At 36.1% G+C, this 144,179-nt stretch overlaps 3 protein-coding genes across 7 annotated transcripts in view; 2 read left to right on the top strand and 1 right to left on the bottom strand.

The window, feature by feature from the left end:
* The first annotated feature begins 80,127 nt into the window (after positions 1-80,127).
* Positions 80,128-127,219, top strand: LOC122535100 (muscarinic acetylcholine receptor M3). Of its 2 annotated transcripts, none has more exons than XM_043666323.1 (5): positions 80,128-80,315; positions 92,663-92,843; positions 122,723-122,922; positions 123,364-123,429; positions 123,714-127,219. In XM_043666323.1, the coding sequence occupies exons 2-5, from the start codon at positions 92,746-92,748 to the stop codon at positions 125,966-125,968; spliced, it is 2,619 nt and encodes an 872-aa protein (XP_043522258.1). In that variant the 5' UTR covers positions 80,128-80,315; positions 92,663-92,745; the 3' UTR covers positions 125,969-127,219. The 2 variants fall into 2 exon arrangements, with proteins under 2 accessions (XP_043522258.1, XP_043522257.1); XM_043666322.1 differs by having other exon boundaries at positions 123,235-123,429.
* Positions 127,220-140,960: 13,741 nt separating this feature from the next.
* Positions 140,961-144,179, top strand: part of LOC122535104 (prefoldin subunit 5) — a 4,294-nt gene continuing 1,075 nt past the window's right edge. The window contains exons 1-2 of one of the 2 annotated variants that reach the window (XM_043666332.1): positions 140,961-141,275; positions 141,408-141,709. In XM_043666332.1, the coding sequence (XP_043522267.1) occupies positions 141,071-141,275; positions 141,408-141,688 (486 nt within the window). In that variant the 5' untranslated portion in view covers positions 140,961-141,070 and the 3' untranslated portion in view covers positions 141,689-141,709. Of the gene's footprint in view, positions 141,276-141,407; positions 141,834-144,179 lie in introns of those variants that run through there. The other variant, XM_043666331.1, reaches the window with a different exon arrangement.
* Positions 142,085-144,179, bottom strand: part of LOC122535102 — a 64,362-nt gene continuing 62,267 nt past the window's right edge. For 2 of the 3 annotated variants that reach the window (XM_043666326.1, XM_043666327.1), the window contains one exon: positions 143,673-144,179. This exon is cut by the window's right edge and continues 44 nt beyond it. In XM_043666326.1, coding sequence (XP_043522261.1) covers positions 143,909-144,179 — 271 coding nt within the window. In that variant the 3' untranslated portion in view covers positions 143,673-143,908. Of the gene's footprint in view, positions 142,643-143,672 lie in introns of those variants that run through there. The other variant, XM_043666328.1, reaches the window with a different exon arrangement.

The raw sequence follows: 144,179 nt of genomic DNA, 5'->3' as shown, positions 1-144,179 counted from the left end.
CGCGGAAAAATGGGATTGTTATACATGTCCGATATGTTGTACGATATCAAATATAGAACGCGAAATTATTACTCGGCAACGTTCTATCCCGTTCATTATGTATATTCATGCGATTGAACGTGATTTTTCATAAAAACATCTCAATACACGATATAGAGTTCCATTGTGCGCATCGGCTTCGAAAACCGCGTTTCACTATAAAAGAGAATATAATGGAAATAGATCGGAGATCCATTTCACAACTAGCTCGTTGAATCCTTTCAAAATTTCAAAATTGAACTCGCCTTGCATCATTAGGCGACACGGTTAACAAAATAATGCAGATAACCGTTTTAATCCCTCTTCCCGAACAACGTCGGTGACAAGCTTCCAGCCCAAATCAATATCTCCTCCTCCTTTTCCCCCTCCCAGCCGCTCTTTCTTCGTGACGTGACAATCCTTAATAACGAGAAAAAGCGGCAGATAACGTCGCGGCCAGAAATATTTTACGCAGAACACGAGGAGGACGACGACAGCCGAGTCGTTTGATGGATCGAACATGCTCGAACATATTGAATTTTCTCGGAAAATGTCTGACGGTGACGCGTGTTTAACGACGAATTTGTAACAGTCGTTCGATCCCCACCGGCCAATCATTCATCGTCGATCGAATAATGCCGATTAAATGCGTTCACACGTTTGCCAATTATTTTTTTTTTTTTCCTTTTCTTCATGCGGATACTGTTCATTCGAAATCGATATGAAAAAAGCGAAATGTCTGGAATAAGAAATGATTGTAAAATAATGAGTCAAGAATCTTCTTCCAATTTCTTATATTTGCTTTCTGTTTAATTTTTATTATTTAAAGTCGCGTCAACCACTTATGTTGGTTATTAACGACTTGGAACTAAATCTTGCGATTTATTGTAAAAGTTAGACTGTCTTGGAAAATGTATTAGCTTTGGGACCGATTCTTTAGATCAGAAGTGGCTAACTGGCGAAACCTTGCCCCTACTTTTCTGATCGCTGGAGTTACCCCCACCATTGCACCGATCTCCCCACTTGAGATTTTCTTTGGCGTGCATGAGTCCCACTCTTTCAGTCCTTACCAAGAAAGTGAAGAGATCTCTCTGCTTCAGATTGTCATTCAGGGAAGTGCTTATGTTCAGTTGATATATTCACGGTGTATTTTCTGCACTGGACAATCATGTGTTCCACTGTCAATTGAACTTTGTACGAATCACAGATTGGATCTTCTTTGTCGATAAGACACTGGTGGGTGAGCTTTGTATTTTTGTGGCCCTTGACGGTTATGATCCTTGAGATTACAACCTGGTCGTGTCTAGGTAGAGAACGAGCAATTGTCTTCTTAAAAGATTCATTTTTTGATTGCTGTTAGCCACGGTTTACACGAGGATTTCCATTTATCGTTCCAGTTCCCTTTGATTTTCTGTTTCATAGCTGAGATGTATAAATTCCGGAGGCAAACTGTCGGTGTAATGGTCGAGGGTCGGTGAGTTGGCTGCTTCTTTGGCCGCTTTTATCGGCTTTTTCATTTCCGATTATAACAGCATGGGAGAGGATCCAGGCTACTTTCTTACTCGTTTCTTTTTCCTTCTTCTTTCCCGAACAGTGAATAGATTTTACAATCTGGATAATTTTTTTTTCTCGATGACGAAACACCTTCACTTTCTTTTCTTCCTTCCATTCTAAATCTTCTGCTGTGTCTCTTCATGTCGCGAGATGCTATTACATGCATTTTCTTCTGACGAATGCATAAAAATTCACTATAATTCTAGTACAGTGAAGAAGAGAAATTTTGTAATAAATCGTGTGAAAAATTCATTTTATTCGCGCCAAAAATTTTTATAAATTCCAACAAAATCTCAGACATCGATCGCTAAAAGTGATCGATTTGGCGCCAAGTGACCCGGAAGACAATCTCCAACAACGTATTTTCGATTCTTCTCGTAAGCCGATCTTTCTGCCGTCATTGATCCTCCGTGTCTACGATGAAACCGTGGTTTGATAAGATTCAGTGTTGTGCTCTTACAATCAGCGAAGAGAGATTATCGACGAAGATATATGACGCGGGAGTGATTCGGATTGCGAGTCGGACACGTTGGGTTAGACGAAAAAGGCAGAGAAGGATTTCGAGAGTTTACAGATAATGTATCTTTGGTGTCGTTTGGCGATTCGTTTGAAATTCGCCGAGATAAGAGCGTGAACGGGTTTACGTGGATTGTTCGAAGGTTTCTGAACAGAGTTGCGTGCGTAGGACGATTTTTCTGTCGTTCTCCAAATTTATATTTCAAGATACATGGAAGAATTGCTAAAGACACACAATTGCAAAATTAATTAGGAATTTAATAAAGCGTAGCATCGTGGGTCTAAGTCATAACTTTTAGTTGGAATGCGTTTAATTGTATCAGATAGCCTGTAGTGTTTGACGAGTGAAGGAATACGTAAAACTTTTTGAAAAAAAAAAGGAAAAAAAAACAGAGTCGATCGAGTGGTGGTACAGGGTTTATTAATTATAAGTCGAAAACAGAGAGTTGATTGAGCTGTGAAAAGTAGTTCTTTTTGAACAATGACCCGGTTTATTAATTTGTATTCGTTACCTCGTCCTTTACCTTATATTTCATTTCTACAAAAGGATCACTTGGAAAATAATCTAAGAATAATTTAAATAATTTAAAGAATTCAGTGGAAGTATATTTTCTTGCAGTGTCGACAGAAATTAATTGAATTAATTCTAGAGAAAATGTAAGTCAATCCAACTAAGAATTGTTTGAGAAAAGAAGAAGCATTGCGCGTGATCTGAGAGTTGGATAGGAAATAGTAATTTGAAAAATTCTAAACGATCTGTCGAAAATTGTAGAATTTCGTTCGTTTCTATTTCGACGAGTTCTATTCCTCTCCGAAGGAAAGTACCAAGGATACCTAATTCTTGTATTTATGGAAGGGACGTGAAATTAGTAGTTAGAAATTTAATCAAAAGCCAACGTAAGGTATTCGACAGGAAATAATAACCCGTGTGCCAGCAAGATTGAAATAAAAGCCACAGATGCGATGCCGTTAATCAACGGCAGACGAAACTGTGTGTGTAGAAAAACGAAGGATGGTGGAACGTGAGAAAAATTGATTTCAAGGTACTGGATGCGACGAGGTAGCAATTTGAAAAATGAATTTCCGACAGTCGATGGAAAACGCGTATTGCGACGCTTTTCCAGGAAATAGAATTAAACGATTGTAAGAACAATGCTTTGCTGTTAATTTAAGATCAATATTCTGTGAAATGTCTCTTAGTCTCTTCTGGTCGTCGTGTCTATTTGCTGCTTAAAATATTTAGAAAAATTCATATCGTGTGTCATAAAAATGTTTCAATTTTGAAACGAAACAATTAATAATTAATGTAAGTCAAAAAACTGCGAAATTCTTAACGTTTACAATGTTAAGCAGTTTTAAAGGTACGAAACATTTCAAAAGGTTCAAAACACTTGGGACAGGTACTATGTTTCTAAAGTTAAAGAAAATTACGTTCTGACAGTTCATATTACATAGGGTGGGTCAAAAGTCACTCCTATTAAAATAAGTTCGCCATTTTTTTATTATATATGACGGTCAACATTCGAAAGAAATAATGTTTATAACAAGTTTGAACTTAAATTAATTTAACTAATAAACTTAGTTTCTCTTTTATATTTTGATGTTTCGTTTAGAAAAAATAGGTGGAAAGAAACATTTGATACGATATAATATAATATAATAAATATAATATAATAAATTATATTATATTATATAATAAATTTAAATGAATATAATTAATATAATAAATATAATAATATAAATAATAATAACAATAAAAATAATAATAATATAAATAATAACATAAATAATTGATATTAAAAAATCCTAATATAATAAATTTAAAAAAATCTACTCGAATATACAATTCAAAATTCACACTCCACGTCGAATATCGAAATTTTGTTAAAAATGGAAGATATTCTAAAACTTTTGAGCGTCTTAGAGACCAAACTCCTCGTCAAACTACAGCGAAAAGAATTGAAAGAACAGTTTCTCACGTTTCAGTCGATCAACGTGCAAAAATGGCAGACCGTGGACGTTTTGGCTGGTTTTGGCAAACGTCGAGCAGGATCACGACGATCCCTCTCTCTTACCGAGTACACTCGAAGAACAAGAAAGGAAACAGGGGATGGAGGATCGAAGGAAAATAAGAGGAAGGGGAAAAAAAATCGAAGGAGAAGGCAGCTCGAATTCTCAATATGCCGGCGTGACTCTGGCATGGGCTACCGTTCACGCGGAATCTTATTGAAAGAAGAGATAGGTGAACCTCCTGGCTCGTCCTGCGCCTTCCACCAACTCTCATCCCCTTTCTCTTCCATCACCGGCCTTTTTCTTCTCCTGAGCTGTTTCTTTGCTTCTATCACGGTTAGGCGAAGCGTGTGCATCATCGCTCGATGTCGCCGCCTTTGTCGAGCCGACAGGCTTATAAGATTCAAACCATCGAGCGTGCACGCGTTACCAGACCCTTTAGTTCCGACGATTTTTTGAGCCAGTATATACGAGACATGAAGTGGGCTATTTGTTGCAGTAGAACTCTGACATAACACTGGAGTTTTGCAGCGATTACCATATTGTATTTAACCGACGACTAATATAATATCTGTAGCAGAGGAATTAAAGTGCAAAGTACAAGAAAAAGTTAATGATGCAATAAAGAATACAAGCTTCTATCGATATATTTTATTTTGAGTTGAGTATCTAAAAATGTATTGTTGCAAATATGTTCAAAATTTCCATAGAAAATTATAATTTGGTCATTTTGACCACTTTGGTAATTTTAGTGTTAGTTTATTCGTTACTACGATCGGATGTAACGTCATTGAAAGTGACGAAGGTTTGGAAATAAAATTTTATATATATATATATATAATTCCTGTAAAGCTAAACTGTATATAGCATGTGTATGATACTATGAATATACGAGTTACAGATTTGGAAAGTTGGGAAATTAAATTTTATAATAATTTCTGCAAATAGCACCAATGCTATTTAAGTTAATATTTTTCTTGATTATGTGGATATTCTCATGCGTAAAGATTTCCAATTGAAAAGTTACAACTCCAATTTAAATTAAAAATATTCTGCCTAACCAAGAACGTAGTACAGCTCAAAAATATCCCATCTAACTATACTTAACTATCCACGACGCTTATTTAACGCTTACCTAAAAAGATTAAAAAGAAAATCGTAAAGCAAGGGGTTATCTGCGCTCTGTTGAGCAAACACTTATTTCGTGCATTAAATATAATAACTTTTGCACTCGTGCGTTAAATATAATAAATTTTGCCTCGTACAATCCGTGCATTTTTGCATTTTAAAAAAATTCCTACGACACACGGTCGAAAGTTGCGGTACACAAAATAAATCGAATTCTTGTTTCTCATAGATCACCGTCTAAAATAATCGCCATCACTGTTAAAAGAAAATCCAGGAGAGGAAAGTCAGAAAAATTCTTCCGCAACCTTCGAACCGTGTCCTCGTAATGGCGAATAAATTTCCAGCGTTGAGTCATAATCCGACCGGGGATCGTCCGAGCGCTATTTACCTGAAAGGAGAGCGTTCCCGTACACATGCGTAGGCAGGCAGATTTACGCGAATTTTGTCACAACGATGGTCGAACCTTCGGATGGATTTATTCCAGTCCATCGACGTCGTAAAAATCTACAACGCGCTCTCCCTGTGTGTCGCGAGGCCCGCGTGTTTTCAAAACGAAAACCACGCGTCCATAGCGCGATATAAAGGAAATATGAGCGAGAGATTTATATAGAGAGATATCGCTGTACGCAACGTGAAAGATGTTAAAATGCCGAATTTTTTTTTTTTTTGAAAGAATTTATTTCGATATTTACTCTGCGATTTTATTCCGGATCACGGGTGAAATTGCAATAATTTGTTCGATAACGAATATAATCGTTTGGAGTAAAAATAAATGCGCTGAAAGATGTTAAAGATGTTAAAATGCCGAATTTTTTTTTGGAAAGAATTTATTTCGATATTTACTCTGCATTTTATATAGGATCACGGGTGAAATTGCAATAATTTATTCAACAACGAATATAATTCGTTCGAGGCAAAAATATATGTATTTATTATTTGTTTTTCGCTAGAAAATTATTCTTCAGTGATTTTTTCTTAATTAATTCTCGTCCGTCCCCTTGTGTCAATTTGATACGTTTTTCTCATAAAACGTGTAATCAAAAATCACGATATAAAATTGTGTAACAGGTTACGCGCATTTAATCCGTTTTTATTGCTAATTGAAAGATTTTGCAAAAATTGTAGATTTTCTATTATTTTGTCAATTTGACACCAAAGAAAGAAATAAAGATTAAAATATCACGAGAATGCAGGACAAAACTAAATTCTATAATATACAATTTATAACAATATAAAAAATTATAATAATTATAAATATTATGTTATAAATAAATTTATAATAATATAATTTTAATAACCCAACGTGAACTCCTATAGTCTAATATATCGACAAAGTAAGTTTAGCATGATGATTTTGAAGGTTGAAAGGAGAATAAAAAATTCGTTGTTTGAGAAAATTGTTCGTAATTTTACAAAAATCTGAACGAAAAGTAATCGAGAATTCGAAGCGAGGAGCGTTCAATTCTCTCTGTGTGATCCAACATGAAATGAACGTAATCGCGGACGTGATTAAAGAACGATTGTCTCGCCAGAAATTCCGGCGAATTTGCCTCGGAGGGTCCTCGAATCGTTCGTAACGTGGACAGGAAATTAAGTCCGCCACAAAAGCCGTGATCCGCGTTAAGATTACGAATAATTAAAACTTGGTGGGATCGTTGGGATCAAGATCGTCGGGAAACAGCTCGAGAACACGGGACACCACTGTTGCGTAATTGTGCGTCTTTGTTACGCGCTTCTGCCGGCGTTCAAGTGATTAAACTTATATTGAAAGTTCCTCTGACGGTATAGCGATTTTTAATTTAGATTATCGTACGAAGCAGTATCAAAGCGAGACGATGAAATTTTTCAATTACTTACTCGAATATTATGGTTTCCAATTTTCCTTTTAATAACGAAAAATGATTCGATCGAGATAACGAATTGTGTATTTTCTTAAAAACAACGAGTGTACGATAAATGTTGTAAAAATTGATCGAAATGGTTTCTGCGAAATATGATACAGTTACATTCTCCGTCGTTTAAATAATATTAATTCATTTTCGTTTAATGAAATTCGAGCGCGATACAAGTTACCAATTAAATTTGGATTTGCAATTGCAATTATTTCGTTCGATTATTTTGACCAAAAAAATTAACTAGATTTACCTTTCTCTGTACAAAGCTCTCTCGCTATGATACTTAACTCGTACAAATTTCATTTCATTCCAGTACCAGCTAATTCACACAACTGAGACAAAAATTTTATTTCTCTCACAATTTTGACAGCGTGTACGAATTCGGTATTCTACGAACTGTTCGATAAACTATACTCACGACTCCTCTGGCGGAAGAAGGTCCAAAATTTCCCGAGGAGAGCCGATCAATCCCCATAACATCCTTCGCCATCGACGTCCGTGTCATCGAGTCGAGAAGTCCTGTCGAATATTTCCGATAACAAGAAAGAAAGACGAAGAATCGAGACGGACGGAGTTATTACACGCACATCACCGTGTACTCGACACACTGACACCACGTCCGTTGCCCTGGAACTTTGATTCAAATTCACCAAACCATCCTATAAACGAACCATCTTGCGGACGTCTGTTGGATTCTTCCTGTTCACGTGATATCGTAAGAGAATCGTAAATATAGCAAAGCCAAGCCGTGAGAGAGATTTTGGAGAAGAAACATTTTCGAGCGTTACGATTTCCCTTGGAAAATCAATAAAGTATTTAATCAACGTCAGACAAATAAAAGACGGATAAAAGAAAGTTTCGAAATCGATATTTTAAGTAATGTATTAATATAAATATTAATAAATATCAATACAAATTAGATATTAAGGTGATATTAATATTAATATTAATTATGTTAATATATTAATAATATTAATTAGTAAATTCAAGAGAGAAAAATACTAGATACTAGATATTAAGAACCAATGAGGTTTTTAATCGACATTGTATATTTATTCGGTTCGTTAAATACAATTCAACTTGGTAAAGTTGCAGATTACAACTTTAATTGTGATTGTAAATATTATTGAACGTATTATCGATAATAATTTTTTTACGAAATATTTTAATATCATTAATTTTCGAGAAACTGAGATATTCTCTCTTTTATTTCATCACATGTATCGACAACTGATTTAATATTCTATGGTTTAATTTAAGTATAATAATAAAGGATAGCTACGCCGCTACCGAAATTTAATTTTCAATTTTTCTTTCAGCGGAAATATTATCGCGTCTAACTGCATTAATATTGATAATCAATGAGAATTAATACCAAACCGTAGCCATTACTGTCGTACGCTGTTTTTGCCTCACAGCGACCGATGCTCAATGAAAACAGAAATCCAATAATTATATTAGCGACGTTATCGAAACGATTGATGAAAAACAACGTATGCTGCAAACATATGGCAGCAAAAATGTGAAGGGAAGCAACCGAACAGCGTGATAGCAATGAAGTATGTTCTTTCTGCGAAGCTGAATTAACTTTAAATTAGGTGGACACGGGTTAAGTTTAAACGAATCCGTGTGACATCTTTGTTGAACAGGCAGAAATTAGGTAAATTGCATTTAGAAAGTTAAATCAAGTACGAGTAAATCTAATTTAAAGCGTAATTACATCTCGTAACAAGATGAAAATTTATTTAAAACGTGCCAAGACACGTAGCATGTCCGGTAATTTTAACTTACAGCACACATGGGGTAATTATTTAAGCTTGTGAAGGTATTCGAACATTTTCTCAAAAATGTATGTATCATGTGCGTCATAAAATATTTTGAAATTTCATTGATACCCCAAACGAAATACGATCGTCGTAATTATTTCGATCGAGTTAGAAACCAATCTGAAGATATAAGTGACAGTTGAAGATATATATTTAGTAAAAAAATTAGAATAACCATCTCAAGCGTATAGTAAATGAAAATTATCTTTATATTTTATACATTAACATATAAAAAGTATTTCAAAGTATGTATTTCTTTACAGAGATCTTGTCATTATATGCTTTTTGCTTTATTATTTCTTTCTTGTTTTATTATTATATATTATCTTGTTATTATTTACTATTTTACTATATAGAAATTTATGATATTGATATAATGAATAATTGGCTGTTCAAATATTTTGTACTAAATATTCTTCAATTTATATATATTCATTTCAGGCTGGACCAATATAATCTTAATGAAATTTCGATATGTCTTCTAACGTACACAATATATTTGACTTTCATAAACAAATGTAAACGTAATTGTGTAAATTGAAGTTCTAATTTAATTATGTCAAGTCTTCAATCCATTCGATTGAATTTCACGTCTGTATAATCAAGTTCTTTTCGAATTGTGTATGTGTATGTGTGTATTGGCATTTAACGAACTTTATACTCTCACTTTCCTGTGATTATGAAGCAATATCTTCCAGAAACTTTGCGCCTATCTTTTAAAATCCAACTCTGGGATCAATAATTCTCTTTCTTTCTCTCTCTTTCTCTCTCCCCTTCTACTTAAACTTCCGTTCAGCATCTCGCCATTAATTTCCAAATAAAGAGATCCCATTTAAAGCCATCAAACGAAGATCAGCCCGGCGAATAAAATCAATTTCCCTCGAGTATTCCGATCGCCAGGCTTTTTCCATCCTTTTTCTTCTTCAAACTTCCCTCTTGCCTTATTAAGCCAATTACAATTATATTCAGCTGTGCCCGATGCAGAAAATTTTTCAAACAAGTAACCTTTCCCCCCTCGCTCGTTAAAATTTATCCTTGGCAGTTAGTGACAGGAAAGAAAGCCATTGATTTTCCATTATGTGTTTCAATACGTCGGAATTATTGATCTTCTATTGGAAACTATTTCGAATTGCATCTCGAATTGTGTATCGCGCAATGATTAAACAGTTCACAGGAATTTAATTCTTTTCTTTCGAATTGCATAAAAAGAAAATTGATTTACGCGAAGTCAATTGTTTTCCACAATTTCTAATTGTTTGTCCGCACTTGATTGGCTGTGAGTTGTGTTTTAAAATACACAGACACAGTCCTATTAGGCAACTTATCAGTCACTGAGGAAATAAGAACAATTTCAAGTTAAAAATCAAAAATTTTGATACCAAGTGGCTGTAAAGTTTAAGAAATAAAAATAAAAATATCGAACACATTCTCGTTCGTTGTCTAAAAAACATTGAACTAAAATTCAGTTGTTTAAAATCTATTTAGAGAAAAGAGATAGACAAATACGTGAATGTATTTTTTCCTAAAGTCGAATCGAGTACCTCTTCTCGCTCTCGGACAAACGACGACTCGCTAAACGGTTAAGTTAGAATAGCAATAGGCGTTAGGTGACTCCGGGAACAGGATCGACGACTCTATTCTGATATTTGGTCATTAGTTAGAGTTTCATTACACCGCGATGAGAAAGTCGCGCGTCGGCAGTTTCACGCGAAGAAGGATGATCCCAAATAAGGAAACAATTCCGGCTCTAATGAGTTCTCGAAGGTAATCCCGAGTTCCGAGCGAACAGAGATTTACGAGCAAGTTGCCTAACTGAACTTCACCGTGCGCGCCAACTACCAACTCGTTTACGTGATCGTCTTTGCGCATACATGAATAGCAAAGAGCGTGCATGAGACGCGTAATAGCGGAGACTTATGATTGCGTACTTGGAAAATATGAAAACCGCGCTTGTTACGACGTTACTCACTGCACTGTCTTTCGAATTTTCCAAACGCTTCTCAACGATCTTGCAACAACTTGACAACACAGACATCTCCAGTACAATTTGTCTCCAATTTAGTGAAATACTTTCGACCGAGTTTCATCTGTCTTTCCTTAGAAAAATGCTCTTAATTTATATTCGATGTAAATCAGTTTTTTTTTTTTTTTTTTTTTTTAACAAAATACTCATAAATGTAAACGAATCTGTTTGAATCTATCGAGTTTAACGTTACTGATATTTGCGTACGTGAACTACTTATTTATTCTGTTCGTGAATTTTGTGTTCGAGATATCGAAAAGAAAAGTGAAACTTGGTACGCAGTACAATTGATACAACTTGCATCAATTCAACGAATTAATATTACAAAATCACCGATTTGACACCGCGTGGTAATGTCTAACAAATCACACAAAAGACAAGCAGCACGCCAGACACGATCCTCAAAAAACTTCAAACCGAACCGTCGTTCACACGTCAGATCCAATCAAGCCCATCTATCGTCGATACTTTCACGTCGAAATTAATTAAGCTCATTAAATCGCAGAATTTCTGGCATGTATCAATTTCGCGGTCTGATAACAGCTCGGGTGTCAATTTCGCGGTCTGATAACAGCCGCGCGAGTCTCGCCAGCCTCGTGTCCGATATTTTCCCGATATGAGACTTCGGCTTTCGGTTTCGTCCAAGCACGCACGTATCCCCTTCGTGCGCGGACAACGAAGGGAAACGTCGGTGGCCAGCCGCAAAAACGGTTCGTCATATTGGAAAACTATTTCTGCTGGTCGTCAGAGGCATTAAGCAGCGTCGGGCCGCATTTGCATGAAACACGAGGCGAGGGCAAAACGCGGAGAGGATGAAGGGGTGTGCCTGGTGTGTGCATTGCCCGGTCATTTCTGGAACAGGACATAATCCTCTCGACGTTGCACCAACACCGTTCGCCAGGCGTATGCTCGACGTGTTACGCGTCGGTACGAGCTGCGTATCCGCTTGATAGGCTCCAACGAGCCGCCAACCCTCTCGCCCCTCGGTTCGGCTCGAGGGACACACGATCGTTGTCGAAAGCCTCCTCTTGGCGAAGCTGCATGAAATTTTATTGATACCGGAATGAGGGGAGGGGGGGGATTATCGAGGCTGGTAAACAGGGGAGGGAAAGTAATCGTGAAAATGATTGGATTGATCTTTCAAGTTTGTAAGTGATTTGAGAGGGAGGGTGGTGAAGGTGGACTGAGTGCAGTCGAATGGTCAATATCAAGCGAAAGTTTAAGTGGATGAAATCGCCGTTATCCGTAAATTGTAATTTACAGGGGCGAATGGAAGTTTAAAACTGACATTGCGCGCAAAATTTCTGTAATCGAACTGAAAATCAAACGTTCCTTCTGTATCTATTCTGAGAACGTTCTGCGTTTACTGTTGTCAATTGCGACACCATTCTGTAAAATTGTGTCGAATCTCGCTTACTTCACTCGATTAAACTTTCGTTTGTTCGCCATTTTTGAGCATATATAATTACATTTGTGATTTAACGAAGTTAATCTTTAAACGTCAATTTTTTTATATTATCTAAATCGTAATAGCGAATATCAGACACCCAATACCTGATTTGATCCAATACCAAATATCTGGTATTAAAGTAAGATTTCAGAATTATAATAAATACCATTAGGATAGGACAATACCTAAAATAGGACATGAAACAGTTTCCATGAAATTGTGACATTCTTCTTTATTACACGACAAATAAATTTGCAGATATTCATGCAAATTCATACTTTTAAAATTTAAATAAAATTCAAGCTTTGCTTCAATCATTAAATCTTGTATTTGAATATTTTATCTGTTTATTACTAAACGAACGCAGCTGAACATGAAAATATTTTACAAGTGCATGATCAACGAACTCGATTTCTGCAAAATGCCACAAAATCGACGGGTGCGACATTCCTCTGGCAAACAGACGATACAGACAAAGAGCGGAGTGACGCAGGTCGATTCGCCAACGATTACGATTTTATTTTATTCGAGGGGTATATTGGATGACGCGCGCGTTTATATCGACTCGAAAGGAGAACCGGGAACCGTGCAAGCTCGTTCCAATTTCCATTACTCCGAAGATCTCTCTCGAGCTTGGCCTAATACGTATCCTCGATATACTAGATGTACCTTTAGATGTAAACACGTAGTCGACCTGGTAGGCTGAGCAGATTAAACTTTGATTAGATCGAATATAACTGAGACGCTGCTGGATTTTCTGCATCTCTGTCGCTCGTTGACAATGCTGTTTGCGTTTCGCCTCAATGTGAAATATTATAAATGCGAATGAAAAGAGAGTTGCAAAGATTCATTCGTAGTGTGAATATGGCGAATACCTCGTCTAGGGAATTGGATCAATGTTATTATTACTTTAGTCGCTGCGAGTTTTATCATCTCAGTTACTATGAATATGAGTAGAAAAGACACTATTATTAGCAATAGCAAGAAAATTTATTGTTTTTCGGTTCAAAGTTCGATTTGTTAGTAATGCGAGAACTGTTGTTATCGATTTTATTATTTAAATTGTTACAAATTTTAGTTAATATGGATGAAAAGGTACTTCGATATTGAGGAAATGGTTGTTTTTAGGGCTTAGAATTTAATTTATTGGTGAAATGGTAAATACTTAGCCTAGAGAATTGGAATATTAGTATTACTTTAAATGTTACAAACTTTATTATCTCAATTGTTGTAAATTATAGTTAATATGAATAAAAAAGGCAGTTTCTTAGCAGCTTGAAAAAATGTTTTAAAATATAAAATATCGATTTATCGATAGTGTGGAAATGATGAACACTTGGTCTAGAGAATCAGAGTATTGTCACTATTTTAATCATTACTAGAATATTATTTACAGGAAATTTCGAAATGCAATTATATTCATAAAGCAAAGAACACATGAAACATTCGAAATACAGTACTCTAAAAAATACATCAAACGATTTTCTACCAAGATTCCATTTTTTTAATCACGCTTCCAAAGATATGAATTTGCATAGAAATACACAGTCTAGCAATAACACTTCAGTTCTCGAATACTTCTCGCAGTATTCCTCCCATCTATTACACGTGAATATTTTCCTCACGGATATTTACATAAATCGCACAGTTCTAAGGAAACTGTGACAAAGTCGTATGCGTACCTGAAGTGCAAACAGTGATCGTAATAGCGATTATGCAACACATGGCATGAAATGGGATCAATTTCACGGAGTAGAACGAGTAGTATCGCAGTTAGGCATCAACGAACCATTTCATCGGGATAGATTACTAGAGGGGACAATCGATGACGTCGCTGTTAATAGTCTAACCGATTAATCAATTAAATGGTTGATTAGGCAACACTAAATGGTTATAGTCGGCTAATACTTGATGTCGTCTGCATTGATTCGTGTTTAAAACTACGGCGAAATTGTCGACAGGATTTATACATCCTTGGTGTTATCATTGTATTCGTTTCGTCGTGCGATTTTTCGAAATGTTTGCTAGGAAAAGTAAAAATATTCGAACGATTTACGAAAACATTGAAAGTAAGTGTAGGGACACAATTAGTGAATACGTTGATAATAATTTGCTGAATATTATTTATATAATTTTCACTTTTGTCGCATGTAATTCTGTGTTCTAAAAATTTCCCTTCAATTTTCCATCGTCCGCCGCGCTAAACCTATTGAAATATCAAAAATATTGCACTGTGAGAAAAATGAACAAAAAATATACAATTTTAAAATGAAAAATTAAAACAGAAAGCAGAATATAAACTCTCGTTCGTTCATCTGATAAAATGTCATTCGAGTCTCTAAAATTATGCCACTGTCTGAATCTAGAAAATTCGACAACAGATCTGATAATTTTAGTATTAATCGAGATAATAATATTACTGCTACTTTATCACTTTTTTCTAAAAGAAAAAAAAGATAGAAAGAGAGAGACTCAAGTTTTTGAAAAAAGGGAAATTTCTATGAAATGAGCGCACACAACGTTGGATAATATTATAATACATGCAGGCTGTTTTGGAGAATAATTGGCGACCGGCCGGCTCGGGTTGGATTAGCCGACTTAACGTAATAAAATCGAGTTAACGGAGACCTTTAACGAGATAGACTCTGACCATCGGCTGAACGAGCACAGCTCCAGAGTTAGCCTAACACACTTACACCTGCTAATTATTTAACACACCTGTTCAGTGCATCGCGCAATCCTTTATCGCGTAGCTTATCCGGAAACGATCGATTATTCTGCCTTTCAATGCTCATCACTCGGCCGTGAAGTTTCTTTTTATCCTTGACAACTTTTCTCTTCGAACCGTGCCGTGCTTATTCTGTTCAAAGTCAACTTCAAAAAAGAATATAGTTACGAGTCAACTGACATCAAGATGTATAATTGAACGAATTAATTCATTAATATAAATTTACTACTTATGAAAAAAAATAAATATGCAGTGTACTAAACGTGTTTAGATGAAAATTTCATATGTTGAAACCAAATAGAGCAATTCCTATGAATGTTAATAATAGATGAAAAATCTGAATGTAAATCGTTGAGTATGAGATTTGTATAAAGGAGGAATTTATTATATACATTGTTATGGTAGAAGATGTTAATAGAGAATAAGTTGGATTTTCAAAGGCCTTAATAATCAAACTTGACTTGGGAGTACTTTAGTTTAGTGGAACTGACTCACGCTACTAGCGGCTACCAACGTCTGATAACGTATTGGTCTGTACTACTAGACATATCGGTAACTTGATGTTTCTTCAAAAATTTCACTTGTGCGTTCTCAATTTATCGGTGAATCTATTTCTAATCTTCTTTTCCTTTATATCTGTTTATCCAGCGATTCGCACTACTACATACGTCTGACGATTTATTGACTCATACTACGCAATAATCACAAAATCAAATGAAAAAAGAAGAGAAGTACTGTATGTAATATATAGTAGATAACAAAGTATAAATAATAGAATGAAAAAAATAAAAATTAAACGGAAATTTAAAAAAAAATGTATACAGAACTATGTTACAGATGTAGAATAAAAATCCATGAAAATCTCCCGCGGAAATAAAAAAAAAAAAAAAAAGAAACGGAAGAAAAAACCCAAAAAACGCGCTACAATAAAAATAGGCATCGAATAAAAACCGGTGAGAACGAAAAATAGTGTGAAACCTGTGTTTCAAAGGCAATCTGGTCGATGTACACGGAATAAAAATGTAGAAAAGGGCTGAAACAATCAGCGCAGCTGGAACCGTCTGACAAATTTCACGGAACAGTAGGAATATCGGGCTAACATCGGCGCGATATTCCATCGGGCCGATTCATAAACGTCGGATTTACAAACAATCCCCGAGTATTAACTTATTCAGTCGGCATCGAGCCGGCTGGCCAACTGAATTTTCGTAAGTTCGGCCGGCTCGATTATCGCGTTACAACGATACGCCCCGCTTTTCCCCCAGCGGTCGTCGTTTCCCGCCGCGTCGCCGCGCTCCTCAATGAATTTATAGAAATCTGCGTTGCTTCGCGAGCTGGTCGTTTCCCCCCGCGCCGCGATTTCTCGCTGAATTTATGGTTCAATTCCGCGCGTGCGTGTGCGTGCGCCCAGAACGAATAACTAAACGGTGAATTTATTCGAAATTACGCGGGCACGTAACGTTTATTTACGCTCATCGACGAGCACTTGCTCCGTGAAAGACGTTATTTACCACGGATGCGCGCGCAATTATCGATTACGCGATTCGTCGATCGATGCACGGTCGCGCCACAGTTACTGATGAAATTAAATTCAATGTGCACGTAGTTACAAAGCTTAACCTAAATCGAATTGAGCATCTTGGGGCACGTTAAATTTTATGAACTTGTTTCTCGTAAATTTTTTCAAAATTATTACTTTAGAATTACTCTGTTTGCGATTATGTCGTATGTCATTATCGATTAATACATCTCCAATTGTGTCTTCAATTCAATACTATTTAATAACTACTACATTCCAAACTGTATAAATTTCAGCCAGATCTACGTTACAAAACAAAGAGAGATAATATAATAGTAAGTAATAGTAGACTCATACTCAACCAGATTTATATATACAGATAAAGAGAGATAGTAATAAAAGATACTAATACTGAGGTGACTTGAAATTTAAACAAACTTAAATTCAAATAACTAGATTCGAATCAATTTGAAGGTGCTGCCTACTGTTGATCAATGTTCAAACGTATTTACGAAAGGCTCGAGTCCATCGCTAGTATCGCTAGCATCGGTTGCACGGGACGATGATGAACGTGGCTTTAGGCAAGTTCCAGAGAATTATATGGCATGTATGGATATTATGTTACCTACACGTAAGACATATTTCGTCGAGTATACAGGTGGATACTGATGTGTGCTGTGTGTTTACGACGTGAACGAAATGTTCGCTATTGTACACAGCAATTTTATTGCTTAGGTACGTTACAGCGTGGAGACGAGGTGTGGTGGAGAAAATGGAGTACGAAAACAGTTTCACAGTGTGAATGAAAGTATCAATAAACGCGTGGAAATAATTTTTGGATACACAATTCGACAACAGTTACGAAACTCGACAGTGTGAAATGGTTCTGAATATGGATTGCAATTCCTATTCTTTTTTCTTTTTTTATATAGAACGTACAGAGTGTTACAAAACAAGAGTTATACTATGAAATCTCTGAAATTACAGTATACTTTGATTTTTTTTTTAATAATATACGCTTTTAATATCAACTTCATTTTCTAATTGCAAAATTCATTTTTATTTATCCTGAATGCGTTAGATGTATCATGATTTATAAATATAGATACAATTTCTGGGATGGATTCAGCATAGAAAAATAAAAAAAGGACGTTCGCACGAGTTACGAGAGAAATTTATATTTAACTTTCCCTCGTGTGCCGAATCGATTTCTTCAATTCGATTTAAATGATCTTTGTGGATGTTCTTAGAACACACTGGATCACGTACGTCCAAAACCTAACTCAAACCCGAGCTAAAACCCTGAGTAAGCTTCTCCACTATGATCCTGTACCGAAGATTTATCAAAGTTTAAATTATGCAAACATTTGTTGAAAATAAGTACTTCGAACTCGGTTATTTGCTCGAGGGTCTCGTAAATATCGAGCTACTTTGTAGATCAAAAAAACGGCAATTAAAAATCTTTTAAATTAGAAATACGTGTTACAAACAATACTTCTAATCGAAATTTTACAAACGATAAATAAATCCCGAATGTTGTAATTATATATATTTATTCAGTTGTAATTATACAACTGAATTATAACTGAGCTCCCTGAAACAAGAGAGGACTACGTCTCTCAATTCCCTCAAATAAAATCGTCCCGCTTGTTTCACAAAATGCGAGTCAATAAATTCTAAAATATAACGAACAAATCAACTTCGTAGTTCGTATAATCGCGAACGAATTATGAAATCAACGCCTGTACGATCGTTATTCACGTACCATACTCCGATATCAAACTCTTTCCTGACCTTAAAATTACGAACAACCGTTTCCCATTCGCGTGAAATATGCCAGCGTGGCAGACGCGTGTTCGATTATTTCAGGCAAATTATTACTCGGGGCGAACAGGCGCCTACTTCGGTGCAACGCTTGAAAACGCGGTTCATCAATCGCGACAGCGAAACCTATCACTGGGTGTTCGGTGTCGGCCGGGTCCGTTTTAATTGCGTCGTTGGGGAAACGCAGATTTTTCTTTTTTTTTCCGTTTTTCAAACGGTCATTAGCAACGTGAATTTCGAAATTCTGATCGGTAAAGACAGAAGCAAAATATGAGGACGGCAATAGAATTGATAGAGTTGATACTCGCCGAGAAGATAAAAGATAAAACTACGGATCCGCAACGCGGAAATATTTTTATTATTGTCTCGTCCTCTCAAACTACTGTTTTGTAATGTTAACGCACTTTCTCTCTTTGCCCCTGAAAATTCAACCTTTCTCAATGACAAGCTATTTAGATTTTTTCTTGTTTGCAAATTTTCCGATATAATTTTTTTCCTGGTGAATAATTGGAGAATTTCAAGAGAAACTGCAAGATTAGCTGTGAATTTTGTAGAGAGACTTGGAATTTTTAATGAGACTTAAGGACTTACGAAGATTTTAATTTCAATTCAATTTGATTTTTAGCGCTATGTCCTTCTTTGTAAAATTCTTAGCCTCGCCAACATTCTAACTCGAAGAATCAAGCTTCTGTCTCTGATCGTATCATGTTTCTCCAATAAATTATAATTACCAAAAATAAACTGATCATTCCTAATCAAATTAGAAAATACAAGCATGAAGAATGCAGCAAAAAAATTACTCAACGAAACAAAACAACTTCTACGTTACAATCAATATTTTATCAACGATATTCTAAGTAGATATTCTCCTATCAGTTCAATTTCTTTTTTTAAAAAGAAAGGCGATTCCTATATTTTCCCTTCATCTGCTCAATTTCTCCCGCTCTATTTTCCCAACTTGCCGATATTCTGCCTCAGAAACTCCCATCAACTCGAATCCTCCTTGAAAGAAAAAAAGAAAAGAAAAGGAAAAGCAATTGCCATATTTTTTTCCTTCATCCGCCCGATTTCCTCCGCTCTGTCTCCGAAATATCTCCAGCATTTTTATCACAACGATACGATCACCGAACGGAATGCCATTCTCCCAGGGGGAGGAGGAGGAGGAGAAGGAGAACGAACTTCGAGAAGAAAAAGAACGCGGCATCTCGCCGCTAACGTAAAATTTCTCTAAAAGAAAATAGTAAGCAACGAAAAAACGAGCGTGCCAACTCTCGGAGAGGGGAGTGGGGTGAGAGAACTCGTCGAAGAAACCCCGGGAAGATTTATCTAAATTGAACTTCCATCATAGAGGCGTCCCTCTCCACAGACCCTCTTGACCCTCCAAGCTGCGTGTATCGATAGAGGGCGAGAAAGGGAGCTTTCGCCGGCAACTTTTAACTAACGCGATTCTCCTTGATTCGTTGACGCGGTTAAGCCGGACCGGGGAATTCTTACGAAACTTCCTAACGACCGGTGAAATTGAGTTGAGACGAGGAGAGAGGGCCAGCCAGCCGGCAGGCCTGGCCTAAACTCGCCGTTTAACGCGCCGCGAAACTTATTCGCCGGAAAGTTGGGCGCGTGACAGCGACAGTTCTCCTGCCCCTTTCCACCCCTTCTATCGACCGTCCGATTCTTACGGAAGTTCGCGCGCGGACGTCCGCCTCCTCGCTGCAAATAACGCGTCGTTGTAAACTGGAGAATCGTGTAACAGTGGCACCGGGTTAATTGGTCGACGCTACTTCGGTGACTTTTCATGTTTCACGATGGTACTCGAGACTTTTTGACGAAAACTACAGGACAAAATTTCGCGATAATGTTTTGGAGATTTTTTTTAAATACTTTTCTGGTATAATAATTGTAGTATTATAGGTTGTTATTGAGTCATAACCTGTAGTTATTGTATCTTTGGTTGCATTTAGTTATGACAGATGGCCTGTAGTGCGAAGAAATACGTGAAAGAGGAAGAAAATATGAATGGTAGTGAGAGAAGCGCGTTTTTTTTTTTTTTTTTTTTTTTTTGAAAAAGGAGAGAGTTGTGAAACAGAATCGATTTGAGCTGTTAAAAAAAAAAGTTGATTGAGTTGTTAGAAGAGAGTTTATTTGAGCTGTGACTGCATATATTGGTTGTTAATCTGTGTTTATTACCTAGTCTATTGTTTAACCACCAGAATTGTTATTGCATAAATATTATTTATATTTAATCTCTATAATTTTTAAAAAGGGATCTCTAAAGTCGGTGGTGTTTTTTATATTAATTTTCGTTTCTCTATTTTATCAAGATCACTTCGAATATGAATAACAACTCGACCCAATTAATAAAATGAGAATAAAACAATAATGTGGCAGCCTGAATACTAATAAACAAATGATGATAATACGAATGTTGCAGGTGGATGATTTTTATCGCGAGATTTTGTCGATTGAACGAAACGTGTTCCTATTTTTTTCTTTCTTTTTTTTTCTGTACGTGATTTTCAAATGTTGCACTCGTATCAAATTCGCAACGTACTGTTGTCCATAACAATAGTAAAATGAAGTTACACTTAATGAGAACCAGTGAACAGATGATTGGTACTATAATTTGAATAAAAATCCGATTAATATATTTTATTTTGAACAAAAATCCGACTAATATAAAAGTTATAAATTGTTAAATATATTGCCAGAATTTTAAAATTTCTCTGATCCTCCATATTGTACGTAAAGTATATGAAATACGCAAAATGCGATATACAAATCACGATATTTAGCGACACGAATCACGAATCCCACCAAATTTAAGTCCCTCCGCTCTGAAAATATGAATTTGCGCGAAATAACGTAAATTACATGTGGGAAATGTTCCACCCGTGGCGAGGGAGCTCAATATGCATCGAAAATAAGAATCGATCCAGTATTTGCATGAAAATTCCCGAATTAGAAAAGTTTCTAGCACCGAAAGAGAGAGAAAGAAACATATAGGCTGATCGTGAAACAGCATTACTCGAATTGTAAAAAAAAAAAGAAGAGCCAGAAAGAAAAAAAGAACGGAGAAAAAAGAAGAGTGAAAATTCGAATAGAAGCGGAAAGAATATTGCTTAATGCGATTTCCCCGACGAGAATTTCGAAAACATCGCGAGATTAAATTTGCGTGCAACTATTACCAGCGCTTTAATGAACGACCGCGTCGGAATGAACTGGCAGGCGGTTAACGAAACGTGGATGCAAATGAAATTGATCCACGGGTTTATATCGAACCGTGACCTGGATCCTAAAAATTTTTCGCCAACTTTCCACGAACAGCGTTGCACAAATTCCATTCGACGAAAATTCTCTTTCTTTTTTTAGGAAATTTCGGTGAAGTCAAACTGTTGTAATATTTGGTTAATTGTCTCGTATTTGTGGAAAAATTGCAAAAAAAATAGAGAGTAAGTGAAAAAGGTATGATTGACATATTTCTATTGATTTTCTGATTTTTGTGTGTCACTTGTCAAAGCAATGTATTTCAATGTGAAAGTAACATGGAGGAGTATTGTTGAAAATACGAAGATGGATTTCTAAACAATAAATAATAATAGTTGAATTAATATTAGTAATTTTGACATAATTTTTTTTCATGCAGTTTGAAATTATATCTTCGAGGATATTAATCCCAAAATCGAATGAAAATACACTGAATCTTTCTACTAAATTATTCTGCTGTAAAAAAATATTAGTACAATATAACTAACGTTGTTAATATTTATTGAATAGTAAATACTATTTTCGAATAACGTGTTTCGATGAAATACTCTACGTCGAAATTTGATACGGGCAATTCCTCCGATTAAAAAAAAAATTTTTATCGTAAAAATTATAATTACTCGATAAACATATAAATATTTGTACTCAATGAAAATATCAAAAACTATAAAATGTTGAAAAATTAATATAAATGTTGATAATAGTATAAACGGAGAATAGTAATTTCTGCATATAATATTCATAACAAGAGCCACAAATCAGTTAGCTTAAAGTTCAAAAAGAACCAGAATATTTAAGCAACCACCGTCGTTTACATAAAGCGCTGTTCTGCTCTCCTAAAATTAGCATAAAATTCCTTAAACCAGCAAAGTTCCCGGAAAAACGAAAATATTTAACCTAGCATAACATCTTCTCTCCTCTAGGAAAAAATAGGAATATGAGAAAAGAGGAAGAGGAAAAGATTGATATTATCGTGAATTGTATAATCTATTCTTCAGAAAAATATGTTCATCTTTTAGATTGATCAGTTTGCTCCTTTACTTTGCTTTGTCCTCAATCTTTTATTAGGAATAAATACTATCTAGCTTGCTGATGTTCATGCGTTTCAAATATTCAGCAATTTAAAATTTAACTATCCAAAAATATACAAAAGTTACATAATATGTAAAACTATATAAAATATATTATTATTATAATGTTCAAAGGTGAAATAAATCTCTATTTAAATCCTATTTCTTTATAGAAATATAAGAAATTCACAATATATATAATACTATCGTGCCTAATTAATTTATCTTTATCAATCTTGAACTCTACGATTATAAGAATTTTTCATTGAGAAACGTGGTAATGTTGTTTATCGTATTTCAGTTACATTAATTATATTTTTCTTAAAAAAAAATCGTTATGTAAATGTGTATATGAAGAGCAAGCGTTAGTAATCTACTAAATATTAACACTAACGATAGTAATCTAATCTGAAATTCATGTTGCACTTTGTCAAATGTTGCACCTAGTTATATTTTAACGACTACGATATTTTACAATATTTTAATAATTTCAATCCCGTTCCTTTTGTCATTGTATAAAATTTCAACAAGGACAGACACACTTTAATCGATAAAATTTTTGGTACGTCGATTAATGAAATTTTCATGAAAATTTCGTCGTGCAAGTCTCGAAGATCGACCGGCAGAAAAAATTCTCCAATTAGAAGGTTTCCAACGAATTTGAAGAGAAAATAAAGATCGCGCAAATAGACAGTTTGCTCGTCGACTCTGAAAATGAAGCGAGTGACCCATTAATCGCGAGCAGGCCGGCGAGAGTCAAAGTTATACCGTGGTCGTCAATTTGCTTTTCATTGACAGTGTCTGGTCCGAATTTAGTGAGCTGGGCGGAGACAGGAAACGAATCGTCGTTGACAATGATTAATCGGTGGGAAATAGATTGGTAATTACACACCAGTAATTTACAATACCCGGATGAAATAATAAAACAGAATATTTTTTTCAAGATTCCTCATAATATGTAGATGATCATTTCTTATATTTATATAGTATTTGTAGTAATCTAAAGAAGAAGATTCAAAGTTAATTTAGAGTAAACATCATAATATTTTACCTTATTATGTTATATGACCAATTTCTTTTTTTAGTAATAAAATTCTATATTACTAGGTATATGAGAAAATTAATAATTCTATCGAAAAACGAAATTTTGTGAAACTAATAATTGAAATTTATTTCATTCATTCTAAAATATTCATTCATATTTTTATAAAAAAAAGATTCAATTCTCGTTTCATCAAACGAATGATCTCAAGCTCTTGAACAATGATGTATGTATGTACGTGTGAAAATGGATTGAATTATAGGTGAAATTATCTTTGAATTATATAGGATAAGATGTTTGTACCATAACTTACTCTACACACGTACACACATCAAAAAGCTGAATTTAAGCAATTTTCTACTCGTAATTAAAAAAAAAAAAAATAAAATAAAATAAAATAAAATAGATTTTATATTAAAAAAAATAAATAATTAACTTTATCAATTTTCACGAGTATCTCAATCGCTACCAATTGATAAGTCACAGTATTAACGATCAACCAAACACGCCAACGATACAACTTACTCGGTGAAATTTACATGCTGCAAATACCGACGCGTCGACATACCTCTATAAATTCATCACGGCAAGGGACGAACAACATAACTCAACCACCGACCACCAAGCACCGATCCACCTGACAAGCCTCCCACGACACCGAAACGGCCACGATTTCGTCGACAATGTCGGCCATACGTTCGCGATATACACGCATACATACATGCATACACGCGAGTGCATTAACGATAGCCAAGCATCGAAGACAGTTTGCTCTAAACCGAAGTGTATACACCGGGCCCCGAGTTTCCGTTCACCGATCATCCAGACGATGCAATTTCGCGGTAGTTACCGTTCCGCCTCACCCTGGGGAGCCAGATATAACTTCCGGCAGAGACGGCGCAGGGTCGGATTCTGGCCTCTCCCTCACCTTTCCCCTCCCCCTACGGTTTAACCTGTCTTGCATCGTCGAGCCCCCCGAATCCCTCGACAAATACGCCACCGTCTCGTAAACTTTCCCAACTTCCCGTTTAACTCTGTCGTCGATGGTCAACTTTGTCGTCCCGCCCGCCCCTTCGTGTACACGTGTCGAACCGAAAAATGCTCGGGAGTTGGAAGCGCGAAGAATCGAGGCAGGGGAAGGACGCGTCGCTTTGGCGGGGCTGCTACGAAACGGAGACGAAACGCAAAACGGTGGAAACGACAGAGAGAAGTCTGCGAATCGAATTCGCGGAGATCCACCTCGTCTGAAATTCCTGTTGACTCTGCCTCGTCGTTCTTGTTTGTTCGATTGTTTAATTATTTGCTCGCGTTTTATCGAGGGATTGGTTTGCATCGGGGAAATCGATTGCACCGAGTTTAATATTCGAGAGCTGACGATTATTAACAGAGGAATTAAACTTGCGTCCAAGTGACATTCTCTTTGGCGACTTGTTTTTATTTTTTTGTTTGTTCAATTGTTGAATTATTTGGCCGCGTTTTATCGAGGGATTGGTTTGCTTCGCGGGAATCGACAGAGTTTAATATTCGAGAGCTGACAGAGGATATTAACAGAGGAATTAAACTAGCGTCGATATGACATTCACTTTGATGAATTTTTTTTTTTTTTTTGCTTATTTTTTCGTTTCTCTTGATTCAACTTGCTCGATCTGTGATAATTAGAGAGAGAGAGAGAGAGAGACGGTGAATTGTAGAAATTTTTAGTCGAGTACTAAAAATTCTGAAATGACAGTCGAGAAATTGAAATTGAGGCGAACTGCGAAATCGAAATTATTGGCAAACCTGAACCTGATCACCCCGTAATTCGCGACTGAAACCATCCACGTCAGACTTGGCTTCCTTCGAAACACGAAGGATATTTATGAAAGATCCCCTGGTAGTCGCGACCAAGTTTGAGAAAATCAATATCGGCCGGAGCAACTTAAGTCATTTTACAAAGTTCCCTCTCGGAAAGTAACGAGAAATCGTTTAGAAATCCTCTCATATATATATATATATATATATCCTAGCAATCTCTTCAGTTATTCCATCCTTTCGCGCTCCTCCCAATTAGGTTAAGTCGATCCCCGCTGGTCGAGATGCTTTCCACAGAATTTTCCACGTCTTTCGTAAGCGTCGTCAGCGATTTGCAAAACGTTTAAAAGAAAGATGGAGAGGGTGGGGGTTCGATCGTTCGATCGTTTGATCGTTAGATCATTTCTTGCTATTGCGTTGCCCTTACGTTAGCGCACGTTCGCCTAGAATTTCATAGCGAAAGTTCAACCGATGGTACGGCCGGATAATTCGACCAACAGCTTCTGCGAGGAAGTCGCAGGAAACCGTGCCAAACCGGAAGCCGCGCCTGCGAGATCCACCGACCAGATTACCGACAGATCCAATAACCTTGGAACCCTCTTCCGCCACGTGCGTCTAACCTCGGTCACGTGTCTTCTTCTTCGAAGCCTCTCACCAATCCGTGAACAAATTATCGACATACGAATATAATAGATGCCGTTTCAGTAGCTGCGTTTAATAGCCGATTTTAGAAGCTTGTAAATTTGAGATTTTTTGAGAGAAAAAGAATTCGCGGAAATGCGGAGGAGAGAAATTAATTTATTAAATTAGCGAAATTGAATTAATCAAATTATCTTTACATGTCGTTTCATTTGTGAAATCTTTCATTTCTAGATCTACGATTGTATACTAATCTTTTGTTCAATGAATCACGAATCACGAGATCAAATGCTACAAATTACGTTTAAAAGTCTCAAGATGATGTTTTCGTATCTCGAAAACAACAGGAAAATTAATTGTTACACTGAACGAGACCATTTTTTTTTTTTCTATTTGCTTGAAACGCTTCTCCATACAAAAGCAAATAAATCTCCCGATTTAAGTGACTGAAGGTACAAATAAAGATAGTTGACTAATACCGTGTAATTGGAAATTTATTACAAAAGAACGATCCTCCGTTTTCTCGAAAAGGTTCTCAGAATTCAAAGAAACGTAAACGCGATGGCGTAAAACTCGGGATTACGCGGCAATGCTGGGAGCTGTCTAGAAGAAGAAAGAGAAAAAGAGAAAGAAAGAAAGAGATAGAGAGAGAGAGAGAGAAAGGGAATTACACGGCCAGTAATTGCTCGTCATTGTAACGGAATTCGGCTTAATCCGTTAATCTGTCGAACGTGGCCGGTCGGTTTACACGTCCGCGTTAATCCGCTAGGAAGTTTCTAGCAGCGGTCGTGTAAAAGCAGCTCGTAATTTGTAAGTGACACGGGGGCCCTGCCCCTCGAGGACGCGCGCGAAACCCGGCAATCGGATACGTGTTGGCAGGATTAAACGCGGCCTCCGCTGTCGTAAATTATCGGCGATCCTGTCGATTCGCGGCGATCGATCTCGGGGCCAGCGAACGGATCGATTGAATCCGGTCGGCGGTCGATTATCGCGACACGCGGCACGATCGATGAAACGCGACAAGAACCGTCGTCCCTCGACGACGATCCGTCAAACGCGGTGCGTCGTCGCGAAAAATGAAACGATGAAAAGTTTTCCGCGGGATTTTATTATTCAAAAGCTTCGTGCCGCTCGCCGTTCGTATCCTCGTTATTTCGCGTGTAATATAGCGCGCTGTCAACTGGGTAGTACACTCCCCGGGCTGAAGTGATTTTCATAGCGAGAATTTGAACATAATCGCGGTGCACCCGAGGTCTCGCGGATTTGTTTCGAACTCGAACGGGGAATATTTCTTTGGAAGGTATACGATTCTTTTTCTTTATTCATCAGGTTGTAATGAAGGCGAATCTTGGTAATATAAATTAGTAATTAACTCAATCGCATTCTGAGATTGAGAAATTCAGGAACATAGTCAAAACTGAGGCGTTTGGACCGAAGTCTAATTTCTGGTAATAAAAAAAAAAAAAAAAAAAAAAAAAAAGAATGAATAGAAACGATTCTTTTGTGTCCATAAATAATTGATTGAATAAAATTAATGTATATGAGTACCTGGCTAACAATTGACTTGAATCAAGGATTGTTTTTTAATCAAATGGAAGCTAAGATTGGACACTACGTTATGAATATTGGTCAAATTTGACCAAGATTGAGATACTCGAATAAACCGTGTTAACTGCAATGTGATAATAGCAAGAATATGTTAATAATAATTTACAATAATAACACGAGACATTATGTCCTATATAAATATATTTATTTGTTTATGTTTAATCGTCGCAATGTATCAAATTTTTAATAAAAAGGAACAAAACTCCCTGTGCTGAGATTTGGAATATTTTAAAGTAACAAACGAAAGAACATCGAAACGGAGGAGACATGTATAATAAATCGTTTGGGAACAGCGATTCTGAGATTTTCACTCAAAAAAAAATTAGTCTTTGGTCAATACACTGTAATATTGGACAATGGATGATACAATATCATGTCATGAAAAGAGAACAGAAAAAAACAGGACGATACGCGTATTGCTTAAGCAATTCATGCGTCTGAATTTCTCTGAAAAATCGGCATTTATCATGCGATTTATCGGAAGATTAGATATATGTTTCGGTTGACTCACTTCGATTCTACTTTATCGGGTATCTGTTTCTAACATTTCAGGCAAAAAGCTTTCGTATCATCCGTACCTACGGTAGATTCTCTTCCATAAATGTTTATTCATATAATAATCAGTACCAAAATAAAAAAATTTTGTAATTCATTAACTAATTAATTCTTATGAAGAATCAATGAAATTTTGAAAATTGATTAATAGAATTGACAAATTTCAACTAAAATTAATAAGTTCTGTGTGATATTCTGATATAAAAATCGACAAGAACTTTTCATTTTTGACATGTTATTTAATAAATTTCATTCCATTGTCGTGAAAAATACGTATAGAAACGCATGAAAAAGCAAATCGAAAGGATAAAACAAATTTTTTTTTAAAAGCCTTGTTTCGCCGAGAATCGCTTAATTCAATTTCGACTTTGAATATTTATTCCGCGCAGTTTTTCGCTATTTCGAAATACGAAATAAAATGTAACTTCATGCGGGATTTACCTAGATAAAAATTGATACAAGTTGAAATGGGAAATGTTTCGAAATTTTTGACAGTAGAAATAAAAACAGCACAAATAAAACACCGTGCGATTAAAACTTCATATTCCGAGAATTTCATATCATACCAATGAAGGTATGATATGAAGGAACAAAAGCTTTTGAAATCGAAAACATCTTTGAGAACGATATAATGTGCTTTTGCATCCAATGACTACTCCTTTTCTACTTTATATTACAGCGAAAATAATGAAATTAAATAATAATTCTCACGTTATTAACTTCATCGGAATAATGATTAAAATAAAAGATCATTTTCTCTTAATTTTCCCCGTAATGACGATTATAATCAAACTGTTTTATATATTTCTGGCAAATTTAAGATTCCAAAAGCATCGACAGTTGAATTATAATTGCGAACTTTTATACAAAATTGCACGGAACGCGCATAATGTATGAGAAATGTAAACAGTGAGCCAAAAATCACTTCTTACTAAAATAAATCCGTAATTCTTTTTATTACATATTTTTCTTAATTTTCTTTTACAGATTAAAATACACAAAAAACTTAAAATTAATAAACTTAAATTTAATTTAAAATTAACAAAATTAATTTTTTTCTTATATTTTGATTTTTTGTTAAAAAAAAAAAAAAAAAAAAAAAAATAGATGGAAAGGAACTTTTGGCTTACCCTATACAAAACATACAGAGTATGGTGTCTAGTCCTATAATATTTGGAAAATTTAATTTCTCACCATAATCTCTTTACTGAGGTACTGTTTCAATTTATTTACACTCGCAAGAACACGATTTTGGATAAAAGTTCCGGATCTGATGATAATAAATCTTATCGTCAACAGACCGTGCGTCAGATGGCTTTCGTATCGAGTGTGTAGATCGAAGTGCTCGTAAGCCCCTTAGATCGACAGCAACTTTCAATCTGTCTTCGCGAAGTTTAAATGCCAACCAGCCAGGGATTCCAGCTTCCAAAGTTCCGGAAGTAAACAACGATTGTTTACACGGGAAGCTCGAAAGTGTTAGACAATGAATGCACCGAGATAGCGCGCAGAGGGTGCAGCTTTTAAAAGTTAAAATGTCACGGATGCGAACTGGAATAGTATTACATAATGGCGATTCGTATCAAATTGCTTTCCCACCGGAAGATTAAGAAATCCTATGTTATTCGTTTAAAAGACAATGTCCTATCTATTACGAAAGTTTCGCGATTCTTATTTCCTTGGAAGAAAAATATTTAATTCTATCGAATGTTATACCTAGTTCCGGTTACAAAGAAAACGAAGTTTTTAAAATTTAAAAATAGTAAATAATGATACGTAATTTCGCGATTTTAATTTTTTTTCTTTTTTTGTTTTTGAGCGAAGAAAGAATATTTTTTCAAAACAAAACAAATTGCTAATAGTATTTTTCGACCATTTTTAACAATAAAAGGGATTATTCTGTTACCACGTACTCTCTTGCAAAGAAGAGAAATTTTTAAAGATATCGAATACTTATCGAATACCTAACACAAAGGGAATATTCCATCTTTTTATTTCTGAAAAGGAAAAGAGTACCGAACGATATCGAATATTTATTACGACACAAGGGAAATGTAATTTCTTTGCCTCCGCTAGAAAGAGGAGGATATAACAGCGTTATATCAGATAATTGTTATGAGTTACGTGAGAAATACATAGAATTCAAGTACGGTGACTAAACGAATTATCCAATTTTAAAATATCGAGGTGAATAATTTCTCGCGATAATTTTTTAACAGTAATGAACTATTCGTAGGGATCGTGGTTCACAAATCACAAAAGGATTTCAGTTTTGCCGATGCCTTGGCGTGACAACAGATACGCGGCCATGCGTCAGGGGAGCAGGGATTAAACTAAGATTATAGTAAATTATTCTGTCAATTCGATAAGAGTAATAAACAGAGATTACAGGCTATTAAATCCTCTCTGCACCAAATTATGCTTTAAACAGCTCCCTATCCCGGTTCATTCGATGCCTATAACGTTGATAAAATTCCGAGAATCAGAATATATCGTAAAAAGTCGACGTTCAAATGTCGAATATTCGGGAAACGAAATTTACACGCGTTAAAAATAATATGAGACGCTGTGAATTTTGCGTTAATTAAGTAAGAAGAATTCACGTGTAAAAAATTTCGAAATTGATATAACGGGAAAACTGTGAATTTTGAATATTCCTGTCTAAATAATTGTTAAACGATTTTTGAAGATATTAGAGACAACAAGAAAATTATGAATTTCGAAATATGTGTAATTTCAACATTTCGCGAAGTTTCAACAACAATAATGTATATAAAACCAAAAAAAAAAAAAGTTTTTAAATGAAACATACGTATATAGACGAAACCACGTAAAGGAAAATTAGAAACGTAAAATTTTACGAGACTTCAACATGCATAAACGACAAGTAAAATGACCGAAAACACTCAACGATAAAACTCACGTAAATAAAAATACCGTGATACATGCAAATGTTGAATTTCACGATATCACAAAGTGCTGCGGTAGTTTCGATGCAATGTACGAAATGTTATCAAAACGATACGTCGAATATGGAAGAAACGCAGAATCTCTTAAGCGACCATTTGAACGCAACTTCCACCGATCAATTCCGACATAAACAATATATATTCGATGTATATCGAAAGTTTGCAAGTAACTCACGTGCACGAAGACAAATGGAGCACACCGGTTTTTGCGGCACGGAGGAATAACCAGTGCACGACAGCATTATGCAAGATGGACAATTTCGTTTCTTGCATTATTGAGATATACCACTGGAAAATAATACAATAATGATAGAATTATTATTATAGTAAAAGCACATATAAATATAAAATAAACATGAGTAATAAATAAATGCAATAAAATTACAAATATAATAAAATAAATATTACAGTAGAATAAATTATTATTGTTGTTATAAGGAATAAATAAATTGTAGTATTACTAGTAATTTTTTTTTTAACTATCAACGTATATTGTTAATTTCAATTAATCACCCCTGCTATTTTTCTCCAAATTTATCAAAGTAATTGAAACATTAAGTTGAAATAATATTGAAATAATAGCTTAGGACGCGTCGTAGTAACTTTCTTTCTAATTTTCGATATAAGATGCATTATTGATTGTAATTATTCATTTTTTCATTGAGTTCCAAATAGATGTAAACTGAATAATAATAGTTTCTCGAGTTCATTTATCAATGAACACAATAACATGGAAAATTTTCGTTTTGCCTTCAAAAATACAGGATATTGCTAAATAGAGTATACATTGATTTCAACATTCATCAGAACAATTAGAGTGGAATCGAAATATCGACGATTCACGATTTTTCACAGAAATTTTCTGCATTCGCAACAATGCATCTTCAGAAGTTTTAATAATTTCTCGTAATACATAGATATAAAAGTTGCTTTCTGTGTTATGCTACAAATTGTTTTCGCTATTTGAATTTCCATGCTGCAAATTTCGTAATTCATAGCCGTATAATGTTAGTGTTAATGAATGCTATCTCCGTTCAGCGTATTCAGGGATTTACTTTGTTCAAATTCATCGAAACTATAGGTTAACGCGATTATATTCACAGCACATATCTAAAGCCTTCAATATTATGATCTAAACATGGTAGTACAAGGATTACGGAGGAGGCCTTCTATGGTACATGGTATGACGCTACAATAGTACAATGCCATAATGCTATAATGCTAATAATACTGTTACAATCTAATGGCGCAATAATACAATGCTATAATATTGCAACGGTGAGATATCGAGTCCCATCATGACAATCCTGAAACTATTATCCCCAGTTTCTTTGTCTCGCTCTATAAAATCGTCGCCCGAAAAATACGCCCAAAATGAACATTTCACTGCTTTATCGATTATTCTAAATCATTCGCGATTCATTACTGATCTAACATGAATAATTACAGACTTTGTTCGCCAATTTGTGCAAGAATTATCTAAAACAATAGGAATGCTCTGTATTGACTGCTGTGCATGATTGTGTGCAAATACTCACGCTACACACAGGTGCTAAAAGCCCCTAGCGTGGTGAGAAGTTATAGTCGTCTGTGGCAAAGCGGTTAATACTACTGGGACCGACGTGAATGTGAAGCAATCTGTTTCACGTTAATTATTACAAGCTTGTGAGCTTTCTTAATATTTCTTATTACCGTTCGATGTCGTTATTCAATTGATCCTTTTTTTTTTCAACGCATTAAAGTCAATCAAAAAAATAAAATTAAAGAAAACATAATGACTAATAAGAGCACCACTTGAAATAAAGAAGAGGAAATGTTGTAAACTGATCAGAGACAGTAAATAACGAAATAAAAGAGAAAAGGAAACACGATGCTGCGTGAAATGAAACGTAAATTGTAATATAAAATTGAAGATTATAAAATACAGAATCTAAAGTTGCGCAAGGCACTGATCGTCTCTTTCTTTCGAAAGAGTGAAATTAAATTGGTCGTGACAAAAACCTAAAAATGAGAATTTTTATCTATCTCGTAAAGTTCTACCGAACACTGAATAATTAAATGAATACTAACAACGTTAACATTCTAAAATCCTCGTTGCAAAATTCTTCTTCCAATCAACAACTTCCGACCCGGAAGAACACAGACACGCCACTAGACACGTGTGTACCCCTCCCCCCTCCCCTTCCTGGTTCTCTTAACAAAGTCGATCGCACGCTGTTTTCCCGATGATTGCACGATCGAAGAAATCGAACTCTGGCGCGGCGAGCGGAAATACGCCGTCGAATCTTCCGGCACGAACGACTCGAGTAATCTCGCGAACGAGTTTCAAGAGAGGGAGAAGCTATTAGGAGCTAGCAGGACCGATGACGAGACCGCTCGAAGCAATCTTCGTCGGCGACGAGAGAGTATGATGGAGCGCTATGGTCGGTTAAGAGCGACGCGGATGCGATTTGGATGCCGGATTCCCAGCCACGTGTGAAGTGTGTGGATGGAGGAGGCTTTCGATTTCGAAATCGAGCTCGAGTTTTCTACGTGAAAAACCGCCGGGCCCGTGTGAGCGACGGGTGTATAAATCTTCGAGGAAAAGATCTGCGATTAAAAATTTGCGAGATACTAGGCGACTAGATGGACGACTGGTGGATTCCTTGGACTAATTCTACGAGGAAAATTGGCAATCAGGGACGAAGATTCGCCGATATTTACGATCGAGTGGCCCTCGAGTTGATTTAATATGAGAGGGTTGGATGATTTTATCGCGGCGTAACTTTCTTATTGGTAGATTACGTTTAGGGGAGGTGCAGTTATGAATGATTTGAATGTATAAAAACATAAATTTTATTACATGTAGCAGATTTGCAAAAAATATTTTGAATTGTTACCATCAGAAGATGTTGGTGTAATTTCATACATTTATGAGTACGATTGAAAGAGCTACTTTCGATATCTTACATATTTTTGTATATTTTCTCTGTATTTCTACGTTCTCAAATGCCTCGTAGCCTTTTTAATTGCATTCGTAAAAACGCGGAGATGAAAATTCACAGTCTGAAAAATGAAAATTAAAGTCTACACGCGAAATTATAAAAATATTTGAAGCAAAATTTGTTGCAATAAATATATATGTATAATTAAAGATTTCATGAATGAATATGTCACATTGAATATTAACTAAAGAATAATTTCAAAAGACTGTAACAATATTATATTAATAACTCTTTCAATAAAAATTTTGATTGATATTTTTCTGTTCAACTCTGGATCTAGATACGTAAAACTAACACCAAGGTTCGATATCTCTTAAGAGAAGTTTAATTTTAATCGCTTTAATAATTCTCCAATAACTCAGCTCCTGATAGGAATTTCACAGGGAGGGTTGCAAATTTTTGAAGAAGTTTGGACAGGCTCGGGGGTACGACGAGATCGGCAATTTCGAAATTTTCTGCACATCCTATACGCAAATCTTGTTGCTTTCAACTTGTTATCTGGGAACACGTTGCTCGTGCAACTTCCTCAACTTCGTCGAACTTTCAACAACGTACCCGTGAATGCCGTAGTATCACGTCGTAGTCATTTTTCTGTCACGTCCTGTTCGATACTTCCTCTCGCGCCGTATCGTAGGAAATTAATATACTGAAATGCACCGCGTGTTTTTAACTTCGTTTTAGAAGTGATACAGAAGCATAATGGGAAATATATATTTATTCCATAAATAACGTTACAAGTGAAACTAATATTAATTTTGAAAATTATTTTGAAAATTTAAACCATTGAAAATGAACTGTCCCTGAGACTTTCTATACTGTATGCGTAAATTCGCGTTCATACTACTAGACAATAGTAGTAGTACATGTCTACCTGTACTATTTCTAAAGCTTAATCATACTTGTACAATAAAATGAAGAAATGAACAAAAGGTGATTAAATTAAATTAAATCATTGAGCTTTAGTCCCATGTAATTTTATAATATATAATATATAAATATTATAATATATAAAATTGTACAATTAAATATAGAAATATAAAAAAATTCTACAACAATTAATAATTATATAAAATCGATAAAATCTTTATCAGTATCTGAAAATTTATGTAATTCTCTATCGGAATTGCTGCAGAGGAAATTTTATTTCAATTTATCGATTCTGCGTATAAACTCCAAATAACAAACAAAAATTGAAAGTTCGCTCGATCAATCTTGCCCTCGATAAATGTCGCGCAAATATCCAAACCGTCCAAAACCATTGCCAAGTCGAAAGGAAGAAGAAGAAAAAAAAAAGAAACGAAACACTTCTCTCCCCTGCCCAAAGCGATAACAAAATGATTGGACGTTGGTTCGGAAGGATAACAGAAGATCGTGACCGCGGCGAAATAGTTTTACAACGATGTGGAACAAGTGGACAGGCCGGCTTGAAGTGGGCCAGACTGGCCATGACGAAATGGTGACAAGCGACGTCGTTAATGGAATTCCGTAGTTTCACGTGGAACGGCCGCGACGAGTGAATCAAAGCGGCCGCGGGGGCCGCTCGTTGACATGACAATTGCGCCAATCATCAATGCATGAATCACGGACAATCCACTTTGCCGTCGTCGTCCCGTCGTCGTTGGTCGTCGTAGTCGTGTTACGTCGGGCCTCGTTACGCGTTACCGTCACGTTGCGGAAAGTTCGATATCGATCCTGTTAACTCCCTTCCCTTCACCCTCACACACACACACACACACACAAACACACGCACGCACGCACACACATTCTCCTTTTTCGGTGCGTGTGCCGCTCCTGCACGCGTGACTTTCGCTGGATACGGGCCAATAATGTGACGTGACTTGTCGTCGATTGTCGGAATCCCCGATTTTCCTATCGGTTTGACTTTTTCGTTCGATCGACTCGAGCACGCGAATTTTTACAGGCGATTTTTTTTCCTTTTTTTTTTCTTTTTTTTTGGGAGAGGCGATTGTGATTGATCACTGCGGATGTTTATGCATTTATGGACTATTTGGAGATTTAAAAGCGCACGGAACGTGCGTGATTGCTCAACACCAACGATCGATCGATTCACCTACTGATTTCCTCGGTAACTACTCTCGAGGTGGCTCGATATTCGGAAGAAATTAAATTAAGCTTGGGTGATCGATCGATCGCTATATATCACGTGTTTGTAATTCTTTTACATTGTTTTTACATTTTACATATTTACAAATTTTACAATTCTGTCATCGATTTCTAAGAAATGACAAGGATATCTTTTGTTCCTTAGGAACTGCACTTGAATCTTCTGTTTCGCAACGTGACGCGACGCCAAAAGGGCCATTTTTTAATATACTCTCTTACAATGGATACGAGTGCCAATACTTTGCTAAATAATGATACAGACCATTTCTTGATACAACCAAAAGTGTGTTTCTACAAGCAGGAATAAGTTGAAAAAAAGAAGAAGATGTTAATATCGTCAACGACAATATAATATACTGGTAACTAAAATAAAATTCCATAAAATTCATCCTCGATAATTATCACCCACGATCAATAAAAGTTCAATCATTTATAATGATTATTCGCAATCAAAATATTTTAAAAACAATAATTATTGGTCAAAAACAAAACAAAAAATTCGGTTATTTATATTAGTGACTAGTGACTAAAATAAAATTGATCCTCAATAACTATTACCCACAGTCACTAAGATTTCGATCATTTATAATAATCATTCGTGACGAAAATTTTTTACTTAAAGGTGCACCAATTTTTGAAATTCATTGCGATTCGTTATGTTACGTCTATTATTCATCCCCAACACATCGTCCACTGAAGTAGAGCAAATCTAGACGACGTGCAATCGAACAACACCGGAAACCAAGGAGGGGCACAGGATTCAGTCGGTAATCAATTATCATCGATCACAAGCGCGGTGCTCGATAATTAGTCCCTGTTATTCGCGTTCACGTCGAATGATCGCTTTAACGAGCAATTCGATAAAATCGGCGCGACGATCCTTTTGATTAGAGACGCCATTCAATGAGGTATGTCCGTCGAGTTCGCTGGGCCTCTCTGTCTATAGTAATTTGTCGCGCGAGCACGGCGAATTACAGAGGTCGCGTGCGAGAACGCCTGTTTAAATTAACAAAGGCCTCGTCATAACGAAGTAACAGTGCCGGCCACCCGAGAAACAATCGGCAAATTGTCCGCTTCAAAATGTTTCATCGGCCCCGCGTGGAAATATTCGGCACCGGACAAGAGATGAATAACTGTTGCGCATCAGGTTACGACAATGGTGTGACAATTTTAGTGCTTGCGTGTTTCGTTTGGACGATGAAAAATTGGAGATCGAGTTGCACCTTTCGCAGAAGAGCTGACATTCCAATATAATACACAATTAAATATTGGACAATTACGAGTAGATTTTATTGGAAAGAAAATTTTATTGGAAAATGCATAGAATCATGTTTATTACTTAAATTATCTTCTTAGACGTTTATTTAGATATTTTCGAAATTAAACGTTATTCAAGTATTTCTGAAATTAAACATTCGTTTCAACGCATTCAAATATTGTTCTGAAATAAATGCAAAAAGTGAATTAACTTTGACTAACAAATTAATTGTATAACAAATTAATAGGATCCAAAAACTCTTTTATTTCAAGTACGTGAAATGTGATTGATTGTAGTTCAGATTCTGTCACAGAATCTTTTTAATGTATAAAAATAAGTTGCACATAATAATAAAAACTAACTAGAAACATGGAAGTTTTTCTTTGTCATTCTATTATTCGATTGCAAGTTAAATTGTTATCTCTAGAAAACAAAGGAATAACAAAAGAATATTAAAAAAAAGAAATAAAGAAACGAAGAAAAAAAGAAAATAACGATTTACGAGAAATCAAGAGATCGATTTCTGAAAAAAAAAAAAAAAATTCTGCCAAATTTATCTTATTTTTTCCCGGGTATTTCGAAACCGACAATTACGGGACACTCGTTGCACGGTTAATAGCGAACGCGTGTTATCGCGTTTATGATGAACGACAAAACTGATTCCACAGTATGCATATGCTTAACATCGTCCAAAATACGCGATATCATTCATGCATACGGCATCTAAGCGGAATATGCAAAACGCGAATTATGCAAAATATGCAACCTACGAAATACGTTACGCAATATGATATTTTGAGAGCACAATGTTCGGGGACCATTTTGGCACGTCACAGGCGAGCAACGCCATTTTTCGACAAATCGTCCAGCACATACCGCCGCGAGTAATTACGAAATAATTGATTTTGTTTTCATTTCGATCTTTAATAAATTCCAAAATAATTTTAGAATTTTCAAAGAATGTAAATTGTTACCGCGTATCGTCGATGACGGAATTAATAATTCATGTCACATGATGCACGTGAAGCGACAAAACAGGGTACAGAGAATATAACATTTTAATTTTATACAGGGTACAGAGAATATAACATTTTAATTAGATTAGGCATGAATTAGCGGAACGTGAGTTTAAAATCAAATTTTTGTTATTCCCTCCGTTGATGGAACAATTTAGAGAGTAATTTCGATAAAATGGCAGAGAAAAAATATGATTATAAGATCGTTTGCAAAGATATTGTGTTTTGTGTTACGTTAACGCTTGATTACTCGATCGAAAATTTGTGCAATCGATGAAAACCTAACAATGCAATTTTTTTAATGAAATTATTGACTGGTTGTTTTAGCAAAATTGATCTGCACTTTTCTACAAAAATGATACGAACGATTATTCGAAAACAAGTTGATTCATAAATGGTATCTCAAATCATTAATACCTTCTAATTGAAAATGAGTATCAACTAACAATGATAATCTAATAAAATACAGACGTAAATAAAAATTAATAATTTTCGCACAAAAAGTTTTACAATTCAACTTACTAATTCAACAGAATGCAAGGAAGAGAACTGAAAGAATTGAAAAAATAACACGCGTATTACAATCGATCACATCTCACAACTGAAAGGAGAGCACGAAACCGAAGTTAACAGCGACAAAATAAAAAATAAAGATAAAAAGAAAAAAAGCTTTCGCAAAAAGAAAAAAAATTTTCATTCACCGTTCAACCAGTCGAACATAAATGTAACTACCTGTCGAGTTCGGTGTTCGTCATTTAGCAAAACGGCGTTAAACAATTCGATAGCAGATAACCGATTAGTTGGCATAAGTTTGATAGCAGATAACCCGATTGGCTGGTATGCGTCCCAAACGATTATAACATTTAGCCCGGGATTAATTTAATTTAATCGAGCCGGCGCGCATCCTGCCAATTTTGCTAATTAATTCGAACGAAGTACCGAGCGCGAATTGTACTTCGAGTCTCTCTGTCTGAAAGGAAATTTCAAAAAATTCCATGTCCAAAGCTAAAGCCTCGCAGGAGATGAAAATTCATCCCCCATGTGAAAGGGGAAATTCATCGCGAGATTCGAACGATTTATTTCGCCGGGAATCTATGACGTGTAATAATATTAAAATATTGACACGGCGGAGACTGCGGATCGATATGCGAACCTGTGGATTAATTTCGCGTTAAAAGATCCGGGCTTGCCGCGGCAAGACCAAGATGAAAGGCAAACATTTCACGGATAAGCCGTGTATTGAAAGCACCGGCGACGATATCGGTGAGAAATTGCTATTATACCGGATAAAGATATTAAATAATACGGAGACAACAAATTCGTACGCGTGCCTATTCCTGTGAAACGTATCCTGCGATTTATTATGGCGCATGCAATTGTTGAACAACAGTAGCGAGGAATAGCTCTTTGAAATTCGCGCAAATGAGAGAAAAAGAAACTTCGATGGAAAATGGAAATATACCGATCATTAAAAAAAAAATTGCAACTCTTTGCGACTAATTGTTTGTTACGAAATAAATTTTTAAACTCTGGAGCTCCTTTAAACTTATTTATTCATCTCAAGGAATGATTAATAATCCCGAAGAAACACGTGACTTCCAGACTTGTGCCATCCTAATTCTCAATAAATATAAATAATGATAACGTAATGATAAAGTAATATGTAATAGTAATAATCATTTGTATTAATAATAATAAAGATAATACAAATGATGGAAATAAAGTGAAATGAAATTCCAGGTCACGCGACACTGTAGAAAATTCGAAGATTCAGTGTTGAAATAATAACAATGAAAACTAATTTCCAATACAATACATTTTTTTTTTTTAATAACTACTTTTTGTAGCTAGTTTCCAGTAACTTTGAATAAATTTCTAACGATAAAGAATTATTTCAGATTTGGTAAACGAATGACAGATAAAATACTAGAGTTTGAATCTCCTGAATATAAAATATCTAAAATAAACAACATATCATAATATTTAGAAGAGAAATTAAAAGGAATTGTCATTTTTTTTTCTAAATCATGTTCACCAAAATGTAAATTTCTATAAAAGTCTGCAACCTAATGATAATCTATCTATCACCGTTCCATATTTATATACGAAAGATCTCTCGCGTAATTCATAATTCCTACGTAATCATATGTCACGCGATCACGATTAATCACACGATTCTTCTAAATTCCAATCTCTCGCGTAATAAAATTCCATTTATCTCGTATAGAATCCCCATAGTTTTGTCGAACAATTCACAAAAGATTCATCAATCATCTGTTCGCATTCCGCGAATTAACTCCGTGCTCGATGAATCAAGCCAGATTGCAATTAGATCTGCGTGAAAATTGGATTAGAATCACAGGACGCGCTGCAGACTTGGGGCCAGACTTAGCTGCGCGAAGTCTCGATCAACATTTCGATCGAGGATTAAACGCGAATTAGACTCGGGTTAGATTTCTGTTTAGATTAGAACTTGGTTACGTTTGAGTTGGATCGTAATTATGTTGGTTCAGGAATCGGTGCAGCTTCGATTGAAACGGTTCGGCTCTATCTACTAATATCATTGGAATTGGACCGCGGCAAGGGTTAAATCTACACAAGAATCGAGTTAATCCCCGAGTTAAACCGAATCTTGACTGTTGGTAAATTAAACTCGGCCTTTGACGTTCGTTGAGTTCTATCTCACGGTCGATCCACGATCGAATCGAATTCTGTGGAATTTCGAATTTCATTCTGTTTCTTAATTCCGTTCTCTACGCGCGAACAACGATAAGATAAGTAGCTTGAATTTGTTATATGGATTTACAAACTCGTTCATCTTGTATGTGACTATAAATTATTAATTTATGTATTCATGCGAAAGAATAGACTTTTATGTTTGATTATTTGACGGAAAATCCCAAACTTTTAATGCTCCTCGTAGCATTCAATATGTAAACTAATTTTCTACTTGGGTTTCTCACTCTTGTTTTCATCTCTCAGAGTAACAATACTAGCAACGACAAAGAAATCATCCTTAAAATAGTAAGAATAGAAATAACAAAAATATTCGTGAAATTTAAAAATTTCTGACATTTCCTTGAACGAAGGATAAGCATAACAAAAATAGCAAAATCGTCAACAAGACACGACACTTCAATTAACAGCATTGATAGCAAAAATAATAATGACGAAATCAATTTCAAAGTTTCAATCATTTGCCTATAACATAACCACACGTCGTCTCCAGAATAGGAAAAATAAAAATAACGAAGATACTTGCACGAAATTCCACATTTCCTTGAAGAATCAGAATAACGAAACACGCTAATAAAACAAGAATCAAAATAACAAAAACACTTTAATACAGGTCTTCAATTGTTAATTGATATTAACCAACAACTAACCAAATAACTAAGTAGTCATCCGAATCTCGACGAGTTATCAAAATTTTTCATCGTGCGTGAGCGATTTTCGAAGTAATATCGTCGCAAAGAGCCGCCCACATACACTTGTTAGGAAGATGTATATATAGAACGACACACGAAACAAGCGCAATGTCTCCCCATGCTCCGCGTCGTATGGTTGTCATACAGGCGAAATTCGTATGGACACGAGAACACTCGACCCGCGTGCCGGCAAAGACGGCCCGTTATTGAGAAATGTTTCGCATAGTTCGGAATATTTTCGTGCCGATGTACCATTCGCTGTTCCGTTCTAAATTTCACGGTGGCACGTGTCGAACAAAACGAAAGAAAAAAAGAATCAACAAACGGCGTTCCAGGAACAAGAGAACTACCATCGACGCGAGACACGTGTTCTTGTAAATAGAAGTATTATTTATATCGAGGAACCTTGGATTACGCTCTGAGCCGCTATGTTGCGATCCTAATGTTATATTCCAACGTGAAAATAAAATCGTACTTTAGAGTTGGAGTAAAAATAAAGAGAAAATTTTCAGCGATTCTTTAACCAATTGATTAATTATGTTGATACATGAAATTGTCAGTATTATTAAATTGCAAATCGTAAATTTCGCAATGTTACATTACAATACGTGTGACAAATTCGATATTTCACTTTTAATTCGCAATTAAGAACTTGTGGATCTGCGCATTTCATAACTGCAAATCCTCTAATTAATCAAAAAAAAGCCACGGTTTATCAGCTGCTATCGCAACGAGCCTCAGAAGTAGATGACAAAGTGCAGATTTAACTCGGTATATTATTCAGTCTTAAAGACTACACGCATTTAAAACGTTTAGCTCAGCTCCCTTAAACCTCTATGCACGATAAAAATTTCTACCTGCTACACTCGTAAGAAAATTACCATTACTTCCACTCTATTTATTCGTGAAGAAATTGCGCGTTTCTCAGATAAGAAAAACTGGGAATGAAGGAACAATTTCTGTCTGTTATTACCGAAATATATCATGTCATTTAATTAATTATCCATAAATCGTTTATTTATTCACATTAGAGTCTGATCTAATTAGCAGAAAGTTGTTGCAATGCATGGTAAAATGATCCAGAATTATTTTCGTTTCGCGCGACATTTAACACGATACAAAGAGAAAACAGATTATAAAATAAATGGCGGTGAGATATAATAAATTTTCACAATTCTAGGGGATAAATGCGAAACGTACAACCCCTTAAACTTAAAGTTAGAAACTTATGAGATATCAATATACTGAAAAATCTTATTGTCTGTGAGATATAAATACTAGTTTGTAGACTTTTGAATATGACAAAGGAAAATATAAATCTCTGAAAAGTATAGAAATATAAATTCTGATAAAGAAGACTGCGTATCCCGTAAATTAAAGTGATTTCTTTTTAAATTTCTTCAAAACTGACAACGAGTCGCAAAAGTACTCGTATCCTGGAAATTATTAATTTCGACGATTTTCCAATTTTCCATTTATATCATTATCAACTTACATTTCAATCAACAACATATATCAAGCAAAGGTTCAATCGTCACACTATATATTCTTGTCGATGAATACGAAGGTGTATTATATTATTAAAGAAATTATTTTATCCTTATATTATTAAAGAAATTATTTGAATTCAATATCTTCTCTTCGTCCTCGGCAAAATTGGTCTACTTTCTATACCTACCTATTTGATCGCGCCCCCTTGCGAATTCTACTACTATTCTCTGCTTCCGTCAACCTTCACCTCTCTGTCCTCTACTTCCATCTCCTGGAACTACGCGTTCATTCGAAGAGGAAGTGAATTCCTCGGTCGTATTCCTCCTGTCGTGGATCCGATTCTCAGATTCGGCCGCGTCGTTGCAACGACGAGATGCAAATTCGAGATGGCGGAGAGTGGCGGCCGAATTTCGAGCGGAAAAACCGTTCGCCTACCGTGCCCGATGGAACGGAGAATTCGAACGAAAACGGTGGTTACGCGAGGAGGGTGGGAAACACAGGCGCGGAGGCGATGGAATTTCAAGTGAAGATAAAACTTGACCTTCCTTCTTCCTTCCTTTTAGGAACGCCACTTCACCGCGTCAGCTCGACGATCCTCTTCAGGACGTTGCATCGGAAGAGTGCAATTCCGTTCCGGTCGTCTTAATCGAGCTCCTCGTTCGTTCCTCGTGGCCGAGAGACTTTTCTCTCTACCTCTGTTTCTCTTGAATCAAGGAAATAATCTCGTCCAGACAGCCGCGTAATCTGACTTGACAAAGCGAGCCAACCCCGCGGCTGTGATTTTTCAATTTAATTCCTTCCGTTCGACGACGCTCGGAGAAAGATAATCGCGCGACTCTCGTGGTCTTTCTTTTTTTACCCCCTTCTCTTGTTGTAGAACGATCTTCTTTATTGAAAAGCGAGAGCGATTGGAGATTGGTCTTTTAGATTGGAAGAAATCGTTGATACTTGTAGACATTGCGAGAGTTGATGCTGTTTTGAATTCGCGACTTCTTTCTTTCTCGTTTGCACACGGTAATATCTTTTCAAGAAATAATATCTTTTCAAGGTTTGCTGAACGGAATCTGTGTGATGCAGAAGAAGCCTCGTAATATATGTTTTTTTGAACACATTGCTGAATTTCTGATAATATCGTCAACATATCAACGTCAATCTCGAAAAGTATTCTAAAAAATATTGAAACACTTCGTCAGCCTCCAAAGATGTTCCAAAAATATTTTGCACTTTATCAACTTCGAAAGACACTTCAAAAATATTAAATTTTATACTCTGTCAATCTTGAAAAATAATTCAAAAATATAATATTCTAAATGCTTCTCATCAGCCTCCAAAGATGCTTCAAAAATATTATGTTTTACCTTGTAAACCTCGAAAGACACTCCAAAAATATTATGTTTTACATTGTCAATCTCGAAAAGTAGTCCAAAAATATTCCAAACATCTCGTCAGCTTCCAAAGAAGTTTCAAAAATATTTTGCACCTTGCCAGCCTCGAAAAATATTCTACACCAACTCGTTTGTTCATCTACCACATCCGACACAACCATAAAACTCCATCAACCAAATAGTTCAGCGTCGTGCACATCAGTGCACAATCTTCGTGAAAGATATTCCATTCGAAGGGCAGAACACCGAACTTTCTCCTTCGCGAGACTCACCATCTCCTCGTACAACATCTTCTCTTTTTCAGCCTCGAAACAGGCACGCGCGAGAGCAGGAGGGCAGAATCGATACAGAAATCGTTGCCAAGCCGAAACCGCGACTCCTCATATCCTGTATTCCCCGAGGGACACGGTCTCCCGGGTAAACACAGCGTAACCAGCCGTAAGCGTATGCAGACGCCGGAGCGAAGAGGAGCTTCTTTCTTCGAGGACGTCGCATCGTTCTCAATTTTCTTGCCTCTGGATCCCGTCTGTTTATCTTGCCCCCTTCCGCGAACGCATAGAAAGCGCAGCGATTGCATTCGTTAAAGGGGGAAAGGGGGAGGAGAAAAGGCCGAGAGGATCTCGATGACTACGATAACAGTTTCTCTTTTACGGGGTCACTCTCTTCTTTTAACCCTGGTGTTTTCCATCTTCTTCTTCATCTTCGTTGACGTTCCCGTTTCGAGACGTCACTTTCTCAAAGTTTAAAGTTAAACTTAAAATTCGAAATTCGAAGTTCCTGGCGATTTTGAACGGTGATGATCACACGGTGGACGATGATACGCGAGGTACAACGAAGTACGTTGGAATTTCTGGATTTGCAATTTAGGATACGTAGGACAGAGTGTGTGGAAACGAAGTGCGATGCGAATTGGCAGATAATTTTATATCTTCGAATCGGTTGATGTCTGGTTACAAGTTATAAATGTAATTTTTCACTAGGAAGTTTTTTTAGGTTAGATTTCTTTAGGTTAGAATAAAATGGCAATTTTTCATTAGAAATTTTATACGTTTACAAGGAGACCAAATTTGCAAATGAAGACTGTAAAGAAAAAAAATATATGTATCAAATCGCGAGAAATATTTTATTTCTCACAAGAAAATCGTTTCAAGATTCTCCACAACATTTCCTTTGTCTTTCATCTCTTTCAAGATTTTAGATCCATTACTTAAACATTCTTCTGCATTTCAAGTTGAATTATCCGAACGAGACGTCTACAGAGAAAGAAACTTGAGAAAAGAAAAATATCCAGAGCATTTGATCACGTAGTGGAAAAGCCAAAATCCTCGGCCAGTAAGAACGACGGTCAATTAGGCGACACGCTCTAGATCAGTTAGATTAGACTGTAAAAATGGAGGCTCAATGTAATCGCAAGCAATTTCGATTGAAACTACAGCCGATTCTGGGCTATAATTCTTGGGCTGAAAGGTCAATTATGTGTCAGGATGATGAACGACTTCTTACACAACGTCGGGAGGGAAGTTTCCACTCGGACAAGGAAACACTATGGGCGAAAGTACACCACTACTGTTTAAAATAGATGGCCGCATCGAATCTAACTCGTATTTCGACAAATTTCTCGTTTAATTGCAATCTCAGTTGAATATTTTGGGATAACATGCAGTGAATATTTTCTGGCCATTTTTAGTATGTATTTGGTCATTTTTCAAAATTTTGCTTGATGTTAACCAGTTATTTTTAAGAAATATAGAAAATTTCAACGTACTATTAAATTTTACATATTATTACTACGTATATTTTCAGTAATCGTCGTTTTTAAGAAATTTAGAAATTTATCTGTATTGGGTAATTTTAGACTAAAGAAATACGTTTTGCAATATTGTGTATAATTGTTTGACTGTTTGAGATTTGAAACACTGTGATGACATGTTACATATTTTATCTTTTAATTGACGTAGTAGCACCATGAAAATTTTATTCAAAATTCGTTTTTTTTAGTAATTGTCATTTAAAAAGAAAAAGAGATATAAAATTGTTTCAAGGAAAAAAAGTGACTTTATTCCTCGTAAACAAAGAGAGAAATCAAGCCACGGGATATTTATGAAACACAAACGCAATATTTCAATTTTATCTTCAATTTATTTGCACAGACAGTGATCGTCTACTGGATTTTTTGAAGTAATTATTACTTCAAAAACATTGAACAATTTTCCGCCACACTTAAGTGACAATCGACGATGTCAAAGCGAGACGAGGACAATTTGCGAAATAGAATAAAACAGAAGCCGAATTACAATGGAGATTGTTGAATCTATTTCCCTTTTGTGTACGAACACAATCGCGTTATTTCTCGATGACGTAGAAAGGATTTTTTTTTATTAAAATCTCGCTTTGTTCGCGATGTTTCTTGGTAGCCATGCTTCAAAGTTCGCATTGTAATTTTCATTGAAATTTTCTGAAATGCTTTGTCGTCGCAACAGCTACCTTTTCACTTTGAAGCCAGACCAATGAATGAATAAGAAAAATAGGGAGCGTGTCCTTTGAACCGTCGGCGAATTACGCAACCGTTCCAACTAAATAAAAACCTTCTTCTCACGTCTCATTTTTATTTTATTTTCGTCATCGTGGAACCATCCGCGAACAATATATCACCGAAATGGGTCGCGTGTTCCGTGACGTATTACAGTATGCTTGAATCCAACCGAGCAAAAAATTTTATCACCGTCTCCTGTGAAAGTTTAAAATATTAGTTTCGTAACAGTGAATTGAATCGTGCTAAATTATTCGTAGTGTTTCTAAAGCATTATGTCCACGCGTGAGCTTCACATTACTCGAAACGATGTAATTGTTATTGTAAACGAGGAAAATTGTGGCTAATTAAAAAAAAAATGAAGTGAAATTATAAGAAATTCGAAGCAATTGGGGTGAATTTTCTTCGTTGACTATCTACGATAAACACAAATTGACAATATATGACAAATTAGGTTGCAAATTAACAATTTAGGAAGAAAGTCGATCCTCTGATTTGCAAATTTTTAATTCTTTTGTGTTTTGAAATAATAATATGATCGTTTATTTAAGTTTCATTTGTTTGATCTATTTACGTTACTATACATTAAAATGAATAACAGATTGCACATATTTTATAAGAAAAAAAGATAAAATAAATTCCTCTGTAATTCAATAAATAATAAATACATAATAGCGTTATAATTAATAACATTGGTAATAGTAAAGTCCCTTTTCTAACTGCCTATGAAACTCCTAAACGAATAGGTAAACTTTAAATGTTCGAATCTTTGTCTTAGATATAAGCGAATTTTTAAAGACGTTACAACTTTACTTATTATACCTTAATCTCGGCCACTCTCACGAATAATTAGTTAAAAAACTACTTACTAAAATTTTAGCTGACCGTTCGTCAGATAAATAGTTGAAATGAAGATGATGCAACAAACGTCAAAATTCACCCACCCAGTCTGAAAATACTACTAAAAACCTGCTTCTTCCGTTTCTTCCTTGAGAAATTCTTTCTGCCAAACAGAATTTCACCGAGGCGAATTACAAATCGTTTACAAGCACGCGACCCGACCACGTAATTGAGAGTTCGATAGTCCTCGTTGACTGCGGGGCCAACTCCTTCGCCTCCCTCGAGGATTTCTCAAAACAAGTCGCTTGACCAGCTCGAATTTCGTCTGTAACAAGACGAAACTGATGGTCAAAGGACGAACTTCGCAGTTACCGCCTATTGATACCGTGGAATCACGGGACAGAGGCTTCCGTTCACCCTCAAAAGGAAGAGACGACGATCGTCTCGAGTCTCCTCGCCAGACGAAACGGAGCTATTCGATCGTGCACTTAGCGGAGATTTACAAATTAACTGGTTCGTCTCTCGGGAGAAACGAGCTTGAATCAGGGAAACGAATGGAATAAGGATACCTTCGAAGAAAGCATTCCCACCGAGAGGGAGGAGAGCTTTCAAACGAGAGAGAGTGAGAGAGAGAGAGAGAGAGAAAGACAGAAAACGCGGTTGGGGTGAGGAGGCAACGCCACAGGGATTAGAGTGACGATGACTACAACGAATCTTTGATGTCTTCTAGATTTATTTAAAAAGGAAATTTCCTTTCGTTTTTTGCAGAATCCTTTTGCGAAATTTTTCATTGGCTTTTCACAGTTGAAATTGGTGAAATTTCCAAAGTTGCAGCATGGTATGTTTACATTTACATTTGTTATATTATTTTCTTGGAATTGATTCGATTAATTCAAGAAAGTAATTTTTGACAATTTTCTTCAACGTACTCGAGGAGGAATTTTTTTTTGCCAGAAACTATCAATTCTTTTACAGGCTCTTGTAGTTTTATTACGAAATTTTGTGGCCAAAGTCGCTAAAAAAAATTTTTATTACACCCTTCAGTTTCTTTTTCGAGTATTTCCAACACTTTCTTCAGAATATTCTAATATTCTCTTTGACACTTAACTCTTAAGATCAGCCTCTTTTTCGGTATACCTCTCAGTAGCCCTGAGATATTCAAAACGCTAGCAAACACACGTACTAAATCCTAAAACAAAATAAAAAGATACAGTGCCCGTACGTCTGCGTCTGGCACTGTATAATAAAATGTTTACACTCATTAGCTGTTAAAAGAAAAAGAAAAAAGGTTTCAATTTGATCTGAATTTTCGTCACGGCGGGAGAGAAATAATAACGAGATGATTAAACCCAAGCTCATTGGTCAGCGAATTAAATTTTCATTAGCCCCGGTGAATTAAATTGCGAGAAAGACAAAAGAGAGAGAGAGAGAGAGGGAATGGAAAAATCTTTCAGTCACGCGTCGTCTCAGCGAGTCGTTTTATCGATTGTAAAATCGGAACTTAATTTTCCATACCGTGCTGGCCGTGCCTTCTGGAGAGCACTCGATGAGAAACAAGGAGAAAATTGGAGAATCGTGAGGAAACATCGCTTAGCGTGCTTCACTTCCGACGGCTTGAGTGGCTTTTACAGAAAATTTCTGCCGAACCCCCTCGCTCGGCTTCTTTCCTCGTTCTCGCCAGCTTCTGGGAAACGCGTTTAAAGCGAACACCGTTGTTACCCCTTGCTACCCCGGCGGACCACGTTTCTAAGCAACATCCGATAAAACGACCACCCATCTACTCACTGGAGGAAAGTAAAACCCGATCGACGATCCGCGTTCAAGTGCCGGAGAATTGTAATTTTAATTTTCGTGGAGAGAATTGCTCTCTCTCTCTTAATTTCGTTATTCGTAAAAGTTCGCGAGTGTAATTTCAGAAAATTTTTTTTCTCTTTTCCAGTTCATTGGAACACTTCGCAGAAAACGGAACTAAGTCTGAAATGTTGTTAGAAACTTGGGGCGAGACGTTGCGAAAATTTGGACTTCTAAATGATTACAGCGAAGAACGTAACTGCACCAATGAAATTGATGAACTGATGTAATTTTATTTTCAATCGAGAGCTCGTTTTCCTTTTTTCGAAGATGATTTTCCCAGCGAGCGGGAATATGAAGGTGTTTCTTCTCTAAAATTCTGAAATATTTCTTTCCCTAAAATTCTGGAAATTCAAACGAGATGATTTCCTTCGTATAATTAGATCCATCATCGTTTCGAAGATTCAAGTCTTCCCTTTACGACGAACTCTCCTTAAAACTTGTTGCACGATTCTTTTTCATTATTTTATTGAACGTTGAATCTTAGGATTCAATAAAGTTCAATAAAATGGTAAAAAAAATCGTACAGCGAATTTTAAGAGTTCGATATAAAGGAGAAACTTTGTTCTTCAAAATGATGGTAAATTTAATCACAAAAGAAATTTTTCAACGTTTTTTTATAAACGTTTAAATTTGTACAATTATCGAGAAAAAATTATCCTCACTTTTCCATCCAAGTTACACGATGTAAAATTATCATTCAAGAAAATCTATCGACTATGAAACTCACCATTATCGAAGTAGAAGTTGCACGCTTTAAAATGAGATTGAGTGGATCTCATTTTAAATTACACGATCTCTTTTCTTTTTTTCTTTTTCTTTTTTTACAAAGTTACATCAGTTTAAATTACCGACAATTTCCCATTGTCACTGGTGCAGCGTGTGCTCTTCACTGTGCGTGCACTAAAATAGAGAGAAGAATAGAAAAAAGTAGACAAGCCATCCGACAGCCTAAACAACTCTATCAATCGATCTAAAAATAGAGTCGTCGAACAAACGACAGACCTAAACCTACGAATCCTGGTTCAATAAACCTCGCCATCTATTCTCCCTCTCTCTCGACTAGAGTCGTCAGAAATGGGATTTGCTACGTTTATGGTCCCTTCATCTCGTGTTTCGTGGTCTGAACAAGCATTTGGATATCAGACCGGGCGAAAAAAGGGTCGAATTAACCTCCGATAAAACCTCATGGTTCCCTTCCTGTTTCTCTCTCAGCATCTAACACGCGATGGAAACGACCAAATGAATAGACGACACCTTTCATCGTCGATGCAATCTCGCACGAACGAAAGGCTTGGTTTGTTAGCCAGTCACAAATTACGTAATGCGAGCCGTTAGAGCCGAAATTAGATTCTTACGGTCTTTATTGTCCCTTTCTTCGGACGTAATTTAGCAATTCATGTAATTCGAGCCTTGCTATTCGCGTCGACACCTGGACGACGTTAAATTTTATTGCCCGGCGTCATCAAGCATGTCTCGCTTGTTAGCGGAAGCACGCCCGTGAATTGAAGTTTAAACCGTGTTACGAGATACTTGATGGGATATTATAGTTCGCCAAGATTGCCGAGATCGAATTAAAAAGAAGGAGATTTTATCTTGGAAATATTTTTTAACGCGCAGCTTTTCGTTTCGAGAAGGAAGGTCTAACAATTTACTCGCGCAAGTTTTTGAAGTAGTTGAAGTGTCGTGGGAAATTTTGTGCGTGAAAAATCTGTACAAGTATGTGAAAATATGTAAAACTACCTAAGGAAGTTATATCTTGGAAATATTGTTAACCTGTGGCCAATTAGTAACTATTGTATTTACACAAATGTGAATTTACACGAACACCCACTGGTATCTGAAAAAGAAAAAATATAAAGGAATGTTAGTAATTTTATGGACACGTATAAAATAATGAATTTGCACGAGTAGCCACCAACAACCATGGCCACAGCGGCCGCAGAAATCCTCCAAATAGGTGGCAGCACCGCCGCAAAATATCCTCGATACTCTGTGCAATATTCAAACAATCCCGCACACCGTCTCTCCCGTATCCACCACCAGACTATCCCAAACTCCCTATCCGTTCATCCTCGAAACACCTCGCAATCACAGCCGCATGTTCGACGAAATAGTTTCAACGAAGTATCTCCCAAACGTCGACAGACGCCTGTTCAACCGGTCGGTGTATTTAGTTTGCCAGCTCGGTCGAACCGAACGAACGTAAGAGAAAAAGAGAAAGAGAAGGAAAAAGAGAGGCGCCAGAAGAAGGTAACGGTGATGCAGGCGTAATAAGATAGCCGAGGAGATGAAGTGTGAACGCGCGAACGTGGGTCGAAGTAGACGACGAAGAGAACGAACGAACGAACGAACGAACGAACGAACGAACAGGAGAAAGGAAAGGAGAAACTCGGATGGAGAATCCGGGCTGGACGAGCGAAACAGAGAACGAGCTACAGGGAGATGGAGAGCTCTCAGCAAATTGGAGAGACCCGGCTCTTTTCTATTGCGTGCCCGTTTCCATTCGCGCGGAAACATCGGTGCGCCTCTTTTTCCCTTCCTCTTTTCAACTTCCCCCTTTTCCTTCCGACGCTTCTCTTTTTTTTCCTTTTCCTTTTTTCCTTTTCCTTTTATTTTTTCTTTTCCTTTTTTTTTTTTTTTTTTTTCNTTTTTTTCCTCCCACCGACACCAGCCTCTGTCTCTGTTTCTCGCTGTTTTAGATTGCCAAGCCCCTCTGGCCGCGGCCTCGTTCGTTTCGTCGTGGTTGTAACGTCGCCACCCTCCGAGGAGAAATAAGTAGCCCCAGGTCTCGCGACACTAGGGTCACTTATCGTCGCGGGCCATCTCCGGGCATCGCCGCCCCTTCGAGCCTGCTCACGGATGATACACGTGTCCCGCTGCACCGATAAGACAGCGATATTCATCTCTGTCGCGGCTGCGAACGCGTCTCCATCGAGATTGCGCCACCCTGTTTTACGCTTCGAGAAGAAACTTTGGATTCCCCGTGTGCTTAAGGTTGAGTGAGAGAGAGGCGTGACTTCTTATTGCTTTCAATGGTGTATGAGTTTTGGCTCGGAAATTCGAAATTTATCGAGATGTTAGTCGAGAAAGCTGTAGAATCGATGAACTTCGATAGGATTCCTCGAACAATTACTTTGCTTGAATAATCGAGAAGAACGCTTAGATTCATTTGTTACGATTAATGGAATTTAAGATGCGATGGAGAGAGAGAGAGAGAGACAGAGAATATTCCATCTAAAAGGTAAGCGTATACTTTCATTTCTTTTTTTATTACGCGCGTGTATCGTTGCATTTATAGGAGAAAGAAAAGAGAGAAGTAAAATTTTCACGCACCATCCAAGTTTCTCTTTTGCAAATATTTTCTATCTGTAATCAAACGTGAAATACAACCCGGTCCAAATGGATTTCTCATCCTCTGCAATTTATCAAGAGCAATTTAGGTAATGGTTCACTTTACAGCAATCGCAGGCAAAAATCGATAGCGCTGTATCGAAATTGCAAATGTCAGTTGCAACCGGGGTTCAAAAATCTGCGCGTGACCGTCGTGCACGCTGCAGAAATTTTGTTTCAAACAGAGAGCTGAGCTAATTATTTGACAATGAGTAAAAGTTCATTTCGAACTTGTTTCTTGTGCGTAAATTATTTCTCGCGACGAATAATCGTTCTTTATTGAAGGTACTAAGAATATAATAATACCGTACTGAATTAAAAAACAAAAAAGAGAGAAGAATGAAAATGCCACGTTAAATTAAACTGAAACACGAAGAATACAAAAACTACACCGTGCTCTCGCACTAAAAATATTTCCGTGAGCTAGCCCAAGCCTGTCTAACTCGGATTTCAAAGAACGAACGATTCAGAATACATATATGTTGTTCGAAGAGAGTCTTTACAACGCGTCTGTCAAAAATCCTGCCATCAAAGAACAAAGAGCCGGAAAATCCTTTATCCTTCGGAAAAGCTTTATTTTATTTTTTCTTCTTTTTTTTTTCGTCGACGTACCTTTCGTCAAGCGTGTTTCCATCGAGCGTAACGTCGAAGACACGACGATAGCTTTCCGTGCTGTCCAGCGTGCACGTTTCGCGTGAAAAAGACGGCAAATAGAAGTAGAATAAGTACGCGCGTTGCAAGAGAGGTCAAAAATTTTCAATTGCAGGAACACTTACACTGGCGGAAATAAAATTTCGGCCACATTCCGCCAACTATGCTTCTTCCCCCTCTTCCTGTTACATTTTCTCCCTTACCACGTAGGGATCATATTTCTTTTCTCTCTTTTTTTTTAGTAGGAAGAACAGAACGTAGTTCTATAACAAAGATAATTTTCTCATTTTTTATCTCGTCTTCGCCCGATCAATATTTCCATCTCATTTTCGATCAACGTCATTATTCAACGAATGTATAACAATTCGATAATCCGGTTAATCGCGATCGTTCAATAATTCATTTAATGTAGATTATGGACATTTATGCAAATTTGTTTTTTTTTTTTTTCATGAACAGCACTAAATAGGAATTCGAATGTTTCGCCCTCGTATATTTGTCGAAATTCTGGTATTTTAAATAGATTCGAATTTTTTTTATATATTTTTAATAGAGATTCAGATATTAGGTATGTATATTTTACAGGGATTTGAATATCTCACGTATTTTTAATAAAAACCTGATCGTTTTTCTATATCTCCGATCGAGATTCAGATGTTACGTATATTTTCAATGAAAAATTTGAATATTTCACTTTATTTCACGTGTTTGGAATTTTCAGTATACTCTTTTTATTCGAGACTTTCGGAAATATCTGAAAAAATCTTACACTTCTGCAAAATCGTTAGTCAATTCAAATATTTGAATGTTCATTTAATAAAAGACAAATACACCGTTGAAAAACACTGGGAAATGAAACTTCCTTTTGTAAATTCTTCTCTTGGGAAAAGAAAAAAGCCTGAATTATTTTCACTGGTAGACCGGGGAAATATTTAAAATTTCAAAAGAACTCTGTCATCATTCCTCACACTCGACCGGATGTTATTTTCGTCGTCTTGCCAACAGGGTTGGTTCGTGCGGTTTTGTCGCGTCAAAAACGGCCAGTTTACAAAACCGAAAAAAATAAAAAAATGAAAAAAATAAAACCATAAAATATTCTTTCAGTTGATAGCGATATTTGCCGTTTGTGACGCTGAATTTTCATTTTATTACCGAAAGATACGACGATAATTTTTCCTAGATTTTCCTCTCGTCTTCGTCACGTCGGAACGTGTTTCTTTCTTTTTTTATCGCCCCAGTTATTCGGTTCAGAAAATTTTGCTCACTGTGAGAGACTACTGTCCAATTAATAACTTACGCTTGTTCCTTTGAATTTTATTTTTATCCGGTGGAAAAAGAATAGTGGAAACCGTGTATCGCGCTAAATTACGGTTCCCTCTATTCAAGATGATACACACTTCTTTTTTCTTTTTTTTTTTTTTGTTGTTTTCTTTTCTTGTTTTTTGTTCGCGCGTAAAACGAAAGTGTCGAGATGTACAGATAAAAAATAAAGCCGTAACAATTTGCTAAATAAATACAGCGGGATGTTCATTGTTTCGAGTAACAAAGGATCGTGGTTGTTCAAATACCAGAATTATTATTCCTTTGTTTTCTAGAGCGCACCGTCAAACATATTACTTTGTCGGCACTTTTTTTTTGATCTCCTTTATTAACTGTGTTTTTACTGGAATATTCAGATAATACACGCGTTCGTGCAAGCTTATTGTTGCGATATATGTATACTATGATATAATTTAAAAACATACAAACGTTTAATGTTTAAAAGAACGTTTGACGTAATGGCATAAAAAATTTAACAAAATAATACTGAGGAAATGGTCAATTGCGTGACGTAGATTGTAAAATTGTGCTTGCACCAGCAACTTTTTACAAGTTACGAGTCCAAATACTTGTTTATATTGTCGTACCTATAGAAATTTCGACAAATAATTTTGATTACGAGTTAAGGTTCCATTAACTAATAATTAATGAATTTCTAAACGCGCTTGAAAATACGCGAAGAACGTAAATCGAATTCTAAAATAAAACAATTTTCGTCAAAAATTTTCTCATACCTCTCATTTAACCATATGAAAATATTGCAGTAAATCATCAATTTAAAAAAAAAACAAACAAACAAACAAAATCAAAAATAAAACAGACACCAAACCCTCATGAAATATATTTTTCACTTGCATCCCTCGCGCATCGCGCGACATACAGTTCAAGTTTACGCAACAACACGTTAATGTCATCAACGTCGTCGTAATTTTAATTCAATCGTCGCCGCGTCGTTTAACTTTCATTCACCGCGCGAAATTTACCACGCGGAGTTACTTCTAAATCAGAGAGGACGTTATACACCCCCGTTGTCCTCCAACGATTTTCAGCCTCGATTGGCGACAAAAAGGAGCGATTAAAAAGCCAGAAAGAGGGAGTGGGACAAAAAACGAAACGCAGCCGACGGAAAGCTGCAATAAATCTAGTTTCGCGGTGACGATGGCCGTGCTGCTCGACAAATCGATCGGGCACAGAAGGGTGGGAGGGGGTGAGGAGAAAGGGTGGTTGCGGGTAGGGGGAGGAGAAAAAAAAAAGTTTCGCCGCCCGTAACGAATAAAGCTTTCCATTCATCACGTTCGTCTTGTTAATCCACATCGTGATCGGTTAGGAATGAGCGACCAGCCTCTCGAGAGGAAGTCGATAGCCTGGCGAGAAACGTGAAAAATCAAGGACGAAAGCCGAGCTGGACAATTAGTTTCATTGAATCCTAATCGATGCAGCGTCGTTCCTGCGAGTTTCTCGCGTCTATGAGCGTTCGTTCGTTAATATCACAGTTCGTTTATTAATTATACGGTGGAAACCGAATCAAAATGTCGTCCTACGTGTTGGAATTGAAAGAGAGGCAATGGAAATTGAAGAACTCGTTGGTGAATTTTGGGAGTAAGGGGTAATTGGGAGGTTCGCAATGACGAGGAATTTTGGGAAATTGAAATTCTGCTAAGGAAACGCTTTGATTTTAGAAATAACTGTCTAATAGTTTTGGAAATAAAAAAATTACGCATTTAGTTTAGATTTTGGAGAATTAGAATTCTATTAATTCGCGGAAAGACTTACTTTGGAAAAGACTCTTTGGTCGATTTTTAGAAACAAATCTGCGAAAGATTCACTGAAAAGTGAAACTTGTTTAGTCAATTTTAAGAAATTAACGTTGATATCCGTGACATTAATTTCAAACTAATAATTAATAACATTAATATCGTTCACGGAAGAGAATTGCCACTGATGGCCGCGGCATTAATTCTGAATTGGTAATTCATACCGCTGCCGCCATTAATTCTATAATTAATAATATTTAAATAGCAAGGGTGATTCCAAACTCATATAATATATATATATATATACACAAGATAATATAATATATCGTAATAGAAAATGCAATGAAAAAAGAGAATAATTTTTTTATTGTTCTTACCAGTTGAAGCAGAGAAAACGCATTCCAGATAAAGGTATTCCTCGAGGTATAATCACAATATTAAATCTTCTCCAATCATCTTCTACGTAAAATCCAAGCAAACTGCAACAAAAAAATAACAAGAATTTCTCAGTCTCGATCCTTTCTTTCCTTCTTATAAGTTAAAGCCAAATTTTTACAAAGAATTCAAACATTTCAATGATCAAATTTTCCAAATTTTCTAAATTTTGAAGTAGGCACTGGAAGAATAACCTAAATTCTTGAGAATGGACTTGAAACAATAATCTAATATAATCGAGCAAATTTTGTACCATCGCAAGAACATATGAAATTTTTAAAGGCAGACTCGAAGCACCAATCTGACACAATCAAAGTTTTCAACTATCGTAAGAACAATTCTGATTTGGGAGTGAACTTTAAATCTTCGATTATTATTATTAGGAGTGAACTGAATTTTTGAGAGCAGATTTTCGAAGCAACAATCTGTCGTGGTCGAACAAATTTTTCTAGCTTTCGACTGTTGCAAGAGCGAACTAAATTTTCGAGATCGGGGTGGAAGGAACAACGTATAGCCGGATGGGCGACCTAAAAATCCTCTTGTCGACACGGTGAGAGAAATGTCACACGGCAGAGAGCTGGAAAATATTGTTACAAATGGACACGTGATAACAGATTGTCCTCCTGAGCAACAATCATGACCGTCACTCGCCACGATGCCACGATATCTCAACGGGAAAAATGGTTTAACATGCTTGATCGAAACGCGTTGCACCTCTGCCTGGTCCTTTCACTCTTCGATGATTTTTATTCACCGCGATCCGGACGCGTTTGTTTCGCCGATCGAAGCTTGAAGTGTCGTTCGACGCTTGAAACTCCAGGCATTCGGTTTTAATTTAAATTTAAAGAAGAAAAAAGAAAATCTTTTTTCGCAACGTAACGTTCGAATGAAAGGGGAACACTCTCGTGGGAGATTTTTTTCAACGTTTAAATGAGGGGAAAATTTCACCTCGTGAAAAAGGGTTGGCCAAGGATTTGGTTTCTTTTCAAGGGAAAAGAAGTTCTGGCAGTGTAACTTTTAAATGAAATGTAGCAAAATAAAGCTAGCAGAATTTTCCTCCCTTTTCCTTTTTTTTCGTTTTTTTTCTTTTTTTTTTCTTTTTTGCTAGTTCAAGTAAGATTTGTTAAAATTTAAGAACTAGTTTCGGATTTCAAATTTAAAAAGGAAAGAATTTTTCTATTGCAGTTTTTGAATAAAAAAAAAAAAAATAGTGAAAAGAAACTTTCGAAATCTGTTGTTAATTTTAATTTAATTTGAACAAAACTTTAACGCAGAGTGAACAGCAGAATTTTCAATTAAATACATTAGTGGTAGCTGTATGTTTGTGGCTAACTTTGAATATTTAAAATATTTTCACATACTACATGCATGTGCTTTTACACTTCAAAGAAAAATTATAGATCGTAGATAAATTTCTCAATATCCACGATCTGATCGTCGTTATAAATTATCACAATATCGTGAGACGTGTGGATTGAACGCGTGCAATGCAAGGAGGAATATTTGCAAGCCAAGAGGCACGAACGATATAATAATTTCAGAAGGAAATAATAATTTCTTCTCCGTAACAGTTGACCAGCCATCGTAACAAGCTGTTCTCCCCGACAAATCTGAAAATTACACGAATTAATCCATCCGAAACGATGGATTCTATTCCAGAAGACGCATTATCAGACGTAATTCGGACCGAGTCGTAAAACGTGTGCCAGTTTCGTATGCAAAATAGCCAGCCATTGTCGCCGCGGGCAACGATAATTGCAGGGAACGATTTTATCAACGTTACCAGCTCCTTCGAACAAGTTGCCTCACTCGTCGAAAAGGAACGCCGCGTCGTTGCGTTTCACGCAACGTCGCGAACAATGTGCATCGAGCAGATTCGAGTCGTTCGCCGAGTCGTACTCGGTTCACTCGTCACGGCATTTTCGTTGAGAATTGCGACGCGAAAGTGGCACGACTACGTTCCGCAGATTTCGCCACGGCGGCATCCTGTTCGCGTTAGTAGCGAGCAAGTTGCTCTTATGGTTGTAAGTAAGGTTGACGCGATCCCTGACGACTGTCGGGATTCGTAAGTTACAATGTTGAAAACTTGAGGGTAAGACGCTCGCTAGTTCCAGGTAGGAGATATTTTGGGGAAGAAGAGAGAGAGAGAGGAATTCTTTGTCACGCGTATTTGGTACATTTAGCATTTTTAAAAGAAACGAAAAATTTTTTACGGTTTCTAAAATTCTTGAAGGTAGGATGAAGATGCTTCAGAGAGAGGGAAGAATTCTACCGACTGACACACTTTGATTTGTTCCTACAGTTTCTGAAAGAACGAAGAAGAAGTTTAACAACAGAGTTCTTTATGGTTCGTGTCAGATTTTTAAAACTGAACTCTGAGAGAGAGAGAGATGGAGTACGAGGGTGAAAATATTTTCGAAAAGGAGCGGAACTCTTGGTACACATTGTCGACCAAGTTTCAAAAGAATGGAGAGTTTATACCGACTTTTGAAACTGAGATTTTAGATTTTAAAAACAAGTATGAGGATTTGAGCAGACATATTTCAACTTGAGTCGACATTGGTCATTATATGTTGGTATCTATTCAATTTATGGGTATTAATTAATAAAATTCACGTACTTATATAACATGTTACTTAATTACACAACTCTGTATCAATATATATATATATCATACATAATTATATATCAATACTTGTGCGTGTACAGATAAAATAAATTTCAAATTTTTGTCGCCATCATTTCTGCTCAGAAAAAAAAAAGGAAAAAAATGCTTACACGTATTAATTTCACGACTAATTACAACCTTATCGAGAACCGAATAAACCAGATACGAAATCCAGGAAATCATCCATCTGTCGAAACCGTCGAGTATGATGCACAGCACGTTACGATAACACTTCGAAGAGTCTCAAAGATATCTCTAGACGGTATCGCGTTGGTCATGAAAGCTGTACGAACATCCGGTGCTTCGAGTCGCCGCAAAGCAGCACGGGGTCATAAAATCTGCTCGGTAAAATTGAAGAAATCGTGATGTATGATATTCGTTTTATAAATAGAACGGAAGAGCGTGCAATGTTACGCGCGTAAAGTGTCGTCGTAAATTACCAGCCATTTCCTTCTATTCTGTGGCCAGCTAGTGCTATGCTTTCGAATTAAAAAAAAAAAAAAGAAAAAAAGAAAAGAAGGTGGGAGGGAGGGAGGAAGAAGAAGAAAAACGATGGAACCGTGAGAAAAAAGAAAAATCGTAAAAAGAAACGAAAACGCGTTCAACAACGGAGATACAAGCGAATAGAGAAAATGAGAATGGAAGAGAAATTTAAAAAAAAAGGAGAACGACAAACGAATTAAGTGTAATTGCAAAAAAGAGGAATTAATGAATTTGTTTTAATTAAATCTCCGAGTTCGTGGTACGGTTAATGAAATTTATTTCTTGGAAATTCGATTTTATTTCTTTAATATTCGATTTAAAGGAGACGGAAGATTCCAGCGTAGGATTTTGATTTTACAGTTTCCGAGTGTATAGTTGTCCTATCTTGTTCGTCGAAACTCGAAATCATTGTCGACCTATTGGATCATCTTTGTGAGTAGTTTCGTGAGTAGGTTTCGTTCAGTATTCGAACATAAGAATTTAATAAATTTTTTCAAGAATTTAAATTAATATTTAAAATATACCAGATGGACGTAGATCTGTATAACTAATCTTAAATCATTCTAAATTTAAATTATTCCTTTAAACTTTTGAAACCTTGTCAATGGTAGACAACGCTTCAAAATAAAATACATATTTAATTTCTCAAAATTATCAAGTATCTTAGTCCGTGTTACAAAAGCATTTCAATCATCTACCATTGTTATGTACTAATTACACATCGAGGAAAAAGGTTCAGAATCACATTTCATACGTGCTTTCGAACATTAACGCCTCCTCGTTCTCAACATTCTCGTTCCATTCGCAATCATTTCGTATACAAAAGTTCCCCTTTCTTTTCCGTTTCTCAAACAGTCAAGAGGCGTAAATAATTTTCTAACTCGCCACGTTCCCACGATTCGCTCTTCACCCGCTTCATAGTGATTTCAATCGATCAGGCAGTGTCGTCCAAGTGCCGGTTCGTTTGACGGAAGCTTCGTCGACGAGTTCGAAGCTCAAAGAGTCGTTCAAACAACACGATCTGCCATTTCTGCCGCGGGAAATAGAACATATTACGGTTTCAGGCATAATATTTGGCCGTGTGGCATGGCGGGCATAATAAGATCGGAACACGCTCGCCCCGAGGACCTCGAACGACAACTTCCGTTCTGCCCGTTGCTACCTTAAACAATAATGAACTTCTTCTCCCTCGTGTAATTAGAACAGTAACAGTAGTAATTAAAGTGCTATTCTGCTTCTGGAACAGCACGTTCGAACGTGCGGATTAAAGAAAATATTTGGTATTTTTGTAAGCTTCAATATATGTTTAATATATTTAATATATTTAAGCTCTATTCTACTTATTTTATTAATAGCGACGGATATATATGTACGTATGAATATTCTTCTGACATCAAAAATCTAATAACGAAATACATCTGATATCAAAAATCTAATACCGAAATACAAGCTTCCACTTTTTTCATAAATTGACACGAAGCAATTCAACACGCAATATCGCAATACCGTTCAGCTTTCGTTTCGTATAGGTTACGAATATCCAATACTCGTGCCAACAAAAGGCATGGAGGATTGTCGTTTCATTTAACAAAGCGTACGAGTCAACTAGAGAAATATCTGTTCATTTCATCGTCCCTTTATAATTTCATCCTTGAAGCAGCCAGCTCTCCCCTCAATCCGAGCCAGACGCTTGCTCTTGCTTCGCGATCCCACTGCTTGCCAAAAACTGGTCCTCTTAAAAAGAAACATCACGCTGCAACAATGCGCTTTAACCCTGCCGTGCAGGGGTTGAAGTTCTAAAAATTCTGTCATAGATCATGATAGATCCAAGAAATGTATCTACGATTATAGCACCAATGACTTCTATAGGTTTTCCAGAATTTTTATATAATTTTGAGGAATTTTACATTACTTGTGATATATATAAATGATTAAAGAAATTAGAAGATGCTTATTGCAAACACACGTTGAGTAAAAAGTTAATTTAGTAGGCAAAGAAAGCATGTGATGTCTACCGAACATTAATGTAACAAATAATTGACTTTTCTACTCTCTGCAAAATATTCTTCCTATCTACACTTTCTTATATTCTTTTCTTGATTTCAGTAATTAAGCAATTTAACAGCTTAGCCAGCTGAATTCGGTCGCCTTTTTACGAAACAAGCAAACATTTCCAACTTTCTAAATTTAATAAATCTTCTTAATAAAATAATAAAAGATATAGTCGTTTCCTGATTTCTTACTTTAGCGACGAAATAAAAAGAGACTCTTCCCTTCTTCCTTCTCTTTCCTTTCTTTTCTCCGTCACAGAATAAGCAGCGAAATAATTTCACCGAAAACTCGACACAAAACGAATTACAGTTAAACCGGATTATCCAAACGCAAACGACTCCCAAATATCAGAAGATCGATCGAGCAACGGGATTGCACAGATGCCTGGAAACTTTATCCTCGTCGACGAAAACCCTGGAAGTTATTCCGCGCTCGGCCTTTTTTTATTTTTAATAACGGCGCACAATTAATTTCCACCGTCGAACGTTGAGTGTTGGTTGTTGGGAACTTCGTACCACTCGTCCGGGATGGGCTGACTGCGAATGAATGGCGCGTAACACACGGCGAAAGGCCACGTCGAAATTCCTATAATTCCTGCTCGAATAAGCAAGCTACAGCTGCAGCCAGCCAGTGGGTAAGAACGTTAAACGGTTGCACGAGACCGGAATACGTGGCACTTTGGTTCATCCGTTTCCTCATGCCGCTGTAAAACGCTTCTTACAGCCCGGAAGAGTTCTAACCGGCGATATAATCGCGTTTGAGGCCACGTGTCGATAAATCAACCCTGTAATGGTTACGGCGAACAAGATGGCGCCGCCGGGCGATCTAGATACCGTGTATACTGGAGGAAGAAGTTTCGGTTTATGGGAGTGAAATGTTGCTCTGTGTGTTGTTTTGTTGAGTTCGGACGAGAGTAAGTGAGTGTTTGGAGAGAGAGAGAGAGAGAGAGAGAGAGAGAGAGAGAGAGAGAGAGAGAGACAGAGTTCTTTAGACACACAGAATATGACGATATTTCGCGGAGTTACATTTGTTCTTACGAGTATAGCGAGAACGTGTGCGTCAATTTCTTAATCTCATGTAGAATTGAGGAGGTATTCTTATAAAAGTGAGAGTTCGTAAGATGACCATTTATTATGTAGATTGAATTCATCTATGATTCTTTTATCATTACGGACGAATGCAACAATGTGGATCGTGAAAACGATAAAAGACAGTACGGAAGATGTGTAACAATTTAAATGGTAAAAAAATTACAATTGCGCTGTCTTGAAACACGTGGCCGAACAAGCATACGAAATTTCAAAATCTTCATTCATAACAATATATTTTACATATTTTCTATTTTATGGTCTTGGAGAGCTTTGCTTTTCTAGGTCTAATATTCATAATAGCAATTATCTGGATAAACACGTGCAAAAGAAAAGAAGATATCTACGAATAAATTCGTAGGGATTAAGCTTCGTAGGGCTGAGAACGTTCCGAGTAGTACGGGTCAGTACATAGTCAGCCGCTCCGCACAAAAATACTCCCAAGTCAATTATGATTATTAAAATGCGATTTATTCGTTCCAGTGTTATCAAAATACACTCATAAGCTCCACTAAACGTTAAACAGAGTCACGCAAGAAGTTTCAAATCAATCCTCTCAAAGCCAAATCCCTCGAACGTGAGAACGAATTAAATCATCGTTTTGCGCCTACCTGGGCCGTAAAAACGTATCAAACGAAAGTTACCGGTGCAAACGGAAGAGGTGAAGGCTCCTGTTCAAACTTTCTCACATGCTCTCGCACGTCTGTGTACGTGCGTAGCACACGTGTTATATACGCGACCGAAACGAAAGGAACGGACACGGTGGGAACGCAGGTGGGAAAGGGTGAATTTCCCGTGGAAAGTTTTGAGCGTGAGGATCCTTTACCGACGCTAAGGGGTGAAATATTGAATCTCTCGGGGGCAGAGAAAAGAAATGTAACTCGCATTTTCCTTTTCGAGCTTTCTCGAGACCCGCCGGTGCTTCCCGCTCCCCCGGCACAGCACACGCGTACACTCACCTATACCATCTGGCACGGAAGAAGTACGGCCGCATATGGATCACCGATGGTACCCGTCATACGTGCCCGACATACTCTTTCCCAGTATATGACAGCTCGTCCGTGTACCCGTCGATAGTATTATCGATCGCGATCACGATCCAGCTGATGGATACCGGGCTCGAAACTGTCCGCAAGGAGCAGGCGAGCAGAAACGCGGACCTTAGAGAGAGACGAAAATTTCCGGTGAATCTCGCTTGGCTCGCATCGCCGGTTACATCGGTCCTCCCGATTTATCTCTTTATTCTTTCCCCTCCCTTTTGCCTTTAAGTACGTTTTACGCTGCGCTTGGCTTTCGAATACGATCCGCGATTTTTTTTTTTTTTTTTTTTTTTTAATGAAATTTTACGTGGAAAGGGAGCAATACTTTCGTTGAATTGGACGTAATTGATGTTTATGGTTACTGATTTTTAACCAGGTTCGTGAAGATACAGCGATTCGTGAGAGTATTTAGCGTAGAATGTTTTGAAACATTAGCGCTGTAATTACAAAAAATTGTAATGTACGTAGAAATTGCATATTTAATCAAATTGTATATTTAACAAAACATTGAATTGTGGAACATTTAATATCATGAATGATGTGTGAATAGTGTACTGAGTTTCAAATATAGAGAATTAATTAAAGCTTATAATAAATAATGATATAATAGGTAACTCGTTTAAATACTTTTATGATACATACAATAAAATATATATACTTGTATATACGAATATATTGTAATTTTTAAACTTGTCCCAAATTTGACCATACAATGTCGAAGAAATGTCAAAATATTTTATAATAATGATACATTTTGTAACAATATGTTCGAATATTTTCATGAACGCAATCCTAGGTTTCTCATAATTTTCTAAAGATTCCCAGGGTATTTTAAGTGTCTGCTCGACTCGTAACATGGCAAATTATTACGTTATTATCTAGAATGATTAGCGATTCATAAATTTAAAGAGTAGTTACTTTCTATCATTTCCAACCGCAGCTCGTGTTACGTTCAAAAATTAAAAGAGCATTACCCGCACTTTGCGTAAGCCGTTCCAACTTAATTGAATTAAATATTATAATGACGGCAAAGCTACTCGAGCAAGTTGCCACGGAAAACGAAGCGCCCGGATGAAACAATTCATTAACAATTATTACTCTCAAGTCTACGCTTTCAGCTACTAAAAGAGAACTTTCGAAAGACTGTCACTTCTCAACAAGTTGATTATAAAATATCAAAGCTTCCTTCTCCACGCTTCTTACTCAATCCAACTTTCTGACACGGTCGCGTAAAAATTTTTAGATTTCTGAAATTTAAACAAATCATATCGAATATTTGTCAAAAATGACACCGATCGAGAAACGCGAAGTCGCAACAACAGCGAGAAAACACTTGTCCGCAATACGAAAATTTTTAAATAACACGACTGCTTCGCGATAAAGTCATATCGTGGCCATTATCTTGGTGGAAAGTTTACGTGCACAGCCTTTACGAACTTCTCTCAGGTGCTTTTAAGACAAGAAGTGCCCATAAAGATGGATAGATAAAATTGTGAACGTACGAAGCCCTTCCGCGTTGTATATAATTCCGGGACATTACGTTTGACGATAAATTCAAACAGAAAAATTGACTGAAAAATTCTGCCTACTTTTTCAAGAAGAAATTATGTTGATCCATTTTTAGAGCGTGTAGTTGATTACTTTTAAGACGTCCCGGTCTCTAAAAAAAACATATATTTCCGGTGTTGTGTGTGAGACAGTTATTTGAAACTTGTTTGGACGTTACTATTTCAAGATATTCGAATTATTCAATGCAATATTACGTACGTGAAATATAATTCAGTACAAAGTAGATTCCAGGTTCTTCTTTGTGATTGAATCGACATTACATTTTTCTCGAGGTGAAATCATTTATTGCTTTCTCATCCGACAATCGTGTCGTTTCTTCGTCAAATATTATAAATCAACCTTAGTTCCTGAGTGAAACCATGTTAAACTATTAATTTATTCATTCTACGGTTCAACGAAATATCTATCTTTGAATTAAAAATTCCAACTAAATTCTTCTAATATTCACATACATTCTAAATAAGAACAACTAAAAGTACTTCCAAGTGTTCTCCATCTCTGACTCGCTCGATATCCCTTTCATTCGTCACGTATCAATCCAAAATCCCAAACGATCATCCGAAATTTATAAATTCCTATCCAATTCCAAGCAGAACGCATTTAAAACCCGAAATACTTCCACTTCAAGTGTACATTAAGCACAGACAAATTCACTACCCTACATCCAAACTTCCACCTCGAACTCGCTCGATATTCCTTTCATCTCCCCATCAACCACCATAAATCACTCTCAGATCATCCCAAACAATCACCCAACCACCGCGTCACTTGCACGAGAGAAAAAAAAAAGGGAGAAGGAAAACGGAAAAACTGGGAGGAAAAACATGATCCAAGAAGCTTAGGAACGTCTCCACGGAAATCCAACAACGTCAGGTGTCCCGCGACAACATGGCGTCCTGTGGCGTCATCTCGTGGCTGCGGAAAAGCGGCGCAGTGTTCGACGAGGGATGGAGGACACACGCAGATAAGTAGGTACATCTGGACCAGTTGGACCAGGCCACGTGTGTGAATGCCGTGAATGCTCGCAACCCGACGATACGACGCTGTATTAGTACCGGTAATTTCGCCACGATGCACCGGACGTGGATCACAGCGGAAGATAGATGACATTGTTTCCTGCGTCCCTCGAGAGGGTGGTGGAGGGTGGGACGGAGACATACAAAAGCATCCAGAGGGAGAGAGAACGATCGAAGAGCAACAAAGACAGAGTCAATAGATTGAACAGAGTTTGACTGTGATCGTGAAGGGATGGGGAGGATGCCGATGATCGTACGAGCAAGGGTTTACAATGCGAATTTTGAAGACTCTTTTTCACGAGGCGTCGAACGAGTTGTTTTTGAAATTTTATCGAGAAGAGCGAATGCATGTAATTGGTAGATAGTACGTAACTGAGTAGAGCCTGAGAAATTTCTGGGACCTTATGTTTTTGTGAACGTCGCTATTAAATGAGAATAAGGGAGATGGATAAAGCTGAAGGAAGAAGAAGGACTGTATACTTTGAAAGGGCGTGTATTTTGTATTGAAAAGTAAAATGCCGGATACTTTGTTTTAGAAGATTATAACTTTATATCGAAATTTTTATATCGACACGTTTGTTCGTTACGTGTGAATTTATTTATTACAACCGAAAAATAGTAGATTCTATCTTCAAAAATTACTACAATGATTATGGAGAACCATTATCTAGAAAAATAACAGTCTTATCAATCTCTGTTGTAAATTTCACACAAAATTCAATCGACAAATTTTCTCCTCTAGCAATGTGGTACTACCAACTTGCAGAGCCCGGAAAAACCGAGCATCGTCTCTAAACTTTGACTGAACAACGTATGATCCAAGAACAGCGACAGAAAGCTTTGGTATCGCAAGTGGGATAAAGACGATCGATGGGAAGACGAGTTATCGAACGGAGGAAAAAGCGAACTCCGCAGGGAGATAGCGACTGAAAGTAGAGGAGAAGAGAGCGACCGCTAGAAGAAAAATAAAACGGGCCCTCTCTGTTTCGCTCGGTGAAATCGTCATTTGTCGCGTGTCTAACGGGTGCAGACGACGTCGACCGGAGGAGGATCATAACAATGATAATGACGATGACGAGCAGGAACGACCGGTTCGAATGACAGAGTCTGCGGCGTCGAGTGAACTACGCCAGCAGAAACAATGCCTGCTGAATTTCCGCTCCGATTATTCGCCACTGTGTAACGCATAAAACGAGCGCCGAATCTGATACGTGTGTATCCGCGTCTTGATGCATGTTTCTCTCCTTTTTCTACAGGTCGTCGCAAAATGCGTGCAGGGGGGACATTCAAATCGCTCAGAAGCCACGCTGATCAATTACGAACGTTAATGAAATTTTCTTGGAGCTTACGGTCGTTTTGTGATATCTCTTTGTAACAAATTTCGGAAAATAAGACATACGAATAACAGTAGTCGGAATATTTTAAATAATGGCACCTACTTAATAATAACAGCGACTAAAGCAATTAAAGTGAAGTTAATCCAGTACTTAATAATAATAGTAAAATTTACTTTTGAAATTCCATTGATCTCGTTACTAAACAACTTGTCACATCTATTTTTATTTAGCAATTTACCAACACTGATTTTACTAAAACCAGTTTACTTTTTATTTAGAAATTTAGCAATGCCAACAATCTGCGACTTGTAAATTAGAAAACTTTACTAACAATGGAAGTTCCACTATGCAAGCAGATCCAACATACTTCCGAAATGAAATTAATTTTAATTAATTCGTTTAAAACTTGAGGAACAAGTCTCAATTTTTTTATATCTATCACGATACTCTGCAGATATAAAAAAAATCTGCATATGTTTTGTGACAGCCTGTACATCTTCCTTTCTCTTTGATTTATCCTGACGAGGAACGAGAATTTCAACGAATGGTTCGCTGCTGCCGCGACGATGACGCGAGTCTTCGATACGTTTCCCGATGGAACGAGATCGGCGGCGATTGTATTGATCGATCCGAGAGTGTTGACACGTTCGACGCGTGAAATTGAAGGCTCTCATCGCGACAGAGTCTTGGAACCGAGGCGGAGAAAGATCCGCTTGTATTGTTTAATTGTAATGGAAGTGCCATTGTATTAGATTGTTTGTGCTCGCTGGCTTTCTGCTCGGTGTACAAGTCTCGCGATGAATCGAGAATATTGACAGCATTGGATGTAATGAATGAAATTCATGGAACAATTGTGGAATAGAAAATTACTTGTAGAATAGAATGGTATGTTGATATTGATTGTAGATATAATAATGAAATGTATATGTAAATAATGAAAACTAACTGTGGTTTTCTTATTTTAGAACAGCTCTAGTGTCGCGCATATAAAAAACGATTGAGCGTAACTTTCTACGAGAACCAACCAAAGACAATTTACAGTTTATAATATCTAAATATAATTTAATTAATAACAGTAATATAATTGTAAATCGATAACGATAATATAATTGTTAATAATTTACAATTGCACGTAATAAAACACGATATATCATAATTAAGAATTATTTTCACATAAATCAGATTTAGACCTGGCATTCGTAATAAAATGGACTTTAATGTTTCAACTCTCAACATCCTTCATCCAAACCAGCGCGTTCTCCACTTCTATTCTTCCACACACAACCGCAGAATTGCGTTGCACAACAAATTTCCATTACCATCGCCATTACTCACACACGCGTCTCCTCACCGTGTGTATTTCCTTACGCTACTTTCACCATTGCGAGCGCGTACGACCCGCTTTTAACCACGATGTAACCAAGCGGAAGTAACTCGGAAGTCGCAAGACACTCGACAAAAATCTGAGTTCCAAACATACTCCACCCAAACTATTACCATCTCCGTGAGAGACGCGAGAAGGCCCACGATATTCTATCTTATACGTATCAAAGAAATCTGCGGAAACACGAACACTCCCCCGGTGAACATTCCCCGATAATTCTCACGATTCTGAATGCCACCCTCAAGATCGCCGCAATGGGAGGGCTTTCTATCGTAAATCTTGTTCTTGACCCGCGCACGAACGACATAAATCCAGCGTCTCGGCGTTGTTCCGCGATTTTACTTCTTCCCTGGCCGGCTTTTATCCTAAAATATTATATCTGAGAGGGGTTAGGCTGTCGCGACGCGAAGAAACTGTCATCGCGAGGAAGCAAAGGTAGGATCTCCTATAAGCATCAGACGCGTATACATATATGCTTGACGTATGTATACGTGAGATTATGGTTATGGTGGAAGCGTGTTCTAGTGGTACATTCAAACGAAATGAACGAATGCTGGTTTATACCGCCCCCCTTCGATCATATTCGCGCTCACTCGTTTGTACACTAATATATTTGTTTTATATTAAATTATATTACACCGTCCGACAATTTCCATCGCCCAAATATTTCGTTATCTTTAAGAATGAAAATTTTCAACAGAATTTTATTTAATATACTAGAGTTCTATATTAAATTATTAATTACTGATTTATTAATTTTACTCTCTATAGATAAGATTTTACGATTATATTGTACAACATATTATTTATTATTAATAAATTTTTAACAGAATTTTATTTAACATACTAGTATTCTATATTAAATTATTAATTACTAATTTATTAATTTTAATCTCTATAGAAAGATTTTACGATTATATTATACAACCCATTATTTATTATTAATAAATTTTTAACAGAATTTTATTTAACATACTAGCATTCTATATTAAATTATTAATTACTAATTTATTAATTTTACTCTATATAGAATGATTTTATGAAATTACAGCCACAACGAGTACTTGACGAATTAATATAATTAATGAAACATACAATAATGTGACGAAATATACAAATATTTCACTTCATTTCACACATACGAATTAAATTTCATTAGTTTTAATTCTTTTTTACTTTTAAGAATTAAAAAACGATGAATTCTCTTTGCTCAAGAAAATCCCGCGAAAATTAAGACGTGGTAAAAAAAAAGTCGAAAGCTCGCGTGAATTGAATTCGACAGGCTCGAAGGACCAAAGAACAGGCTCGCCCACGAAATTTAACAGGAAAAATAAACGTACGCTTTTGCATCGGTGGTTTTAAGTACGCTTCATCGCATCGGCGTAAAACGTTCGAGCATGTCTGCGAACAATGCGGATCGTAAAGAGCGGGCTCTCATTGGAAACGAAATATTCCCCCGTTTTTATGTTGTTCTTCGCGCTTTTTCCTCGACCGGCTATTAGTGAAAAAGGTGGAATTTTTTTCGTTGTTTCGGGGTGAGGTTTGTGCAAATGTTTGGAAACTGTCGAGTAGTTTGCTTTAGTTTAATGGCTCCTATAAAATGAAATAAAGTTCGAAGAGCTTTCCCTTTAATGATTAATTGGAGGCTTGTATAACTTTGCAACGACTTTCTGATTTCTGAAACTTTAGGTTCGATCATTTCATTCACTGTAACTTCGGTGTTGATGGCTCGTCCAAAAGTATTTATTAAGCGTATCTATTTGCAATTTCTTTAATTTTAATTCTTTTTATATTATAAAATAAAAAGAAAATAAGTATCAACGATAATCTAACTAACGTGTCTTAGTATAGTCTTCACAAGGAAATGGGGAAAAAAAAGGAAATAAATGTATATACGTGGAATAAAGTAACGTAAGTGAGAATGGAAGTTTCCGGTCAAACACAATGAGTTTGAATTAAGTATTAATATTTTGTAACACATTTAAAATAAATTATAATAAAATAGAATTTAAAAGAAATTTACTACACGTATTCACGATGTACCCACTGTATAATGATACAGCGAATGAAAGATCGATTTTCTTTACTACGAAAATATTGTCCCTTTCATGACGCGTTTGAAAGTTCCTCTTTCGTAATTTCCGTGTATTTCGTTGAATTCTCGCGCCTCTTTGCCAAACACAAAGCGCAACTAAGATATTATCGCACCTCGCTCTCTGCTCTCATTTTTCTACGTGATTAAAGTCAAGAATATTGTGTATCCAAACAACTGCTTTGTACCGTGAAATTAGCACGTACAAGCGAGCCAATTTAGTGACACGAACACATTTCAGGAGATGGGAGACAGTGATTGCAACGATTCATCGATTTTATAGTGCCAATCTTTTTTGCTCCCATTAAGACTGAGTATATCGAAGCACAAGTAACTCATTCGTTGTTTCGTAACGTATAGCACCGAGCGATATTGCTTATATCTTTTACGTTGAATTTTGGACAAGATTATAACTATTATTTGTAATAAAGGGAAAAAGTTAAGAAACACTTTCAACTAATACCTATATTTTTAATTTATTGTAGGTTTTTTGTTTATTTATTGTAGATATTTAATTTATTGTATAATTTGTTGCAAAAAGCTCTCTTAAAGGCTACTACGATTCTTAGATAAAAAAATTTCTGTTAATTACTATTATTATAACTATCATCAAATATAAAATGCAACTCTATTGTCTTATGATTACCTGAATAACTGTTAAAATGTCTATGTATGCAAATATTATAAAGATAAATAAATAAATAAATAATGTATCTCTAGAGAGCAATCTGAAGTTTGATTTTTTGGATAAGTAGAGATTTTTAAGAAGAAACGAAAACACATCTGTAAAAAAGAAAAACAAACGAACAAAAATACATAGTAATTAAGGATTATATTAAGATACATTCATAGCATGGATTAATATACTTATTCCATTTTCAATATGATAAAAACTAAATATGTAATATAATATTTTTAATTTAATTACACCGCCACATATTATGGAACTCTCAACGACATCTCTCAGATTAGATAATAAAACACATAGACTTACCATACAACGTATTTTTTCGACCAATGATTCGGGGGTCGCAAGAACCACTTATCATTTTCGTGTCACATCCTACTTTATCAATTTACGTAGGTTTTGCACGATAGCGCCACTAGCACCGACGAGGTATATGGATAAACTTTGCACCTTACGGGTTTCGTTACGGCAAAAGATCTGAAATATCGACATAGTTTTACTTCATTCTCCAATTCACCATTCTTTAAAAGTAGAGTGCGCTAAAAGTCAGTTACTATGTCGGTATTTTAGATCCCCCGCCACGAAAATCCGTAAGATGCTAGGTCTATTCAGCTTCGTTTGTGACAAAACTAAATCGATCAGAAAAGTTCACGAGTAACCATACGTAGATACGTAAGGACGTTAAGTTATCTATTGATGATAATAAATTTCTTACTTGCCTGCAAACTGAAGATTGAAATTTGTTGATTTTGTTCAGTAACAAAGGATTTTTAACCTTCTTTGTAATATAAATTCCTAGTATATAGTATTACATGATATGTGCGAATAAACTTTCAGAAAGAAAATCAAACGAAAGGTGAGATTTATTGATTCGATTATAGAAGAACACAGTTCCTTTCTCTTTTGTTTTCTTTCAGCGTTGCAGGAGAAAAAACAGAAAGTAACCGAAGTTCGAAACAAAGGGAATCAATAGAATGGATGAATAAGATCAACTTTTCGAAGTAAAGCTTTGATCAAAATTAATTCAAGATTCGTAAGTAATAATGAATAAGGTATGTTTTTTGATTAAATTTCAAAGAATCAACATTAGAAATTTTGTCATATCGCTAGTTAACGTAAAGCAAATTCACCTCATTTCATTCGTTTGTGTCATACGTTTGGTTTTTTATATTATTATACACATGTTGATGCACATAATATCAATTTCATATTAAAGTGGAACGATCAGATAATAAATAAAGGACAATAGTTATACGTTACAATGAAATTTCTACTATTATTTTAGTACATCTTCAATTTTTCTTAATTCAGAATATTTCTTTTCCAAAACTTCACGACTTTCATCTCGTTCCAAATGAAATCACACTAACGAGAGACACGATCTACTACTTCGAAACAGGCTCATTGACTCGAGCACGTAAGTAAGTATCATTCAAGTATCAAAGTGTTATTGAAGCATTTAGGGTTATTCAAAATCTGCCGAGCAGACAAAAAACGTTCTTCGCTGCAAGTGAATAAAGTGAATAAAGTGTGGCCGTGGCATGAACTTATGCGAACAACGTGAATTTCAGACAACCGTGTTTACAAATACGGGATATTCATTGTTAGGCTCTTAGAGTACAATTACTTCACACTCGAAACGCGAGAAAATATTATATCTGAAATAATAATTTCCAATAACGACTAGAACTTGAGAGATTGAAACGAGATAACGTGCATGTGAATTGTAAGTAGTACTTGTCGCGCGTGGTCAGACAAAAGACTTCAGTCTAGCTGAATCTCGTATAATAGCATTATACTTATTATCTCTATCATTATTAGCGATTAATTAAATTAAATTATATAAACAATTTGTTGTGCAATTCGAAACAGTCAAGTATTATTTTAAATAACTAACTTTTATTCCAAGAAAAAAAGGGGTATTTGTAGTTCTCATAAATGCATCTATTATTTCCTACGTCAATTTAACGATTCACTAAAGCTTCTACTATGAAAGCTAGAGAACTCAGAAAAATTTCAAGATAGATACATAAAGATCTGACACACGCGTTTAATAAACTGTACACATCGTACGTTACAAATTATTCTGGGTAACAGCATACGAATTAATTACCTAGTGACGTCCAATCTCGCCAATTCCTTTTCGAGATCAATTTCACGATAACGCTGTTATTCTCTCATTCACCGAGCAATGTCAACGCGTTCTATAACGTTATCTTGTATTATTAATTGATCCCCTTTTTTCCCCATATATAAAAGTGCATCGTGATAGCGGGCGGATACCCAGAGGTGTATTAAACGGGGTTAGGCGCGGTCACTGAATGCGACGTCCATAGTTCCCGGTCATCTTTATCAAAGAATACCTACCAACGATGATAGTTTTTTTTTGGCAACGACCGCTGGTCTTTGCATATGCGTAAGTAAATATTAGCGGAGGATGATGAGGGTCTCCGACCATTTCCCCCTTCTTTCTCCTCTCTCTTTTCACGTGGTCATTCTCACGTTGACCGCCTCCCCCGACCCGTTCATCCATTTCAGCTTCCGACGTCGCGACGTCATTCTGAAACGCTGTCTTTACCTGCGCGCTCTCTCCGGTCACTCTCTCAGAACCCCTATCAAAAACCTCTCTCTGATATTACCTTCATTCAAACAGATATCCACGGACTAAGTCCCTTCTTACGCCCGGGGCTAAAAATCTCCGGTGCTCGCCTCCGTCTTCCAACCGAATCCGCAGTCCGCATCGTGAGCGTCTCGCGAATACCGTGCATTCATCGGACACGTGTTCGGGTTGAGAATAATTGGAGTTCGCCCGCGTCGAAAAGTAATCTGACATTTTAACTGGATAATTCTGCGACATGTCGTCCCGAAGATTGACGTTTCGAAAATTTAAAGAATACGTTAAAAGCAATTATAGACAATATAATTCTGATAAATTTTGTTTCTTGCAAACTTGAGAAGAGTGGGAGAAAATACTTTCCGGGATATTATATATGAAATTGCGCGTTAAAGTGGAAAATGAGAAACAGAATTTCAATTAACGAACGTTTTTAACGAACGCGTTATTGACAAGTGACAAACGATATTTGAGAGAACTGGAATAAAATTTCAGCACGAATTTATTCTGTACGTTAGAGTCGTTTGATCTCAGCGAAACGGACCGTGTCATGCGAGGTGAACTGCTATTCCGGCCATAGGGAAGGAAATACAAGATGCAAGAAAAGAATTTCCTGAACGCAATATGAAATTTCATGAACGTTTACCAAATAGATTTACATTATTATTGTTCAACAGGAACAAATTGTACGCATATTTACGTATATAAACGCTGAAGGGAGTACTTATCGAATAATTTATATTCCGTATGAAATAATTTATATTCCAAACGTATTAATTAATTAAATAGAAAATCGAGGACGAGAGATAAAACACGAAGTTTTGCTTCGCGTATCTGTTTCACACGCACACAATGGACATTGTCATATGTAAGATGAAAATTTCATCGAAAATTTTATGTCCCTTTTAGGTGGCCATTTTGTCTCACCCTGTTTTTTTTATACCTTCTTTACGTCCAACTACTGCTTCCTACGTGTTTTTATTTTCTTCTGAGTTAACAAAGTAAACATTATCAGCGTAAAAGGTAGAAAGTTTTTTATCTATAATTATTCCCCATATTAAAGCCAACACAATGAAAGCTTTGTTACATTAATGAGCCTCGGGTATACTTCAAAATATCGACGTAAATAAACATTTCGAATAAACATATCTCGCTCACCAAAAATCAACAGAATTTTCAAATATTTCAAATACAACCAAAACACTCGCAAATTTTCATACAAATTTGCACGTTCACAAGTATTCTTACGGTGTTCGGATTCCTTTGAACGTTGAAAAGTGGAGGGAAATTCGACGGGGATCGGGATAGGTAACGAAACCGCGAAACGTGAAAGTGTTCGTTACGCGTTCGGGAGTAAGCCGGCAAAGCGTTCGAGGGTTGATCGTTCCGGGATCTGATTAGAAAAATAAAAAGAGTGAAAGAGAAAGGGGGAGAGAGGTGGCCGCGGTTCGCATGAATTCGCTTATCTCGGAGTTCAACTAATTGTACGAGTTTACATCGGCGGCACGGCGTGATCACGTCGATTAACGAACAGCTTTCGGAGATACACGACACGCTGCAAACTGTGCAGCGGCAGTAGGTCGGCGCATGCAAAGCTCTATCGCTGATCCCAATCTCCTCCTTTGACGAGGATGTGTGATCGAGTACAGTCCAAAATTAACACCGCGCCACAGGAGCACGAGCGAGGCAACACAGCGTCACGAACAACACAGGGATCCAGTTGATTCGCTCCTTTGGTATACGCGTTCTCGGACTTGTCTTTCAAACTGGGTCAAAAATATATTTAATTCAACTGCCATTGATATGCCATACGCCTGTATGTCTATGATTGGTATGCTTTGACATGCACTGTATTGGAGATTATTGTATATAATTGATACGACGTAATGCTGTATTAATCACGAGTATTGACTCAAGTTGATTGACTCATTAACCCTCGGATAGGGCGATTCGTGCACGAGAGTAAAAATGATAATACTAAACCCTTTTCGATTACTACGATCTGAGGGACTGACACATTCGATGGAAAGAAACATCTAATATAAGAATTTGCTTCCAAAGAGACACAACAGGTGACAGATCTTGTCGGAATTTCTGAAGACGGAGTAAAATTTGAAATTTTAGTCGTTGATTTTTCTAGCTTGAAACTTTTGATGGTCACGTTATACGTATCTTTAAAGGAACGATGTCAAGTGCTGCTTTCGCTCGTCGTTGAATATGTTCGTATCGTAATTTGTATATTTGGCACTCGAGTTTCATATCAGCCTTCGATAATCGTTACCCTTCGTTCACCTCTTTGCCACGCCGATTTTATATGAATTTTCAACGAATCAAGTGTGCATAACATCGATTCCTGATTGTAAATAAAGTGTCTCGAAGAAATAATCCAATTATCTAAGAACGCCGCGCAATATCGGGCATGCGTGAAAACATAATGAAAATAAACGTTCAAGGTTCAAATGAAATTTAAACTCGAGATAAAGGACGTCTCCATTAATTTCTTCAATTTCCTTAAATTCTCTAAAACAAATTCACATCGATCGATCGTTGCGCAAATGCGTTTCGCTGTTCTTAAAAAGATGTTACAAAAATAATTTTCCCCAATCTAATTTCTGACTGTAAATAAAGTACCTTGAGAAAATAATTTAATTACTAAGAATCAAACGTCGACATATGGAGTGAAAACGGACAAAATAAACATTCAAGGTTTCAGATGAAAATGAAAGGATAATTACATCTGTAATTAATTCCTTCGATCCTTTCAAATTCTCTGGAAAGAAATTTCCTCCTTTGAAAAGAAACTCACCTTAATTAATCGTTACGCAAATTTTTTTCTACCGCTGTCAAACGAAAATAATTTCCTCCGACCAAACAGAAATACCTATGTGCCAACTCTGCGCCGCGTTTCTCGAAAATGAAAAAACCGAAATAACCACGAGAGAACGAGTTTAAAGAGGACGCGATGAAAGAAAGAAAGAAAGAAAGAAAGAAGGACAGAGGCACGCGAAAGACAGCAGGGGTAGGGGAGAGAGAGAGAAAAGGGAAAAAAAGGGTCGAGAAAGAAAAAGAAGGATAAAAGAAGGAATGCGAGTTATTAGCGTGAGAGTGGAAAGCGATGCTCGTAGGTGCGCGCGACGGAATACATACGAGATCACCGGGTAGTTAGCGTATCAGTCGAGAGCGCGTCCACGTGTCGTCATCAGAATCGAGTGGCTCATTGTTAATTCACACACCGTCACCTAGGTTTCTCGGCGATTATGAAGAAAACTAGGTGAATTGATAACAACGGTACGGGAGGAACACGATTCATCCCTGTACGCGGACGTCGAAGGGCGCCGGACACTGGTGCGCAAGCGTCTCACAGCGTGGAACGAGGTTGACGACGCTCGCACGGAACCGCGACGCTGACGGCGCTCACTTGAATTCTCGCCGCGTGTCCGTTGGCCGACTCGCCGCCCCGTCGAGTACCGTTTCGGAGCCGAGTTTGAAACGCGACGGAGCCGGAAGTCGCGCGCTTCCGCCACTCCGATCCTCCAGCCGCGCGGGATCGACATGTCTTTTTAGATAGATAGATAGATAAGAGACCGACTCCTTCGGATCGCGTTACACTCGATTATCTATTCCCAGTAGTATCGTGGCTCGGTATCCTTCATAATCTACTTCCATCCAAGTCGAGCCACGCCAGCCTTCTTCGTACACTTGCTCTCTATCTCGGAGTTATGTGGTGCGCGGGTGACGAGAAAAGACAGTGGGAATCCTTGGAAACGAATATGTTGCACTCGCGCTCGGTGCGCGTATTTTATCAATCCGTACGATCCGAGTCACTGGTAATGCTACTTTATTGGTAGAGGGGTATTTCGAACGTCGATACACCGAGCAGCGACGACGTACAGAAATCGACGAGAGATCTCTGGTCAGGGTATCTTGACAATAAACAGAGTGAAATTTTACAGATTTATTAATCGAGGATTTCATTCATTTAAGAGATTCTGACCAACCTCTGTTCCAACCACTGTACAATCTTCGAACCAATCATTCTGGCTGAAGTGAATTCTGAAGTGAATTCGATCAAGTGATGGAACGTTTCGTTTCCGGATTACTCGTTAACCGGGCAGACAGTCGATTTTGGTGATACTTGTGTCGTTTCGTTAACGTCGGCGACGAATCGATTTTCACGAATTAACGAAAGAAAAAGAAAAAAAAAAAATCGAGTTTCTCTCGACGATGACATCGTCCGTGGATTGCTGAGCAGCAACGTGACGATTCTGTACCGATCCGGAAGTAACGGAAGATGAAACTAAGAACTTAGGCAGGCATGACGAAGTGGAACATCGAGAATTGAAGTTTCGGGGATTTATATGGCCTAGTTCGGCGCGATCCTCCTCTCCAAGGATACACGAGGTACGTTACCTATTACTTGTTGCCTTTTTCTACTCTATTTGCTCCCGCGTTACAAATTTCTCGCACCTTGCGCCTTGATTTCCTCGTCGCTGTTCATCCATCAAAACCACCACCTTGCGATGTAATCTGCGCTTCGTAGAATATGATCCAATAGAATACGGATTGGACAGGAATCGATGTTGCAGCGATAAATTAATGACGTTCACAATGATTTGGAGGTTCATATGTTACTTTTCAGTAAAATATCATCAGTCCTCTATAATCCATATTAATGATTTCAATTTCATTATGCTTCATTTGCAACCGATAAGAGAGATAACGGGCCAGCTTTGTATCAACAATTTGTCATCGAAATTTATTCGCAGATGAAAAACCGTTTCCTCGCGAAAGCCGCTCTCTGCCGAGAATTCAATTAGTTTAATTTATTTACGAGACGTTAAAAACTTCGTTGAAAAAAAAAAAAAAAAGAACAGACGCGTGCGAATTCGACGCTCGATTCAATTTCACCCGGAGTATTGTTCCCGGCTTTCGCAATTTTTCCGCACTCTTTTTCTTCCCCACCTCGTGAAGCGACGAACGCCACATCGTAGACGCTTTGCCTGCACTGCGTGTGATTGCAATCCGGATCGATTATCGAAAAAAATTATATATTCCAACGATCGTGCTTTGTTTAACGAAAATGTAAATTCGTCGGCGGAGTCGCGGCGAAATGGCCGCGCGGAGGATTCTTTCGCTCGAAATGAAACGAAACGAAACGAAAATATCGCGATTCAGATTCAAAAATCATCGATTCGCTTCACGCTGGATAAAAAAAAAAAAAAAAGGAAACCGATTCCCAGTGGTACCAACCGTAATGTGAATAGATCCAGAGCCGTTTATTCCACTCAACCAAGCGGCACTCAAACTATGACTGACAGGCTTAGAATCGGTGAAAGGGACAGCGCGACAAAGAAAGAAGAATATGCCATTCTACGTTTGGCATCGATGACTATATCGATGTTGCGAGTTTACTTCAGAGGATGAGCATTATACGTGTATAGAAAATAATCGAACACAATTTTGACAACAAGCTGTAGCTTGCTAATGCACCAATATCGTTTCGAATCGATTATTTGATAGAATGTAAATAAACAAATTGAATATCGGAGCGAATTTCTCGGTTCCAAATTTTTAGAGAGTGATTACAACAAGAAATTGTTGCATGTTATTGCAACGTTATATTACAAACGATACAATAACGTATGATTGAAAGGGTTTGATAAATCGTAATGCAATAATACAATACAATACATTTGCATATTGTGTGTACAATTGATTCACATGTACACGTAATATAAAAATATTCATCTTCATTAATAAAGAGTGGTTTATATTCTGATAAAGGCCCCATAATGATATTTTTAGAAGGGATCTTTATAAATATGTACGTAAGACGCAGTTAGAATGCGGAAGTGGTAAAATGTATGCAGAACTCCATCAATCAAGGTGAATATTTAATTTCAGTTTTGTTTTGACCACGTAACTGATATCACAGACTTTCGCTTTTCAATTAGGAATCTATAGAAAGCTGTTGAAACTTGGTGGCAAATGAAATTTATTTTCTAAACTCGCCATTTTTCCACGAGAATCGAGAGATTCGTTTGATAGCGAACGCAAAATGATTCCAGAGTTCTGTGTTAGAACTTGTACTTCTAAAGGACAATCGATAAATATCGATTAGTTAATTCTTCGCGAACAGAGAGGAAGGTGTATATTTGTATTATCCTGTCATGGTCACCTATCGTTCAAAGAGCGATATAGGCCGAAATTATTCCGACTAACGATGCTGAAAATTAATATTATCCGAGGAGCATTATGGAGTGTAAAGTTTCGTAAAGTGTAATGAAGCAACGTCGACTATGAAAGCAAACGGAACTTTTTCCCTGTGTGTACATTTTATCGAAACGTAGGGCAGAAATAGATTTCAAGGATGTTAACGCAAATTCTCTATTTCGTTCGAATGCTTACACAATTTCTCTCGTTTGCCTGTTAATTTATCGTGGTTGTAGCGTACAGCGACAGCAAAATTCAATTGTAAATCCAGACGAGTTGATTATTTGAAAAATAAACGAAAAGTTCGTGGGGAATGAAAAATACGTGGCGCAGCTTTTTTAAAAATTCACAGCCCCGCGTAACGTGCAGTGATCACGCTGTCTACGAAAATAAATAGAAGAGGAGAATGTGTCGAGGGCTACAGTATATTGCGCGCGATACTATGTAATAACCACATTTAATAACACAAGTAAATAATCAATAGCGATTTAATTATATAATGACAGTCGATACGACATCCTCGTAAAATTATTAATAACCAAACGGAACCTGATGTAACGCAGCGTATTAATTTAGTTCTAATGCTACTCAAATAATTGATTCGGTGTATTTCAACGTCGCTGATCTGTCCAGTATCGTGCTCAAATTACGGTTAGAGAGTCTGTAAAATTAAAAACATCATACCACAGTTTTTAATCTAATTTAATTTTAATTTTCTAGTTAATAAGTCGTATTTTCAATTCGTCGTGTTTATATCTCACGCGTTTACGAATACCAAATTTAAGTAGAGCAGTTCTCCTTAAAAAATTCTTTTTTCAACTAGCATATAAAATATATTTGTAGGAAAACGTTTCGAAATTAATGAACAGGTTGAAACGTTCATTCCGTGAAATATTTCTATTTGAAGTTCTGTAATAAATGTCTCAATAAATCGGCGAGTTGTTATCAGAATTTTATCGGATGAATTCAGTCAAATCCACTTAACGCACCTGGGAGTTGCCGAGAAAATATTCTGGATAAATAGTTAGGGGCCACCGCAATATATCACGAAGAACGACGAATCACATTTTGCGAAAGAGCTGATAAAGTGCACGACAGGTTACGAGCACACGCCACCCTTCTTGAATTTGTGTTTAACTTAATACGGAAAACCCGTCACGAACATCTTGAGTAGTAAGAAATAAGAGCGAAAATTTCACTCTTAGAATATTTTCGACGTAACGTTTCTGCGTGCTTCCCCGCGGACTTTTACGAGCATAGTCAGTTCGAAATAATTGCTCACCTCCGCACGCAACGTTTATGGAAATACGTACAAATTTTACGATTCCAAATTAATTAGAACGTTAACTGTGAAATATGTAATCGTAGGTAATCATGGAATATTTATCATTCTTATCAATTTAACATCGTTATCGAGATAATTATTGCTACTTTCAAAGTGCAATTAACGTCCGATAGTAAGGTCAAAGTAACCTTCTTCGCTTTTTTTTTCTTCTTCTTTTCTCGTTATTTTCATTGACTACGGCCAAAGTGATATTAACTTCATTTGATTGATATTGGTTCGTTTAAATTATCTCAAGGAACAGATTACGACGATCCGATGAACGAAATACAACAGACACGATAAGTCACGTTTTCTTCCTCCGGATTTCATTCCGATTGAATATTGAAGTGCACGGTCAAGTATCTGGTCGAATCAATGTAAATCAAATGTTGAATTTATTTATCCTATCGGAGGACTGATTTTTCACAAAAGTATTCCCTCTAGTATGCCTCTAACAATTCTCGGCATTCATCTGCTGACGTCACGGCCCCGTGTAAATCCGTATTTCTTCCCATTCGAGTGGAAAACTTTAATAAATAACAATAATCACGGTGCGGTAGTTTATTGGAAACTATTAATTTCAAACGAGGGCTCGTAATTTTAGCGTACAAAAGGAAACAATGTGACGTCAATGAGAACTTTTATAAACTGAAAAAAATGAAATGAAACGCGCCACGTCACTGTTTGCGAAAAATGTTAAACGCTTAATTAACATTTGCTTCGGATGTCTGTATGAGAAATATGTCTGTCTTTGGACGAATACTGAGAATACACATGTGACTACTAATTTTTGTGCTACTTGATGGCTAATTGAAAGGAAGACGTATTAAATTCAAAGTTGTAACGATCAATATTTTGTCCAAGCAAATAATAAATATATCAGACTGTTGGTAAAAAGTCGATTGGCAAACAAATTAAAATTAACTCATTTTTTTTTCTCTTTTACGCTTTTCGTGTTTAAAAATACACGAACATTCGCAATTTAATTGTCACCTTAAAATCGTGAGTAGCAACAAGTAGTAACAGTGTCACAGAGATGTAAATGTGTATTCTATTACATAAATGAGACACGTGTTCAACATTGTACAGAGGAACAAAATCAAATGCTATTTCATCGGTCACTAAAACACGCACGAAACTATTCCAGAGCAATATTCTCTGTCGTTTTACAAAATCGTTGTTTCTTAACCGCAGCGAGTTTAATTACACTCACACACTCTTGAATAAACCAATTTGTGCGCAGCGAGCGCGATAGATTGAAATAGAAGATAACTGTGTAAAAAAAATTGTTGTTTCATTTTTAGCCGAACGAGGAACGCGAGAATCACAAAAAGATCAGAAACTGTATTGGGCCGTGATTCTCAAGTGAGAAACATACGTTTGCCAAGACATTTCTCACTTTTAATGTCAAGTTAACGATTTATAAATATTTACTTTCAATATTTTGTTTGATTCTTCGAAATATTAGCTCGAACTATTAATTTTGTTTCCTTTTTTCCTTTTAACGCAGACGGATTTTAAAATAAATCAATAAAATATTAGTATTTTTTTGTATGCAAAATAATATATAAGTTCCATGTATATATAATAAATTTTTTGATAAATGAACAATTCATATTGAATTTACAAATGCTTTAATAGTTATCATTTACTCATTTGGAAATATGCTTCGTGCCATGAATATAATTTTTTTTTTTTAAAGGAATTTAAAACGAATCGTAATTTATGATTGACAAATCTGTTAATGTTTGACAAACAACAACAATTACAAAAAATACTGTTCTCTGGATCTCGATGCTGTTAATTAATTCCCATGACAATCGTACTCTATTGTAACCATTTTGTTCGTATGAAATCGTGTCATTGATTTTGTTCTTCGCCATTAGCCAGTGTCAATGAAATCAGAGATCATCTGATGTTTCTGTTTACCACACAGTTTGTCTATTCATCGTGACAGTAATGCCTGTGAAAAATAGCATTAACTCGATGTATGTTGGATCTATTTCGTATTATGCATGTCCATAATCAAATAAATTTCATCATATTCCGATAAGGGATTCAAATCGATTTCACAGAGAGGAATAAATCGAACGTACGCAATCGCGCGGTGTAGCTACATACGTATTGCAGTCGTTGTGTAGAAATTTGTATCTATTCAACCTATTCGAAACGCGAAGAATAGGAACGCGGCTTATTCTCCAGATATTATTGGGTTATACACCACTGTCGCGATTATCCGTCTCGTTGTTACACACAACATATGTTAAAGGTACGTATCGACTGTTGTAAAAGCCAGTGACGAGAACGTCTGTATCACTGAATCGCGATGCAACGAGTAACAACGTGATATTATTTCTGTAATATTCGAGGACACTTTGGATAATACGTGCAATTAACAACAATTTTTTATTTTACTAATGAAAAGTATGGAAATGCTTGAAAAAAACTAAAGAAAAAATCGACAAATTTCACGATTTTTTCGAAATACTTGTTGAGTCAATAAAGTAACTACACAGGTTTAACACTAAATCGACGAATATGAAGAATGAGATTTATAGCCGAGAAATTCAAGTGCAAAAAACAGGAAAAAATTTATAACACAACGAGAAGAATACAAGCTTCTATTTATATATTTTACTAACACTCGTTATGTCATACAAGTCTCTAAAAATACACTCTTGTGAATAGACCGCGGATTTTTATGCATTTATGGAAAATTCGAAGTTTGCAAGAACATACACGCGTATAATACGCAAGTATGTACAAAATATCTAACGTATTTATTAGAGTATTTATTATACTGCACAATGGATAAAACTAAATATCTATTTATTATTTGTTTTTAGTTATAATTTAGTTATTATTTTTTGAGTTATGATTATAAGAATTCAAGTATGTATCAAAATTCGCAGTCTAGTTATGAATATATAAAATTTCTATGAAATAAAATTATAAATTGGTCCTTCTGACCGCTTTTCTAGTGTTAATACGAAAGCTACAATAAAGTAATAAACAATTATCTATGAAATGAAGTATCTATTTATATTTGGAAAATTACGTTTCTCGATCTTTTCGCATTTTTATTCTTATTTTTTTGAAACAGATACCTGTGCTTTGTCGTTGCGTTTAATTGACTAGAAAAGAAGCGAACTTCATTGGGGAACGAGATAGGATACAGAAAAATACAAAGAACACGGGACTCCATAATAGAAGAAGTAATAGTTTTCCCCATGGCGAAAGTGTATGATAATGAACCACTTAAATCCCCCGAGTGATGTTCAAAACCGCTTAAGAGGAGAATAAGAAGCATTTATGTATCAACAAGCTCACTTAGTTGTGGAGGAGATCGATAACAATATGTTCAGCGTCATTTAAGGAGCATCTCACTCGGGTATAGGTATAAAAAGATATTTCGGCCCTTGAATATTTTCTACAGTAACTTCTCGTGTTCCTCGTAACCGTAAATAAGTGAATAAACCCGACATGAATTGACAGTAACCGAGAAAATGTATCTTGAAATATTTTTACACGTGCGGAAAATATTTACAGAATTTTTATTTATAAATAATGGAAATAGTTTATTAATGGAAACACTTTTCTCATCAAGACACAATGTCACTAGTAACTAAGTTCCCGAGAAACAGTTTCCCCGAATTTTCGCGAGATGTCGAAACGTTTGAATATTTTATTTATTTTTACATGTGTTGATCCAATAAGAAATAGCGTGCTCATTAGTAGCAATCTCTCGAGAAACTATATTAATACTGTGCGCGGCGTTGGCCGTTGGATGACTAAGTTTAACACTAGAACTACCGACCCGTAATATACTTCAGTAAATATACAGCACCTAGATGATTATAATTAAAGTGGAAGGATGAAAATAACTAGATGGATACAATTCTGTTTCCCTCCCAATAAAAAAACTCATCGTTAATTCAAACGCGTCTGCCAATTTTTATTTAGCAAATTTGAAATTGTTGTTCGACAGTTCAAGTGCTGAACGCACACGAGAAAACAACGCGAATCCTCTGTTATTTCACATTCCCCGAAATAAAATGTGGAGAAATCAAAGAATACAATTCTACGTAAATCACAGTACAGGCGAAATAGTATTCGAACGAGAATCTCGCGAGAACCGACTTTCGAACCCGAAGGAAAGATTATTCGAAACTGCGGAGAGATCACTGCAAGGTAAAGTTCAACAATCCTCGGCAACAAGCGATATTTTTCGGATTAATTAATCACCGCGAATTTGTCCGGGGTGCAGGATCCGACTAGCATGATCATAAATTTTCACGCGTGAATGATAGTGAAACGGGATAATTATCGGTAAACACGTGCGCTTTATTGATTGATCAGAAGCTGAGGCTGTTAATCGCACAGATGATACGCGCGCGTCGAGCAATGTTTGTTTGGTCGAAACGGAGCGCGCGAAACGAAACGAAACGAAATGAAAGAAGAACGAAGAGAGAAAAAGGCGAAACGATCGATTCAGATTAATCGCTGGGAATCCTATTAAAGTCGACAGGAAGGGAAGAAGCGTCAAACTAGGTTTATCGACGGTTTTTTTTTTTTCCACCCCTCCCGCCTGGGAAAATATATTTGTATAGTTATATATCGATCTAATTTCAGGCTGCAGCGACTTTCATCTCCGCTGCCGAGGGATATTCAATCACCTGGCTGGAAGCGGTGACTTCCTTTGCTCAAACTAAATAGCAAACACTTTTCACAACTCGCGCAAAGCCAAATTACCTTCCGTTCCAACTGTCTCTGAATATTTCATGCCGAAACCGGGGATAAGATAAGATGAGAAAACGAACCGCGACGCGTCCGATATATTGTCAATTAATAGAAGCTCTTTGATAATTAACATCCTTCTGGATCGTCTATCGCGGCGGAAATTTGAAATTCGCTGCAGGATTGGTTAATCGAGACGAATATCAAAGTTCGCGGCTCCCTTAATTAGTCGACGACGTCTCAAATTAATTTCTTATTGTTTGATTGCTTTACAATTGTTCGAGTCGAAGGCAGAAACATAAATGCGAATTTCAAAGTAGCAATTTAATAAATTTCGTAATTCCGGCCCGTTGTTAGTAGTAGAAATTATTGCACAATTTGCAGTAAGGACATTTTATCGTATCAATTATTAGACACGTTAAACGATACTGCGAATAATGTAAAATAACGGCTTGAACGTGCAGGGAATACCGTGAAAATAAATGGAAAATATGAAATGAAACTTTCCCGTGCGAAACGCTATTTTCGAAAAAAAAAGTTCATTGTAAATATTTGTCCGACGGATATATTGCACTTGCAGAATCGCGTTGCAAACTAATTTTCATTTACGTTTTTAACAATATTGACGGGAGAAAAAATGGAAAGTTTTCACGACCCATTAACGACCCATTTTATTTTCAACAGTGCGCTATCGTCAACGCTATATTTTTGATCGTGTTAATCATCGAAATCATCGATTCATCGGGAAACGATCAAACGCAGCTGAAATTTCCCAAGGAATAACGCCATTGTCTAATCGATTTCTACCTTCTCTACTTTTCCTACGGACGATTTGAGGAAAAAAGTCACGGGCAAATTGAAATAATTCGCGAGGCATTAATTTATGCAATATATGCCGTTTCGCCGAAAGCTACAACAATTTATTTGATTTATGCGTATGCATAATTCATGTCGTCGAAGATCGGAGCGAGAACGGCGAAAACGACTTCTCATCGAAAATCCATTTTTCGCTGCTAATCTATATCTTCGCAGTTACATCGGAATTGAAAACTGTTAATCGATAATCGATGAGTCTCCATTAAGCAACGCGCGTGTACCAATGTTCGGAGAAAAGAGAGGGAAGAGGAAAAGAAAGGGAAGAGAACGAGAAGGAAAGGGAAATAAAGAAAAGCGGATCGTAACTGCGTAGAAACAAGGACTCGAGGTTGCAAACTGTTCGAAATTCGTAGGACGAAGAGACAACAAACGAAACAAGGGACAAACAGGAGAGGAAAAAAGTCGGCGGAGGATTGTTCGTGGATTTTCAAGCTGATGTAAAGCCCCGCTCCGTTACTCGTATCATTCGAAAAAGCAATAAATTCGGAACGAATTACCTGCAGTGCCGTACGAGCGCGATCGTTGCCTGATTCGTTGGTTCAATTGTTCAGAATGATTCCGTCACGTGTGTATGGGTGTTGTCCAGCGTGTCCATGGCGTTACTTGCCAAATCCCCAGAATAACAATTTAATCCGTTGATCAATATTTCGTGGGAAGGTTTAACGTGTCAACAATAATCTTTGCATACGCGGCTATTAATTACCCGTTAGATCGGAGAAACGCATTGTAATTAACAGCGATACGTTTTCATTATACGTTGCCTGAGTAATTAAAATGTTTGTAAAAACGCAGAACACGTTGATTTTTCTGTTTTTTTTTTTCACTGGAGAGAGGCCGATTTGAATTTAATTAACGCACAGTCGAAAAATAATTTCAACGGGCGTTCGATTTTTTTGTCGCGACGTCCGATGCAATTTCCAAACGTGTGTTCCAACAAACGGGATATAGGTCAACATTTTCCCGGATAGTAATTAATTAAAAGCGACACTAAAGGGCATTTATTTTGCACGAAGCATGAAGCACCGAACTACCTGAACTTCGTACCGCCGATGAATTATTTCAAAACAGGCAGGCAATAAAACGAATGGAAAGAACGAAAGGCGGAACTGAAATTTGAACGTTCTTCTTGGACGAGTTCAAACTAGGCCGCAATGCGTGGGAGCTTCTCGCAATATTAACACTGCTTTCGAAGAAAATGAATATACATGGCGAACGAGCGCTTTGATGTTACTTCGGAAAGTCTGGCACACTGATCTGCAAAATGAAAGTCATAATCGCCCCGAAGAAGCGATCATATAGACAGTTGAATTTGATACTCGATAGTCGAAATATTTTATATCAATTACACATATGTAAGTATCTACATTACTATCACGTATCCATTGCCTGTCAGCCAATAAATATTGGGAAAACGAAGAAGTTAGATAAGTTCCAAGGTTAACTTGAACGACTGTCGAAACCAATCTACCGGTCGAGTCCTGTGTCGCCACCTACAACGAAAACTAGACAGAACAAAACTCTCGGATCGTCGCTGCAAATTGTTCCAAATAAAACACGCAATAGTGAAACTTCTTGACCTTAATATTCCCGAGAGTTCTGACCGATTTTAATTTGACTTGCTCGACAAGCGGTTCGCGGTTTATGGCTTTATATCATTAAACTACACATTCGCCGAAATTTCCGACTTGTCAGGCTCTTCTCACGTTTTCGGCCGGAGATCTTCACTCCGTTCCATTTTCATTATCTCCCGTCCGTTTCACATTGGTCGCACACACGGCTACGACATGCGCCACGAAAACTCGTTTGACCCGACGCCCAAACACCGCGCAGCCACCATCTGCACCGATGACGGGAAAGGGTAGGGGGAGAAAAAAATAAATACTTGTATCGTTCTCGCTCGCATCCGGACGAAAACGTGACGTGCGCGCAGATAAGACGTAGAGACGGCTAGAGATTCGGGTCTACGATATTTCTCGTGTTTGACTAGCGCAAAATGAAGCATGGAATATTGAGGGTTGAGCGCTGTTGAACGAGAGATGAAAGGGGATCTCCAAAGTACACGCTCTTTTCAAAGATGGAAAATTACCGAAAAAAAGACTTTTACCCCGAGAATGAAACGCGATATAATGGAGTCCTAGCCACAGTGGAATTATCCAAGCTGATGCAGACAGAGACCCCTCCGCGATATTGATCTTCGTGCATTGACAAAAGAAAGGAAACGTAAATAGGATGAAAATAGAAATTTTTACGTTAGATAATTCTTTACGTTAAAAATCTTACAGAGTAAATCAACATTCTTATGACCAAACGAGGCTATAATAGATCTAGAACAGAGTATTTTGCTACTAAAAATTTTGAAATCAGAAAATTACTACTCATCAACAAAATAAAAATAAATATACTCTTTACTCAATAGTTTCTACGTTAGAAATCTTACAAAGATCAAAATTTTTATGACCAAACGAGGCTATAGTATGATAGATCTAACAAAGTATTTTATTACTAAGAACTTTGAAATTCAAATGTTACTACTTTTTCACTAATTAATACAGTGAATGTGGAAAAAAGTTGAAATAGAAATAGAAATATTTTTAAGGTCATACCTGAATAAATGTGACCGTAGTCAATTTACAACGCCATTATTCTGCGGATTGTGCTCGGTTGTAGTTTAGAACGCTATGGCCATGCTTTACAATAAATTTTTTTTATTTAGTAAGGTCAAGAGAATCGAATGCACAGATGTCGCGTGTTGCATGAAATTCGGTTTACTTCGTTATGCATAAAAACAATTGCACGATGAAGGACTGTTTATTAAAAATTTCTTAATGCGTTCTGCTTGTACTAATTCTTTGTTTATTTTTCTCAATTATTTACGCGGTTACCGTAAAATGTAACAGAAAGAAAATTGAGGTAATTTATATTTTGAACGCTGCAACTAGGTTCCTAACTAGATTAGGTCCCTTATAACATGGGACCTAAATATTATGCTTTTGTCAAGTCGAACAGCCTTTAATCTTCAAACATCCCTTTCGACATAAATGAATATCAATTTAGATGAAAATCAATATCAAAAGCGATGCAGCGATCTCAACAGCATTCGTAAATGAATTCACTTCAATTGGGTGTCTTTATCTGGTTTATATACTTGCTCTCGGGGACGAGCCCTTGGCGAAAGAGGTATCTCTCTCTCTAGTATTTGAAAAGATTCCAATTAGCATGACCTATTGTAACCCTGCTCACAAAAATTGTCTCGCTATTTTATCGTCAAATATTCCATGCAATTCTAACATCTAATCCTTCTTCGTTCAGAATTTGACTCTAAATATGTATTGTAAAAAAAAAAAAATCGCTTTCAGTAGTATAGATAAAGCATATGTCGAACCACTTCTTCTAACAGTTATTCCTAACAAAATTTATATATTGTCTGTTAGAATTAATAATTACAGCTTTCAAGACTAACGAAGATGCTACAAATAAGAATTATGGAAATATTAAATACGAATGTATCGTTTCCTCTTCTTCTTTTTTTCTTTTTCAATGATTTGGACTCAAAAACATAACGTGTCACTACAAGTGCGAATCGCTGTACTCTTTTCAGAATGCTCAGGAGATAATTGGGTATTGAAGCGAAGGTGTCAGTGGTTCTGCAAGTTACTGCCACCGCAATTTTTTCCCAGTGAAATGGAGATAAATGGGACAGACAGCAGCCTAAACGGCACTGAAGCTAATCGCACCACTTCTCCGGTCTTCATTATTAGCACGCGTTACATGACACAATGGTGAGTATGTTCATAATCTTGCAGCATGTACAGGCAATTCTCACTTGATATCGCCAACTACGAATTTTTATATGTAAACATACATATAAAGTTAAGCCGATCGAAGGTTACGAAGGAACTGGTCACAAAATCGGTCGGAAAGTCGACGTCACGCTGACTTTAAAAACAAATCGCCGCCTCTTTGCTTCAGATATCACGAAGAATAAAATAGAAACAGAGACGGACTACAGGAAACCGATACATCATATACTAAATCCAGATATGATAGAATACACAGACTAGCTAGTAAATTTCTCGATTGATTGATGTTTTATAATACTTTCAGGTTACAAAGAAATAATAACCCTTACTGCATCACTTTCTCTGAGAAAACATATATATATGATTGTGAAATAGTTAATATTTTAATATTTTGAAAACTAGGACAGGTGAAAGTCAGATAAAGTTACTTGAAAATTACTGCTCTTTCGAGCCTCGGATTTTTGTTTGAATATCAAGTTGCAACTACTTGTAGAGTGTACAAAGTTCAGTGGAAACGGTATAATTAATAGAGTTTAACGTGAACACACGTTGCGAAAGGAATTAGGTTTGAAAAGCTAAAGAACATTTTCAACTTTCTAGTGGGAATTTAAATGTCATTTACTTGGAGAAATTCGGTTATATTATGAACGAACTTCGAATGTAATATTCATGCAGCGATACGATGCCAATATTTATTTCCTCTGCTGTTTGATTTATTGCTTGTTGCAAGAGAAGTTGAAATTTGTGTCAATTCAACATATCTACGCGACAGTCACGATCGTAATCCCCATAATACCCAAGTGTCGTAGTAGCACGAACGAATTCTGAGAAATATTCATCTTGAAATAAACTATAGATAAACCTAGTTTTCTTTGCTCATCTAAAGTTACCATTCGTCCCGTAAACTGTTCGTTTATACTGACCATTTCTTATCCCCCGTGTTGTTTTGTTTCTCAACCAATTTTCCCATAAAAACATAAGCGTGTACAATGAGAATAAAAAGAAAAAATGTGAAAATAACGTACGTACAATTTTAAAAGCTCGAAGAAATTTTCTTTACGCAAATTAGTTATCTATTTTCTCTTTCTTGCAATTGTGATAATATTCGAGACATAGAGCAACATATACAACTATCATAATCGGTTGTAGTGGGAAACTTCTTGCACCAAGTAAGTACCCGCGACGTGTATTTATGGAATAATCACCTTCGGTGAATTACTTCGCTCACTGGCAAGTATTCAGGCAGTGCTTGGCACACGCGAAATTTTCGAACTGTTTCGCTTAAGGATATGAAGTTACGAAGCAATTTAGCAAGAGGTACGAGGCATTTATAAATCCGTACTGTAACGGGTACGAAAGAAATGTTGACCTACATTTTCCTTAACATTAAGTCGCCCGATTAACACTTCAACAAACGGTTTCTCGATTGAAAAAAAAATCCCTTGTTTCAACAATATTTCTGAATCTGACACTCCATTTGTCAATGTACGAATTTCCAGCGAATAATTAATACAATTAAGTACGAGTGCCTTTTCCTTTCTCACGCAATAATTCCTTTCATCGTCTCTTTTCGAACATTTCAAATGAAATTAACCTTCTCCTCCGGAGAAAGTTCCTCTTTAAAAATCTTTTCAACTTTGTCGCGCTTCTTTGGATTGGTTTTTAACTCTATTAAAGTTTAAGTTTTTTTTTTTTTTTTAGAAAAATTGAATGTCTCGACGTTCTTTTTAACTATCCGGGTGAGAACGAGACGCGAATATTTCCACGTCGTATTCAGAATTAGTTGCAAGAAATACATTCGTAGTTCTGCATGACTTACTTGGATACAACTGTCAGCAAAAACGATGATTGGACAAATGTGATCGGCGCAAAGTGAAACGTAAAACACGACGTTGCGTTTGAATATTTTATGTTTGTACGGTCAGTATGAGCGTGAAATGGTTTTTCGAATTTCGAAGTGACCGCGTTGGTCGTAATCTATCGGTCGTTGCTTCCGCAAATGCTCATTATCGAAGAGTAATAGCATCATGTGGTTGCTCTCGTACAGCCGATATTGGTTATCTGCGGGCGTGCTTAGGAAACACCAAGGTTGCAGGAAATGAACTTTCGCGGGACACCAAAACGAAGACAAAAATTTCTTGAGGGTTTCTCGTTCCTTTTCGAGACACCATTGTTCTTCTGGCCGCGCTTAATGAGCACCGCTGCTTATACCGGTAAATGGGGTGTGTTCGTTTGTGTTTTCGTTGTTGTTAAAAGACCTCGAGGACGATGCATCCTTTCTGATATGAAAGTAATGTATCTCGCTGGAAATGCGTACCATCGCTGAACACAGCCCCGCGCGCGCATATTTCGAAATAAGAACTTAAAATTTTCTACTGCAAACGAGAATTCCCAGTTTTTTTTCTCTTTCTTCTATCAAATACTCGATCACCGTTTCTAATTTCGACAACCTTTCCGTTATAAAATTTAATGAGTAATAAACTTATTAAAGTCTATAGTCTCGAATGTACATAATCCTCCGATAGTTTATCTTCTTTTTTTCTTTTTTAAATTTTTTAACGATGTTATAAAGTACCGTTTCGAAGAAGAGTAAAATCGATCCTTCAAAGAAATGCTCGATATAATCAATTTCCGTTGAACTTCCAATCACTAGCCGCCTTAACAAATTTACCCTATAATTGTATACACCATCTTGCGCAGGGCTGCAACAGACACTTCCTAACTCCATCACTTTATCATAAAATAATTCATTTACACAGCGACTCATTTGAAGGTAAACCAATTCTTCCCCCACCCTCTTTGCCCTCCCTCTTTTGTTTCTTCAACGAAGAAGTTGTTCAAAAATAAACGTCATAAAGCATGTAAATTTGATCACCACGAGAGCAACAGCATCGCATCGAGAGAGCCACGAATGTTATTAAACCGAATGTTATTACGATTTGTCGTATCGCGTTGCTTAAAGCATGCGGCAGATGCCAATGAACGACACCTTTTTTCCCTGTATGTCCGTTTTCTTTGCGACTTGCAATAATATTACAACAGCTACGTCGAATATCAAAATTCCCCGTATAAATATACATACGGGGTGAGCAAGTTTAAAATTTTACACCAGAGATTCGCTTTGTCAGTTGGCTGTGGTCCGATAGGACACATATACGGGTGAATTGCAAACAGATACCTACAACGAACGTTCGTTTCAAAGGACGGCCTCTGCGTTTTCCGATAATGCAAGCGGTGTACCTGTGAAAGGCAATTACTATCCAGAACAATTTCTTTTAAAGGGGATGCTTGGCCAGAATATTTTCTCCTTTTTTCTCCCGCCCGTCGTCTCTAATAAATAATCGATACTAAGAGCAAGAAATAGATTAGCTTTCAAAGTTGCTCGTGTAAAATTATTCTCTCTCTCTCTCTCTCTCTCTCTCTCTCTCTCTCTCTCTCTCTCCTCCAATCTATACGGAATATATAATCATGTATGTACAACATGTATCGAAGAGAATTCCAAAATATATACACGTAGGTACACCGCGTTTTCACGTCGGAACGAATGAAATACTATTTTTAATCAGCCTTTTATTCCCTTGACCGAGATAGCTTAAACATATTGAAACTTTTCCGGGGCGAGTATTTCAAATGGAAGATTGCATTTCAATTAATATAAACGAAATAAACGAAATCGAATTCCACCGACTTGGGAACACAACCGTGGCGTTTGAGTCGTGCCGATTTATTCGACTTATTGTGCGTATAAATACGAGGTATAATGTATTTTGGAAACAATCACAGCGGAAAAATGTGTCGGATAGGCTCACGCGCCGAATAATATTTCTACTCGTTCCTTTATGAAATTCAGCGCAAAAACATTATAGAAATTTTCTAATGGAATGTGAATTTAAGGGATTTGACGTTTCTCTTTAAGCAACATGGGGATTATTACTATATATATACTTCTCCACAAAATTAAGGGCCGATCAAATTATTTCGGAAGAATTGTCGAGTTTGAATCTGTTGGATGAAAAACGTTGCGCAACACTGTGACTGTGCTTGCTTTAAAGAGTGAAGTCTCCACTTTCACGTGCTTAAACCTGTTTGTTTCGAAGACCCCATTCTGTTATAGAAAATATTGGAAAACTGAACTCTCTTTTTTCTCTTCAAAATTTTACAGATTCAAACGATTCTAAGGAGTTTAAAAAATTTTCTTTCAAATTAATAACAATTTTAATCGATCAAAAGTTATTCTATGATTTTTTTTTCCTTTTCCGGTTTCGTTGCATTTCGAATGAAAGACTAACACCATCCAAACGTCTGGCTGAAGAACAACAATTGGAGAGGCTTCTGTAATTCTCTGAAATTGTAAAAACTCTTTACAATCGAGCACAAGCACGATATTGTACGACGTTTTTTACAAAAGTTTAAAAATCGACAATTCTTTTGAAATAATTTAGTGACCTTAAATTTCGCGAAAAAGTATAGATTTTCATGGAAAGTCCCAAAGTGAAATTCTTTTTTCTCTTGCAATAGAACAGTAGAACAGTAGATTCTGTATTATTCAGACACAGTAGTAGCAATTAGTGCAATTGTCGTTGTGGGAATTTCCTAAATGAGAATTATTATTATATTATACATAGTGCCTCAATATTTCCAATACACATGGAATAAAGACTCAACTGTTGTAATATATCGTCAACTTTAATAAAACTAGCTTAATTTCTTCTTTCTTTTTATCCATGTGAATAAAATCTATTTTCATTTGCAATCAACTAACTCCAATCTTGATTCGATAATTATGACACTAAAAGCCAGTCTCGGATGTATTTTCACAAATTCGTCACGTGATTTCGTTATTCGAGTACGCCCGTATGTAACAGCGACGTGTTTATTTCCGGTCAGCAATTCAAATAATACCAATTTCTTTTCACCTCAGCAATTAAAACAGAAATTACAAATTACGAATTACAGTTGCACTGCGTACAACGCAGAGTTGTAAACAAGTTTCCATGGCTGTATAAATATAGAGAAACCAATTCTGTGGAATTACATGCATACGTGATAAATCATAATTTGCGTTTAAAGTTCCATTTGATTTTCAATAGCGAAAGCATTAGAGACGGAGGAAACTAGAGATACCGATGAATCCTTGCTAATCCGCAACTGATTTTCCCTAGATTATTCCTGTACTAACTGTTATACGCGGCGGGATGAAGCAAACGTGTATTCCGTTCTAATTAGCTTTATAATTAAGTTTGCTGAATTTCGTTCGTACTGGAACACATATAAAAAAAAAAGCTCTTCTTCTTCTTCTAATTTAACGCGTTTCTTCTAATCTGTAACGAATCTTCAATAGAGAGAAACTACTAAGAACTTAAAGAGTTTGTAAATTAAAAGATAGTAGATTCCATTATTTAATTGATAAAGCGCGAAATATATATATTTGCTGCTGATAAATTGTACGAAACAATGACTCGTGTTTTTTCATGCATTAATTTTATCAGGTGTCGTAAAAATGTGTTCACAATCCCATTACACTGATTTTACAAGCAAGGTCCTAGGAAAATGTTAACCTATCTGATTCGCTGATGTCAAATATGCAAATTTTCACTTGTGTACGATTACTGCTGAATCCTTCTGAATCTACAATTCTGCCACGCTTATATCTCTAACGTCGATTGCTTTTTAATGCTCTATTATTAGCAATAAATCAGCTGTTTGCATGATGCTTAAGAGCGTAAGATTTAATCTGCATACGAGAATGTTTTTCGAGGCCTCGGAGCGTGTTCTGGTTAATGGAACGAGATTTATCGATCAGGCTAATTGAAAATTGATTTGCACCACTGCTGAACAGTTATTTAGGAAGCAGAAATCAAGTCGACGCTAGTATTTCGGGAGACGTTGAAATTGATTCCTCGACCGAGGAAGGAAATTAGCGTTCGAAATGAAAGTGTTTCAGCGCGTTAAGTTGTCAGTCATGTGGCCCAAGTAGAAAAAGTAGAAAAGAACAGACAAACGAGCTCCGCGTGACTTAAAAGATACAAAGAAAGCCTGGACGAACGGAGATAGTCACCTCGTTTCTTCACAGAGATAAACTGCATCTATTTTTAAAACTTTTATCCTTACTTGTGTGACGAAAAGTGGATTCTGGTTCAATGGTCTGCTAAACATTGAAAACACGTGCCAAAACCACTGTCTCATCTACGAAAGATAACAGCAGCCGCTCGTCATCTGCAGAATTTATCGATTACCGTTTCTTGCAACTTTGCTCTGCAACTACCAGACCACAGTATAACATCTATACGGAAGTAATAAAAATTTACAAATACCTGCTGAACAAACTAATTCTTATAGTTGATAGAGGCCAGGAAATATATATATATATCTCAAGGATTAGAGATTTCAGGAATTGGAATGTTATAAAATTTTGTTACATTGCCTTTTTTCAATACCTAGAGTAGCGTTCAAAAAATAATGCTCCAAGTATTCTTTTCATTCTTAAATTCCAGAATTTCTATTTTCTATCATAAATTTGTCAATCCGGCGAAGAATCCACGATGTTTCATAGTAAATTTGCCAAATTTGCACCTTTTGGAGATCTGAAAACGAAAGATTTCAATTCCTTGCGAGAAACGTTCGTTTCTCCGATACAAGTCTCAGAACTGTAGCGGTGGGCGGTTGAAGCGTTAAAAATGAGCAAGAATCCAGTGGAGCCGGCTGTGTGAAGAGAAAGAAATGTTTCGAGCACGAGTAGGGCAATGGGGGAAAGTAGGCGTGACAGTGAGCTGGCATCGAACAAAACTAATCTGGGGCAAATTGCACCCTTGACCTAGCCACGCTAATTCGCGTATCCCGTGGAGCCGGGGCTATATGAACGAGTCGGTGAGTTTCGGTTGATGGGACTCAGTTGTTTGAGTGCGCGGGTACATGCTCGTGCCGGCGTAGTAATTTCGTAAAAAGAAGAATCCGTGTCGTGCAACAGGAAGGCACGCGAGCTAAGTTCCAAACTATCCGCTATCGGCCGATCGGACACGCGATACTGACGAAAAATATCGAATTTTTGCGTGAATCTGTATCGATGAAACGTGCGCTCGAATGAACGTGTGCCGAAACGCTCTCGATAAGAATTTACGCTATCGATCGCGCCTGTTCTTTTTTTTCTACCTTTGGCCAGCCGAGTAACAAAACAATAACAACCGTGAAACAGAAATACTGTATCGGAGGAACTATCGAAATTTATTTTTCAGAAAGTTTTGTATATACTTCCGGTTGTCGATAATTATTTTGTAAGAGTATTATTTCTTTTTTTTTTTCAGGAATTATGGACAGTATGGTATGACGACTTTGGAATATTTATAAAACTGATTATTTGTATAATCGGCATTGAAATATTAATAATTTCTAAGAATAATTAAGCAATAGCTTATATGGATTCTACTAAAGTTAAATATAAATCGATAATTATTACTGATAACAATACGTTAATATATTACAACCAAGTAATAATTCATTGCGTTCGAAAGATTATTGCTTCTTTCATATTAATGCCCGGTGACATATTGAATTATAATTCAATTGAGCTTTGAATTTTATACAACTCTTCTTTCCTTAATCATGATGCAATAGGTGATAATATGCAAACATGCATGAAGAATAGACATATTTACATATTTTTCCATATTTTTCGTACATAAATGTCCAACTATCACTTTCACCTATTATTCGATGTCAATATCGATAGGAAACACCGATAGGAAATAGAAATCGTATTATCGAATATGTATTACCATGTGTCGCCAATGTCGCGTAACAGTTTGACAATTTTATTCACGTACGATTGCAGCCAAATACAACGAAGTAGGTATAAAAGTAACATGTAACGCATATGTATACATGCCTTTCAACAAAAATATGCAAACGATATTTTGCATACCGCGTATATGCATGTCAGAATATGCAGTTGCTCGACCATCCGCAGTCTATTCATAATTTACAACAGTCGACAAAAGATTTGCAAGAAATTTAAAATACTAATATTCTTATATTCTGTATATTTGATAACTCGAGCTGTGTATTCGTTAACTTCGATAATTCAACATCTTTGAACGAGCAATCCTACTTGCATTAATTCTTGCGATCGAACTTTTTTTCACAGAATTTAAACATCCAATTGCAAGTGAGTATTGTACGTATTAACAAACGAGTGTTCTAGCGTGGCTTGTAAATAACCACATCTCGAGTAATTTAACATTACAAAGACTCGAGATCTCAGGATTTATATAGGGTAATGACGATGTCTTCGTCCCATCGCATTGAAATCCTTTCTCCAATAAAATTCTAAACTAATAGGATGGGCCAAGTTCTTTCATTCTCGTCATGTACAAAAGACGCAGTTGAATACTGGGTATTCAAGTATTACCATCTTTTGCAGATAGTATCGTTCGGTATGGCTGCGTCGTTTCTTTCATGGCTTATTGAAATACGATAAAACCAAATAGGTGTCCTTTGATGCGTATCATTTTCTGTTATCGTGAAAATGGGCGTGAGCTTTTCACCGTGGGCTTTGCCTCCAGTATTTAGGATATGAATATGCAGATAAGCTCGACCTGCCACGTCGACAGAAATTTTCGCATCGTAACGAAAGTTTTGCCATTTCGAAATAATCTATACGCGAACCGTGAATCAAAAATGTCATTGGTGACACAATACTCGATTGACGACGTACTTATCAAAGTTTATTTAACTTCATCCTGCTGGGTGTGAGTAATTCATCCGTTTGAAATTATCGTCATGGAAACATCTCTTTCATTCTACGAATATAAAAAAAAAAGAGAAAAGAAAGAGAGAGAAAAGAAAAAAAATAAAGTCGATACCTTTCTCAAATTACAAAAACAATTTGTCCAGCAATCAAACTGGAAAAAATATATGTTGCTGCAGTTTGAAACGTCAACACACGAAATAGTTTACTTTGTTACAAAATATTCCCGGTGAATATGCACCTGATACGATACACGTACGCGCGAATATATCCTATATTTGTCACTGCACGGTGAATACATACCGTATTCTTACGCTCGAACGCTCGTTTTCTGGAACGTATTCAGCGAAACATCTTTTTTTATCACTGCGCGAGAGATCCATTATGCCAGATCGTCAGATTTTTCCGTGCCCATTTCCCACCTCTTACATACTAATTCTCTCTCCAAACATTCTCCCATAAGTCCATTATCAGCAGTTCCTTTTTTTCCTAGCTTTATCAACAATCTCGTTAGTCACTCGATATTCCAGATTCTCTGATGATTCGTCGAAACGAACGGTAACCTAAATTTAAACGAAATTTTTAATTGCACGCGAAATTATTGGACGTACGCTGACGTACGAGCTACGCTTGCTCTCTACTGACTGAATAAAATCTTGTTTCAGCAATAATGGATTTCTCCCTTGTTTTGCGAAAAAAAAAAAAAAAAGAATGGAAGTGACCGAGATTTGTGATTTTCATACGGGTTTTTTTTTTTTGCGTTTCACGCGTTTCGTTAAAGAGGTACAAGGTTAAAATATACAATATGCCGAGAACCCGATACGTTTGTTTATCGTTCGTGAAATCGTCGTTCAAGTTGTCACGAACTTGTGAAAATCTTTGCAATTCCAATGATCTGCATGCCATCTGCATGCGACTGGCAACATGTAACGTATAATATGATTTTCCTATTACTGAAACGTGTGTGTTTCTCATGAAACTCATTTCACCTTCCTACGCGTAATTAAACTTCGCGTAACATAATACAGCGGAAGGCGTTCGGTTTACGTGGCAGGCTAAAAACGTGTAGTTATAAAAATTGAAATAACAGATTTTGAAATCTGACGGAGTAAGGAAAAACTAGGAGGAAAAAAAGACACGTCAACTCGGCTTGTTAAACAATCGATATTGCGAATTTTAAAAATTAAATTTTCAAAGCTCTGACTCTGTTTTCACCCGTTCAGCTTCCACGCTGACGCACGAAGAGAATTATAACGTTCGAAAAATAAATGTTAGATATTTAGACTTTAGTCGAAAGGTGAAATGCGCAACAATTTTATTCAAAAGATATTATATCGCGTTGAAAAATAGTCTTTCCGCAGTTTAACGATCCTAACTATCCTAACCATCCTAATTTTTTTTAGCAGACAAATAAATGAAATATTTTGTAATTTCATCAATTAATAATTCCAAATTCTTCGACTTGCTGCATCTTTATTTCAAATTTACGCTTGGATACAGTTTTCAAATCAAACCGCAGTAGAATGATTATTTTCATCAATTAATAATTCTTCACTTCTTCGACTTGGCATATCCAGACTTCTCTAACAAATCCGTGTAACGTAATTCAGCTCCGAGAGCAATAACTGTTCGAAATCAAAGGACAGAACTGTTTTCAAAGTCCAGACCACCGCCGGCTGGTATTCCAAAGAATTCTACAACGTAGCTGCATCGCCGCAACCGGGTTTAAACCGATAAATGTCGGCCGGCGAGAGCGTCAGCTTACAAGCGTAAGTGACTCGCTTCCGAATTGGGTATCGGCGAACGAACGAACGAACGAACGAACGAACGCACGGATGCGGGTGAAAAAAAAATGCAGCTGATGAAGCGGCGTAAACAGACCCATCAGCTATTTGACTCGCGAGCCTCGTTCAAAAATTGAAACGGCTCCGGCCTCCGGTGTTTGAATGAATTGCGCTTGGCTGTCCGACGAGAGAAATCTGCCATTGTTCCGCTCGCATTTGCTCATGTGAATTCCGTGCTTTACGCTCTCGGTGACAATGCATATGCTCGGCAACCAAACATCCAGCAGAACACAGTTTACATGATAGCAAAGCCACTACTGTGCATTATCTCGGCGTGTTAATCAGTTGCAGCCGCGTTTCACCATCGACTCGAAGGGCGGAGGTGGCGCAACGGGAGAGTGGGAGGAGGGGGGAGGGGGAGGTGGGATCGCGGAGGATTATTTATTATATTTTAATTACTTCTGCACGGTCGCGTCTCGCGTACGGTTTGTGCATTCCTTTTAATCGGGCGTTTAAAACGCGTTGACCGATTTGCAAAGTTCGATTCAATGTGGTTTAAACGAGTGAAATAATGCGTCGGGAAAGTAAAACGTGACGGTGGATGTTCTTTAAACAGTGATAGCGTTATGCTTTTGTTCTTTTATATATATATATATGTGAGCAATATTTTATACGATACATACATACGTACGAGTACGTACTCGTACGTGGCGTTGTCCGATTCGCGCGTCGAATTGTTACAAAAATATAGAATAATCCAACAAGACAAGTTGGCGCAGTGCGTGCAATTTATTTGTTATTATATTTTCGAAGGTAAAGAGAACTCTGCTTCACGTCGAAAATAATTTCAAGCTGCAAGCTCCGTGTATGCTAAAATATGTTTCAGTGGCTTCGCTTTAGCGTGAAATTGATAGAAACCATGAAATTCGCGAGTTTCTAATCAAATTTTCCCCGTTCCTTTAAATAAAATATTCCCTCAAACAGGCGGAAAATATATGCCCGTGCATTCGAGAACGAATGAGTGTTCCGCTTATTTCTGATACATACATATTTCGTTTATTTGTCTCGGATTCGTGCGGATCCGATTTTAGCAGAATTTTAGTTGAACGATTGTCGCTTTATCAAAAAAAAAAGAGATTCGATCAATTATGCGATTGAAAGCAATAAACGTAGATTTTCGCCCGTTTCAAATGGAATTGAAAATGAAATCAAATAGATATGCATTTATATCTCAACGATAACGATTTTTCTGGCTCAAGTTTGAGTATTGTTCAACATTAAATTCTATGTCTTTTTACCTAATTAATTTATTTAATAATTAAATTGAACAGGGAAAAAATAAATTTACTTTCGGAAATAAAAAAAAAAAACATTATTGAAACACGAATTAAATACATTTATTTACAAAATACACGTACCTGTTTTTAAAATGTCACAATAGTTTAAACATTCGATGTTTTCCTTGAATATTGGAAACGAGGAACGAATAAAGTTTAAAAATAAAAGCAGCTAGCGAATTTTTACGAACTATTACTTTACAACTCTAGAATAAATGTTTGACGTCGTTTCTAGACTGTGTAGCTCACATATCGTAAATAAACAAATTTTTAATTGAAATATTTATATCCCTTCGAACGTAAAATTTCGACACGGCTAATATAAAATGCTATTACGTTACGAATTATTTAAATGCACGTTGATATTGATGATATCACTAATACTCTTAACATATTCTATTCATATTTCTTTGATTTTACGAACAGCATTACGTACAGAGGAAAATCTAGAATGATTTCATTGACTCGTACGAATGTATCGGTACGCCACACATGCATACGAAGATAAAGTGAAGAAAAATAAGCACAGCACTGGAAACTGCGGTAGGCACATTGTGATGACATGGAGGATATTGATTTTCGAATTTTCATTGCACCGTGCAGAGAATAGAGGCAAAAATGCATTTTCTATGTTGAACCGAAGCGTATTGCTTTCAAATTGCGTACTCCCCGGCTGAGGTTTGGTATATGTAGCCGCACATATGTACAGCACGCGTGTAAATATTTAATTTTCCTACAATACAGGGAAACCTATAACGTCAATTTTTCTATGTCGAACGCGAAATATGATTTTGACAGAAAAATTTTTATGCGTCTCTCTTTCACGCTCGACATGATGTAATACGGTAATTAAGATTTTTAATTAACTTCGTTCTATTTTGCACACATGCAACGAACGTTTTGATTTAAATAAACAAGATTATTTACATGAAATTGAGGCTTTAGAAATTGAGCTACGAATAATTTTCAGCACGTTGCGAATGTTATCAATCATCTTGTTTTTCGATATGATGTATTAATAGATATCCATTCACGTTAAATCAGTAAATTTAACAAGATTTAATAACATAGATTGCTTCAAGTAGAACGTTTCGTCTATAGTCAGACAGGTTTACTCTATCTACTTGGGTACAACAATTTTATTTATTTTCGTTTTATGAAATAGAAACACTGGGGCAAACTAATTTTCCGATGACTCGTTGAAAGATTGTTTGTTATTCTTTTTTTTCTTCTTTTAAAAATTGAATCCATCAATATCAAATAAAATACTATACTTTTTTATTCAAATTGGAATTAAATACATATCTCTAAATAAAAAATACATTCACACCGAAAGATTGTATCATTCATTGCCAATGAAGAAGTCACACACAAATTAATTGACTGATTAATTAATTAATTTTGAAGGATACATGTTCTTGGTACCAACGAGGATTGTATAAGACATAAGATAGGAAACAGACATATTGTAAATTTCTCTGAGGAATTCAATGACAATAATCAGATCAAGAAGCTGCTGAGTAGCGAGTTTCATAGTGCACACATATGCATTTACGTATAATATACTCATATCCGAACAGAGAATTAAACGAATAGAAAAGCTTAAAGAGTTTGCAGAATCCCTAGATCTGTTACTAAGAATTTTCAAAGAAGTATATTTTGCTGGGTCTGTACAAAACCATAAAACAACGAAAGATTGATGTCTCAAGATAATAATATCATTGTTCTAAGCCTTAAGCTAAGGAAAGTAAAATTCTCCCTCATCGATTAAACGATAAAATTGATTTCGTGACTGATTATAAATATAGGATATTCACACGTCATAAAGATATACTTTACTCGCCAACCAAATTATTTTTTAAAAGACTTTTAATGCATCGATCATTTTTATCAAGCGTAATAACTTTTTTCAAGCACGATTATTTTTATTTTCATTTCGCGAATGACATATTTCGCGTTTGAAATGATCCGCATTCATCCGAAATGACCAGTCGTATTTGATTATTCTTTGTTCTTTTCTTTGGTTTTTCTATTGATCTTCTCCTCTGTGGTATGCATATAGAAAAATGCATACCCTGTGTCAATTAATTAATTACAAGAAGATTCTCTGTTCTACAAAACATAATCAGGAAGAAGTAAATGAAATGTAAGTTCTTTCAAACACAATAATAGTATTAAATATATATATCTCAGATATGCCTACTGAAATTTCGTTCTCCGAAAACGGATATTTGCCAAAAAGTTTCCCATCGTGATTCTTGCAATAAGTCATTTCCGTCCATTCGAACTGTCAGCAACGTCATTTGTCTCCTCGATTACACGTTGAGTGTGACGTTGGCATAATAGGTACAATGGATACAATAGGCATAATAGGTATAATTTTAGGTAATGATTTACAAGTCTACTGTGATTTTATATCAGATGCTTCGTATGCAAAATCTGTAATCATATTAAAGAGCGTACCAACATTGAAAACATATGTACGTTCTGTGTTTCTTATTAATATTTTTCAACATTATGAACATCACCACGATATCTAAAGGAATCATTTTCCCAATAAACAAACAAATTTGTACAAAAATACCACGTGTGCAAACGTTGATCGAATTCATATTTGAGATGATAATTTTGTAGCATGTATATCAATCGTTCATACGCTCGACGGTATCTTTAAACACATAACAATCACGGCAAACATGTTCCATCAGGAGGACTAACGTATTGAGAAGATCAATCACGTTGAAAAGTCGGAACTTATGCCTACATACAGAATGCCCACTATTCTCAGATCTTTTTTCACTCGATTCTCTCCCGATCAAGTTGCAGAACCGCGTGCCTCTTCGTGTCGCGTCAACGATGATAAATCAACTTGAATTTCGGTTCTGTTGCTGTCACGGGATGCAATCAAGACACGAAAGCGAATCAATCTTTTCAGGTAAAGCGCTAGATAACCAACGATATTGCCTTGAATGCTTTTTATCGACTATCATCACGACCTAAATCATACACCACGATTGTTTCTAACTGTTTTTAGCACCCGGCTCTTGCCTCGGCGCAAATTGCATATTTATCGATTTCACGGAGAACTCAAATTTACGTGCACGACGTAAATTTCTTCACATCGACATTGGAAACTTCTGATCCACCGTCGCTTTCTGAGAAACGAAATTGCAAACGAAATTGTCTTACTCTTTCTCTTTCTCTTTGCGTGCGAACTTTGTTCCGAGCTTTTACAAGTTAGATAAAATTGAACATTTGTTGTTTAATGTGCATCGTAACTGCCGTGTGTTCCTGTCGTTTCGTAAGTTTTTATCGCGTACGAGGCAATTATAGAAACAATGAAAAGCATCCAACAGATACACGCGAAATTACTCTAAGCAGACTCGCTACAAATTGCGCGCGCATTGGGCAATTATGTTCGACTTCACTCGTGTTAAAAGTAACTATATTTCCCGTGATACGAATCAAAGACGATTTTCTAAAATATACTAAAGCTTTAAAATATAAGACGGTCTTTAGTATATTTAAAATAGTACATTTAGTATATTTAAAATATACTAAAGCTCGAGTATTAGAATTTTCAACAAACTTTTGACTTTAACAATTTTTCGTAAAAACTGACGTAGACGAACCGTAGATCGTGTTAAAAGGGAGCAAAGAACTCCTGTAGAAAAATCAACATACGTTTCGACTACAGGAAATAACAAAAAATGTGTGAAGGTGAAATACAAATAAAGCTGCAATATAGAAACGAAAAAAAGGTAAAATTATGAATTTCGTTAAATAAAGCTACAACCCGCCGGAGAAAGAAAATTATGGGCTAAGTGTCTCAAGAAAAAAATTTTCATAATTCGTGGTGTATAATTAACAGGATCAGGGTAATCATATTTGGAGAGCTCTTTAGGTTTTGTATGGAAGAAAAATGTCGAGTATCTGTGTGTAGGAAAAGGCCGAAGCAGACGGATATAACGACGTAAAACGAAATAGAGGACAACAATGGCTAGATTACAATAAAAACGCGAAACTCTCTGAGGCTTGTGATTCGCTTCTTTTTTCGTTTTCCTTTTTTCCCGCTTTTTCCCTCTCTCTCCCCCTCCCCATTCTGCAGTCTGTATGATCCGTATTGCCCACTTAGCTTCTGTTTATTTTCCGCGAGTTGGAAATTCGAGTGCTTAACGACACGTAACACTTTTGTGAAAAATATCCGCGTACCAAAACTGGATACTCTACATTTCTCTCCCTTCGCCGTTCCCTTCGTTCGTCGCGTGGTACAATAGTTATAATAATTGTTGCACGATCGAGTAAATCGAAATTCTAGCCAAAAGTATACTTCGAAGAAACTGAAAGAGATGAAAGATCGATCGCAAACGAAGACAAGCCCCAAGAAGTGAATACGAATAGCATTTAAGGTAACATTAGTCTTTCGGGATAACTCAACACCGTCATCGTTCGTTCCGGTTTCGCAGAATTTCAAACCGGTTTCTATCAGAACTGTCAAAACGTCGATGACATTTTGATGTAAAACATGTACAAAGGCGGCGTCGCGTAATTACTGGAAATTGATACGCACACTCGCGTACACGTGACGTATAGGGGAGCGATGATGTATGTATATACATAGATCGTTTCATCTGAGCGATGACAACGTAATGTCCCCTATCAGCAATGTCTACGCATGTCACTTAATTATGAGCCAGTCTTTGTCTTCCGATGAAACTGAGATGAAGCATGCGACGCACAGCGACTCAGAGAGTGATAGAATGTTAGGAATATTGGGGCGAAGGCGTTGCATTAAACGTAGCCTGATTATCATGCGTCGAGAGGCAGCAGAAATCACTGGCACACGTATAACGTGCATTCGCCATGTAAAACGAAATGAAACGAGAGACATGGCAAGTTTCGCGCGTAAAACGCGGATTGAATGAACGCGTAATCAATTTTCACGGTGGACTGCAGTCTGAATGTGTCACCAAACGAATATATTAAGTATCATTAAATTATCAAATGGGGTTGTCGAATGAACGAATGAAACAGATTGAAATTGGATTTCCACGTTGAGTGAAATAATTATTCCGTCGATTAGTATCAATCTGATGCTCGACTAGATTAATTGTATAAGTAGAACGACATAGTTAGGCGAAGAATTTATTTACGGTGTTTTCGAAAATTTCAGAGTTGCTTCGACAGACTTTAGACACGAAAAGAGAAAGGAAAAAAATATGATCGAACGTTCGAACTTTTACATATTTCGAATTCAGAGGTACGACTGGTGGAGTAAGATAATAAGAGAGCAAGATAGATCGGTGTTTAATTCAATAGTGGTTGAATAAATAAGTAATAAATCAAGAATACAATCAGTTTCGTAGCGGAGTTGTGGATTACGACTTCTGCTTTGAGGGGAGGGTACAGCAGCAGCAGGAGCCTTGGCTTTTGTCCGACGATAAAACTTTAAATCCATAAAAAGCACTAAAAATTACTTGCTGAATTGTTCCTAAGAGACTCCTGAATTTATGATATTCGACGTTCGATTAACGAGCCAAGCGAGCGAAGAAAAGCGAAAATTATAAAACGATGAATATTCATTCGTTCAGAATAAACCCGTAATTTTGATCACAAATTAGTTAACGTACAAGTTGAGGAATCAATAATATTGCAAGTCGCATTAGAAATATATAATTATTTCTATTACGGTATTTTCTTTGTTAACATATACATAATGAAATGTTAACAACGATTACGAACTTTAATTTTCTTCTGATAGTAGAAAAGAAAAATTCCATAAATTCTATAAATTTTCTGGTAAATTAATACTAGAAAAATTGTCTGTATAAAAGATTATCTATGTAAATCTGTTAGAAAATGAGCGTTAAAATTGCGTCGCCATTGTATTCGTTAACAATTTGAGTCACAAGGCGAGTATAGTTCAGGATCGACTAGATAAATAAAGGACACTATTACCAGAGTAATAGGCTAGTGATAAGAACTTTAATACCCTAGTATTACGAGTCGCGAGAGCTTGTAAAGGATGGATAATAGGCAGAACAGGCGATGGAAAATACGTGGACATTAGAAAATATTATGTTTCTAACTAAGGATATTTTACTTTCAGCCTTGGACCCATTTTTTTACCTGTACGAACAATATTTAAAATCACGCACACAGTTATCTCGCTATTCAGCGTGCTGATCGATTGAAATGGATTCAACTTCAACTTTTAATCCTTACGACAGAAAGGAAAAGTTAATGAAAAAACGGATTACACGCTTTTTACAAATTTATGTAAAATAATTATAAACTCTTATTCTTCCTCGTGAATATCAGTGAATATCATTTAAGTTTCAGTAATATCATAGAATTATTTTCATATGAAAATGACTGATCTAGTAATCAATTGATCTGATTCTAATCTACCCAAAGTATATTATAACATTGTGAAAAGATCGGTGCTCGAATAAACTTCGCAGAAACAAACCATCTAATTCTACTCTACCTAAAATATAGTTACAATACTACGAATTAATTAATATTATAATATTATAATACTGTGAAAAAATTTAATTGATAACGTATTGCTCTTTTGTAACAACTTACAGTGAATCTAACGACCTCAATCAAAATTTGATGAAATACGGTCAAAAATGCTCGAATGAAATTCTCAGATAAAAAGAAAGTGACAAAAATTCTAGTTTTCTCGACTGCAGAAATTCACTTTTTGCGACCCGTCGAATGACACACAGTGGATATTTCTCGTAAACGAAGAGAGAGAGAGAGAGAGAGAGAGAGAGGGAATTTGTTTCATATCGGATTCAGGAATTAATCGTACGTAGGAAAAGACAGGACAGATACCTGTCGCATAATATCATCGAACAGTGATCATGCGACACAAATTACGCAACACTGGTTGGCCACGCGATGGTAACATTGGCGGGAATTTCCTCTCGACTTTCCGTCCGAGGGTCTCGTCTCGGTTGTTGGATGATTTCAGTGTCACGCCGTGGGCGATCGTACGCCAGCATAGTTATTAAACGCGTTCGTTCAATTCCCCCGAGCGATCAAGCTTCCCCTCCGTGGAGTTTGCCGCACACCACCGCCACCAGCGTGTCATCGTAACGCTGATATTTATGGAACACGGCTGCCCTCCGTCCAAGTGTAAATCCGATTTGATCTCTACCTATATTAAGCTCCCAACGAGCCCTTGAATCCGTGCAGAAGAAGCCTGAGCCGACGGGGATGTGGGCCACTCTCACCTCTGTTTTTGACAACACGTCTTCTAGAAATTCGCCACGGTCCTGTGGCTCTGCGCATTAGTCACGGTATATCGACGTTCTGATCGATCCTTCCGCGAATTCAAAACGAGCCGTGATGGGAAGTTCGTCTCGAATGAAATTTATAACATTTAAGGGAAAGAGAGAGAGAGAGAGAGAGAGAGAGAGAGAGAGAGAGAGAGTAGATAAAATTCTGAAAGGATGAGTGTTACATCGTTGGAACATTATCTGAAATTGGCAAGTTTTTGTAAAACTATTGGAAGTAATTAATAATAATAAAAAGACACGAAAGCAATGTCGTCTCGCAATTTGGATGAATTTAAAGTGTCAAGATTTTAATTAAATTTATTTCCAGCTTGTGTTTCTCGTTCGCGAGGCAAAATACAAGAAGGGGACGGAACAATTAAAAACTAGCGAGCAGTAATTAAAAAACAGTACGACTGAGAAAAAATGGAAGTACGAAGAGAGAAGAGAAGTTAAAGATACCTGCGATTGATAATTTTTATCGACAAATGAGAAGAACTGGAACTACGAAGGAGCCATGAAACAATTAAGCCCACTATTTATTAGAATGCAGATGATTAAATATCAAGACAATTGTTATACGTTGAAATTTGTGATATAACGGAGGTGCTTGTTGCTCAGTCGTAATGGCCGAAAGTTTCTTATTAAGAAACCTGGGAAGAAGTTACCGAATTCTCTCGACAAGTGATGAACCTAGCCTTAGTGCCAATCCTTCTGGACGCAGCAACGTCCAATCTCGGCAAAATTTCTGCTAACTTCGACTTTCATCTCTAGACCTTCGCACGCCGAATTTCATTTGCGCAGAGAGAGAGAGAGAGAGAGAGAGAGAGAGAGAGAGAGAGAGAGAGAGAGAGAGAGAATGAAACTAAAATCAACACAAAACAAGGGCAAAGTCAAAAGGAAATTAAATGGAAGACGCAGCCTGGTAAATTGCTAAAAACTTGATTCGTTGCTCGCATTCCTCTCTAATGAATATTAAAGTTAAGGTGCTTTACAAAACGTTCAAAAATTAATTTCACTATCGAATAGAGAATGAAATTCGAAGAAGCCGTGCTCATTGATAAATTATTTTATTCCTATCGTTCCGGAATAAATATTTAGAGAAGAAACTTTGTAACATTTTAGACGAGACTCTAAGATACGAGAGAATTTTTCTATTTGCTATTTCAATTGTAGCAAAATTTTTACGGGTCATCAGATGTTAAACAGAAGTAAGAAATTACGGATCGCAGCACGAGTATGCGTACATAGATGGTACGTATGTACATACATACATGTAGAATACATCTCCCTACACATAGCTTCTATTCGTCCTCGTTCGTTCTCATTTTCTTCTATTTTTGCCGATGGCAAGCTGCGAATATGCTCAACTGAAGAGATGAGAATGGTAGATTCTCGAAATACAAACAACGACAGACTCTAAAAGTTTATTTCATCGATAAATACGATATAAACCGCTAAGCTAAGAATCACTAAAACGTCCGCGTTCTGATTCAAACTCGAAGACCGACGAAAAGATTTGATTCCTTTAATTTTTGATAATTTTTGTTATGACAATTTTACAGTTTCGAAATTTGTACGATACAATCATATTATGGCAGATTTATTATCACAAAAATATTTGATCTCCTTACTCAATTTCCTACATTCATATATGACCGATTTTAAAAATTATGTCTTCGTAGAAAGAGAAAATATTTATAAAATGAAAAGGAATTGTTAAATTCTTCCCTCTACCCTAAAAAGAACAAAAAAATGAGACGAATATGTAGACATTATATTGAAAAAGGTAACGATATTGTCTCGATAGTAAAATTTCTTGACACGAACACCTCCAACCATTGAGCAAAGTGAGAAAACGTGATTTGATTCATGCACGACCGAAGTTTCTACGCCTACCGATCCGAACTTCCCGGAAAGGCTTTTTTTGCGATAACGGCCTATTTCTCTGAAGGGGTGTATCGCGGAATTTAAGGAAACGATGTCACGGGAAGCTGTGTGTCGCCGAAGAAGAAACGGCGAAGCTGATATCACCCCGCAGCTATGGGTTATGTATTTCGTGCATGGCGAGACAGGGAAGAGCCAGCACCTTTTCAAAGACTGCATCTAGTTGCGAAAGAAGAAAATAAAAATAAGGTTTCCCTTGAGGGGGTTGCGAGCAAGCATCGAAGAATGGGGGATGGTATGATGTGACAATTCGTCATGGTTTTACCAAGCCCTCTGGTAAATCACTCCCGTCTTGTTGAGTTTCTTCACACTCCTGGCATTATCCAGCTATATTGAATATCGCCTTATCGACGAATTTTCTTAATTTTATTTAGATCGTGAATAAATAAACAAATTCTAGTCAACCTGTACTCGAAACTTTTTAATCCTTTCATGCTTTAAAACAAGTAATTTGCACTTCAAACGTACATTTTAAATTCAACATTGAATGATGGATTGTGTTTCTTTTCTTTTTTGTATAAATAAAAAATATTACAAAGGGAACGTTATAAATCACAGCTGGGATATTACTAGATTTTTGATGGCATAGTAGTGCGATTTACGGCCCGATTTTCCGACAACGATTTTCCATAACCGCTTGAGGAGGCCTTAAATTGAAATTTCGACATTGAGAAGTCTCGAGTCTTATAAATCTCAGCCTAAATCGTTTTCTCCATATAGATGTATTTTCTTCTTTTTATTGAAAATGCACAGGTATTTTTATCGAAAAAAGAATTTTTTATAACGGTTTTTCTGTTCTGCGTCAACTAACATTTTCTTTCTTTTGTCAAATTATCGGAAAGCGTAAGAAGCAATGACGGCGATTTTGATTGAACATCCTGTGTGATAAAATTTAAAAATATTTAGCGTAAACGGGCGTACAAAAATGCGAATTTTTTTTTTTTTCGAACGTATGTAAGTTTTCTGGTGAACAAATTGGAACAAATTTGAACTACGATTGTCATATTCTTTGGTCCACTGTAATGTACGAGGAATATAAAAATTTAAAAACATTCTATAACAATGGCGAGTCTTCGTCTGCTAATATTCCGAGATTCGTTCGTATTCATCAATCCCTAGAGTTTAAGCTCGGTTTCATGCAAATAGTGCTCGTGTAGGTCGCCATCTCTCCCACAGTAATCCTGGTTTGTTCTAGTTTTTCAATGCTACTGTTGAGTAGAAACAATTAACGTTTAACATACATTCCCGAGTCGTCTTTTACGAGTTATGTAGAAATAAAGAGCAATATTATTGCATTTTTAGAGATCTGAATTTGTTCATTGATAATAATACGAGAGTTTGTTTAAGAACGAACGAGTGCAGCTTAGTCACCAATTATCCAAGAATTAAAATCAGAAGCAATCAAGATTCTATCAATTTCTAATCAATCCCTATTCGAGACACTTTATTATACCGTGTATAGACATTAATCCAGGGTTATACACGAGGGGATTCTTTTATACGGCTTTGTTCTCGTCCATGGTTCGCCGCTAGAGACAGAAGAATAAACTACAGTGACTGATATAGGCGCATATAGCTCACGTATGTACGTACATACGTACACATATAGCCAGCCTTTCTATAACCTGACAGTAAAAAGAAATTAGAGATGTACTGCTCAATTTAGCAGAGGAGTAAAATCTTCAGAAGTTGAAATTAACTTTAGATTACGTCATACTTAGTCATCGACATTATTTATTTCCAACGAAACCTAATTTCTAGTTTCCTTCAAAACATTCAACAAGGAACCACGGGTCGAAGAATGAAAAAATAAAAAATCAAACGATGCGAATTCCGACGATATTCTCGAGTTCTGATCGCTGTAAGGCGTGTCGTTCATTGCGACTCGATACAATGACGATGGCAACCGTTGTTTCGGTTCATTCCAGGACAAACCGAAACTGCGAGCAGCATTCACGTAATGTTGGAACGATGCCTGGCTGGCTCTGCCTGGTACTTGTTGCAGTTCTTCTCTACGCCTGAAAATTCCTCCTGGCTGCCCTCTCTTCCTCGCAACTTTTTTTTTTTCTTCCCCTCGTCGTTCGTTTCAACTCTTTCCCGCTCACCCCATCGTCCTATTGGTTTCGCCTTGCTCGCTCATCCCTTCCTCTCTCTCTCTTTCTCTCTTTCTCTCTCTCTCTCTGCCTCTGTCTATCCGTATGATCATGCCATTCCACGGCGATGATCCTCCGCTTAACAGGGCTTATATAGTAGCTACCCTTCACCATCCTCTTGGCACACATATATACAAGGGTGGATTCCAACGTACAACCGAAGCAGCGTCGATTACCATGTCGATGCATTTGGGCCGCCTGTTTGCACAAAATAAAACATTCGATGGGGCTTCGTGGTCCTTCTTTGTCTCTTCCTGACGTTTCTCCTTCCTTTCCGTTTCCAATTAGATGAAAATGTATGCGAATCGTACCTATGTCGAGTTCTCGGAAGGGGAAAAGGTCAAGGAACAGGGCACGGCGAAGCGAGGCACACTCGACGTGAATAAAACTTAACTACATATAGAATTCTCTTTTAAATATGGTGGAGCGTGTTATAAGTTCTTGAAAATTTCGATAGGCTGCGCATTCATCCTGTACGAAATGCTTCGCTTTAAAGGGATGAAAAGGGGGCTCTTTACAAGCGGATCGAACGAAGCAGATAACTAGAATGAAAGTTATCTGGTTGCGGTAATAAGCTTTCACGATGGGAAAGTGGAAATTTGGCGGTGATTTTTGCGTGGAGAAGAAGTGATACGATTCGCGGAGGGGGAAGAATTTCGTAACGGAATTGCGATTAATTGGAAGTTACTACAAAAATTCATATATTGTAACATAATAGAAATTCTCTAGAGGCAATGAAAATGTTAATTTTAAATCTACGTTAACATTAAAAAAATCAATCATCAAAGATCGATCTAAAAATTTAATTAAATAAACGTTAAAGAACTGTTGAATTGAACTTGTAATTCCGCGATTGCCACCGAATGAATATTGTCATCGAAATAAATGGTACTCGGCGTATAGAATATGAAAATTAATGAACGAACGGGACGATTCAAGCCGAAGCAGTCTCGGCGAAAACGAACCGAGTTAATTAAAATTATTTCTACGAATGGAACTAGCGTACTTACACCGGAAACCATCCGGCGTGCACGCGCTTCTTTAATCAAAAACAGATTTTTCATATGTTCAAAGTCACTTCTCACATCCTACCTTCTATTACGCTTCTCTCGCGAAATTCTCCTTTCATTTCGCCAAGGCATTCAAGAGGAACTGAATATCCGCCACGTGAGTATCGTTCATTCGGTAAAGAGACTCTTGCGCAAATCCCTCAACGCAAAAATGTACATTCTGTCATTCAACTGAACTGTCGAACTGTTGAACCGAGGAAAATGCCTACAGTCACTCGAAAAGAATGTTTCCTCAGCGGGTAATTTCAAGGGAAACTTGAAAGTTCCTAACACAAATAATTTATATACATATATATATATATTTCTATGTGTCTGAAATGATAAATATTTCTGAAAAATTGTGGATAATTTATGAAAATATTCAAGAAAATTGTATAATGGAAACAATTGCGAAAGAGTATTCGTACGAAACAAAACACAATAACTCTGGCAAATCTTTAATGTAACACACATACTTGTCGTACAAACAAAGTTGACATCTGCGTGTTTTCTTGCGCAAAAATAATCTGGTTTAGGAGAACGTTAAGAATGATAAATTCACAGTAAATTAGAAAATATACAGAACGAGTTCTCATTCATTCTAAAAAGGAGAAAAATCCAAAATTAAGTGCGAAATTAATTAAAAATTTTAGTAGTTAAGCAAATGCGAATATCTCAGTAAATTCTATTAGAAAAAATTTTGCAAAAAGGAATAAAAGTACGTAGACAAGCAGCCGTAATAGAATATTTTCACGTAAGAGAGTAAATTTAATGTTTTTAACTGAAATGGACGTCACACAGAGGTAAAAGGCGCAAGAGCACAAGATTTTTAATGTACAGTCTACTATAAAACATGGTGGATGCTTTCATACGCGTGGTTAGGGTTGCTACTGGACATTAGATGTTTGGTGCGAGATAATGGATCACCATACATATATACGTTAATATTTCAATACTCGTCTACTCGTTAGTCTAGAAAAAAAATGAGAATTTTAAAAGAAAGATAATTTTGTTTCCCTGCATGATAATAACCGCAAGTTCATTATGAATCTTTTATTATACTTTTACGAGAGTCTCGCTATAGAAGAGAACGTGAATTTCGCACAATCACCATAAATTGAGCCTATCGAGCAATTGCGGTATTATTTAGCAAAAGAAAAAGGAGGAAAATATATTCTCTCGTTAAAAAGTTTTTTAGGAATGATATCTCACGAGAAGAATGCAATTACTGTTTGAAATAATGGTGAGTTTTCATTAGCCGTGGAGCGGAGGCTAAGTTTTTTCAAAGTGCACCCGCAACGAAGCTCTTGACGAAATATTTATCTTCACTCAACTTTATGAAGCACATTTGCGTTTTCGTTACAGACGCGTTTTTGGCAAACCGTGACTACTGCAGACTTTAGCCAAGTGCGCTTGAAAATTTTTTCTTAGACCCGACAATCTAGGTCACCTGTACACTTTAATTATGAATCGTCCGTAATTAATAGAGAATGAGAAAACAATCATCCAATACAGATGGAAATACGGCGGTATTCAGTTTAACAGGGGACTCTCTTTTTGAGCAATTAATTTCGTGGTCGTTTATCAAACTAATAAACTAGTTAACCAGTTAACTAGTCGTCGAGCTAGAGAGATATTCGATAAGATATCTTCAAAGAAAGGCGGGAGAGCCTCGAGAAAAGAATGATTTCACCTCCTCGCGCTTGTCAGTTAACTTTTTTGAAATAATTATCAACTGTCGGAAGAATATTGAAATATGGAAGAACAGAAAGTTGCGAGTCCTCCCTGACAAGGGTGTCTCTGGCTGTTCGACTCACGGTTGAATGACCTTGATGAGCGGGCATTACAACTCATTAGGCAAAACGGATACTTCACCCTTGTTTCGATGCACGAGTTGCGGCAACCCATCGAGCACCCTTTCCTCGTCTAAAGTATCCTGCAAACGTCCCCCTTGCCTCGAGCCTCCCTCCTCACTGACATTCGGCTCTCGCCAATACTCCGTTACTCCCTCCTTCAACTCGTTTAAATACTCTCTCGCTTGTATCTTCAGAGTATCTTTAACCTTAACTCGTGAACTAATTCCCTCGATTAATCTTCCTCGCATAATTTCAAACGCAGATCTTCATCGGACAGTTTGCAAATATGAAATACCAGGTTCACGGAAAAATTTTGTTACTAGGTAATGTTGCAATTCTCAATTTTAATCCTCGGCTATAGACGACTATGGAAACTTTAGGGTGATCGATTTTATTTTACATTTTAAATTAAATTGTTTCAAGATTAAGCAACTATATTCTCCAATAGTTGAAAGTTAATTATCAGAATCCAAGGTATAGCGAAGTAAATAAATTTTCCGCTGTTAAATAAATCTACGATCTCCTGTTGCAAGGTGCAACAGTCAGAAAGGGAAATTTTCAACGGAGGCGTCTTTTCTTGCAAAGGGGTGATTAAAGTGACGCGATTGGGATATTGATCTAACACGCGTAGGTTCTAATGGGGAATTTTTTTCTTTGCCGGTATGATGTTCGTCCCAAGTTACAGTTGATTACAGGTAGTTGGGCCCCCTTTACGAATCATTTCACTTGCCAGAGCCGTAAAAAAGAAATGCCGCCATAACGAGGACAAGTATTTACGAATCATTTCACGGTGGTGCAACTTGAAGAGAAAGCCTGCTATAACGAGGACAAGTATTTACCCTCGAGAACATTGAAACAATGGATCTCATCTCTCTATCTTTTATTCGCGTGACTTCATTGTCTGCGCTCGCAGAAACCTGTTCTGTATAATCTTAGAACGATCTCATTGATTTACAAGTCTGATGTCGAACCCGAAAACATTGCAACGTTAATTGCATTCGCGTGAAGTTTCCGATTAATCTAAACGTCGGAAAGAAGAGCGAAAGAATTCGAACGTGAATACTCGTTCCGATCGATCTTGCAACGTTAAAAATTATTTCGAAAAATGACCGACTGATCATCGAATTATTTATTACAACGAACGTAAGGAAGAGTACGAACATTCAGTCTAACGTAGAATCGAGTTTGTTGAATCGCGAAATACGATAAGCCATGTTTTTCAAGTAGAACGAACTATTAAGCTCTCTGAAGTTTCCACAGAGTCCTGCATTTCCGCGAAACGTTGTTACTGATACAAAATGTTCAAAGCAGCTATTTTAATCATTCAAAGGAAGAACGATAATTTTTTTATTATCGTTTGTGACGAAAATTAAAGCGGTAAAAAACAGTGTGCTTTGAAATTAGTTTAAGCGTTAAACATTCGATCTCAGGTTTCCCTATTTTACGAATGTTAAAAAGAAAAAAAATGATTTCATACGTTAGCTGAACAGAACTTTTAAAAAAAACTACTCATTTCACAAGAATTTGAATTAGAACAAAAGTTGAAAATACTATTTACGAAATTTTGTCGTGCGTGCTTTTTAAACGCGTCGTTTTATAAACAATTCCATGAAAGGCAAGCGTGGTTCATGTACCTAATTACCTTTTTACGTGTAATTTAAATACACGTGCTGTACTCATATTCACGACCATACGAAGTTAAGACCATAACATATTTAATTTACATTTTAGTACTTTTCTCATGAAAATTTCTTCGCGTATACATTCCGCTACTTGTCACTAAAAAATATCATTAAAGTGAAAAAATTTAAATGGCAGATAGTTTTCCTATAAAAAGTTTCCGACCCCGTGCACAACACATTCCGGAAACGATAGAAAGTTAATTAAATCGAGATAACACAATGTTTAATACAATTCATCTTTTATAGCTAAAAACATAGAAAGTATATAACTTTTAAATTACCAAAGACTATTATGTTCTTAATTGTAACCTGAACGTTTAATAGTAATAATAGTAGAAATAATAATGACATTATAAATACACTACCAGCCGTCAATTATGAAAACATTATGTCAACTATTTTACTATTAAATTCTTTGAAACACAACATGCTAAACAATATGAAATTATCCGGAGCTTTCCACTAAAAATATAAGGCAACTGATACCTACATCCAGTAGGCGAATATAGGCCATTTACGGTGAATTCAAAATTACAACCGTGTCACTCATCTCCTCTTAACACACACGAAGAAATTACATTGTCTCCCACGAGTAGCTCTCCGAGGGAGACACTCCTCTGACAAAAAAAAAAAAAAAGAAAAAAAAAGTATACAAAACTGTATGAAAAAGCGGTGAATATTTAAGGCAAGGCAGGCCCATGAACGAAGGACGTTAATCATATCTTTGGCGAACGGCAAGCTAAAAAATGTAGGAGGCAGCGGTACGTTTAACCCGGGATAGTTACGATCGAGTGGCTAAATTATTTAAAAACGAGTCACCCTCTTTAAGGCGGAGCCCATCGTTTCTTGCCTGGCGGCGACGGGGACCTGCGAGAGAGGGGAATGGATGTGGTTCCATTCATGCTTATTTCAAGCTCATTGTGCGCCCGGTGTATTCAGCCTTTGACTTGCTTCTCGTGTTGCCACTGCAGCAATGTTTCATAGAGAGCAAGAGGCATGCATGTCACTAGCTAAAATCAGGAAATACCGCTGTCACATTTTCTTCGACGCTAACGAACATTACTAAAGAAATAACGCCCTTACGATCCGATGTCTACCGCCCTAATGCCTTTTGTAACGGATCGTGACACGCTTCGGTTTTGCCAATAATTTTACCGAATTACATCAATTTATATTTAGACGAGATGTTGAAAATTTGGGAATGATAATTCCCTTTGAGATAAGGAAATTGGAGCGTGAGATAATAACTGGAATTAGTAGCAGAGTCATCGAAACGAAGAAATAATTTTAGTAATTTTTTTCTCGTAGAAATTTTAATAAATTTGCAATCATGCATTTTCAGATAATTCCGCTGTATTTTTTTCTCTTTTGTTTTCTTCGTACAAACATAGGGAAGGTAAATGATGAAAATCGAGATACACCGTTGTGGAGTTAAGGAGAAATGACATGGAGTCAAACTAATTCAAAGTATAAAGTTTCATATAACGTCACCAGAAGATTTCGAGAATCAACATGGGGAAATTGAAGTAATTAAATAACTTTTCCGGGTGCACATGTTCGCATACGTACAGTTCTATCTGTTTGATATTAAAATCTTGTGCAAGTTCTGATTTAACTACGTTTATCCAACTCACTTTGATCTTCTCCGATAAAATATCATATTGTTAGCAACCGATTTTGTAACTAATCAACAATAAATATAATTTTTCAACAAGTATAATCTGTTTCTTTCGAAAATAAAAATTTTGATAGACGCATGCCCCCTTGTCTTACGATTTTCTTAGACAAGTATCAGTTACTGCAATTTGTTGAAATGTTGTAAGTAACGCATCGATCTTCAATCGGAAAAATTTAGGTTCAAAATTCGAATTCATTTTATGCTTTCTCTATCGAATCGAAACCATTTAATTTCGAGCAGAATTCGATGTTACAAAACAAGGGGTCAACGCGTTGTTACATTGTTGCACTGCATTTCGTGAAAACACGAATGAAGCTAACATTTGTGAAATAATTTTTAGGAAACGGGAGAGGCAACGAGAACGTCTTTGTCGCATGTACAATCAGATTTTAACGGAATGCTCGCAGCTTAATGGAAGCTGGCCTGACCCGGATGATCCACGCTGGAGCAGCGGGGAATATGTAGAACTTCTGTCAGACTGGTTTCCGTCAAATATTACCAACGGGACGATAACAGGAAATACAACAGCCTTATCAACTGGTAACCGCACAATAAATTTTTTCTCTCGGCGCTGTTATTCGTGCTTAGTGAGTCGCATTTAATCGACGTTCCTTTTCATCATCAGAAAGATCCGACGTTATGAAGTTTTTTTTCCTTTTATGTTTTTTTTCCCTCAAAAAAAAAAAAAAAAAAAAAAAAGAAATTACGAACATCGAGAAAATTTTTCAATCCGAGATGTGATGTTCTCTGGATAAATGAAAATACCAACGATGATGTTTTCACCATCTGTTTGTAAATGAAAAGAAACGAAAAGGACTTTCTAACTGAGAAGATATTCTGTATATTAAACAGCGGAACCTTTCACGCCTGTTCTACCACCCTTCGAACTCTGGCAGACGATACTGATTGCTTTCTCCCTCGCATTATGTATACTGTTAACCGTCGGCGGTAACATTCTCGTCCTTCTGGCGTTTATCGTAGATAGAGCCATCAGGCAACCGAGCAACTACTTCATTGCTTCATTAGCAGCCACTGACATGCTTATTGGTAAGTCTTCCCGCTTTCTCTATTTCTTTGCTTTCTATTTGTTTCTTTCTTTTTCTTTCCCAAATTGTATTCCTTCAAAACAGTAATAACTAAGACTACAATTATACAATTGAAAATAAATCTGAAATTCCCTGAAACCTTCCAAATTACTTTTTATACTAGCGTTCTCTAGTGCACGTCTAACTTTCAATAAGTAGAGTCTCGTTAGAGTAATTAAAGCAAGCGGCTTTCAATGGACGGCTTTCAATTTAAATTGACCTAATCACGATACAATTGTTAAACAGGCACCGTCTCCATGCCATTCTACACGGTCTACATTCTGATGGGATATTGGAATCTTGGGCCCTTACTCTGCGATTTATGGCTCTCCGTAGATTACACGGTATGCCTGGTATCCCAGTACACAGTGTTACTGATTACGATCGATCGATTTTGTTCGGTGAAAATAGCGGCCAAATATCGCAGCTGGCGGACAAAAAATCGCGTGATCTGGATGGTAACCATCACCTGGATCATCCCGGCCTTGCTCTTCTTTATCAGTATTTTCGGCTGGGAGCATTTTATCGGTTATAGAGACCTAGATCCTGGCCAGTGCACCGTTCAATTCCTCAAGGATCCAGTTTTCAACACCGCCCTTATAATTGGCTACTACTGGACGACGCTGGTGGTCCTGTTTATCCTCTACGGTGGCATATACAAGACAGCTTACGACATGCAGAAGAAAAGCGAGGAGAAACAGCGAAAAATGCAATCCATGGTTGCCCTGAGTGCCGGTGCGATGTCTGGTATGGCAGGCCGTGCGGCTGGGATAGGGATGTCGAAGACGCAAAGCACTCTACTGAGTCAGGACAAGCCGAAACTGAGCACGTCCGGTGAGGAGGGGGCAGGCGGAGACGGTTCAGGGCAGAAAACTTCGTCAAAGACTTCCGGAACAGGCACGAGCGATTCAACCGAGAAACAAGTGTACGGAAACACCATTGCCACAGAGGCGGAAAAATCAGAAAGATCTAGCAGTCCGGCGTTCGATTCCGACGAGGAGAGCACCATGGGCCCAGCTCAACAGCTCAGCAGCATCAGGAAACGATCCTCTCTGGCTGGTATGGTTGCCCAGTCCGGCGCTCTTCCGATTTTCTCGACCAACGGACATTTAAACGGAATTGTCCCCGCGAAACTCGAGACGAACGTGCAGTCGAAGAAACTTCTCTCGGTCAGTCCAACGTGCGACATAGGCACGGCCACGCAGAAAGCACAAACGTTGCCAAAGATACAAGAATTGAGCCTGTTGGACACGGAAAACGCACCAGAGCCTGACAAGTCGAGCAGTCAAACGCTGACGCCTGAACAATCACAGTGGAACGGCGATGGCCCAAGTCAGCAACCTCTGACCTCCGCCGAAACGTCACCGCCTACTCATCCTACTCGTTCTATCAGCAGTAGCCAGCAAAACATTATACCGCCGCCCACGCAGTTCCAAAGCAGCCCGCAAGTATCTGACAGCCCTTCTACTTCGTCGTCGACCGACAGACCCAAGTCGCTAGTCGTGTCCTCTCACGGAACTTTCGATATTCTGACCGGCTTGGACGGCGGAGACTTGAGATACATGGACGAGAGCTCGGTGATCTTACCGAGTCCTTCGTACGAAAGTCCATCGTCTTCATTGTCGTACAGCCTAGCGAATCCTCTGTCGAGCGCGCCTTCGTCACCAATTTTAGGGAACGTCTCCACGGCACCGAACACGAGTTTGTTGCAGGCTGCTCTGATCAGAGCTACGGCGCAACAGGTCAGCAATCAACAATCGGGCCAGATCAAACCGAGTCAGCTCCAGCCGGTGATGTCCAACGCGTCTAGTCAAACGCACCCGCCTCGCGTGTTCATCACTCAAAAGTCGAACGCTGCCTCTCAAACGTCGCCGACAGTTAGCAAAGTGCACACGGAGGTTACTGTGAAAGCAAAGGATACGAAGCAACAGCCTGTGACGACGATTGTCAGCGCGCCAGCAGCAGAGGCGTTCAATACCGCGACGAGTCAGTTCTCGGACCAGGACGCGAAGGTCAATCCGCCGCAGAATTCGTCTTCTAGCGGTAGCATGGTCCCGACGATCTCCGGTCCCGGCACAACGGCGAACGAACAAGATCCAAAGAAACAATCGAAGAAGAAAGACTCGAGGAGCAACGAGGAAGGTGGATCGAGGAAAGACTTCGTGAAGACAATTGGCAAACGTTTGAAAACCAAGACGCAGAGAAGGGATCCTTTGTTAGGCCGGCAGAAGTCTCGGACAGAGAACAGAGCCAGAAAAGCGTTCAGGACGATATCTTTCATTCTGGGCGCGTTTGTCGCCTGTTGGACACCGTACCACGTTTTGGCACTGGTGGAGGGTTTCTGTTTGAACAAACCGTGCACCAACGAACATCTATTCATGTTCTCGTACTTCCTCTGTTACACTAACAGCCCTATCAATCCGTTTTGTTACGCCTTGGCTAATCAGCAATTCAAAAAGACTTTCACCAGAATACTGAAGGGTGATCTGCACATGACGTAAAGGGAGGGACGAAAAGACAAAAGAGAAAGGAGAAGCAGATAAGGGACGTAGCTCAGAGGTGAACGTTACGAAGAAGAAGGCCTTCCATAATTAAATACCGAATTATATTTACACACCACGACTTATGGTCGAATTGGACAATAACGTAGTAGAACTTGTTTAAACGCAGGCGAACCGAGTACTGTGTGCTTCATGTATATAGTGATAGGATGCGATTACGTAGCTTTAGACTGCATTCGAGGATGTACATAATGTATATGTATGAATATTTGTTAAACTTTCGTGCAGGAACCATGCACCACAAAGCAAGATGTAGAAAAAGTAATGTATTTAGGTAGCTTTAGGTAACTGTGCGTATTACAATAATAATCGCTACGATAAGTGCTTCGATATATACATATAAATCACCGATCGAGTATTCTTTAAAAAACAAGTACAGAGATACGTTTCCTAGAACGTTTCAAATCGTTCGATAAAAAAAAAAAAAGAAAAAGACAAAGAAAAAGACAAACGATAGAAAATTATTAACGCAAAGACATCGATCGAGAAAGAAAGAAAAAATCTACTGTGCGTCACGATGAATGTTCTCGAGTCAAAGGCAAGAAGCTTTAATTATTTGGTTTTGCGGTCAATCGTATATGATGTCACTGTTGCATGAGCCTCTAGTGCGGACACATTATGGTTTCATATCTTCAACGATAGGGGAATATTTTTTACGAGCAACGAAACCAGATGGACATGGCTCGTCTCGAAGAAGTACCAAACAATCAAGGATTTTATTATCTACATAATGTACACACTGCCTTGGGGTGGCCTACTGATACGCGGGCCTTCTTTCTCCGAATTCAGTTAAAATTTGGTGCTGTCCTCGCGAACGAGCGTCCACGAATCTCCAATCGATCATGTTTCCTTTTAGAGCATTTCATAAAACACGTTGACTCCGTCGAAAGGAGTCTTCAGACTCAATCATCGTAATCAGTACGGCACGAGGAAAGATTTTTCATTTCTTCAAGAATTAGGCGTCGATTGTTTAAAAAATTAACAAACCTGGATAAAGAGCTTTTAGCCTTTGAAAAGTCACTGCGTGTTTTGTTTCTCTTAAATTTTTAGTTGTAACGAGCAAAATGTAGATCTTTGAGTGACAATGTACATTTTGCAGAACAAAAGATTTCGTTTGAACTTCCGCAGGAACTTTAAAAACTGAATTCAAACCAACATTTGCGCACAATCGTACATCTGAAACCGATTATGTCAATGTCACGAATTAATCGTAACGAGCGACACAGTTTGTATAAATGAGCCATCGCAACACGCACTTACACAAATGTTACGAGGAAATACTTCATTTATTTGTAATTCGCATGTACTTTGCATTTTATTGATCCGCGAGCGCTAATTGTTCATTTCTTTCGTGATAAAAAAATATCGAGATGCTCTACCTTCGCGAATCTCCGAGAATTTTATAAAGCGATTCGTTACCGTTTTGACTGACAATGAGCATGCTTTTTATTGGAAGATCATGCTTTCAAAGATACTTGAGAAACGTGTGAATTGGTCTCGCGAGACTGATTCGTTATCGATACGTACAACTTTGATACTGTTAATCGAGCTTTCCGATACAATCATTAATTAATAAATAGACGGAACACGTTCGATCCAAATTCCTTTCCAAACTGTCATGTTTTGCGAGAAATATATTTTTAAATAACACGTCTACGCAGTGCGACATAAAATTTACATTAAAACTATCGCAAATATCACCAAATGGAATTATACATGACACAAAAAAGAAGAAGAAGAAGAAGAAGAAGAAGGAGGAGGAGGAGGAGGAGGAGAAGAAGTAGAAGAAAAAGAAGAAAATTTAAACAACAATGTAAAGAAAGGAAATCCGAAAACGTCAGATTGATATCTTTCGCTATTCTTCGCAAAGTTGTGAAACTTACTTTTATAATAGCTTTTGCGCAATATTGTATTAAGTGATTGGAAACGGGCAATATTTATATTCCCCATGATTTGATTATTTCCAAGCGTTTGTACCTTTTTTACGAAAGTGTTGAGCATACGATTATCTTGCACGGTATTTTAACTACATTTTGCTGGTAAAAATATAATTTTCGTATTTTAGTGAACGTCAGCCGCGACAAACGTGTAATGAGGAATCATTGTAAATGATGCCCCGGCGGCTAATTTAATCGTTGACCGTTGTTGGAAATACTACGAACTCGATTTCGTATAAAACGCGAGATGAAAACACGCGATTTTCTAACTATATTACATTCCGATAAATAAAAACAAAAATAGGAAAAAAATGCTATAAAAATTTTCTATCTCATTGTTTCTTTCTTTTTTCAAATCGTATTTTACGGAATATTATATATTATATCTGTTAATCTGTTTCCTCAAAATTTAATTTTCTACGTTTCTCGAAATTCACTGCCAATAGCAATGCTTTTGTTTATTTTTCATGTCTGCGATTTATGTATTTATTCCACGTTAGGGCTACGATCCCTGATGAATTTTTGATTTTTTATCCTAGTCACTATGCAAATCTGTTATACGATAAGATGTATATTTGATGGAAATCATGCTCGGTAAGAAGGAACAGAGACAGAGGATGCATTGAGCGAGTTACTAAAATGTCCAATTCAATGCTGTAGATAATACACGTATGATATTAACAATAAATCAGAGAAATGTGGAACATCATTTTCCCTTTCGGGTCAAAATTTCTCGAAATACATTAACATACTATATCAAAAATATTTGAATAAAAGTTTTTAGACGGCAAAGAGAACGAGGGTGAATAACGTATGCTTGTCAAAATGTCAATTTTTCAGAAATTCAGAATATATGGTTAGCATATAATTGACGTGTAAAGCAAGTGATAATCGCTAGATCGGAGATCGATCTTTCAAAACGGGAGAGTATAACATTGTGCAAAAGTCTTAAATGTCATTCAGTAGAAATGATCAAGTGTGTTTGTAAGGAACAAAATGTTTTTTAAGGAACAAAATTAATCAGCCTTGCTAAAACGTTTAAAGTTAAATGTAAAGAATTCTTGTGTGAATTACAAGAGTTCTACATTTATTTTTAACAGAGCCACAAGAAGTTTTCAATTCCTTTGAATAAAACAATCTACAGAATTGAACGTAGAGTTTTCATATTTGATTCTCAAGTGATCAATAATTCGACTACAAGTTCTAAGCTAAAATTAAAAAAATATTTCCACGCTAATATCGCGAGAATGTGAAAGGGAACGAAATCACGTGTACGTTGTACGTTTACTAGCTCTTCTAAGATTTTTGCACAGGAGGTTCGAGGTTCATGTACAAGCGGAATAATTAATATACTCGCTTCCAGACAGCTGACGTTCTGTCGTCTTCAATATTCTAGGGATTACTGTGTGAACTTACACGCAAGACAGAGAAAAAGAAAGCTAAAACTAAAAATAATTGCTTGCGAGCCGCATAATGTGGCAAGCGTACGTAAACGTAGCATAAATCAATAGAATATAAGGGTATAGAGATCAAGCGTAATAGCATTATAGAAGATTAAAGTTAATGTTGAACGAGTAAGAAGAAAATAAGCATGAGAAGCCTAGGTGATAACTAGACGATCGTGGTCGTGGAGAAAGTAAATATCTTGCGCTCTGCAATTTCTTTCTGTGTGCCGAAGCTTTCATCGCCGTAGTATTCTTCATTAACGCCTACCAATGAAGCAGAGTCATTAAGAACGAAAAAAAAAAAAAACATGACGAAAACGGTAATGAGCTATAAGGCGTTAGGAACGAGTCGAAAGAGAGAGAGAGAGAGAGAGAAAAAGAAGAACTCCACGTTTCGTCTCAATTAACAGAGATTGAAAATCAATTAAAATGTTCGTTTCTAGGTACAAGTGCTCGTCGTGTTTCTAATCATTAGAAATGGCTCGTGGTGTCTCCTAATGAATTTCACTCTTTCTACCTCAAAACAGTATACACGAACAAAAATACGAGAGTCATGCTGCGGATCGGTTTTTGATTCGCGAATAAATATATACATATTTTATAAAGAATATGTTGTTTCGCGTTACTAGATTTCGCATGCGATTCGTTTCTGATAAGTTTTTGTAACATTAAAGTTTTGATTCTATGCAGGAAAGTACAATTTATTAGTTTTTTTTAATAAATTGGAAAGACATTGCTATTTTTGTTTACTGTTATTGTTATTTCTTAGTAGTAAAGTTTTGAAGTAAATTTAAATATAATTTAGATTGTTTCTTTTGTTGACTGACAATTTATTGCAAGGCTGATTATATTGCGAAAGTTATCTATTATTAAATTAATTAAAACAATTGTACTCGACTCTTATAAATGAGATTTATATATAATTTAATATAATAGTACAATTTCGTTTTAACCTTACTTATAGAAATCGGAAATTTATCAACAGCATACAAATAGTTAAATAAATAATTGATCCTTTATAATTTTTGTATGAACTGTCTATACCAGTGTGTCTAAAAAGAAAACAATCACTAAATACTAAATTTTATCACTACTTATTTGAAAAATTAATAATGAAAATTTAATTCATCTCCGATTCGTTATAAAAATATAAAACTGATCTGCTACAAGACAAAAGGAAATATAATGTGCTTTCATGGACATCCTTGTCTATCATGGGATCAATGAAAAATATATTTCGTTGTAATTAAATTCTAGACAATACTGCGCGTGCTCTCGCTGGACAATCTGAACTTCAACAACCCTTAAGAGCTAAAAATATCGTTCGAAAAATATTAAATCTCGATTGCCTCCATTAAAAGATTTTCTCTCCTTGATTGCGAATTCGATAAAAACTTTTTAAACCAAAAAAAAAAAGAAATATATTTTTATTTGAATATAATCGTATCTGCGATAACTGCATTAAAAATTTAGATCAATTAGCTTTTAAGGGTTAATTAAGAAAAAATATAGAGCAAATAATCTAATTTTATCATAAATACATTATCGCAAGCTATATTCGTATACAGTAAGATTAAAATTGAAAATACTAAAAACTTCTTATACTTTGTCAATCACTAATGTCAACCGTATGAATTAGGATATATTTGCACTTGACATTTTTGTTTCCAATCTGATTTATTCTGAAGAATAAAATTTTATGTAATTCTAATTTTTATTTTACTCCCTTTATTTTACTACTTACTTATTTTATGTAATTCCAATATTATTTTACTGATACGCGATAATTGTCATTTCTCGTAAGAATTAATTTGTTGACAGACTTGAAGACATCAAATACAATGTAAGTGTATTATACTCTGGCAATAGGTTTTGAAAGATATTGAAAAACTTCTGTCAAGTGCAAATGTATCTTGATAGCGTTAAACAGACTTTTCCAAAACCTCGCTGTTGTACTAATACACGGAAAGCAAGTCCAGTAAACAGAATAACTGTTATTACAATCGTTATTAAATATGAATAGAAGTGCTTAAATGTCACGTGTCTGAAAGTAGTTCTATAGAGAAAATAAAAAGAGTTGTGTAACCGTTGTAGAGAAACTGTTCTTGTTAGCGACAGTCAACAGTGTAATAAAGTGTGTGAATATATGTTGCATAATGAAATAAAAGACACGAGAAAAAAACGTACGCGTCTATATTAAATATTTAATAGCGCTGTAAAATTGTTGACATCGCGCAGCTGCACTTTCAAACGCACTACCTTGTATGATGCATACTTGTATGCTGGAGTCTTAACAAAAGTGACATTCTATTTTAAAAAAGAGACTTCGCTAGTGTGTAATATGGCACTTGTGCATACAAGGTGCAATAAAGCTTATAATACATACGAATTTCCAAAAGGGATTTGTAACAGTTGCTTTAGATAAAAGGATAACTTCGAGCTTGAAGGAATAATTATCCTTAAAAAATTACAAAGATATATAAAAAAAAAACATGAATTTATTGGGAAAAACTGTAAAATGCCTTATCGAAAATTTTTCATTTTACACATTTTTGAAAAAATTATTTATCTTTAGATGAGAAAATCTTGAATTGCTTAATTCTTTTCAAGATTACTGGTATAATGGAGAAGAACTCGATATTGGCTCAATCGTAATCATATTAAATGCCGTAGTTATGAGAATACAGTGACAGTTATAATTAGATAGCAATCGTGTTTTTTTCCTTTTTAAATTATTTAAATCATTTAAATACATCGTGCATGCAGCTGTACCGATGTATATCAATTACGATGGACGATAATGTATTTAGTTATTAAACCTAAATAAATGATATATATGCAGAAACAGCTACAATAAAGTGAATAATGTGATATGATTGTAAAAATCTATTGTGCATAATATTAATAACCTGTATCGTTGACCATTTCAATTATTTTAGCAACTCTAATGTTTCTAAAAAAATCATCTTGAACAATGATTACATTCGAATTAAAGAAAGCTTATTTACGCAATAAGGTTGGTTACGCAATATAATATTCATGAATTTTTTATTTACGAACAACGAAAACGATGTTGCTTCAATGACGTACTTTTTCCTTGTTTATTTAACTTCTTACTAGATACATTTTTCGTATGCATTGTATAATAAGGAAAAGAATTCATCAAATAATACACTAAATAAACAAATACGTATTAATCATTAAATCGGCATGTAAATAGCTGCGATAATAAAGAAAAGTTAAACCTTTAATGAGATTCTTTATTTTCATTGCACAATTTGTTTTTCGAATAATAAAGTAAGTATATTATTAGTATAAAGTAAGTATATTGTTAGTACTAAATGAATTAATAACACCGTTTTATATAAATTACTGTTTTTCGAATATTGAATATATATTGTCTAAAATTTTTAATACTAAATGAATTAACAATAAATCTATATTAAATTACTATTGGAATTAATTTGCAAATATATCGTGTCAGAAAGGATAGATTGTAACTCACTACAATGTTATTAGTATCAAATTGCAGACATTACGTTGGTTTCTCTATAATTCGTTTACTATTTCACCCACGTACTAGCATATCCTCGACTTGTGAGCTATTTCCGGTTAAGATATTGATATTCCACTTAAAGTGGGTCTCAGTCCGGAAATTAAAGCTCCTGAGTATCAAAGTAAAGTAATCTAATGTTTTCATTGTAGTAAAAAGTCTGGTCACTACTATTTCTTTTCATATTACAGATTTCTAGTTCGCGAACTGGATGATAAGGAAAATGTGAATTAAACACGAAGTCTCTTTATTAAGAATTTTGAGACACGATAGAAAAGAGAAAAAGTAATACATAAAATTTACACGCTAGTCATTTAATAACCTAGGTTGTTGTACAGCGAATAACGAATTAGCTGAACTTGCATGTTATATTAACTAATTTATATTCTAATTTAACATTAATTAATTCATAGAGATATCACGTTAAAAAAAAATTATATATAAAAATGTTGATATTCATTTCGCCTGACTAAAATACTTTGTTCCACTTAAAATTTAGCTTCAATACCAATTGCTGTCAATAAAGTATTCTATGCTTAGCCGATACAATACCTTCAAACAGTACTAACAGAGACGAGGTATATGTATTGACTAATGGTATATGAATAGACCAAGCATCTTGTGGGATTTCGTGTCTTATGCTCTAAAATACCGACATACTAAAAAAAATCAATGGTTTTTTTGCGCACTTTATGCAACGGCGAATTGGGGAACTACATCAAGTAAATGGAAGTTGGTCAAGTAGTAAATGCGCCAGAAATATATTTGAAATCCATTACAGTGTTGTCAAATTTACAACACTGGAATGTGATAACTAACACAAATCATTCTATTACATATCACAGTTACATAAAAGAATTTTATCCGCGTCCTATAGTATTATGATAGTTTCTCTTCATACAGTAAATTAAAATTCTAAAATTATTAATAAAATGTTAAAGAACCTATTAGCTCAAATAAATTTTATCAAAAATTCGATGTAATATCAAAGAAATTAAAGAGAAGACGAAAGAACAACCCTCTCATTAGATTGTGATTATTGTACAAGAAATAATTGAGCCTAGACTTTCCAAAAATATTTTTCTACGAAAAATAAACAAATTCGGATGAAATATTTTCCATGCGTTTACCCATATGTCGAAACTATAAATCATTTAATTTTCATTGATCTAATGGATGTGTATATCTATACAAACCTAATTAAAATCGCAGCCAATCAGCTTGTATTACTTGTCACTAAATTAATAATTGTCATATAATTAACTATATAATATGCTAAATATGCTGAAATACTTACATTCTTAATTTTTAAAGCATCATAAGATTCATAAAGAATAAGGGGAACTGAAGACTGTAGAGGATCTGTAACAAAACATAACACATTAGAATTTGTATTTAAAAGCAAAATAAAATCTTAAGTTGGAAATAATTAAAGATTCTTACATTCTTGGCTTTGGAGCCACCGTCGAATTTTCCTCGAAATATATCAAAAAATTGTTGCTGTGAAGCGTCTGTAACGAAACGTTAAATGTTATATATTGTTCTTAAATTTGAAAAACTGAGTAAATTGAAGTACAATGTATAAAATTACTTACGATCTTGATCTCCTGAAGAGGCCTTATCCTCTTGAGCACTGACTCTAACCGAAAACAAATATTGAACAAGAACAAATACAAAAAAAAAAAGAAAACAGAAAAAAAGAATTGGGAATTTTCAAAATCAAACGCGAAGACTGCATGTTTAAAACTCCCGAAAATAAGTACGCAACGCTATTAATCTATGCAATCGTCTTCAGAAATACGAAACACTAATTGCGACGCGTTCAGTACAATCATGCTGGAGATTTAGTGACCACCTTTGTTCCTGTATGCAGGAACAGCCTTCCACGAATCCAGTGGAAGAATTTGGGCATTTCGTAAACGCAACGTTACTTCAAGAAACGCGGTCATTCATTATCGCAACACTAACAATTAGAAAACTAATTGGAAATCGCGAAGGAACAATATCGCAACACTAATTCTAAAACCAAATTCAATTATCATCAATAATACAAAAGCTACTGTGCGAAGAAAAAAATATTTTGAATATTCTAACATTCTAAGATTAATTAAAAGCAATGATTCTATAATATAGTTTAAAACAACAGAAAGCAAGATAAATTTACATAACACTAAGACAACTATGAAAATTAACGATCAAAATTACAAACAAACAATCACGATATCATAATTCGCAACTCTAAAGCAAACACGATTATTATTTCTTCGTAACTCTAACTTAAACCGTAATCAATTTCTCGCAACACTAATAAACAGGCACTATTTCGCAACTCTAATTCAACCCGTCAATCTTTCGCAACACTAACAAAAAAAAAAAACCGCGATTTGCCCAAAACGATGATGGAGAAGAAGAAAAAATACGACTACAAATACTAAAAGAGCATAGTGACAAATACGTAATAACGAGAATGACCTCCCATGTTCTGCAATCATTTAAATGATTGAGAAGATGAGAAGCCATTTGTTGTGACCCTCTTCGTGGCAGTTTGCCGGGCCTCTTCTTTTCTTCGAGCGCAATGCCCGCTGAAACTTACATTTAGCTCGAGTCTTTCTAATCGCAAACCAAAAAATAACTTATAAAGGTGAAATAAAAAACTAAACCGCGGAAGCTGACTCCAATACACATGGACGACTAACGATCATAGTGATCGTTATCCGTTCGCATGTGCGTGCTCGAGCAATACCTATATAAACGTTCGTTTCGGGACCTACTCGCGACCTATCCGCGACCGCGANACTGTGCCAACCTGCCCGGCCCTACCTACTTATAATTAAACACAGGCATACCAGAAAGTAAGCTACCTATCCTATCCAGGGACCCTATATTTAAAAAATGGCAAAACAGGCATACCAACACATTCATTCCACGGTTCTCACACATACCACTCGGGCGCAGAGACCTAAACTAGAGAGAACGTCCCGGGACGCCTCCGACACCCGAGCTTAACACACAACTTTCACACTCTAATTTACGTACCATTTTCCTGAAATCGACTGACAGCAGCTAGCGACCATTGCGTATAACGTGATTAAAACACCTTTATATTTACAACTAATATTAATAACTTACATATATAATTTCTATAGAAACTACATGTGCAATTTGACTTGGAATCATTATTATAACTGATCGTATAATTAATAACATAATTGTAGAGTATTTAATGAGTATTATTATACAATAAATTCATACTTCAAATCAGCGCATAAATGTTTTCGATATTTCAACTTATAATGAATGGAAGAATAAAAACGACGCAATTCCACATCCTAACCACACATACATATGCGGAAAATACGTCGTGCACGATACGCTAACACACTGTCAGTCGCTGAGAAATTTTTTATAAAATTACAAACTATGGTCATCGTGCCCAATGTCTTTCACCCACCCAAGTAGCACCTGGGCACGTGAGTGAGATCCTGACAATGAACACGGAAGGGGTTAAACCTGAAAATCCTGAACTAAAAAAATAATTAGTTTATGTAATTTGTATCTAACGGACTATTGCATTATTTTATTTCAAACTGTAATAATTCTGAGCTTTCAGAAATTATTGAAATTGCAAGAGAATAAAGAGAATAAAACCAAAGAATTAAATTTATTAAAAAAGATATGAAATCTAACAATTGAATGAAACAATCAAAATCAAACAATTGACTCTAAATTAAATATTAATAGAAACAATCTCAGGCGTTTTCTTCATCAAAGCATATTTTCGAAAATACGAAAGCAGTGTTTAATCTTGTTGCCTTGATTCAGAAATCTACCTGTCGCGAAGTAACTTCTTACACATAAAATTTCATATATTTTTCTACGGAAAGAATTCTAATCTATTATATATTTCAAATTGCATTGAAGTTCATAATTATAAAATTAAATTAATTAAATCATTTAATATAAGAAGTTATAAAAGAGAAGATGAAGTTAGAAATTATTAATTATTAATTACTATAACAAAATATATTACCAATCTATTAATAAGTAATAACTGCATCTTTTATAGCAACGAAGTCGGAGAATATCCGTCTTTTCTGCTACGAAATGCTCAAACAAAATCATTTTAATAATAATTATTTATAATCTATATATTCATATGGATATTTATATGGATATTTTGCTTTTGCAAACGTTTATATTGAATATATTTTGATTTTGCAAGTAATTACTATAACTGTATATATTCAAATTAAATGTTAAAATCACGATGTGCAAGAAGTCCTATCCTGATCTAATACATAAAGAAAATAAAAATAATGTTACTATTCACGGATATGAAAAATATCCGTGGTCACTATGCTCATCAAAAATTCTACGTATACAACCAGTCATCCGTGCCGATTCGGACCTTTCGTCCTACGACATGATTGAGTGACCAGAGGAACATAAATGCATGCGACTCACGCGATAGATGCGCGAAGAAGAACGTTGTCGATGCTGTATTGGAGCGGAGAAAGTTATCGTGAAGACTCTCATCAAGTAAATACCACTGAGAATTCCATGATGAACGCCGTTTCTTAAAAAACATAAAATATTTTTAAAAATACAATATTATTTGTGAAAATTTAAATTTTAATAATGATAAAAATTGGAACTAATAATTTTAAGTGCTTTTATATTATTATTATAATTTTGTATTCGATTTCAGCAGAAAGAAATCTATAGAGAATAAAATTTAAATACAACGTGCTGAAGTACTTACATTTTTAGCTTTTGAAGCATCATATGATTCTTGAAGGATTAGGAGAAGTAGAGACTGTAGAAGATCTGTAACAAAACATCAACATTATACATTATTGTCAAACTTGAAAAATTGAATAAATTGAGGTACAACATATAAAGCTACTTACGATCTTGATCTCCTGAAGAGGCCTCATCCTCTTGAGCACTGATTCTAATACCGAAAACGAATGTTGAACAAGAAAAAATATGAAAAAAGAAAAATAAAAGACTATCAATGTGTGTTTAAGTAACAATCGACGAACTCACTGACTCTAATTTCGCGAATTTGAATGAATTGATTATTTAATTTAATGAGAGCCATTTTGCTTAGAAAAATATAAAAATATTTCGCAACAAACACTGACTCTACCAATCGCATTGCACGCGGTCATTAAAATTTTCTGAAAATAAAGCTGATTAGTTCGAGGAAGGCGAAGGATAAGTTTATTTAGAAAATACTACTATTTTTCCACATGATTGTAAAGAAACTTGAATATATATTGAAGATATTAGTTGTAAATTATAAAATATATCTCGATACTGAATACTGTAAATAAAAGACGAGTATTGTATTCTGAATGTTCATTATTAGAGTAGTGAAATCTTGCTTTGAATTGTTTAATTACGCACAATCGTTTGTGTATACTTTCAAAATAAATGAAATGTTACCAAATTTCCGTGGAAGAATATCAGATTGTCCATTAATAATCGTGGTGTCTTTGTGTTCTATCCTATCTCAAGGAATCAATAACCTGCACAAAAAGAAACTAAAAGTTAGTACAAATTCGTTGAATAAAGGCATATGTGTAAAAATGAAACAATAATCATCTCGAATTCTACTAAAGAAATGTACGAGATAAGCTACCGGTAACCGTACGAGTGAAATCGACGATTGAAGAAAACTCGACGCGAAAAGTTTCAAAGTATTACATGATTTCATTACCGTGATGGTCGATTAATCGTTAAATGTACGTGTATTAATCAAATATACTATTAATGAGATATAAATGGAAGTAAGAGAGTGTCGAAGAAGCGACGCTATCGAAGAGACGCTACCGATGGTTAGAAAAGATTACGAACGTAACGCGACGTAATACGTGTTGTTGTCACAAAATTCGAGAGCCGAATGACTTTCCGTAACCCGTCTCGTCTAGTAATTGAGGAAATAGTAGGGGATGGGGTGAACTTGAACGAACAGGCACGATAAGACGAATATAAACATTCTCGACACGTTTAGTCAGAAGCGTTTATTTGCGACACCGAAAAAATAGTTGCAATATTAAAAACCTTACGTACGTTTATGTGTTTTAAACTATGAATTTCGAGCCTCAAGGTTTTTTACGCCTTATTTATTTGAAAAATGGAAAATTTTATTATATTTGCAATAAGATTGTTATTTTAACTATTAAATACATGCATTCTTAATGAATTATTGTTGAATTTAGTATTAGAATTATTAGAATATGTATTAGAATATGTAGTATGAAGTTAAACAATCAATAAATAAGTAGAAAATGTAATAGAAGTATGTGTGTAAAAACATATAATGAAATACATGTGTGTGTGTATATATATATATATGTATATATATAATGAGTTAATAAATTACAAGATTACAATATTTTTACTGATTAGAATTAAAATTAAATTTCGGCACAAAATTATAAATAACTTTTAGCATAGTATGTTCTGTTTAAATGTTTATATGCGATTATTTCTTTAATTGTTGAAAATTATATGTAATAATTTGGTTAAATCTTACCTTAAATTGAAGCCAAAAATGCACGTTTTATTTTAAAACTAATACATATACAATACATACAGAAATCGAACAACTATTGATTTATATCTTTACCTGAGAATTTTTTGATAATAATTCTTTCTGGTGATTTTTCTGAATAATGCTTCCTTCTTTAGAGATGACGCGTGATCCTTACCGCCATGTTGCCCGGTTAAAATCGATTATGAGAAATATCGATTCGAGGTTCAAGAATCGTAGGAAGTATATTGCGTATTTTACCGTTGGGGCGCTGCAATCGCGCGTTCCACACTTGGAATAAAAAATAAAAAGTTCTGATGTAAATCAAATACACAAAATTCATGAGAAATTCTTTAAAAAGAACGAAAATTTCACACAGCTGATGAAAAATTGTTAATACTGAGACATGAGAAATTTTATTATATCATGCAATAGATTTATTATTTTAGCCATTAAATACTTACATCTTTAATATATTATTGTTGTTAATAAGTTCTTGTTGAATTTAGTATTGAAATCGTTAAGAATTACGTAGTATGGATTTAGGTTAGAGTAGAAAATGTTACAATAGAAGTAAAAGCATAATATGTATACAATAATAAGAAGATAGTCATATTACAGTCATATCACAATATTTATTATATTAGATTAGAATTGAATCATTAGGTTAGAATTGAAATTAAATTTTGGTATAAAATTATGAATAACTTTTAGCATAGCATGTTTTGTTTAAAAGTTTATATGCTATTATTCATTATATGTTATTATTTCTTTAATTGTTGAAAATTATATGTAATAATTATTTGGTTAAATCTTACCTTAAGTTGAAGCTAAAAACGTATATTTTACCTTAAAAATTTACAAACGCAAATCTAACTATTGATTTAAATTTTTACCTGAGAATTTCTCGATGATACTTTTTTCTGAATGATTATTCTTTACAGACGTGTGCTTCCTTCCGCCATTCTTACCACCTAATAATCGATCGTGAGAAATATCGATTTGGGTTCGAGAATCGTAGGATTGCATATAATGTTGTGTATTGCATATAATGTTGCATAAATGTTAAGTAGGGGTTTAAAATAAAAAAAAATCTGGCCTAAATCAAATACACAAAATTCATGAGAAATTCTTTCAGAAGAATAAAAATATACCTCGTCTATGACTCCGCGTTGAATACTTTGATGTCATAACTTTCAAACTAAATGGTAGAGGGCGCAAGAAGCAAACTAATCTTTTTTCAAAAACTCAAGACATAAAATTTCATATAATCATTGACTAATGTCTTTAGTTATAGATAAAATGATCATATATATTTTATTTTTAGTCAAATTCAATTTTAATAATTTAAGCAGTTTTATCATTTCAAATATAGAAGTTTCGCCATCTAGTAAAGTCTTTCGGAAATGAATAATACTGGATGTAGATTATTTCGCCATCTAGTGAACACTCGGTACATAACGCAGTTATGTGTTTGACTCCGGTGTTGACCGTTTTTGGTTATACGACTGAAGTCTGTGCGTCGATCGTTTGATTGTGTTTGATTTTTATAATAAATAATTTAAAATGTCAGAAGTTTCGATGACAGAAACACCGAATTTGCGAAAGGTGGATTTAACAACTTTAAATCTCCAGCAACTCACAGTGTTGAGGCAACAATTGGACCAAGAACTCAGTATTTTCCAAGATTCGTTGCAGACATTAAAAATTGCTCAAAGTAAATTTCAGGAGTCAGGATCATGTCTCGAGAAGATTACTCCATCCATGGAGGGTAATGTTTAATTAATATTCTCTTGTGTAAAGTCTAGTATAAAGAATCTCTCTGAATTTTATTACTGCATTTGAGGTTAAAAAATGTAAGAATGTTTAACCTATTTTAATAGTATCTTTGAATTTATTTTAGGTAATGAAATTCTCGTGCCATTAACTGGATCCATGTACGTGGTTGGAAAACTAGTAGACACTAATAATGTTCTAATTGATATTGGAACTGGTTATTATGCTCAAAAAAAGGTTCCTGATGCAAAGGATTACTTTGATCGAAGAGTGGCTTATGTTACCGAGCAAATGGAAAAGATTCAGCAACTGGGTCTTGAGAAAAGTAAAGTTAGAGATGCGACAATGGACGTAATAGAAATGAAACTTCAAAATCAAATGCCCAAAGATGATGCAGAACGTCTCTAAAACATCAACAGATGTTTTTAAGTAATTCGTTTTTTTATTTGTACAAATTTGTATTGGTACTATGATTAAATAACATTGTACTCTTGTTAAGTCACGATAATAATTATTTCAAGTTTTAAAGGAAAATTAGATTTGATAGTAATAAGGTGTTTTAAGTATTGTTTAGAGATATTTATTTCGTGTAAATTTGTTTTTTTAATTTATTGATACTCCAGCTTGTTTCATGCCTATATACACTTTTTTAATAAATTGTCAGAAAATTCTACAATTACTGCAATAGAAGCAATGATTCTGTATATTTAAAGTATAAGCTGTTACATTGTATAATGGTAGAAAAAGTATCTTAATTGATCAGGAAGGGTGGATGAGAAATTTTAGGGAAAAGAAAGACGAAAGTAACGAAGGTGAATTTTTTATTTGTTTTTCACTTAAGTAAAACTTTATTCACAAACAATAACAGTTTTTGTCTAGAAACGTGAGATGATACATTCTGGTAGCTATGTTTTATGGAATGTTTTACGGAAGAGGTATCAAAATCATTGTCAGAGGATAGAAAACATGGTATAATAGTATTGAAATAAATTCTCGAACACTTTGGCGCGACACATTGTCGATCTAATATGTAATATTATGACATGTTATTCAGGTTATAAATTCATCTCGTTGCAACGAGACAGCGCAGGTCGCAATTACATGTAGATAATTAGCTAAATTTTTATCCTATTTACACGAATAACATACGGTCGATATTTATGTTAACGAAAAATTCTTCTCGCTCTTCCTTCGTCGCACTTAATAATTTCAAAATTTTACAAACAATTTGCCCTCTCCATTTCGATACAGTCATATACGTATAGGATGATTAACAGGTTCATCGTTGTTATCTGAAACTGCATAGCAACAGCGTGACCGCGGCATCTAAAAACCATTCCTTAATCTGTATCGCTGCACCCCCTGAAACAAATACGAATTTATAAAAATATAGGATATATATAGAAAGAAACAATTAGATACTATATAATCTTATTGTTTAATAGATAGAAAAATTTTTGTTTTGCATTCGATAGTCTCTCGATATCACACGATATTTCAAAATATTACATGTATATTGTATTTCTATGTATAAGAAAATTTTAGATACACAGATATTTGAAATTTAAGATTTACACATAGTAAATTATGTTGTACAAAAAAAAAAAAAAAAATGACAACAGTTATTTAAAAATAATTTAGGAAAATGTTTAAAAAATGGTATACACGAGACGTAGTTTTTTTTAGATAATCTTTTACGACATACGGTTTGATATTGTAATGTTTTTGCTATCGTTTATAGTAGCTTCAATAAAATTGAATAAGGAAAAAGTCTTCTGATTGTAGTCATTTTACATTTTATGCTAATTTCAATTATAAATGTATATTCTCAATTATTACTGCGATTATAGTTTGATTACTACACTATATGGATTGGATAGGGATTAGCATATTAAGTTGATTATTACCTTGACTTTATCAACATGTAATTAGTTATCTTTTTACATTGTATGCTAATGTTTCATTATTCACTTTTTCTGTTTTATTATGCAGATTTTCAATTAGAATATTTAACATAATCTTCTTATTATATGAAGATTTATAATAAATCTTCAGAAAGAAGAAATATATCTACAGTTTTTGATGAAATTAGTTTTCACGTTCAATATGCATTTTATGTTATCTTTTATTAAAGTATTTATTTCATTAATACTTTTTGAAGATTCCATGATTAATTAGAGAATTGAGTTACTTAAATAGGATAATGGAAAAGGGAATTATGTAAATACATATTCATCTTTCTACTTAGGTTTTTGCATTCATTAAGTTATTTCAAATTAGTATACATCTATAAACAATGAACATTCTATATTTTAAAAGAACATTTTTATTTTCACGTTAAGAATCGAAACAGAAAAGCATAGCCATTATTTAATTTCATTTTTTATAAAATCCTTAAAAATATATTTAAGAAAAATGTACTAGCGTTGTTTTATGCTGATAACGGGTGAATACTTACATTTCTCAAAAATTCGTATTTACTTCGCGCATGTTGAATAAAAATGAAAGAAATTAAAACGTTCGAGAAATTTTTTTCTCTATTTTAGAGTTACTTTTAATTACACAATTGATACAATATGCCTAGAAAGATCTTTTCATAAAAAGAATTGTAGAAAGACCTTAAGGATCTTAAATAGTATTAATTGCAAAACAAATTGAGAAAATAAGCATCATCGGTGAACACGTGTAAATAGATCTGTAAGATATACCAATGTAAGAAGATTCCCGAGTTCCTAGGACAGATGCTAAACGTGGCCGTTCCTCCATCAAACTAACATCAGCTTGTTTTTTATACAAATGAAATACGTTAGCATTGCAAACAATATGTAATCTTCCATTGTTAAAACTGTCTGGTATAATCTCGAAATCCAGCCCTGCGATAGACATTAGTTGCTGATTG

This window comes from Frieseomelitta varia, unplaced genomic scaffold (genome assembly GCF_011392965.1).
Source record: "Frieseomelitta varia isolate USP_RPSP 00005682 unplaced genomic scaffold, Fvar_1.2 scaffold_67, whole genome shotgun sequence".
Classification (NCBI taxonomy): domain Eukaryota; kingdom Metazoa; phylum Arthropoda; class Insecta; order Hymenoptera; family Apidae; genus Frieseomelitta; species Frieseomelitta varia.
The sequence above is the reverse complement of the archived record's forward strand: the minus strand, read 5'-3'. Positions and strand labels throughout refer to the sequence as shown.

What these genes read in the sequence shown, in the direction of transcription:
- LOC122535100 (XM_043666322.1), top strand. Translation starts at nt 92,746, where the DNA reads ATGGAGATAAATGGGACAGACAGCAGCCTAAACGGCACTGAAGCTAAT. An exon ending in TACAACAGCCTTATCAACTG is followed by an intron (nt 122,923 to 123,234) that starts GTAACCGCACAA and finishes TATATTAAACAG; the next exon opens with CGGAACCTTTCACGCCTGTT. An exon ending in AGCCACTGACATGCTTATTG is followed by an intron (nt 123,430 to 123,713) that starts GTAAGTCTTCCC and finishes ATTGTTAAACAG; the next exon opens with GCACCGTCTCCATGCCATTC.